Source organism: Cimex lectularius, unplaced genomic scaffold (assembly GCF_000648675.2).
Source record: "Cimex lectularius strain Harlan isolate CLEC.00 unplaced genomic scaffold, Clec_2.1 scaffold70, whole genome shotgun sequence".
NCBI lineage: Eukaryota > Metazoa > Arthropoda > Insecta > Hemiptera > Cimicidae > Cimex > Cimex lectularius.
In genome coordinates this window covers 1,298,611-1,412,036 of record NW_019392651.1, presented here as the reverse complement: position 1 = coordinate 1,412,036, position 113,426 = coordinate 1,298,611, and the positions used below count along the sequence as shown (strand labels likewise).

General features: G+C 34.6%; 4 protein-coding genes across 4 annotated transcripts; 2 read left to right on the top strand and 2 right to left on the bottom strand.

Annotated features, from left to right (window-relative positions):
- Positions 1-1,059: 1,059 nt before the first annotated feature.
- Positions 1,060-2,289, bottom strand: LOC106667741 (cytochrome c oxidase protein 20 homolog). Its single transcript, XM_014395876.2, has 3 exons — positions 2,125-2,289; positions 1,880-2,055; positions 1,060-1,823 (listed from the first exon to the last, which is right to left on the bottom strand). Exons 1-3 carry the CDS (start codon positions 2,149-2,151, stop codon positions 1,700-1,702), a joined length of 327 nt encoding a protein of 108 aa, XP_014251362.1. The 5' UTR covers positions 2,152-2,289; the 3' UTR covers positions 1,060-1,699.
- A 5,880-nt stretch (positions 2,290-8,169) lies between these two features.
- On the top strand, positions 8,170-32,553 carry LOC106667714 (xanthine dehydrogenase-like). Its single transcript, XM_014395831.2, has 28 exons — positions 8,170-8,288; positions 19,015-19,072; positions 19,183-19,279; positions 19,383-19,624; positions 19,702-19,973; positions 20,029-20,170; positions 20,227-20,394; positions 20,487-20,563; positions 20,631-20,724; positions 22,936-23,048; positions 23,111-23,292; positions 23,725-23,838; positions 23,911-24,049; positions 24,803-24,878; positions 24,939-25,159; positions 25,218-25,340; positions 25,457-25,681; positions 25,750-25,883; positions 25,936-26,110; positions 26,177-26,368; positions 28,013-28,158; positions 29,106-29,283; positions 29,338-29,466; positions 29,534-29,661; positions 31,357-31,471; positions 31,530-31,784; positions 31,855-32,022; positions 32,104-32,553. The coding sequence occupies exons 1-28, from the start codon at positions 8,232-8,234 to the stop codon at positions 32,152-32,154; spliced, it is 4,071 nt and encodes a 1,356-aa protein (XP_014251317.1). The 5' UTR covers positions 8,170-8,231; the 3' UTR covers positions 32,155-32,553.
- A 1,662-nt stretch (positions 32,554-34,215) lies between these two features.
- Positions 34,216-47,299, top strand: LOC106667742 (xanthine dehydrogenase). The gene is made up of 27 exons (XM_014395877.2): positions 34,216-34,413; positions 41,023-41,080; positions 41,182-41,278; positions 41,364-41,602; positions 41,664-41,920; positions 41,977-42,118; positions 42,179-42,358; positions 42,426-42,502; positions 42,561-42,654; positions 42,778-42,887; positions 42,954-43,132; positions 43,193-43,306; positions 43,360-43,498; positions 43,557-43,632; positions 43,686-43,906; positions 43,967-44,089; positions 44,289-44,513; positions 44,580-44,713; positions 44,771-44,945; positions 45,004-45,195; positions 45,257-45,402; positions 45,463-45,769; positions 45,829-45,956; positions 46,140-46,254; positions 46,311-46,565; positions 46,637-46,804; positions 46,864-47,299. Exons 1-27 carry the CDS (start codon positions 34,363-34,365, stop codon positions 46,915-46,917), a joined length of 4,056 nt encoding a protein of 1,351 aa, XP_014251363.1. The 5' UTR covers positions 34,216-34,362; the 3' UTR covers positions 46,918-47,299.
- Positions 47,300-86,966: 39,667 nt separating this feature from the next.
- Positions 86,967-88,483, bottom strand: LOC106667757. The gene is made up of 2 exons (XM_014395902.1): positions 88,386-88,483; positions 86,967-87,326 (listed from the first exon to the last, which is right to left on the bottom strand). Exons 1-2 carry the CDS (start codon positions 88,392-88,394, stop codon positions 87,006-87,008), a joined length of 330 nt encoding a protein of 109 aa, XP_014251388.1. The 5' UTR covers positions 88,395-88,483; the 3' UTR covers positions 86,967-87,005.
- Between the last annotated feature and the right edge of the window lie 24,943 nt (positions 88,484-113,426).

The following is a 113,426-nucleotide window of genomic DNA, read 5'->3' as shown; positions in this document are numbered from 1 at the left end:
CTCAATCTGTGGAAACAACTCTGCATTTTATGGCCGAATGTACAATATTGGGCGAGATAAGGTTGTTGCACTTGGGATTTTTTACCCTCTTAAGGAGCACTCTGTTAAATCTGTTGGATGGCCCAGATCCACGGGCGCTCATGCAGTATGTCCGCCACGCCTGGAAATATAGATTAGACCTAATTATGGAATTCAATTTCTGACCCCTCTAATTCATTCACTCAATTTCCTTTATATAATATGTCTTTATTATATCCGATTTTTTGTCCCTTTACCATTAAGACTTTTCCCTTGGTTTGTTTTCTATTAGAAGTAGTTTTACTATTATGTTTAATCTTGTTTGATGGTGTACTAGCACGTAGCAAATAATGTTATAACCTCGCTTTAATTCTTTTTTTTTTTTTTGTTTATTCTTTTTCTCTTAACAACGACCTCCGGCAGATGGATTGTGATCCATGCCTGTATTATGCTTTGCTAATAATCATTGTTATATTCGTAGAAATAACAAGCATATAAAAAAAAATTCAAGAGGGAGAATTTAGCAAGACAAAGAAAAGGTCATGGAAGTATTTCTTCCCTAGATAATGATCTGCGAGTTTTGGTCGAAGAAAATCCCAGAAAACTGAGAGCTTGCAGAGAATCTTTCAGTTAGAAAATCTACTGTCCCTGGCTACCTTATGGCAATTGGAAAGGTGAAAAAGCTCAAAAGTTCCTCATGCATTAAACGACCACCAAAACTATCACCGGTAAGAAGTTTATGCAATGCTTCTTTGCCGAAACAGAAACAAACCTTTTCCAGATATTGTTAGTTGCGATGAAAAGTGGATTCTCTACAATAACAGCAGACGCTCTGGAACTGTTGGATATGGTTATGAGGTTCTGCCTCTCCCTCCCTATTCTCCAGACCTCTCGCCTTCTAACTACCATATTATCAGGATTTATAAGATAGAAAATTCGTTTACAAACTCAAGTTCTATTCACAGGATTTAGAGAAGTTGCCATCATATCGGGAGAAGTGTAATTGAGAGTTATAGATGGTGTTTTAATTTATAAAACAAATATTCAAAATCATTTATTTAATCATATTTTATAACCATAAACCTGCATTATTTTCCAGACAACGCAATAATTATGGGTCATTTTGTGCTTCCTGTTGAGGATTACAATTTTTCTGGCAAAATTTGACAAGACATTTATATTATATTTCCAGTTAGAATCCAGTGCTCTGAAAATGCCATCGTTAGTATTTCATCGAATTGTCTTGTTAATTCCCATGCAATTTGGATCCCAGTAAAGAAGTGTTTATAGTTTGTTGATTTCTTTTCTATTCTATTTTCTAACTGGAAATTCAAAATCATCTTTTTTATGTCACAATCACAAGTTTTTATAAACATGTTAATAAAAAAATCTATATTTGGTTGGCATTAAGGATGCACTCATCTAAATAGGTAGACTTAGTTAAGAAATATAATTTTATCACAAATACATGTATGTATAATGTATAGATACTTAACTATGGATTAAAAACTTCTTGAGTACATAAATAAGTTCAAACTGTTAACAAAAAAGCACGCAAACATAGAACTTTGTATATTTTGATTTACAATGTACATTTCAATAAAAAAATATTTATTTGGATACTATTTATAGTTTACTATCAAGCAATACAAAATCAACCAGTAGGCAAACAATCCCAGGATCAGACGACAGACTCTTTGTCTTCATTTTGCTCTGTTCCTTCCCTAATTATATACTGCCTTAAGTACTCGGTCATCATCTCTGCTTTTTTACGATCCTCCTCCCACTTATATCTACAATACGTCCTAAAATGAAACGATATTACAGAAATCATATTAGTTATTCAGGAAAAAGCTATTACCAATAGGAGAGGGTAACAACAGTATGCGTAGCTATGCTGGCATGACATGCATGTTTCACCTTGCTCGTAAACAAGAAGTAAATGAGCCCACCTCCTATTCCTGACGAAATTCCATACAGCAAACTGTTCTTGTAGCATGGTATATCCGCAAAGCTTCTCCTGATACGTTTATCCCCCTGGAGCAATCAAACGAGAAATGCAATACATATGTATTTTTTACAATATAAATTATTCGACAGACTTACAGAACTTTCCCTCACTGAATCTGTCATCGTGACACGATACTTCAGTAAAGATTAAGTTTAAAGTATAAAAATTCAATCAAATCAGTACTACATGACAAAAGTTTTTATTATTGACAAGAAAAGAAACTTGTATCTGAGTGATGTTACGTTGTGGTTATACAGTACAGATGTCTACGGGCGGAATCGCGATAAACTACAAAATTAGGTATGATCACATCGTGAATGAACAATCAATCAATAAATGTTAATTATTTAATATTCAATTACATTTGCCAGACGATATAAAGTCGACCGATATTTTACCTTGAATAGATGTCAGTAAAACATTGAATGCATTGGGATTTTTCACATTAGGCGGTAAACGCATTTTTATCGTTCGGTCGACTTGAGACTGGCTCAATCACTGATTATCAGACGATATCATTCCGGTCCTCCATACAGTAGAGCTGTAGAACACTGCCGTTAATAGGTTTTATGCTACATACTATATACAGTTTCATACTACATACAACGAGGGTACTTGATGCGACATAGAGACTAGGCTATTCTCACGATGTCTCCTGATGACTATTCGTTACATTAATGAATGTACAGACCGTTTGGATGAAGTATCAAGGAAGCCGTTAAATGACGGTTCGTAGTGCGGTGGGAGCAATGAAACGATCGTTACGTCTGTAAAGTGTACTCTGTCTCTAGCTGTCGTATGTCGCGTCGACAAGTACCTACTCTTCGACCGAGACCTCCAATGGCTCTAAACTGCTGTGGCCATTCACGATCGTTCCAAGCAGTCCAAACGGAGCGACGCCGTTCCAAAAACCACGTCAATGGCAAAACTGAACTGTCGTGCCCGGCTGTGCCGGCTATTCGACCTGTCCAAACTCCATCGCGCCACTCCAAATATCTACGGCGCGTTCGTGAATGGGAAAATCTGGCGGGAACGGTGGAATATTGGAGCGCTGGCTTGGTCTTGAATGGGAAAACCCGCGTTTTTTTAGGGACTAAACTAGGGATCTAAACGGGAGATGCAGTATTGATAAGCGCTGAGCAGAAATCGTAGTTCTAAGTGAACTTAGAGAACGTAATGTGGCTGCCAACCTTTCATGTAGAGTGATTATTTCTCTCATGACTGTCTTTTGTTTTCCTATCAAGGGGGTAACAAGCTGGAGTAAATATAAATAACACATTAATCTTTTTTTTTGTAAGGTTTTGGTTGAAATGAAAAAATAGTGTCACGAGCGGGATTCGAATCCACGACATTCGGCTAAATACCCGCTGCTCTACTACTTGCGTATTTATCCGAAGGTTATGGATTCAAATCCCGTGGCACTACCTTTTCATTTCAACAAAAAACAAAAAAAGATTAATTGAAAGAAGTAATTTGGTCAATAGAACACTAAATATAATGAATAAATAAGACGTTTCATCCATCCTTAAATAGTTCCTCCAATCAGCGAGTTCAAGGGAAAGATATTTCATCAAATTGATGTGTGTATTAGGGCTTCTGTTCAGGAGCCACTTCTAACACCATTTCCTCTTCGGTTTTTTACTTTTAATATATAAACAAACAGTAGCGTAGCACAAGAGATCGTCATCCATTTTGAGAAGGTAATTCACTGGTTGACGTTCGGAGCGACTGGCTGTGGAGCGGTCGTGAATGCCCCCTCAAATTTCAGGCACTCCAAATGGAGCTGTACGGCTTGGCACGGTTCCATTTGAAGTGATCGTGAATGGCCACCTAACTTCTGTGGCCATTCACGATCGCTCCTAGCAGTCCAAACGGAGCGACGCCGGTCCAAACTCCATCACGCCACTCCAAATATCTATGGCGCGTTCGTGAATGGGAAAACCTGGCGGGAACGGTGGAATATTGGAGAGCTGGCTTGGTCTTGAATGGGAAACCCGCGTTTTTTTGGCGCAGTCTCCCTCTTTCTGTCACTGAGCAAACATCTCCGTCCTACATTCTCAAAAAGTGAAAAACGTTTCTTTCTTATTGGCAAAGGCTGCAATAGAGATTTTATTGTTGAGGTGATTGAATTGTATGAAAATTTACTATGTTTATGGAAAGTGGTGGACAATGATTACCACGATAGAAATAAAAGAAATTCGGTCCTCAACCAGTTGGTCGACCTTTTTAAAAAAAAGGATACAAATGCATCGAGAGATGCGATATTGTTAACCCCTAACCTAAGCGCTGAGCTGAAACGTAGTAGAGAACTTAAAGCTTTTCGTAGTTCATCCCTGTAGCGAGAAATCGTAATGTGGCTGCCAACCTTTCATGTAGAGTTGTACAGTGATGATTTTTCTCATGACTGTCTTTTGTTTTCTAATCAAGGGGGTAACAAGCTGCAGTATATATAAATAAGACGTTTTTTTGTCAGTCACGATAGCTCAAGTGGTAGAGCAGCGGCGTATTTAGCCGAAGGTCATGGATTCAAATCCCGCTCGTGGCACTAGCTTTTTCATTTCAACCAAAACCTTACAAAAAAGATTAATTAATTGAAAGAAGTAATTTGGTCAATAGAACACTAAATATAATGAATAAATAAGACGTTTCATCCATCCTTAAATAGTTCCTCCAATCAGCGGGTTCAAAGGAAAGATCTTTCATCAGGTCGGCGCGGTTCCATTTGGAACGATCGTGAATGGCCACCAAATCGTGGAGGTAGAACTTGGCACACCATGTACTTTTTTAAGAGGGTATATCAACTACGAGGTTATTTAACTCTTGTGTTTTTGAAAAAAGCCCATTTTTAATTTTCTAAGCAGGGCTGATGGATTCGAACCCGGGACCTTTACCTTGACTGTTGCAGCAACCGACGTCTCTCATACACAGTTTTAGTCCAATTGTTAAGAGGATCCATTTTATCGTACCAGTTATCATAGAAATGGTACCGGTATTTATTAGGCGGTAGCCGAGTGGTTAGCGGTCATGGGTTCGATTCCCATCGTCGCCCCTGGCCCTTTATTTCACGATACCCTTCCCCCATTAATTAATTCATCGTTAAATACACACGTCTTCCTTGGCTAATATGCTTTGTCTTTCTAGCTTTGTATAAGGAAAAAGAAATCTGCAAAATTTAGGGTCATAAAGGATAGAAAAGAATCACAGATATGCTTTATTTTCAGCAATCATATATTTTTTTTATTGTACCAGTCAAAAACCCATTTCTTAAAAAAAAAAAAATAAATAAATAAATATATACAAAAGTAAGGAGAAAAATATATTTAATACAATGCTTATAAATAACTCAACATTAATAAAGGAATGTTGAAAAAAATAATTGGAAAGATTATTGAATGTTTTGTAAATAAATGCAATCTAAGGCAGAATAAATTTTTGTATATATTTTGTCAATATCATTAATGAAGAGGAAAAAGAGAAAAGGACCAAGATGGGGGCCTTGTGGCACCCCAGATAAAACAAAAAAAGGGAAGTTGAAAAACTAAAAGATTTGACTTTAACTATTTGGGTGCATTCAAGTAAATAACTGTGTGGCCAAAGCTGTAGATTTCCAGATATTCTATTGCTTCTAGCTTTTTAATAAGTATGTTAAGATCAATTTTGTCAAAGGCCTTGGAAAAATCTACCTATTCATCAACCATTGGCTATAGCATCCAAAATTTCATTTTGATATATTAGCAAATTACTTACTGTTGATCTGCCAGTAGAAGCCATGTTGTTGGGGATAATGACCTTTTTGAGCATTTTTTAACTTTTTGCAAACCAAAGATTCAAATATTTTTGAAAAAAACGGATTCGATGGGAATGAGTCTATAATTACATACATTTATTGCCAGATTTGAAAAGCAGAATTACAAAGGACAATTTTCAGAACTCAGGAAAAATAGCCTTGTTGAGAGGGTTATTGAAAAGTAGTACAATGAAGAAATGAGGTAAAATACACAATTAGGGATAAGAATATGAGGAATAATGTCTGTCGGGACCTGCTGATTTCGTAGTATCTAAAGTTCAAATCATTTCTTCTATTTCCTCCATGGATATGGCACATTTATGCAAAAAGAAGGTGGAATTGCTGGGGGAAACAAAAATTAGAATCAAGAGTTGTAGAGAACAGAATTATTGCTTTCATCAAGTTTTGAAAAGTGCTGGGCAAAGTAATTGGCAATAATGGATCCATAATAAGAAGAATTAACACCATACTTCATATGGGAGGGCATAGCAGAAGACTGTTTCATGGAATTTATATGACACCAAAAGTTTTTAATATTTGGTTGAATTGAGTTTCAATATCAGGTAAATAATAATTAACAAAGATTTGATAAAGATTTACATTTAGCTCTAAGACTAGAAAATTTTTGGTAATAATCGCTATTACAATTTAACACAATGTAATCAAAAACAAAAATAATATTGCATATGTAAATATCTAATATGATGACAAAATACAATCATTGATATCAAACATACAATTGTGTTCCTTTAATTTACATGAGTGCTCCTAACTAGCAATAGCAATATGTATACTCAAATAATGTATTAAATAACACTTTTTATTATGTCCATGAGCAACTCCGCATTATAATGCTAGTTAGTTTATATTTTTCTACTCTCTGCAAAGGGGCCAAGCCTATTGTGAAAATGTTTTTGATCACTATACTTCTAATTCTATTTCTTTCCACGATTCCTTGTCTTCAGATGTCGATGAAAATTCATATACTTTCAATTCACTATTCCAATTTCAGTAGTTTAGCCAGGCTAATTAACTGTTTATATAGCCAGTTCCGACATGAAGGGATGAGGATCTTTAACGTCCGTACCTAGCTTATTCGGTCTTATCGGACGTTTTGATTCTCAAGATGAGAGCTGATGCACCTCCGCATACGACAGAAGAGTGTTACTGCCGCAGCATTGGTGTAGAGGCAGCTCAGCCCCGATGGGCCAAGACAACCTCACTCTCCGCTTGCCCATTCTGAATGGTCGGGTTCGCATTAAGCATCAAACCATATGCCATGTGCAAAGGGCTACGTAAGCCGAAATACATCAGCCTGGTCTCCCACTCACTTCCTAGACGAGAAGGCCACTCTACCTTCCAGAGTAGTAGGGCTTCCCTGGCGAAGAAACTACCGGATCTGCTCCAGCAGCAATTTTGTTTAAAGTGGAATTGCTAACCACTCCCTAGAGGATACAGCCTACGGTAAAAGCCTCCAATCGAGCTCAGCCTACACATACGTGTAAAGCATACTCGAGTAGGAGCAACCGATTCACTACCTGTTCCCATCCGCCACTACTCGCGCATTCAAGGGACTTTTCATCATAATCATAGCATCCTCAACACTTATATGCTGCCATCTGATCCGCCGGGTGTATAACGATGGTCATGCGCAAGTTTTGTGCGAAGGTCACAGATAGAAGACAGCCTCTTTTCTAAGTTCCCGCCAGGGGTCTCACCACGGCCAACTATGAGTCCATTCCCATTGTAACAGAGGCTGAACCTTGGGACATTTCTGTTACCCCATAGTACAGATGGTTATGCACCCTCCCCCGTCTATGCAGGATCTGGTGCCCTAACCCTTGTGTGCCTCTGGTAAGGCACCCGCTACCCCATAACTAACCATCCCTAACCAGCTGGTACAGTTAATTAACTTAAGATTTTATAGTAATGATTCTCATTTGAAGTTACAATACAATTTTAACAAAAACTACTCCCAATGAATGCAAGGCCAGGTTATGGTTTTAAATCTAAATACAAATACATAATTAAGTCTTATGGAAGGAAGATAAGGCAGACAATATGTACAAGGAAGAACACTTCTTGGCAATCAAATTTATTTTAATGTTATGCCAGGGCAGTTTGGTCATTAAAATCGTTTTTGACTGCTTCAGGAGAAGAAGAAGCTTTACAGCAAAATCTTGTTTTATTATTTAAATCCCGGTTCGTTATCTCCGGTCTTGGAAATCACAGAAGATTAAACGAGATACAAAATATCAATTGATTACATAAGTATCAATGAAAAATGTGCCCCCACTTTACCAGATTAAAAGGCCTTAAAGAGGGGGGATCTTGTTCCTTTAGCTAGTAGCTAAATGTCTCTATGCCAGTCAAACCCATAATCCCACCCTATTCGTCTGTACCACTGGCTTGAGAATGGATACCTTGCCCACAAAAGTTTCCACGCTCGTATTTTACGTGAATGGCAAAAAGGTAATCAACGTTTAAAGAGATACTTTTCCAAGACTCTCTCTCTCTCTCTTCTTTCTCTCTCACACTCTCTCTCTTTCTCTCGCCATTTGCTTCTGTGCGACGGGCAAACTGTAATGCAATTCTAAGAGGATGGAAAATTGCTAACTAAACTGCATATTATTAACAATACAAGAGTAACTAGACCGATAAACAGGTTCCCAGAGTCCTTGAAGTCTAATTGCACAAACGAGACGAAACGTCAGCCCAGAAATATAACTAAAAATCAATTATTTGAACATATAATTTAAAACAGAGATCATAAAACAGCATCTTTCGTATCAAAAAATTAATACCGGTTCATTAGACATACATCAGACTGTTTATAGATGTTTAAAACAATAGATTAGACTGTTAGATGACAGTCACACACATTAAAACACTAGATTAAAAATAGACTGTTAAACATGTTTACATACAGAAACAACTTCTGCGACGCGATATCTAGAAAGTAAAATCATTTATGAAAAACCAAAAATAAATATTATTTATTTACTTTATCCTGAAAAGTAGTGTTCCTTCCATTTTATTTATATAAAAACGAAATAATAATACTTCATTGAGAAAATAATAGTAATAACAGTACATATTTAAAAGCGCAAAAGTATTTTACAGCAATGCCATTTTATCCGTCTGCTTTGTAAATAAAATGTATTTTATTTAATAAATCAACATGTTTTTGTTTTAGGTGATAAACCTCTATTATAAATTCATTTATTGTTCGTTAAAAAATATTAAAATATAAAATAGGAAAAATATGTTTATCATGTTTAAACACGTTTCTTTACGTAATTGCGCATGGGGTCACGACCACAGATAATGCAAGATAGAAAAACTGCAAAAAAATAAACGTACATTGTGAAACTGGATTTTGCCAAATAGATAACAAGATTTTAATTAATTTACCAAAGATTAGATGTATTGACCGCAATATATTTTTAAATATTGAAATATTTACTATGTAGTTAACACCGCTTTAAGCTTTGCGTTATTATTTACGTCGACTTTAATTAAACTGATATACAATGCTGATTTTGTTTGCTTTTGACCGGTAGATAAGCTTCGTTGTTTAAACACAATGAAATCATTCTTTAAAAGTTGTCGATATAAATGTTTTTTGAACCGAAATTTCTACTGAACAAGCCCTTTTACAAATTATTGCAGTTTAGAGTTTAATTATTTGCAATAAATTTAATTTTCAATAATTTAATTTTTTTAGTACACGATTTATTATACTTAAAAAAGTAATGAGCATTTACCAACAATTATTTTTCTATATAAAAAAGTTGTGCAATTGATCTGATTTGACTTACAAGGGGATGGTGTGGTACTGATTTGGACCAAACATTTTTTGGTGAGTCTACACTCCAAAATATCGGACACGTATCCGCTAAATTTTGTGAATAGGCTCTGGTTTCTTCAAAAAATATTCCTGGTGCAAGCTCTAACATAATTTTTTTCAAAAGCTAGTTGACCGATTTTCATGGTTGATAATTCGCTTTAAATAAATTGTCAAGTGCGTTTTATAAAAGTGTCAAAAATTAAAATCAGACTATTATTTCCATAAAAAACGAGGCTAATTTCTGTCAAATAATTTTAATATTTTGTGTATTTTCTTATAGAAATAGTGGATATATTTTAATGATACACGTCGTTAAACAGCTACGTTCCTCTTCTTTCAAATGGTCTGCTTAGCGTTAAAATCTATTTAGCCGTTTCTGAATTATAGCCGTTTCAATCAGATATTCCGATAACGACTTCTCAAACATGGGAAACATTTTAGAAAAATAAAATATTAATTTTTTTTAGGAAACATTTAACACATAGAAATTCAAACAAACATTTATATTTTGGGGTCTTTTGAATACTAAAACAAGATTTCGTATTACTATCACAAAAAAATTATGTCTAGTTTACTTGAAAAATATTTGGTTTTTAGAAACTTTTTGGTTATTGATAAACTTAGATAGCTTTTACTATATTTTTATTTCAATCTATATAAAAATACTATAAAATGATATATCCTCATGGTTGATTTGAGCAAGTAGTACGGCGAAATAAAAATATTAAAAAATGAAAAATTTCAACTCGCAAAAAAATTGTTTGGCGAAACCAGGGTCTATTCACGAGAATAGGCGGATACGTGTCCGATATTTTGGAGTGTAAAATCACTAAAAAATGTTTAATCCAAATCTGTGACCAGCCTGGTCGACCTCTTGGCACTTCTATATTATTTTTTAAAATTATTTTTATTATTATTTTTTAAGCGGCCAGTTTCGACTCTCATTGACGTGAACCATGAACCAAACACATTTTTAAACATTATAAGTTCACAATCTGGCACTATTAGCTTTACACTTATAAATTTTTAATATATTAAAAACTAAAAATCACTACAAATGCATTCCTTATTAAATTTTATCATTTGCCTTATCATTTTTTTAACGAATTTCGTGAAACACTATATTAAAAAATGGAAAACCAGAACCTTTCAACCTGTCATTGTTTGCATCTGTCAGTCTAGGTGTTGTCTCATACTTTCCAGGTGTGTCATTTAGAAATCAATCGCAGGTACTGTTGATGAGCCCCTGCACAGCGGTGCATTTGTCCTTCAGGGCCGTCTTGCACTTTCGTGCATCGTAGAACTCCCATCATGTATAGTTTTTCGGCGAAATGATGTTCATTTTCAATTAGGTTGTCCTTAAGAATTGACGCAAGTGTTCGTGCGGTTTTTTAAAAATTCATTTATTTTTAGTTTTTTAGGCAAGACCGCTAAGGTCTTGGTGGCCCTGAGACAATATTAAAAGCCCAAACCTTTGCAAGCTGGGAGGACAGGCATACGGGACGTTAGATTTGAGTCCAAATTAGTTTATAGAGTTGTCCTCTTTTGCTTCATTCGGCTATTCATTGTACGAGCTCCTCCGAAGCAATTGTAGGGTCGAGATCAGAGGAAAGTATGGTTGTAGTATGGAGCAGTAGTACTAGAATGTAACATTATCTCTGAAATGTGTAATGATTAGTGACCGTTAGTGCGATGGAGGATTCTATATTTGTTTTTGTTATCCAAAGTATAGGTTCGGGGCCTATGTATGGTCTTGCAGATCCTTCTCTGGCCAGACTGTCTGCTTTGTCGTTACCCAAAATTCCCCTGTGCCCTGGCACCCAAGATATCATCAGGTTGTAGAAATTATGAATGATGGAGTGGGTGTGGAGTTCAATCCTTTTTAAAAAGATGGTTCCTACTCTCAGTAAGTTGTTTCGCAACAATCATCAGGTTGAAGGGTTTCTAGCCTTTCAACCTGATGATGATCTAAAGAGCTCGAAATCCGGATTGTTGCGAAACAACTTACTGTGAGTAGGAACCATCTTTTTAAAAAGGGTTTTCAGGTTGTTGTGTATCCCCAGGTTTTGGAGATTTTGGGTGCATTCACTGAGTAATTTTGATGTGACTCTTTTACATGCTAATGCTTTAATGGCTGCTTGGCTATGAGGTCTTATTTTTTGCCAGTGTAACCTCTTTTGAGATTTTCCAGGGCACAAGCATTGATGGCATATATTTCTGCTTGAAAGACAGAAGTGTACTTCCCTAATGAGTTTGATTGCTCATGTTTTGGGCTTGTACAGAAAACGCATGATCCGTTCCCTTCGTTTGTTTTGGAGCCATCTGTGTACCATATCATTGTATCTGATGCTCTCCTGTGTTCTTCCTCTCCTTTATAGTCCATTGAGACTTTATAGAAAGTTGTGAAGAATGTTTCCGGGATCGTATAATCAATTCCCATTTCTAATAACGGTTGTCTGATTTTGTTGATTATGGTTGTATGCTCGCATTGTTTAGTTCCTTTCCAAGGTTGAGTCTTAGGCCAAAAACCTTAAAAAATATGGCAACTAACTGAGGTCATTCAGCACTATCAAAACAGCATGGAAAGATTTTCGTATGCATTTGTAGACCCGACTGTTTTCGACATCAATCTTATCTTTCGCATTACCGTAGATCTTTCAAAGAGTACTTTGGTTTCTGTACGCTGTTGTTGTCTTCTGTTTAAAGGATGGGAATTATTTTGTTGTTTTAGTCCTTATTTAAATGTGTTTATAAGATGAGTACATATGAAATTAGTATGTTAAAAACAAGACATACACTTGGTTACCCAGGAGCTTTAGCGTGGAGTCAACCGTTAAAGAGAGACATGGGGTATACTGTAGGTACGGTGTAAATGATACTCAAAAGGAAGCCAAGATCTCTAGCACAATTTTTATTAATTGCATTAACTCCTTGACCAACACAAACGAAAACACAATGGCTCGGATGCTTACGATGCCCGCCTCCCCTGACTAGAGTCCCCTTCTCTGCACCACACTCACGAGTCGGGATACATTACAGCTCGGCCATCCTGAAGAGTAGGCGCGACCGGTTCTTGCATCTTGTAATGTAACACTTTTTGTAGCATAGGGAAATGAATGGATCAGGGCACATTGTGAGACGCACAGCACAGCTGACAGACGCGTGACCCTGGGGCAGTGGCACAGATTTCGCCCCGCGTTGTACCTTGCACCATGGGATATCATTCTTTTCCCAAGATGGAATTTTATTTTAGAATTCGGCTCTAGGATTTGAGATTTTCAAAATTTTAAATATTTAAAATCTTTTATATTCACCGAGGGAAGTTGGAATAGTAAAAAGGAACATTAATATGAACGTTCACTATTGAATGTAGCATGGAATGGAGGAGAGAAGAAATCAGTGATGAAAGGATTAAACTGTCGGAATCAGATACCGAAGTTAAAAGTTTTATTACAGAATTATTAATAATTATTCGGAGATCGTGAGATGCGGTCTGGTGTGACTTAGGTTTTAGAAAAACATTTTCTTTATCGTGCCAACGTTTCGATCTTAATTGAGATCATCTTCAGGGCTCAAAGTGTTTGTTTTCCGTGTCCGTGTCATTCTTGTCTGTCGTGTTGAGATTCTCCAGCTTTATTTTTTTCAATCCCTATCACATGGGTTGCATTCATTTTTCGAATGTCACTAATAGTCCCTACTGAGCATCCGTATTTGTTACTAAAAGGACGGTGGAACGCTCCGAAAAAGGAACATCTATTTCGTCAATCAGCAGCAATTCTGGATGAGTGACTCTCATCCAGAATTGCTTTCCTAATATTTTCCGTTACCGGCTTCTCTGTAAAATCATTACAATACAAATACAGCATTATTCAATTTCAAATACGTTCAAATTTCAAAATTGTCAAAAAAATTAAAATTACTTCTTACTTACTTACTTAGATACTGCAGGAATTTTTAATTGTTGCCAATGTTGAATTGATTTTAATTGTTAATTGTTAACTGTTGGATTGAAACTCACAAAATCGATCATGTGGTTTTATGAGACTTATAAAAAGGACTGAATGTATTATGTTTACAATGCAGGTAGGAAAGAGTTTGAGGATTACTATAAAAGAGTTTTCTGACAAGTAATAAATACGTATTGACAAACAACATATCGGATTAGAATGAATTTTTCATAGTACTGCAAAGTTACTCACTTACTGTGAGTAGGAACCATCTTTTTAAAAAGGACTGAACACCGCACTCTCTCCATCGTTCATCATTTCTAGTACTGCAAACATTTCATCAATTTCGTGAGTCACACATGGGAGTGAAATTAATCCGCTATTTAACTCCTTTTAACTCTTACATTTCTTTGCTAACTGTAAACATTGACTACATCTAAACAACAACCGTTAAATCACAAACGTTCAGAACAAAGAAAAGACCGCGCACGCCACGCGTTTAGCACCCACAAGTGTCTCTCGACCCTCTCTTTCGCATCAATCTGACGTTGCCATTTTCTTCAATATCACTATAGAGACTAATATAGGGATAGCAGAGCATTCCAACTTCCATCAGAATTCGCTTAGTTGGAGCACCAATTATTATAATGGGATTTTTGACACCGTATCAAATGCAGTCAACAGCCTGTTTCCCGTATATTTTGCATTTGTCAAGTAAATTTATTTTGGCGCGGTATCAATGCTCCAAAGGTCGCCCTCTTCTCGCTAGCATTTCTGTCAATAATTTAACCTAGTTTATTGCACCCATGAAATGTCTCCATAAATTACCGGCCAAATGCAAAGCAAAGAAGTCAAGCCTTGGTACTACGACTCTTGGCGACTGCGTTTAATTTTGATAAGGCATAGTGTATCGTTTCGCGCGCATCCCACGAATAAATTTCGGCGTATTCCTTTTCTTTTGTTAGCCAGCTCAATTGATTATATGCCCTCTCGACATCAGATCAAATTCAGAAATCACGTTTACGAGGCATTTTACTCAATCTATGATATAGAGAAACATGGGGATGGTTAGGGTTAGAGAAACTTATTTTATGCGTATCAGAATTATTGCGATTTTCCGATCGTCATTTCTCTCCTCCAAGTCTACATTTTGATTATTTGATATGTCTGGATTCGTGTTTCGGCATTCCCTTTCTTCGTCGTCTTCTATCCGGCTTGTCATCTCTACTATCTGGATTATGTGTGGTGATTAGTTACCGTTAGTCGATGATTATTGAGAAATCGTTAGATGCGGTCTGTTGTGATGTAGTTTCAGAAAAAATATTTGCTTTATCGTGCCAACGTTCGGTCTTTATTGAGATCATCTTCAGGGCTCAAAGTGTTTGTGTTCTGTGTAATTGTGTCATTCTTGCGCGTCATGTTGAGAGTGCCCACTCTTGTAGTGTAGTGCGGGCACTCTCAACATGACGCGCAAGAATGACACAATTACACAGAACACAAACACTTTGAGCCCTGAAGATGATCTCAATAAAGACCGAAACGTTGGCTCGATAAAGAAAATGTTTCCTGAAACCTACATCACACCAGACCGCATCTCACGATTTCTGAATAATTATCTGGATTATCCCAATCAATTATCATTATACTTGTTATAATGTACATATTGAAAAATTCATTCCATGGCAATATTATTTGAGTAATCTTCAGATTTCATCTTCCATAGGCATGGTGGATTTCTATATTTTTAAATGATCTTTAATAAAACTTCGGTACTGAATAACAATTTGTCCACTACCATTTCTTTTGTAAACTGGTACAAACTGAGTAAATAAACAAAATAAACTACCTCTCTACCCTCTGTTACCTGACGCCGGGCGTCTCTACGTTTCTCACCTAGACCTGTCCTCTTGGCGCCGGGGAATTCCACCCTGACCAGTACTCCAAATGCCGGATGTCTGGCACCTAGCGTCTCACCCCAACATCCCATTCACGAAGGCTTTTCTTTCACGCCAGATGCCTAGGATGCCAAAAGTCCAGCATATAAACCGGGAGTGCTCATGAGTGGGCCCCTTTACAGCTGATCTACATTGCTTCCCAATACCTTTACTTTCACATTTAGCTATACACACATCTCAACTATCTGCATTTTCCCAATCAATTATTACTTGTCATAACGTACCTATTGAAAAAATAATTAATTCCATAGCGGTATACATTTTTTTATGCTAATAATTTTTTAAATTTATTTTTATTTTATTATTTTTTTTTTAACGGGAAACTTCACCTCAAAACAATAAAACAAACATGCATGTCATCTCTAAATATAAGTTGTCATCGCTCGAAGAAGACTTTTTAAAAAATAAGAAACTTTATTGTCAAAGCTGTACAATGTTAAATATAATTTCTTTATCTATCCTAGTCAGTAATTCTTTCTGTCTGAATTTAGTCCGTCTAGCTTTAGTCGAATATAAAATAAGTTTCGTAATTCTTGAATTCTGTTAACAAATTCTATGGGGGATTCTTTAGGGTTGAGTCTAGTTTGCATTATTTCTTCTTTAAGAATTTCATATGACCTTGAATCAGCGAAATTTTGTATCAAATGTTTAATTAAAGTTAGTAAATGACCAATTAAGGGTTTTAGTTGAGATAAAAAGTCAATGGCATGAGCGGGATTCGAACCCACGATGTTTGGCTAGATACGCCGCTGCTCTACCACTTGAGCTATCGTGACCTCGATCAACTCGGACACCAACTTACCATCTCAACCCCCAAAAAAGGAGGGAAAACTCAAAAGGTGGGGTTGAGATGGGAAGTGGCTCAAGTGGTAGAGCAGCGGCGTATCTAGCCGAAGATCATGGGTTCGAATCCCGCTCGTGCCATTGACTTTTTTATCTCAACTAAAAACCTTAATTAGTCATTTATTTACTTTAATTAAACATTTGATACAAAATTTCGCTGATTCAAGGTCATATGAAATTCTAATTGACGCTTAATTTTAAACCGACAGAGTGATGGGCAGAAGGCTATCGTAAGAGTAAGGCATATTTGGGGATTAGGGCTTTTATACTATTTTAAAGAAATGCTGATTAAGATGGGTGTTGATGTGTTGGTCAGAGGAGCATTTGGTTGATCCATAACTTCTATATCGTTTACTGTGTTCCACAAATTTGGAAGTCGATAGAAAAAGCTTGCACAAGTTTTACAAAACACTAATCCGGTCAAAAATCAAATAAGGTATTGCCAGTGAAAAGACCTTAGAAATAATAAACACTGTTCAAAACACTGCACTGATAGTGGCAATAGGTGCCTTCTGTCATAAACAGCATACATGTTGATGCAGGTGAACTGAAATTTTGGCGTCGCATGAAAGATCTTTCGTTTTATGGCATGCAATCCCCCATCCTCTTCATTCTTTTTTTCCTAATAACCCCCATCCCAATTATCCATCCAACATTAAAATACTCTATATTCAAAAACAAGTATCACCTATCCTGCCTTGGACTCTTCTCTCTCCTATACTCATCCTGCAGCTCTCCGCTTTTACCAAAAGTAATCCCCCCCCCCCAATTAAGGTAATGAAGTCTGCCATCATCTGTGGAACCCGTTCGTACAGTTTTTCACTTCCTCAAAAATGCTCTAACTTCTTCGCTTGTGGCCATCCTTAAAGCTATCACTATAATATCTGTTTCGCATAAGACTCTTATACTCTGTTCTGACAGCCTCTCAACTTTAATTTGAATCAACAATATTTTTTCGTACAACCCTTGCATCCAAGATATTCCTTACAAACTAAATGCTAAAGATATTTTCATGAGGATCCCGAGTCACAGTGTGGCATGGAACGAAAAAGCCGATTAGTTATCTAAAGAATCAATTTTGTGCGGGATTCCCTACAAGGAATTGTATACATACAAGGTTCCGTACAAGGATCTCTGCACCTATAAAAACAATCATTTGGAAATAATGGTAATATGAGTGGAATAGACAAAACATTGCAAATGAATTCTTTCAAATAAAAAAAGAAGTTCAACTATGGCAATCCTCAATTTGACCCACTAGGAAACAACAAATAATCCTAACTAGACTAGGATTGGACACTCCCGCCTTACCCACGACTACCTACTTGACTGTTGTCAAATGCTGGTCACATATCCAGACTGTCTACATTACTCCCTTCTACATACATCACACATTTCTCACACATTTACGACGCCGTCTTCAGTTTCCTGTCGAAAACAAGCTTAATTCATGAAATTTAATTTAGTCTTCTCTTCGTCATTGTAACCTCACGCAAGAATCCAAGATTTCCAAGAAACTTTTATCCTTTTGAGAGAATAAAATGACAACAATAAACACTACAATCACATGGAGAGAAAAATATGAAACTTATTAAAAAATTGATATTTTTATTATAAAAATGTGCATTTTCTGACCGATCAAAATTTTTTTTTTAACTTAAAATTAACTTTTTTGCTTTATGCTCTCCGTATTAGCCAATTTAATTAGTTCAGCATGAAGTAAAATTAACTTTCATAACTTTTTCCTTTTAATGAAAATACTGCAATAGAATATTCTTTTGGTAACATTTCAATGTTGATGACATTAGCATTGATTAGTGTTATGAAAATTTAGTTTGTTTTGCTTGCACATATTACAATATGAATGGAATTGATATTTCTTTATCTCTAGTAAATACCGAGTTACAAACAATAAGTGATGGTTAGGATAGTAAATAGGAAACAGGACAGAAATACATTAAAATATATGACTCATGATAAAATAAACTAATAAATGATAAATATAAACTATATAGCTAAACAAAACATAAATTATATAATACAAAACCTTACACATTTACATTAAACAAACTGTGTAATATCATGTGACTGCTAAATTATAAAACAATATTAAAAAGTCGCTAATTAATTAAATGACTGTTTTATCTCTTATATTCATTAGAAATAATCATTATTGGAGAACTAACGTATACTATCTGAAGAAATTGTAATTTACGACTAATATTCAATAATCTTTAATGAGTTTGTCATGCAGGCAATGTTTAATTATTGTATATTGTTTTTCACAAGGAAACAAGATTCTTAAAAAAATGTACAAAGTACATAAAAAAACAACTTTTAGAATAAAAAATATCTAGTAATACTTTAACATAACTTATAAAGTGGTTTTGATTGTATAGTTGTATTTACAAAATTTAACTTCAAGATTTTCACTAGAAATCTGAAATACATATTATATTTACAAATAAAGACCAACATGGAATCTAAAACATCCAAAATTTCAGTTTGATTGGTTTGTTTGTGGTTTTATAATCTTAATCATCTTTTTTATTTTATTTTACTTTTTTAAACATAAAATTAATACATTGTATTGTCTATTCTAGATTGAAGACCCTGAAGTTGATCCAGAATGGACACTTTTATACTATCTTAGATCTAAATGTATCCTTAAAATTTTTTATTTTTCAATTAACTTTGTTTGTTATATACTTTTTTTTATAAGTTGTTTAAACAACCATTTATTTTCCTCAATTTAACAAAAACCATAACAGTAAGACTTTGTGGAACCAAACTGGGTTGCGCTGAAGGAGGATGTGGGGCTTGCACTGTTACGCTCTCAAGATATGACCGTAAAAAAGATAAAATGATGTATCCTTCAAAAATAGAGTTGATGTTCATTATAAATCTTGCAGTTTATGACTAAATTTAAGTCTAATTTTGTATAATTAATTTTTTCTTAATCTTTAATCAGCCATTTAGCAGTTAATGCTTGTCTTGCTCCTGTCGCTTCCATGCATGGTTGTGCAGTTACGACAATTGAAGGGATTGGAAGTGTGGATACTAAGCTTCATCCCGTGCAGGAACGCCTCGCAAAGGCACATGGTTCGCAGTGCGGTTTTTGTACTCCTGGGATTATAATGTCAATGTATGCCTTGCTCAGAAGTCGCCTGCCTGGAAAGCCAACAATGAAAGACATGGAAATTGCTTTTCAAGGTATACATCTTAATGTTGTTTTTTTCTACTATTTCTACTGGAATATGTTAATTCTTCTGATGCATTTTTCTCTTTAGGAAATTTATGCAGGTGTACTGGATACAGGCCAATTATCGAAGGCTACAAAACTTTTACTGAGGAATGGGAAGAGCAACAACGAATGAATGGAGACTGTAATGGCGTAGAGGATGGGGCTTGTGCAATGGGTGCTGATTGTTGCAGGTTGAGAAATGAAAATGGACTGAATGGATTATCAAATGGTGAAGATGAAAATGATAAGCTGTATGATGTTAATCAATTTACGCCTTATGATCCGACCCAAGAGTTAATCTTTCCTCCTGAACTGATGGTTTGACATTTACTATAATTTGATTTATAAACAATGTATACAAATATATTTCTAGGTTTGTAGTGATTATGATACTGAATTTATTCTATTTAAAAACAAAAGAACATCCTGGTACAGACCACAGACATTAAGCGAGCTGCTTACATTAAAAAAGAAATTTCCAAATGCTAAGATTGTCAATGGAAACACAGAAATAGGTAAGTTTACATTGAATCCATTGCAAGGAGCTTTTTCATTGATCTGTATTATCTAGGTGTCGAAGTAAAGTTTAAAAATTTTCATTATCCTGTGTTTGTATTTCCAAATCAAATAAGTGACATCACAAATTTAGAACTAGAAGAAAATTGCGTAAAAGTTGGTGCTGCTGTGACACTCAATGAACTACAGAGTTATCTAATTGTACAAATATCAGAGCTCCCAGGTGAAATAAAAATCTCTCTTATATAAATAAAAATAATTTACATATTTTTGAAAGTTATTATCTATAAATTATACGTTTAAAAACTTTTTCAGAGCACAAAACTAAAATTTTCAAAGCAATTGTAGACATACTCCATTGGTTTGCTGGTAAACAAATCAGGAATGTTGGTGTAAGTTCATATAGTTTTAATTTTTTTTTTTAATATACTGCCAATTAAAATATTAGTAACATTTCAGACAATTGGGGGTAACATTATGACAGGAAGTCCTATATCTGACATGAATCCCATTCTGATGGCTGGTCAAACTATGCTCGAAGTTCAGAGTTATGGTAAGCTGTTTCTTTTAATTCAAACATTGATTAGTGTTGTGTTTTAACTTAAGCTCTACTTTACCCCTAAATATCATTCCCAATCTCTAATTTGGATTATGAGGTTATCTTTGAGCATGCTTTTGACATAATTGCCATCTCCATCATTCTTAAATAATACTGCCTGAGTATTTCCTTGACATATCCAAAGCCTTTGATGGGCATGCACGTTTTATTAGCTCTGGGGTAGCCTTCCTTTTACATACTATCCTACCTCACAAACCAATACGTCTAACTCATCCAAGGCTGAATTCAAATTGGGTACTACTTATTCTGTTTATTCTATTTTAGCTGGCTTCCTCCAGGAGTGCATGCTTGCTCCATTACTTTTTCCTTCTTTAAGGTCCCCCATTCTCCAGGATTCCCGCCATATGAGATACCAGACTTTTGGTCTCACATGCAGGGAGTCCATTTCCCTTCATCCATTCATGATGATGCCACATTTCACTTTGGCCCTTCATTTTACACCAGGCTGTCATGCAGCTTGGTTCAACTCAGTCGGATTATGAATCTCTCATGAATAAAATCATGCAACCCTTGATTGATTTTTTCCGAAAATTAAACTAATTCTCCCCTTGCCTTTTGCCTTAATATATTATTTGAGTAACCTTCGGATTTCACCTTCCATAGGCATAGTAGGTTTCTATATTTTTCAATGATCTTTAATAAGAATATGGGAAAGACAAACAGTTTTTCCACTACCATTTTATTTGAAAACTAATGCAAAGAGGCTATGCGAAGTGAAAAACTAAACAAAATAAATTACCTCTCTACCCTCTGTCACCTGACATCGGGCATCTCTACGCTCTCACCTAGACTTCACCTTCTCTTGATGCCGGGAATTCTTCCCCCTGACCGGTACTCCAGATGCCGGATGGCCATGGAATATATTAAGGCATCTCACCCCAACATCCCATTCACAAAGGCTTTTCTTTTCTGCCAGGTGCCTGGGACGCCAAAAGTCCATCATTACACCGGGAGTTCTCATGAGTGGGCCCCTTTACAGCTGATCTCCATTGCATCCCAATACTTATTTTCACGTATGCCACTGATATTCTTCGCCAAAATCGGACCCTCTTGGTAATGGTATGATATGGTACAAAAGGATACTAGGAAGCGGGGTTTGCGCTCCCCAGGCACTGCAGCCTTCTGGCTTATTGTACCTTCCTAGTTCCTTAGTTCAGTGCAATAGACTCAATCCTTCTCCTTAGAAGTATCAGGTCATTGACTGTCGCTGCTGCAATTTGATTCCCTAAGTTTTTTCCGTACATTAGGTTAAATCTCCATTGAGCTGTTGCTTCACATTCGAAGATGATATGAGTGGCTGTTTCTTCCTCCTCATTACATAATCTGCAAATGGGCAATGGAATCATTGTTGTATATACCATGTTGGGTAGATGTTTTCTCAGATGCCAGTGACCGGTAAGTAGTCCTACCACTCCTCTGAGTTCGGCCCTCTCCAATTGCAGCAATGCTTTTGCCAGTCTTGGTGAGGGTTGTTTCATCATAAATATACTATGTCTAGCACTGTTAGAGTTTATCCACTTCTCCTTTTGTTTTGTTTGGCTCCATTCTGCGATGAAGGATTCTATATTTGTTTTTGTTATCCCAAGTATAGGTTCAGGGCCTATGTACGGTCTTGCAGATCCTCCTCTGGCCAGACTGTCTGCTTTGTCATTACCCAAAATTCCCCTGTGCTCTGGCACCCAAGATATAATCAGGTTGTTGTGTTTCCCCAGGTTTTGGAGATTTTGGATACATTCACTGAGTAATTTTGATGTGATTATTTTACATGCTAATGCTTTAACCCTCTTACCTATACCTGCAACTTTCAATACAATCTTTATTTCCTAGAACCCTGACTTGGGCAATGAAAAATTAATGTAAACCATAAAAACACAATTTTCACATTTAATCGAAAAACTCTTTCCATGGCACCCCAATTCCCTCAATTTGTACCTGTAGACTTGAACAGAACAAGTGTTCCATCCTCAACAAAATCCTAAGCAAATCATACCATCAATCATGCCATTGCAAAACTGGCCCAGTCTTGTTACAATAAATTTCACACATACATTTTTTCATAATTTTTTTGCTAGAGTATGATTTTGTCTTTATTATGACTGTTGGTTTAAAATTTAAGTGTATGTTTAAGTTTAAGCCTATTTGCAGATAGGGGGAAAAAGACAATCCCAATGGATCATACATTCTGGACTGGATATCGTAGGAATGTAGTACAACCCGATGAAGTTTTAACTGCTGTATTCATACCTTACACAAAAGAAGTAATTCAGTTTACATTTATTTGTAAAAAATAAAATGATAAAATCTTTTTTTTCTTTGTAAGGGACAACATTTTAATGCTTACAAGCAAGCAAGACGGAGGGATGATGATATTGCAATTGTCACTGGCGCTCTCAACGTTTCTTTAGATAGTGCCAATGTGATCAAAAATATTCAAATTGCATATGGTGGTATGGCTCCAACAACATTACTATTGAAAACATCAGTCAAAAAATTAATTGGAATGTAAGTTTATTGACTTTATCTAATTAGGTAAAAAGGGGAAGGGAGGGTTAATAGAAACAAGGGTTTATTTTATTATAATTAATATTATTCAGTTTTTATTTTATTTTATTTTTAAATGAGAGTTTGCATATGACAGCAGAAGTCGTATCAACCCTTAGGGTGTTGGTGTTGAAAAAAATTGTAAGTATGTCAGGTTAAAATAAAGGGCCGCTGGATTGAAAACCCAGCATCTTTACCTTAGAGTGTTGAGTGCTCTGTCAACGCTTGAACCGTTGTGACCATTGTCGACCCTTAAGGGATTTAATTACCAAACTTCTTGGTGTTATAATTACAATGATTATATTTCTTTATTTCCCTGTCTACTTTTTAATATGAAGTCAGTTAGAGATTATAAACAAAACAATTAAATTTTATCCGATGGATATTTCACAGGAAATGGGATAAAGAAATGCTCAATGAAGCCTATAATTTTATACGTGATGAAGTCCCGCTTGACCCAGGAGCTCCTGGGGGGATGATAAGATACAGAAGGTCTCTTACACTCAGGTATAGTTTGGGATTGTACACTATATAAATGAATTATACACTTTTTTTTTTTTTTAATTTCATTTGTTTTAGTTTTTTCTTCAAATTTTTTATGTATGTATGTTATGAGCTGGAAAAGGAGGGCTGGAAATTTGATCTGCCAAATAAGTTCAGAAGTGGTCCAAAACAATTTCATGCTTTAGAGCCCAAAACAGCTCAATATTACACTAAGGTGACTAATAAGTGTGGTTTAAATTAATAAATTTATTATTATTACTTAATTAGTTATCTGTTTATTATTTTTGCATAAAAATTTATTGTTACTCAAGATTGGATTATATGACAATTAATTAAGGCTTTTAGTTGAGATGAAAAAAGTTAATGATCTTCGGCTAGATACGCTGCTGCTGTACCACTTGAGCTATCGTGACCTCGATCCACTCGGACATCAACTTCCCATCTCAACCCCACCTTATGAGTTTTCCCACCTTTTGCCATTTTTCAACCCGCTCATGCCATTAACTTTTTTTCATCTCAACTAAAAGCCTTAATTAATTGTCATGTATTAATTGGTCAAGCGGACCACAAAAGTAGTGAATTAATGAATTGGATTATATATTAGCTTATTTTACTCATTTTTAAAATAATGTCAATTTACAATATTTAAATTTTGTATGAAATGTGTGTGGTGTAGCTTTATTAACTTTGATCATCCTGGTCTGGATTTATGGCTGCTTTTGCCTGTTAAACTTGTTTCAGCATTTCACCATGCTTAGTAACATGTTTTTATGTTCATCCTAATTATTGAAGAATTGAATTGAAGAAAATAGCAAAATGCAATAAAAACTAGCCATAACTGGTAGATTAGGATGATCAGATATAAGCAAATCATAATACAGATACATTTACAAAGAAAATAAATCAATATTGCATAAATTATCTTCCTTTGATAAGGTTTTGTCTAATAATTATAAATGTTTAATAGGTGCAAAGTACTCAAGATGAATCAGATTTTCTTCGTCGCAGCATTGTTCATCGCTCAGCTTTTAAGCAGGCAACAGGTATTTATACCCACATAGCGGTCAAATGATAAATATTTATCAATTAAATGATTTATCAAGGTGAAGCGATTTACTGTGATGACATACCAAAGTTTGAAAATGAGTTATTTCTTAGTCTTGTCGTGAGCACAAAGGCTCATGCTAAAATTGTTAACATCGATCCCTCCGCTGCACTTGCAATGGAAGGTGTAGTTGCATTTTTCAGTGCCAAAGATGTACCAAAAGAACTGAACCATACCGGTCCTGTTATACAAGATGAGGAAGTTTTTGCTTCGGAGAAAGTAATAAATACTGTTGTCAAGTTATTTTATGTATTTTTTTAAATCATAATTATTACAGGTAACCTCTCAAGGGCAGGTCATTGGAGCTATTGTAGCAGTAGATCAGGTCACAGCAAGAAGAGCCAATGCACAAGTAAAAATAACATATGAAGAGTTATCACCAATTATAGTGTCCATTGAGGTAAAAATAAATAAACAATAAATAAATAAATAAATAAATAAATAAATAAATAAATATATATATATATATATATATATATATATNATATTATATCAATGTATATATACATATTTTAGGAAGCAATAAAGCACAATTCCTTTTTTCAAAAAAAGGCAAAAGTTATTTCAAAAGGTGACATAGAACAGGGTTTTGCCACTGCTGATGTAGTTTTTGAAGGAACTGTTAGAATGGGTGGACAGGAACATTTTTACCTTGAAACCCATGCTTCTATTGTTGTACCTAAAAAAGAAGATGATGAAATGGACATCCACATTTCAACTCAACATCCATCAGAAATTCAAGTTTGTAAAATCATAAGGATTTTAATTTCATATGAAGAATTTGAGTATGATAATAATAATAATTTTAGCATCTTATATCACATTTTCTTAATATACCTAGTAACCGGCTTACTATCCGAGTTAAGAGAATGGGTGGTGGATTTGGTGGTAAAGAGTCCCGAGGTGCTCTGCTCGCCTTACCAATTGCATTTGCAGCAAAGAAGTAAGTGAAATTTGTAAAACATCGAATATTCATTCAAAAACATTTTTTCTAGGCTAAAACGTCCTGTACGAGGAATGCTTGATAGAGATGAAGACATGATGATAACAGGGCAAAGACATCCATTCTTTGCCAAATACAAGGTCGGAGCCATGGCATCAGGAAAGATAACAACCCTTGAAGTGGATATTTACAATAATGGTGGATATTCACTTGATCTTTCTGAATCTGTGAGAGCCTAATAGTGTAGTTATAAAAATAAATGAATGATTTGAAAAAAAAATGAATGATTTTAGGTGCTGGAAAGAGCTATGTTTCACGTTACTAATGCGTTCTATATTCCTAATCTTGTTGTGAGGGGGTTGACATGTAAGACCAACATGCCCTCAAATACAGCATTCAGAGGTTTCGGTGGCCCCCAAGGAATGTTTGTCGGAGAAAATATTGTTGAGAGAGTAGCTGAAGTTTTAAATTTGGATGTGGTTAAGGTGTGTGAAATAAGTCAGTAAATTTGATTTTGAATGTAATATAATGTAATTAAATTGGGAAAAATATAAAAAGTAGAGCAAACTATTTTGAACAAGTATCAATTGTTGCTTAAAACATAAGCTTAAATGCATTAAAATATCAGTTAGTGCCAAATTTTTAATTAAATAAATGTAAAAAAACCATCAAAGAAAGAATTCAAACGAACAAAACTGGAATACTTTGAATTCAAAGAGGAGACACCTCTCCCCTGCTATACTTCTAAAAATATTGATTAAATATCTGGTAGGACTTTTTTCCCACTGCAAAAAAAGACAAGTATTTAGTAAAATAAAATATGAATATTTTTCTGGCAAAGGAAAAAATAATAATTAAATGTACGAATAGTTTAATCATGTTTACAATTGATAAAAAATAAATTTATGGATTATTAATATCTTACACTCTAATGATAGACTGAAATTTAGAAATAGCCATATCAGTGCTTAGTATTAAATAAAATAAAATATGGACTGAAATTTTTTGAGAGATACGTTTAAGGCCTGTAAGGTGGTGAACCTGCAGCGCAATTGACCATGGTCATGGCCTACTTATTTTCACTTAAATGCAAGATATTTCAACATTTCACTAAATTCAGTGGTTGTTGTTCTCAAAGAAGACAATGGAAAAACCACACCACATATCAATTCCTCAAATTTACTAGCTCGTTAGAATAGGACTGGCATGCAAAATATCAAGCATGACCCCATCTTTTGATAAACAGTGTTATTAAAATAACTTTCCAACTACTGAATGTAGTGAAATGTGGGTTGATTAAAGATGATCAAACTGCAATAAATTTTTGCTGTTTAATATAATATTATATACTAAATTCACTAATTTCGTGGTCCGCTTGACCAATTACTTGAGCTATCGTGATCTCGATCCACTCGGACATCAACTTCCTATCTCGACCCCCTTTTTTTCCATCTCAACTAAAAACCTTATTAATTGTAATGTATTAATTGGTCAAGCGGACCACGAAATTAGTGAATTTAATGATTAAAATGAAGTACACTTCACTAAAGCTCTACAAGGCCATTTCATTTGTTGTCGACAATCCAATCCGATTACACGACAATTGAAAAATGGCAAAAAGGAGGGAAAACTCATAAGGTGGGGTTGAGGTAGGAAGTTGATGTCGGAGTGGATCGAGGTCACGATAGCTCAAGTGGTAGAGCAGCAGCGTACCTAGCCGAAGATCGTGGGTTCGAATCCCACTCGTGCCATTAACTTTTTTTCAAATAAAAACCTTATTAATTGTATTATATACTAAATTTTATCAGTTTCCATCAAATATATAAACACTCAATTAATTATACACAATTTTGTTTTCGAACCTATGACTTTCAGCTAAATACGCCACTGCTCTACCACTTGAGCTACCGTGACTTCGATCGCCCATGCCACAAACTTCTCATTTAGACTACCCGATTTTATTCTAATTGTAAGCAAATCGCGGCTTCATATAGAAACACTTTTTATTAACGATTGTACTAGATAAGCAGGACTGTGTACGATTCACAGGTGTCAAAAAAAAAAAAAAGTGTACAATTAATTGAGTGTTTATAATATTATATGTTTAATACTATTTGTGTTGTATAAAGGTGAGAGAAATTAATCTTTATAATGAAGGTGATGAAACGCACTACAACCAAAAATTAGACAATTGTATGGTGAGAAAATGTTGGGCTGAATGTCTCAGGATGGCAAATTATGAAGAAAGAAAGAAACAAGTAGAACTTTTCAATAGGTATATCAGGATTATGTTATTTACAATGTTATATTAGAAATCAGGGATAAAGCCCATCCAAAAGAAAATACTCAGTTTTTCATCGAGATTTCAAGGAATACATACATAACTACCTCATTCATCAGAGCATCGAAACTATTTAGTATTGTAAATAGATGTTCATATTTGTTAAACTTTCAAATAATACGTAATAAACTGCTCAAAATTAATAGGGATAGGCAGGTAGTTTATTCTGAAAATCGATTGTTCCCTAATCTTTCTATATCATTTCCTCTTTTCGTTCATTTCAATCAATCAAAATGCTATGACATCAATCCTCATATTCTCCTCTCCCACAAGTATAAGTTAATTTGCAATGGGTTGAAATAATGCATTTGCCTATTTTGAAGTATTTACTTTCCCTAGCATTTTCATTTTATTTTTCTTAAAATTATAAATGGCATTAAAATTTATTATAAATTATGTATTAGGCAAGTTAATAAGGCTGTCAATCTCACAATACTATTACAAACTTCTGGTTCAAGACAATGTCTTTCCATGGTACAACTGTATTAAAATGTAGAAAAGATGAGAAAAGGTGTTTGTTTACAAAATGAGTTATCTTCATGTTTACCATTAGCATCTTAAGTAAATCAGTTATTAAAAATAAAGGTTAACATTTGTTTGTTTTTGGCTTGTATTTTCTATTTTGTTTTATTTAACTAACAAGAATATATCGGTTATTTTCATTAAAATTAATAGAATAAGAATAAATTACAAATATCCCTATTCATTTTTGAGGAGTTTAGTTCAATGTTTTAATGAAGCTTCTTCTTGAAAGCTTGGCAAAGGAATTTTCTTTCAAATAAGCCTTATCCCTAATTTTTAATAGAAAATTTAAGTTTGATGTTAATTATTTATATCAGAGGTTATTTATAAAATATCTGAAATGTAAAATTAAATTTTAGCCAAAATCGTTGGAAAAAGAGAGGCATTTCAGTTATTCCGACCATGTTTGGAATTGCATTTACTGCATTGTTCCTCAACCAGGCCGGTGCTCTGGTCCTAGTTTACAGTGACGGTTCTGTCCTTTTATCTCATGGAGGCACTGAAATGGGTCAAGGATTACACACAAAAATGATTCAGGTTTGTTCAAATGAATCTAAACATATTGATCAATTTAAATTGACTATTTTTCAGGTTGCAAGCAGGACTTTGGGAATTTCTGGTGATTTGATCCATATCTCAGAAACTGCGACTGACAGGGTTCCGAATACTTCAGCAACTGCAGCCAGTGCTGGCTCTGACTTAAACGGCATGGCAGTATTGGTACAAAATAATTTTATTTGTACGTCTCGGTACATTCATTACATTTATTGCTTTTTATTCCTCATAGAATGCTTGTAATATGATTAATGAACGATTACAACCGATTAAAGATGCAAATCCTAAAGGTGAATGGAAAGATTGGGTCAGGACAGCATATTTTAGCAGAGTATCATTAGCTGCTAGTGGATTTTATCGGTAATGCATTTAATCAATTTCACAGTTATACAGGTTCATATGACAAATATTATCACTTGCACTGATACGATTATTTTTCATAATAACTAGGTACAACACAACATTAATAACTTGTTTATCTTTATAGTGTTCTAATACTTTTACATGTTTCTCTTTATACTAAAAATAAAGAAAATCAATTTCATCCTTTCCACCGTCAACTTTGATTGAAGCAATCTTTGAAACAATAAATTTAAATAATTTTTTTTTCTTTTCTTAAAAGCATGGTTTTAAATTGAAAAGATCGTGCTAGGGAGATGCTTTGGCAAACGATAGATCTGTTACATAGCCCAAGTCCGGGTGGGCAGTGCTCTACCATCCACTATCATCTGCAGCAGTTTAGGACTACTGAAAGTCTCCATTGAAGAGAAGGTATTGGTGAACCCATTAGAGACCACCAACCAAGTTAGAGATGATCACTGTATTGCTCTTACCCCCCTTTGGACCTGTTATTTAATGGCTTCTTTGTTTGGTAGTCAACTCCAAACGGTAATGTGAGGGTGAGCTCTAAAACAGTCACAGATGTTCTGTTTGGATTGAGTCTTTTCAAAGACTGTTAGTTATGGTGCAGATGGAATCAACATCCATGCCCGCACTGAACTGATTATCATATAGTGTAGAAAGGATCGTTGACTGTTTATTCTTCTGGAAGCAGAGGTCTCATTTGATCCATTTATTGGGAACAACTTCGTGCTAATGCATGATAATTAGCATGTAGCTTAATTTGTCACCCGTTACTTGGGGGTTGTAGGAATTACTTCAAAAAATTGGCTAGCATGTTCTCCTGACAAGAATCCCTCAGAACACCTATGGGACATGATAAAAAGACAGGTTAGACATCGTTTGCCACCTCCAATAAGCATTGATCAGCTTCAAACTACTCTTGTTAAAGAATCAGATTGAGTTTCACAAGACAAAATCTGATCGCTTATATAATCGACGCCTAGAAGGTAATATGCATTGTTAAGAGTAAAACTAAGTAATAAATTGTTAGTTAAATTTTAAAATATCACTAAATGATTTTCTGGTGTTTTAGTGAATTTTCTTTCAAACCATCATAATTAAATAATTTTTATTTAAACTCATGAATTTCTAATTTAATTTAATTTGGTTTAAATGAAAATAAGTATATTGTAATTAATTACAATTAATTAAAGTTTTTGAGTTGAGATAAAAAAGCCAATGGCACGAGCGGGATTCGAACCCACGATCTTCGGCTTGATACACCCGCTGTTCTACCACTTGAGCTATCGTGACCTTGATCCACTCGGACACCGACTTCCCATCTCAACCACACCTTTTGAATTTTCCCTCCTTTTTGCCATTTTTCAAATGTCGTGTAATATAAAGTTGGTGTCCGAGTGGATCGAGGTCACGATAGCTCAAGTGGTAGAGCAGCGGCGTATCAAGCCGAAGATTGTGGGTTCGAATCCCGCTCGTGCCATTGACTTTTTTATCTCAAATAAAAACCTTAATTAACTGTAATATATTAATTGGTCAAGCGGACCACAAAATTAGTGAATTTAATGAATTGTAATTAATGTAATGTAAATTATACAAATAGTTTGAATTAAACAACAAACTACGAGTATCTGTTTTTTGTTTTTGAGTGTATATGTAAATAAATGTCTATAAATTATATTATCTATACTACAGAACACCAGACATTGGTTATAACATGGAAACCAACACAGGGATGGCCTTTAACTATTACACATTTGGTGCAGCATGTTCAGAAGTTGAAATTGACTGTTTAACTGGTGATTACCAGGTAATTTTTTATGTGTATTAAGTTCATAAAACAAAACCATGAAATTGCTGTTTATCAGGTATTAAGAACAGACATAGTTATGGATCTTGGTGAGAGCCTTAATCCAGCAATTGACATTGGACAAGTAGAAGGTGGATTTATTCAAGGCCTTGGCCTTTTTACTCTTGAAGAGCTAGTGTTTTCTTCGAACGGAATGCTTTTCTCCAGAGGGCCAGGAACTTACAAAATACCAGGTTTTGCTGACATTCCGGCTGAATTTAATGTCTCTTTGTTGAAGGGAGCTTCCAACCCAAGAGCAGTGTACTCATCGAAGGTATGAGTGTAATAACAATGACATTATATTTAAAAGATGTTTTAATAATATGTTTTATTTATGTACTAAGGCTGTAGGTGAACCACCTCTGTTCTTAGCATCATCCATATTTTTTGCTATTAGAGAAGCTGTGAAGGCTGCTAGGAAGGATTCAGGAAAAAGTGGTGATTTTCAATTTTATTCGCCAGCGACATCAGCAAGAATAAGAATGTCATGTGAAGATGAAATAACTGATCAGGTTAAATTGGCAATAGTGTTAAATATAGTGCTATAAAAGTAATATTAATAATTAATAATAATGTTACAAATTTTGTTCTAGTTTCCTGAACCACCTGTTGGCAGTTTCACCCCTTGGAATAAAGTACCATAAAGCAATTTTAACTTGCTCATGTCTGGTGCATTGTGTCAAATTAAATGATAAAATACAGCTTATATTATGCTAGGATAATAAGTAATTTAACAATATAATAAAAGTGTTTGTTAATCCATTATTGCTTTTTGGTAGAAAAGGAATGCATAATACTTGCATGTAAGAAAATTGTTGGATGTGATTTATAAAATATTTGTATTTGTAATGTTTGTACTTCCTTTTTCAAAACAAGTGTTGTAAGATACAAAAGAAAATTAATATTTTCTTGAAGAGTAGAATGTAGGAATGTAGGAACGTATTATTTACAAATACAGTAAACTGTTATAAGATTTGATCTTATTGTAAAAAAATAAAAAAATAAAATAAAATAAATAAATAAAAATTTTAGTTTGAAAAATATTAACTTTCAATAATTACAGCTTGATTGCTTTATTATTATTATTTTTTATAAAAGCATAATTATAAGGGGTTAAAATATGTCTCACATCTTCACTGAAAATGGGGTCTGTGGAACATAATTTTAAGCCTTATGTGTGTGCACATCTTCTTCTTCTTAATTTCCCGCAAGAGCAGAGGCCATGTCAACCCTCAGGGTGCTGGTGTTTTTTGAAAAAAATTAAAACAAAAATACAACAAACATTTGCAAATATGTTGGGTTCGAATTGCAACCCGGGACCTTTACCTTGCAGCAGTGTTAGTAGTAGTGTAAGTAATAAGTACTGAGCACAGTGTTAACGCCTAATCCATTGCTGCCACCGACGAACCCCATTTTGCCTAATTGTTTAATAGGTACTTTAATTTCTTTTATTTTTGTGAGTGTTTATCTTGCCATTTTTCTTTTATTTCACTTATGAGAACAAAATTGTAAGGTACCTCATGTATTTACCCTCTCTGTGGGCACTTTTCACTGCTTATAAAAGAACCCTCCAACATTCCTTACAGGGGATAAAAAGGAATTCAGAAAAAGGGCGGGCCTAGAAATTTCTGTGCAGGAGGCAACTACATTTTTCTACATTTTTAATATTTCGTTATGACTTAATATTTATATGAATATTATTTGTATATTTTTTCAATAGAGAAGTTACCGGTTTCACAGAAAGGTTTGTCACCAAGGGAAAGTATGACTAACATATTCCACTATAAACAATTTTTTTTATTACGTTTGTTTGATATTTACAACTATACATATTGTATTATGTAAATATGTTCATATATGTTGAATTTGTCGTTTGAGATTCTTGTAGAAGTTGCCCACTGGCAACACTACTTATTGACAATTTAAAAAAGCAAAATTACTAGAAATTGGAACGGCGAATCATCATTGAAAAACGAACGTAGACTGAACGAATTAAAAATGGACTCGCTGAAACAAAAATCGAAATTCTAGGGATCTTCAAAGACGGGCGGTAGAAAAAATACAACTCAAATCGGAAAACATATTCGCATATTCTGGGAAAACATTTGGGCAAAGAGGCGTTGGATTTTTGATAAAACCAAAAATTAAGAAAAAAATTGAATTCGAAGGTTTTTCAGATAAATTGGAAATTCCACGCTCCTGTAGTGGAATCTGATGATATCGAAATTGAAAATTTCTATAGCGACTTGAAAAAAAATCTACAAAATTTAGAGCAATCCTATAGAAATAGAATTATTATTATGGGAGAGTTCAATAGTCAGGTTGGAAAAAGAATAATACCCGAGGAAAATGTGGTTGGCCTCTACGTTGTTTAAAACTTTAAAATTGACCTGCAACTCATGCAAGGGATCAATCTGATATGTGCAGATGGAATTTTGGATGGATGGGTTTGTGGAATATATTGTTTAATGGAATTTTATTAAATTAATCATTTGCACGGCACAATCGGTTGTCACATTTTTTCTTACTGTAGTACATACATATAAAAGGATTACCGCAGTTAATAAAAAACGCAGTTTCGTAATATTTAACAACGGTGTTTATTTTTTACGACAGTCACTCCGAGTTCAAGTTGCTGCCGTTGTAAACAAGCCATAAACGATCGTAAAAATAAAATTAGTACTGCTGGAAAACAAGATGTATTGCTGAAAGAAAGGAGGGGTAGAACACGATACGAAGCTCCCAATGTACTACAGTCCGTCTACTGGTAGTCCACGAACGCACCCAAGTCATAGATAATCTTGTCTTGAGCCGTGGGAAAAAGTCCGTGTCCTATCTGTAAAAAATTCTAAATGGAAGTGAAAGAAACGTCCGTTTTGGTATTCTTCGTCAACGGGAGAAAGGTATTTTCTGGAAATAATCTAACTACTTTTTAATTTAATTTTAATTGGTATTTCTGTACGTATTTATTCTATAAACTTGGAATTATGAATTGACTACAATACTACAAGATTTCGAAGCTTCAGTAATATAATTAACATTACATTTACGGCAACCTTCACTCTGAATTTCAATAATTCTAGAATTATTATTTATAGTTATTCAGATATCGTGAGATGCGGTCTGGTGTGATGTAGGTTTCAGACCGCATCTCACGATATCTGAATAACTATCGATTAACGGTCACTAATCTCTACATATTATTATTTATATTTTTATGCTACTTCAGTGATTTTAAAATAAACATGATCTTTCAGTTTAAGTTATTGTACTTCTTCGTATTAATTTCTATTAAGAAATGAACCTACCAGTAAAATACTGAAATTTGGCATAAGTTTTTAAAACGTGTACATATACTCAAAGATAAAAAAACCGGACACTCCTATTTTGTTGTTTAATTATGATTTGAAAGAAAATTCGCCAAAACACCAGAAAATCCTTTGGCGATAGATTGAAATTTAACAATTTATTCTAACACTAGATGATGTTCCGGTGTTTCAAACCATCATAATTAAATAATTTTGATTACAAATGAATTTTTGATTGTTTGGTCTTCCTGTTTAATTTGGTTTACATTAAAATACGTATGTTGTAATCAATATAACTATAAAAACATATAGTTTGAAATAACCAACAAAATAAATAAAATACGAGCGTCCGGTTTTTTTGTCTTTGAGTATATATTATTTTGTTTGCTAATAATAAATTAGGTTAATAACAAATAAGTTTATTTTTAATTTTACAATTATTATTGAATTCCTCCGTGAACTTTACAACCCCCAGCAGAAAGATTGTTGTAATGATCATCTTTAACACAGTTGTTATTAATGTTGAAGTAACAAATCCATTATATTATTTTCAATCCTTAATTAATAATAACTGATCAAATTATTTTGGGCGCAATTTGAAGATTTGCCGGTTAAACTTTATTTTTCGATTAATTAATGAAAGTTAACTATTACGTAAGCGTTATGTAAGATCTTTAAAGCCCTCCGATGTTGCTAGGGCTGACTGAGACAGGGATATAAGAAGCGACCTGAAGGTCTTTTGCACCTCTACCTGAGTAGATTTTTTTGTGGTAATAGTTCCTTGTGAAAAAGTTAGTAATCAACTACAGGCAGTCCATCATAAGAGAAACCACCTGAGGAAGAAAGAAGTTACTAAATATATTCAGCACGTGTTGCGGTTCATTGGTTGAATGATAATTCAAGGGATGGGAATAGGGATAAAAGAGATGGCCACAAGGCCTTCTGCACTCCAACTGAGTAGATCTATCCACCATTTTTACTCATTAGCACTTGTTAATCAACTTCCGTAGCCTTGCCATCAGCACTTAATGTAGGATCTTGCTTACCGCTTTTCCTCTACTAGTTGCAACAATCTGCACGTACATAAACCATCACCAAAACATAAAACGTGTTCAATCTTTTTAAAAAGATAGTTTCTACTCACTGTTGGCTATTTTCAATGATTCGGATTTCAAACTTATAGCTTATCACGTTGAAGGAGTTCTACAACCCCACGTCTCTCGACATGAATTGAAAGACTGATCCAATGAAAAGCTGGTTTTTAAGCTACTCAATTATCAACGTGCGAAAAGCGGGAATTATAACATAATTAAATATTTTATTAATAAATATTGTAAGAAATTAGTTATAAATTGGTGATTAATTTTTTCCTTTTATATATATTAATATAATATATAATAATATATAATTTATATATGGCCCTTCTATGATTCTTCTTCGCGTGATTAAGTCCTTGAGCCTGGGGTATTGTTCCACTAGGCTTTGGACTCATTGAGGATCCATTTTTGGGTTGTGTCCTTTTTTGTGGCTCGATGCAAGGGCAACAGCAAGGTTAATACTGGCTCATTTTTTGGCCTCTATGTCCCGATTGCCAGAGTCAGGTCTTTGGTGTCAGTGACTTCTGCCAGGGCTTCCATACAATTCCACCTTTTGCCTTCATCTCGCGTGAGGCTAAGGCTTTAAGTGCAGCCTGACTGTCAGAGAAAATGGTTATCTTCCAGGAATGTGCTCCTAGCTTTTTATTTCTCTGGCGCAGTGTCCAATTACTATAATATTAGATTGAAAAAATGTAGCGTATTTACGTTATTTAAGTTTAAGTCAGTTCGGTCTTCGGATTCTTCCAGAAGAATCCAACTCCCGTGCTTTTATCAGTTTTTGAGCCAACGTTATAACAGTGGGAGTTGGCCTTCAGAGGTGTTGCTTTGGCCCACAGTTCCCTTCCAAGTACATTGTACTTGATGGTGAAGTTATATTTTGGAGTAGTGTCATCGAATGATACGTCTAATATGGCATCTACCCATATCTCCTCCGTCAGTTTCCATTGTTCGTTGATATGTCCTGTCCTTGCAGATGGCTGTCCATTACTGAGCGACTGCTCAGGCTTCACCTTTGATTAAAAATTAGAGTGTTGGAAGTGTTGTTACCTCCAAGGCCGCAATTGGAGTTTGTACTATGGCTCACTGAGGCAAGCTTTTCCTTGAGTGCCACTTAGTACCCTGATCGCCTTGACCAGCAGAGTTTTGGTCCACCACATCACCGACCGATAAGTCAACATTAGACTTCTGCAACTCCCCCAGGCAATTTCGGCTCTCTGAGTAGTAGATGTGGATTCCTTGTGAATCGCTGATCTAGTGCGACGCCTAGATATACGGCTTCTTTGTAGAAGTTATAGTGTTCCGTTATGGTTTCCCCCCTAATGATGACCTTAAAACAGATCGAAAGATTGGCAGTGGGAATTGAATTTGTTTTCTCATCAAGACCATTTCGTGATTCAGATTAAATATGGTTGAGAAGAAAAGTGGTCGGTACAACTAAAATTTAAAACAGAATGTTACCTCTCCTCAACATTTTAACCTTTGTTGCCAACAGAGTTGGGCAATATCTAACTAATTCAATCATGATTAAGAATTTTGATTGAAGTTTAATCATGATTGAATTAGTCATGAGTAAATTAATCATTATGTGATTTAATCATAATTAATTCAATCATTAGGTATGACTAAATCATATAATGATTAATTTACTCATGACTAATACAATTATGATTAAACTTCAATCAAAATTCTTAATCATGATTGAATTAGTTTGATTTTGCCCAACTCTGGCTACAATGACCAACTTACTAAAATCCAACCGACTCCGGATAAAAATTTTGATATGAGAGTCGTGCTCAAGGCCAACCTTCAAAAATTGTTATCATAAACGAAAACTAAAGTTACATAATTATTCTACATGTCTATTTTATTACAATCAAGACCCCTAGATGGTGTATTTTCCAAATAATGTAGAAATCTCTCCTTTTAAGTGGAATAAATTTTAATTCAAAGAAATATTTTTTACATTGATCGGTTATGTAAACATATTTACTTTTCAAAGCGTAGCTTGTTATAGGATTTTTTTTATTTTATTTGATTATTATTGATTTTCGTTATGATGAAATAAATTTCTGTTAGAAATTTTTTTTAAAGTGATGAAGTGTATTTTTCATTTTTTGAGCACTCATTTGAACATGATTTATCGAAATTTAGTCATGACTAACTATATTGTGACTAAATTAGTCATGCCTCGTATTTAATTACTAGTCATGACTAATTTAGTCATCAATCACATATGGCGACTAATGACTAACAGTCTGAGTGATCAATCATTAATCATTAGACATGATTAATTTTTGCCCAACACTGGTTGCCAATCATGTGTTGGCAATCTTAAATCGTAGACCGTTTTGTGCGACTATTTCCGATTACAAGGATAACTATTTTTCTTAGACCGGAGCACTTTCTTATAGGACACGTTTACTAGCTCAGCTGGAATATGATTTTAACATCCTCCTCCACTCGCTGGATAGAAACGTTTGAGACACTGCATCAGATATTCTGGAGATGGTCGTCAAAATATCTAAATACGCTGATGCAGCGGAAAAAATGGCAGATTTATCAGTTTATTACAACATGGGAGGTGGTCCACCTAAGACTACGTGCACCTCTCCAATTGCATGGCCAATAGGCGGGGTACGGTAGATATTTCCCGGTCTCGACTCTTGAACTAGGTTCGTCAAGGTGCGTACTAAAGCCGGCACCTTTCTACCTTCTGTCCACAATTTACTAAGGCTTAATTTACACGTTGCCAGTAAGCCTTGGCAGTTGATCTTGCTATTCACACTACTCCTGCCAGTGTAACAGAAATATTGGGTTTACTCCCCCAACACTTTTTTTGAACTAGCACCTCGCTGCTTGCACGCGCAACAGGTCAATCTTGTTTAAGTTGCTTTTTTTCAGATTGCTTCATTGAAAAACATCGACTGTTTTTTGTTTTTATGTCTTTTTATTATGCAACCAACCCTGTACCTAAGTCCTTTACCCCTTTTCTTAGATTTGCATAACACTTGTCTATGTGCACACAATATTTTTGTGATAAAAGACAAATTGTCACAAGAGGTCAGCTGTTTTGACCACTACTTGCACAATGTAAACAAATAGTTAATTGCCAGTAGCTGGCACTAGTGAAAAGTGTACCTCAAGTTGCCTGCCAGTTACTTGCACCGCGTAATCAGCTTTGTCCATGACTGTGCCAATGCGGCCTCATGCCCAGTAGCTGTCAACGTGTAAATCAGACCCCCCCCCCCTTAGACTAAGGACTACTTCCGTTTTCTCTTTCTACATAGTTTCGTTCCCCGGATTACATTTTTCGTTTCATCCAGTTTTCTTTCGTTTCATTTAAATTTCTAGAAGTATAAAATTTTATTCGAAATTGGAGGACAGAATATTTAGCCCAGTAGTTTTGTAAACAATCATACCATTAAACATTATTAAAAAACAACTTTCAGAAATAATGGATAAACAACATTAATAAAACTAGTGACAGTGAAAATTTCAAACAAATACCACCCGGACGCACGCTCGCACACACATATATCTGTACGAAATAATATTTTTTTAAAATAAAAACTGTATTATCTTATCATGATAATATTGTTGTTGTTATTCTGTTCTATAGGTTATTAAGAACATTTATTTTGTATCTTGATCCACTCTACTCCACAAATGGGGACAAGATAAAACATAAAAATGTTAATGAGCCAGTTAGATATTGTACTAGAAAATAAAAATAAAATGTAATTCCAAAATGCAGAACAAAAAAAAATACAAAAACTCTTTTCTATAAAATCTTATGAAACATTTAATAAATTACCAAAAGAAATTAAACAACTGTAAACGGGGCGTCGGTGGCCGCAACGGTAGGCGTGGACATGGCGCCCATGACTATAAGGTAAAGGTCCCGGGTTCGAACGAACCCTCGTTACAAAAAAAAAAAAAAGGAACATAACTTACAATTAGACTTGTTCATCACTTTTTTTTAGACCATCCTCTTCCTTTAATTTTAACTGCAATTTTTTTTCTCAATATTTTTTCATATTGTGGTTTTTTAATATGTTTTTATTATCTTTTAGTACACACTTTGATGATAAATAATAATGTTATTTTTACAGTGTAATTTACCTTGCATAGGTAAACGAATAATTTTTATTGTTCTATAAAGCAGATTATTTAATGTATTTTATATTATCACGTTTACATGTAAATTATATTCCATGAAGAAGTAAAAGAGGTTCAAGAGACCTAAATCTATGTGGCTATATAAAACGTTCTTTCTCCCTCCATAATACATAAGAATAATAATTTTATTTATGACAATTATGATTATTGATATTTATATTTAAAAATTTACTTGAAATAATATACATATATATTTGCTTAGTGTTTATTGTCAAACTGTTTTTTCCATTTGCATTTTAAACTTTTAATCAATAAAAACAGGGATACAAAAAAAGAAAAGAAATTTGTATAGTTCACTGGTTATGTAACAAAGAAGAAAATGGTTGGACGGATGGAAGTTATTAAATTACAAATGGGAAAAACGATATAATACTGAGATACATTTTTATCATGTAATATGATCATGATGGAACCAACCGTTAGGTCTCAGGTTTTTCTCTCCTTAACAATAGTTCATAGTTGTTTTCTTGTATTTGCTTGTTCAATCCTCCTAGCCTGTGAAACCATTCACTAAAGGCAGTGAAATGCTGAAATTCATCGGGCAAGGACATACAGGCTAAGGATAATAGATCATTCCCAAGTTCATCCGTTACAGACCTCAACAAAATTAATAAATAATCCATTAATATTTAGCAGTCATAATTGACTGTATTCAATTAATTATATGTTTTATCTAAGGTCTTGGTTGAGATAAAAAAATTAGTATCACAATAGCTCAAGAAGTTAGAACAGAGGCGTACTGAGCTGAAAGTTGTGGGCTCGTATCCTGCTCATGACACTAACTTTTTCATCTCAGTCAAGACTTTAGATAAAAAGTATAACTAATTGAAAAAATTGTTTTTCATATTTCAATTGGAAATTTATTTAAATAACATTGTGCTATGAATTTAATATTTTTTTAAATGATCAATATTATAATTTTTAACAGGTAGTTGACCATAGTGCAGATCCAGAATGGACTCTTATACATTATTTAAGAAAAAAGTGTATCCTTTTGCAAATAACTTCAACAAATAATTCTAGATTTAAAAAAATGCTAATAAAAAATTGTTTAAAATTTTTTCTTAATAAATATACTATTTACTAGTGAGATTATGTGGGACAAAACTAGGCTGTTCAGAAGGAGGATGTGGAGCCTGTACAGTGATGGTTTCAAAATATGACAGAAAGAAAAATCACCCCATGTATCCTTATATTGCATTCATTATTGCATAGTCGTAATATTTTCATTAAATATTTTAAAATTTTTCTGAACGTCAACAAATTAAGACATTTTACGGTAAATGCGTGTCTTACTCCTGTTTGTGCAATGCATGGACTTGCAGTCACAACTGTAGAAGGTATTGGGAGTGTGAAGACAAAATTACACCCTGTACAAGAGAGGATTGCTAAGTCACACGGATCGCAGTGTGGGTTTTGTACTCCAGGAATTGTTATGTCGATGTATACATTGCTCAGAAATCACAAGAATGTCCCAACTCTGACAGATATGGAGACAGCTTTTCAAGGTATAAACTTTAAAGTTCAACCTCTTAATCAATCATTGTGTTTCTTTTCTTTTTTTTTAAGGAAATTTATGTAGATGCACTGGGTATCGTCCAATTTTGCAGGGATATATGGCATTTCTTGAGGAATACGAAAGAAGCTGGATGGTGAATGGTTCAGAAGAGAGTATTATTAATGGAGACTGCACCATGGGAAAACTGTGCTGCAAGAACAATGGGATTGAACAAAATGGTTGCAATAACTCAATTGAAAGTGAACATGAATTTTCAACAAAGCCATATGATCCAACTCAGGAACCGATATTTCCTCCAGAATTAGCAGTAAGGAAATTAATATAACACAAATGAAAATGTTTTTCATATTGTGCTGTTTTCAGATCTCTGATAAATACGATAAAGAATATTTGATCTTCCAAGGTCCGAGGGTGTCTTGGTATCGTCCAATTACACTCAAAGAGCTGATCTTTCTAAAGAGTAAACATCGTGATGCTAAAATTGTCAATGGAAACACTGAGATTGGTATGCTGTTCTAAAACATTGATTGTTTATTTAATTAATGTGTAACCTTGTTTATTGCAGGAGTAGAAGTAAAATTTAAAAACTGCCTATATCCAACTCTTATATCGCCGAATGTAGTCAATGAACTTTTAAGCATAAGTATTGATATGTATGAAGATAAAAAGTATGTAAAAGTTGGCTCTGCGGTAACATTAAGCCAATTGGAAGATTATTTGATTCAATTGATAAATGATGAACCAGGTATTCAAACAATCAAATATCAGTGTGAAAGTTCATTTATTTTGTAAAATGTTTAATGAATATTTAGAATGGAAGACCAGGATTTTTCAAGAGATTTACAGCATGCTTCAACTATTTGCTGGGAAACAAATAAGAAACACTGCGGTGAATATATATTTATATTATCAATACTATTTGAAAAGAAGAGCAATTTTTTTTTTAGACTGTTGCTGGAAATATAATGACAGGCAGCCCAATTTCTGATTTAAACCCTACATTTATGTCTGTGGGGTGCAAAATGTTGTTCCTTTCTAAAAGTAGGTTAATTAATATAGTTTCAAGTTTGGTAATTTGATTTAAAGTTTGTCTCATTATATCATCCATCATCTAAAATGTAAAGAATAACTTTTCTACAATAAGCATGATTCATATGATTACAGGCGGTTCAAGAGTTGTGGAAATGGATTCAAATTTTTGGACTGGGTATAGAACAAATATTGTTAAACCAGAAGAAGTGCTATGCAACATTTTTATCCCTTTTACATCAAAAGTGTGTATTTTATACTGTAGTTAATTATACAACATTTATGATATTTAACAATAATTGGGTTATTAGCAACAATATTTCAAAGCTTACAAACAATCTAAAAGAAGGGATGATGATATTGCAATTGTAAATGGTGCATTTTTCTTAGAAATTGAAAGATGTGTCATTAAAAAAATCCGAATAGCATATGGAGGCATGGCTCCAACTACCATCATGGCACTGAAAACATGCTCAGCATTGAGGGGGCAGTAAGTATTTTCTTTTAATTTTGATAAATTGTTTTCATTTACTTACAAGTATTTTTTAAGAGAATGGAATGAAAAGTTATTTTCAAAATCAGCTTCCGGTTTAATAGAGGAACTGACACTATCTGATGATGCTCCAGGTGGAATGGTGCAATATAGAAGAACTTTAATGATAAGGTTATAAATAAATTACACATAATGCCTGATAATACTAATTATATATTTTTTAGCTTGTTCTTCAAGTTTTTTTTAGCTATTTCTGATATACTTAATAAAGTTGGGTTTGATGTTGCTTTACCAAAGTCATATTTGAGTGGACAGTATCAATTTAAAAATCTTACACCAAGTGGATCTCAATATTTCTCCAAGGTTTGTTTGCACAATGAAATTTTGGTTTTAAATATTTTTAATTATTGACCAATTGCAGGTGCCATCCAGTCAAGAAAAATACGATACTGTTGGTCGCCCAATTGTTCATTTGTCTGCATACAAACAAGCATCAGGTAAGTGTTACAGTTACTTGTATTTTCTCTTAAACTATAGTTTGAAATTTAAGGGGAAGCAATTTATTGCGATGACATGCCATCATTTGAAAATGAGGTTCATCTCAGTCTTGTAACAAGTACTAAAGCACATGCAAGGATCTTATCAATTGATCCAGCTGAGGCACTTTCTATCCCTGGTGTTGTTGATTTCATCTCAGCAAAAGATATTGAGAAGGGGCGAAACTGTGTAGGGCCGATTGTTCATGATGAAGAAGTGTTTGCATCAGAAATTGTATTGCTTTATTGTAATAAAGATACAGGGCTATTGATTAATATTGGAATTTATTAATAGGTCAATTGTCATGGCCAGTTGATTGGAGCTGTTGCTGCGATTGATCATCTAACAGCAAGTAGAGCAGCTAAGCTAGTGAAGGTCACTTATGAGGATCTAAAACCGGTCATCATAACAATGGAGGTAAAAATAAATAATGTAATTGAATTTAATAGTCATTTAATAAATTTTTTTTAAACAATTGAAACAAAAAGTGAACTGTTCAATTCAGCATAATACCTGCTACTCCATTTGGATGGATGATAGCACATTAAATGAGAAATGTTTTAGCAATAACAGGTTTATTTTAGTAACAAACGCTAGTTGATCTCTGTTTTTCTAGGAAGCGATTGCCTATAATTCTTATTATCCCGGATCACCCGCTATAGTTAAGCAAGGAGATGTGGAAAAAGAATTTGAAAGAGCAGAATTCATGATAGAAGGTGAATTGAGGATTGGAGGCCAGGAACATTTTTACTTGGAGACACAAGCCACAATAGTTAATCCAAAAATAGAAGATGATGAGCTTGAAATATTTTGTTCTACACAGCATCCACATGACTTACAAGTATTAACATATTTGTTATTTATATGAAGGACAATAAAATTGAAATATTTATTATTGCACTTTTAGCTTTTAGCTGCACATGTTCTTGGGATTCCATCAAACCGGATTGTATGTAGGGTCAAAAGAATAGGCGGAGGCTTTGGGGGCAAGGAAAGTAGATCTTGCTTTCTAGGATTGCCTGTAGCTGTAGCAGCACACAAGTATTCTTTATTGCTTAATAATAAGTTTAAATAAAAAAACAATTTGTGAATTTTCAGACTTCAGAGGCCCGTAAGGTTTTCATTAGATAGAGATGAGGACATGGTAATCACTGGTCATAGACACCCATTTCTTGCAAGGTACCAAGTTTCATTTACATCACAGGGCAAGATCACTGGTTGCGTCATGAAATTATACTGCAATGCAGGCTCTTCCTTAGATTTATCAGATGATGTAAGTATATTTTGTTAAAAAGGGTTACAAATAATTATAATGATTTATCGAATTGTAGGTCATGGCACGAGCTATGCTCCACTGCATGAATGCTGCAAATATTCCAAACATTACCTGTTATGGCTATGTGTGCAAAACGAACTTACCTTCAAATACTGCTTTTAGAGGATTTGGTGCTCCACAAGCGATGCTAGTAGGGGAAATCATTATAGCACAGATAGCAGAAAAATTAGAAATGGATGTCAACAAAGTATTATTCCTTTCCTGATTAACACAATAAATTAAATGTTCATCAGTTTGATTTTTGACAGGTGCATGAAGTTAATCTATTTAAGGAAGGAGATTACACATTCTTTGGTGAAAAGTTAACAAATTGCAATATTGGAAAATGTTGGGATGATTGTTTAACAACTTCTGATTATAAAAATAGGAAAAAATTGATTGATAGATTTAACAGGTATGTTGATTAATTTCAGAACTTGTCATAAGATTTGTTTAAAAATTAATGATTTTGCAGTGAACATAAGTACAGAAAACGTGGTGTGGCAGTAATCCCAACTTTTTATGGTGTCGGCTTCTCGACATCTTTTCTTGAACAAGCTGGAGCATTAGTTTTAGTTTATGTGGATGGTGCTGTTCTTATCTCTCACGGAGGAACAGAAATGGGCCAAGGTCTGCACACTAAAATGATTCAGGTAGCGAGCCGTGCACTTGGGGTGTCTGTTGAATACATTCACATATCTGAGACAGCAACAGACAAAGTGCCAAATGCTTCCCCAACTGCAGCCAGTTTTTCATCAGATCTCAATGGAATGGCTATTTTGGTTCGTATTTTCCCCTTCTCAAAGATAAAACAAATCATCCATTTTTTGCTGAATTTTAGAGAGCTTGTGAAACTATTAAAAAAAGATTGGAACCCATAATAGCAAAAGACCCAAAAGGAAGCTGGAAGGAATGGGTGAAAGCAGCGTATCTTCAAAGAATTTCATTATCTGCCTGTGGATTTTATCAGTAAGCTTTTTTACTTTTTCTAATAATTGGCAAATATTTTTGGTTTTATATTTATTAATAATTTAAAATATTTTCTTAGTGATCAGCAATAATACATTGAGAATAATGTATAATTTTTTAAAATCACAGATTACATTCTTAAAAACATACAAATATAACCTACAAAAAAATGTTCATTTGCAGCTCTCCTAATGAACCTATTGACCCAAGAAAAACAAAAGGTCAAGTATTCAATTACTTTACTTATGGAACAGCATGCTCAGAAGTAGAGATCGACTGCCTCACTGGTGACCACCAGGTAGACATACATTTCCTTATTTTGATAACCATAATATATTTATTATTTATTTGTAGGTAATTAGAACTGATATAGTAATGGATGTAGGAGAGAGTTTGAACCCAGCGATTGATGTTGGCCAAATCGAAGGTGCTTTCATGCAGGGATATGGTTTATTCACAATGGAAGAACTTGTAACATCACCTACTGGTGTGTTGTATTCCAGAGGGCCTGGAACCTACAAAATACCATCATTCGCTGACATCCCTTCTCAATTCAATGTTACACTGTTGAAGGGAAGTTCCAATCCAAGAGCAGTCTATTCATCCAAAGTAAAATTCTGTTTTTAACATATTTTTAACATATCGCATAATTTATTAAACGGAATTTGTTTTTATTGTAGGCTGTAGGAGAACCACCTTTGTTTCTTTCGGCTTCAGTATTTTTTGCAATCAGAGATGCCATAAAAGTTTATAGAAAGGATAATGGTTTTTATGACCCGTTCGAGTTCAATTCACCTGCAACCTGTGCAAGGATCAGAATGGCTTGTGCAGATAACATAATAAAAATGGTATGGCTTTTGTAAATTAATGGCCTTATTAAAGAAATTAAGCTTATTTTACTTTACAGCTCCCAGAATCACCTAAAACAGGAAATTTTGTGCCATGGAATGTTGAACCTTAGCTTTAAGGCTTAAATACATATTGCATTTTTTATATAGATAGTTAATAGTATTTTAGTTACAGTATTTTTCATAAAGACTAAATGAAAGTTAAATTTAGAATTCAAAATTATGTATGATATATACCACATAATTTATTTTTCATTTCACATACCAGGGTGTATTTGACAGTATTTTGTAATGTAACTAACATTCCTATGTGCCATTAGTAAATGTGTTACTTGTTAAGCCTACTTCTTCTTCCTCTTACTGGTTTAGCCTAACCATTTGTGTTAAATCATCCAATGTTCAAATTAGTAACACACAAACTCAATACATGCTTCTTATATAGAGCAGTGTTGCATGGCAGCCATTTTGACTCAATAAAATCTAATTACTTTCTTTTGAAGTTTCTTTATTTTGTTCCTTTGTTATTTTTGTCCATCCCCCCCAAAAAAAGTCTGTAAAAATCAGGTTAGTTGGTTCTGTTTTGCCAAAAGTTGGTATTATATTGGTAGTTTCATATAACCTCATAGTTAAAATATCCTCATTAAAAAATTTAATGATTACAAAATTTCATAATTTGTAATCTTTAAATATTTTTTTAATGAGGGTATTTCAACTAAGAGGTTATATAAACCTCAGGGTGAAAGAAAACAAATTTAAAATTTAATTTACATGTGTTAGATGTTTATGTCTTTCTGCCATAAGAAAATATTAATGTGCATTTCCAACCAAACTGTGTGAAGTATTTTACATAGAGCAAACATAATTACTTACATATATAACATTTTAAATTAATATACATACATATTATACATATATTATAATATGTGTATTGTTATGTATTGGATTGGTGCGAAATTAATGCAGGTGTTGAAAATTTGTTTTATTTTCGCAGATGCTTGTCATATAAACAAAGCTAAATCTTCAAATCTAATTTAGGTTTATAATAAAAATTTTTACCTGTTATTTTTTATACAAAATATTTAAGTTTATATTGAATTTTATAAGAATGAGGACCTGAGAAATCAAATATGTCCAAACTAGATTTTCGCCAAATTTTTTTGTACGGATTTAAACTTGGGCGAAGTTCGGCCCAAACCGAGCATAACATCAATACAGTTGGGGGGTAGGGAAGCATTAGCGAATGCACGGTCCAGCGATGGTTCCAGAGATTTCGTCTCGGAGATTTCGGTACTAAGTCAAGGAAGGTCGTGTTATAGTCGGGTTTGTGCAAAAATAATGGAATAAATAAACTTTGCCTTCCGTTGTGGATGACGACCAACTGAAAACGTTGATTGAAGAAAATTCCCGTAAGACAACACGGGAAATTGCGGAAGAGCTTAAGGATGACCGCTCAACCGTTGTTCGCAATCTGGAACTAATTGGTAAAGTAAAGAAGCTTGACAAGTGGGTGCCGCACGAACTACCGAAGCCCAAAGAAATCGAACCTTTGAAATTTGCAAGTCTCTTCTGTTGCAACATCAACATGATCCATTTCTCGATCGAATCATCATGCGATGAAAAATGTATTCCGTACGATAACAGGAGGCGTACAGGTCAGTGGTTGGACAAGGACGAAACGCCAAACTTCCCGAAATCAAATGTGCACCCAAAAAAGTTATGGCGACTATTTGGCAGTGCACTTGTGGGGTTGTTTACTACAGTTTCCTGAATTATGGTGCAACTATCACAGCAGAGAAATATTATCAAGAAATTGACAAAATGCACGGACGTCTTTGTCCTGCATTGGTGAACAGTAAGGGGCAATGCCAACTCTGAGGAAACTTAAGGACTTAGGATATGAAACCTTACCGCACCCTATGCGGAATAAAAGCGCTTACACGTTGGCAAAGATGTACAGATTGTGATGGAAAATATTTCGAATACATTTTCTTTATTTTATAAAAATTAAAAATTGTTTTTTCTGCCTTTTAAAAACCTCTATTATTTTTGTATCAGCCCAATATTATACCATAATATATTTCTTTTTTTAAATAAATTTTTGAGTTAAGTTTCATGAATGGTATTTGAAGGGCCGGTGTGGGGAGGAGCTGCTGGAGTCAGTTGAGTACAGTTGTGAGCCGGATGGGTTGTAGCTAAAGCCAGTAATGAGTGAAGAGCCTTATGCAGCTGTTGAGAGTTAGATGAGTGTAGAGGATGAGTTCTATTAAAGTACACTGGCTGGTTGTAGCTAGTGCTTATGGCTTGCTCCACTGGTGGCATCTCTTGATTGGCTTGAGCCCCCGCTTATATACCGGCGTGCTACATGCTCAAAACTTTAGTTAACCATAGGCAGCCACTACACAAGAAATAAAAATCGGTCACGTATAAACGTTATTTTATGAGGAAAGAAAATTAGACGTTTTGTATTGTGTGAGGTGTGGAGGGACCGACCGAGAGGTTAGAACTTCCGATTCCTGTTAGCCATGCTTGCATTATTGGGTTCCAATCCTAGTAATGCTCTTGGAATTTTAAAAGAAAATTAGTTGAAAAGTACTGTATTGACCCGTTATTATTGACTTAGTGACTAGAAAGTTAAAAAAATAAATAAATACAAATGTAGGATAACTCAGGATTGGTCTTATAGGAAACCGCGATGGAGTGGTTTTGACGGGCGTTCACCGAGAACGAACTGCAGATTACAAAGCGAGAGTAAATCTAGTGTGGAGATGGAAAGCATTATGTTTTACATCTTTCTGGTTTTGGCCGGTGAGTCCCAATCATCTAATGATTTCCTTGGCGGCTGTATTAATTACATTAACCGCAAAGCCGAATTACATTTAGTGACATGTAATGATGTCATTAATATGTGTATAATTGTATAAATATATAATCCTTATATGTATTTAGTAGGCATAATGGAATGTATTAAGTATTTAAATTCATTATACTTTTTATCTAAGGTTTTGGTTGAGATGAAAAAGCTAGTGGCACGAGCGGGATTCGAACCCACGGACCTTCAGCTGAATATGCCGCTGCTCTAACCACTTGAGCTATCGTAACTTAGATCCTCTCGAATACCAATTCCACATCTTCGTAAGTCTGCTTGTATAGACGTAGGTTTGTAATGTATCAAAATTATGTTTGCACATTAAAAAAGGAAAGAGAAATAACTTAATAAATATAGTCAAAGCAAGAAAATGGAAACGAAGTAGGAATTAGTTTAATGCGAAGAACAAAAAAAAAGGGGACTCATTAATGATCCTTTTTTTGTGGCAAGATGCTGGCCTACAGTCGGTTCGGGGCTTGTTGCTCTATTACTCAATAAATAAAATACAATTAGCCGAAATACAAATAAATAAATACAATACACGTATATCTACAAATAAAAAACAAATAAAAACAATAAATGAAAACAAACATATATCTTAGATCGTTTAACGTCATTTTATTCTCTTTAATACAATTATTAATAAACAGTAATAATACAATAATTTAATATATACATAAATACAATAAAATTACATAAACCTAATAAAAGAACGAAATTACGAAGATTAAATGTTCAACAAACAATTAAATAACTATGCCTTTAGCAGAGCTATAGTAAGCGGCACCTGCCTGGCTGAGGTGGTATTATTGAACCGATTTATATATACACATGTACTGTGAGGAAAGAGAGAAAAAGAAACACAAAAGAAAATAGAAATAATTGAAGTGTATAATTTCACCAATCTACTAAAAAAATTGTTGAAATATCAAGTTAATCTATATAAGTAATTAATTAATATTTATGAAAGGTATTGGTCGAGATAAAAAAGTCAGTGTCACGAGCGGCATTCGAACCCACAATCTTCGGCTAAATACGCCGCTGCTCTACCACTTGAGCTCGTGACACTGACTTTTTTATATCGACCAATACCTTTCATAAATATTAATTAATTGAAAAATGTTAATTGGTCAATCGGACCACGAACTGTAATGGATTTAATAATTAAACAAGTATATCTTCACGAAAACTCTCTGTGGCCATTTCATTTGTCGCCGAGAATCAGCGGCGTATTTAACCGAAGATCGTGGGTTCGAATCCCGCTCGTGACACCTACTTTTTTATCTCAAACAATACCTTTCATAAATATTAATTAATTGAAAAATCAATCGGAGTTAATTGGACCACGAACTGGTATAAAAGTAATGTAAACAGGACTTTTTAAGAAATTATGTAAAATTGATTAATTAATACTATTTTCATTAAAAGACCTAGAAACTATAGGTTTCAAAGTTGTGAATAGAGGTTCATAATTTTTAAATTTTAAATTACTAATTAAAGTTTTAAAGTCTAATGAACTGGACAAGTTCGACATATTCCTAAAAAGCTCAATGAGCAACTGAGTGTTTTCTTTAGAATTGGTTTTAAATCCGATCATTTTTTAATATAAAATTATCCTGCTTAAGAGTTGTTTAATGAAAATAGTTGGGTTTTGCAATAAAACGTTCTAATTCCAAGAGCAGTGAAGCAGGCTATGAAGTTTATATACAACATTTATTAACAATTCAGTTTTATTAGTGTCAAGTATGCAGAACTTATTAATTAATTATACACAATTTTAAAATATAACAGTGCTGTCAAAAATTGATGAATATCCAATTTGTCCCGGGGGGGGGGAGGGCTTCCAAATGATGACATTGGCTAATGCGGGCTTTATGTACAGGGCGGGTAATGATTGACCGGTTGTGTACGGGTTTCAACCTATTTCGGTAACTGTTATGTACATTGGTGTTTGTACTTATAACGTCAATTACGATTGGACGTTGACGAAACTATAAAAACAAAGAATAAATGGGATTATCAACTGGATAAAAATTTATAATGCTTATACTTTGTTCTTAAGTATAATTCAGATTAGGAAAAAAAGCAAAAAACTCGAGATCCGATAGCGTAAGATTATTACGGTCAAAGGATACGCCCATTCTCATATTTTTTCTTACAAGAACAACATAAAAGGATGTAATGAATTCAACCTTCGGGAAAACAGATTTTCACTGACAAGCGGCTTCAAAGCTCCACGATGAATGTTTCCCAAAATACTCCACGAATTCTCTATTATCTAGGGTCAAATCGAAAAAAAAGATTTAATGGAGAATTATTTTTGTCAAAAGGAATCAATGTTTCATTTGAAGCTCATTTTTTGACGTACCTTTCCTCGTATTTTTAATCTTTGAGTAAGACTAATTATTGAATACATGGGTGAGATGGCAATTTTTTTTTTCAATTATAAGCAACAAACAATACCTTGAATTATGCCTTCAAATCTAAATATTATTTCAATATCTCATCAACCCATCTGCCATTATTCAATATCTTTTCTCTAGCTCGATGATCTTCAGAGGCAAGAATTCAACATGAGGTGCTTTTGCTACGAAAGAATGAGGAATCGAACCTGACACACCTATGAGAGAGCCTCTGGCCTGACTCATTGCTTGATGTACATAATGAATTTTGAAAATATAAATCATTAGAAAAATAAAAAGAATAGCAATAATCAATGTAACTGTACTCTCGATTTAGTAGAGTACAACAAGCTGAATGATCATTGTTCTTCAAACTCTAGGCTATCTCCTGTTAGGAGTTTTAACTATTTTATTAGCGTATGGAGAACAAAAAAGAAAGTAGGAGCTAATTAAAGAACTTCCAACCCGACAAGAATTTCAATACATAAGCCGAGCAAACTCTCATTACCTTTAGATTTGTGCCCCGAAGACGAACAAGACCGTCGAGGGAGGGTTTGCTCAAATATTCATGAGGCTACAATTTAAATGGCCATCGACGTTGCCCTAATCCCCGGCTGTAACGCAGTCGGATCCCCGATCTACAAATCCCCACGAGCAATAGTATAGCTCTCGACCAATTGCTTCTCTGTAAATCCCCACACAATTAAATAATAATTAGGCTAGATATGCTCACAGTTCTCGTCCTATTCTCTCAGCTGAGGGTGCTTTAACCAAGGAGAGAAAGATCTTCAAAACGTATTTTTGTTTATGCCAGTGTTACAATTGGTTGGATGCTTTTAGAAGTTACCCTTGAAATTTAAAGAAACATTTCCGTAAGATTTCACATTTGTGTTTTTCAGTATTTACAATAAGCTATTCTTGAATGGTAGATGTGCATTTCTTTTTTTGCACAAACGTATATACTAGCACGATGAACTTCAGAACAGATATCACCATACCACAATGTACCACACATTTAACCAAATTACATTTCCCCTCCTTCAATAACACAAGGGTAAAACAAAAACAACCACAGGATAAAACCCTGGATATATTTTATGACATGATGTTCACATGTAAAGATACGTTTATTTAATACAGTTTATTAATTATGTTGGGTATAATTACAAATTTTATTCAGAAATATTCTATTGAACTCGAAAACGTTTGCCAATAATCTTTCTGTCGATCCTCTGCTACCTTGGATAGTGCCCTTAATTTCTGTCCCCAAAATACTAGAACCCAGTTTGGTTTTATACCTTTCCATTCTGGCACAACAATTCCATCATACCATTGACAAAATTCTCGTAGCAATAAAAAGTTTCACTTCTATTGCTTCTAAACGATGGCTTTAAGAAATTTAATTACAAGTAAATAAAGCCACTGATGCTTGATAGTATATACAAGTTGTTCAATCGTTGAAATTCTTAAAAAAAAAAAAAAAAAAAAAAAAAAAAAAAAAAAAAAAAAAAAAAAAAAAAAAAAAAAACTTTTTTCTAAAGTTCACTAGTTTCGTGGTCCGCTTGACCAATTGAAAAATGGCAAAAAGGAGGGAAATTCAAAAGTTGTGGTTGAAATGGGAAGTTAGTGTCCGAGTGGATCGAAGGCACGATAGCTCAGGTGGTAGAGTAGCGGCGTATCTAGCCGAAGGTCGTGGGTTCGAATCCCGCTCGTGACACTGACTATTTTATCTCAACTAAAAACCTTAATTAATTTTCTTCAAAGTTACGTATTTCTGATTTGACACAATCTCTTCTTCCATCTCTTAATGTCCAATGTTAGGTAAACAGTAATACATATTATAGAAAACAAAATGATACAAAATATGATGATAAAGTCTACAAAGTAATAATTAGTCCTCAATGTTGTAATTTTGTGGTGTTGTTCACGGGAATTTCTCTGAGTTTGAATTGTTTCATTTGAATTTCTATGTCGGGATCGCTCCGCGTTTGTAGCTTTAGTTTCGGCAGAATACAGGTTAGGCCTTTACGCCGGGAACACACTCGATGCGACCCGAAGCCTTGCCACGTTTTGGTAGGGTGTGCACATCTATGTACGTCATGTACAGTCAGACAGCGTGTATCACAATACTCACATCACAATCGCAACGCCTCTTTTGTTCTTAATGCACTATTTTGAGCAAAACCTTGTAATAAATTGTTAGTTAAATTTTCTGAGCACAACCATCTAATAAATTGTTTTAAATAAAGTTATTCCTAACCATCATAATTAACTAATGTTTATAAAAACTCATGAATTTTTGATCTCGTTTAATCTGGCTTACATTAAAATAAGAATGTAATCAATATAATGACAAAATTACATATACATAGTTTGAAATAAACTACAAAATATATGAGTGTCTTGTTGTGACGCTACTCGACAAAAATGGCGTAATTGTATGAGCAAAACCATGAAATAAATTGTTAGTGAAATTTTATGAGCAAAACCGTGTAATAAATTGTTAGTTAAATTTTATGAACAAGACAATGTAATAAAAAATTGTAGTTAAATTTTATGAGCAAAACCGTGTAATAAATTGTTAGTTAAATTCGTTATATCAAAAAATGGTATTCCGGAGTTTTGATCAATTTTCTACCAAACCATTAAAATTAATTTTTTTCAATAAAAACATCAATTTTTGATCTCAATTAATTTGGTTTATATTAAAATAATCATGTTGTAATTAATATAACGGCAGTAATACATGCTTGAATAAAAATATGAATGTCTGGTTGTTTTGCCTTCGACTGTATTCGATGTGACTCGACGAAAATCAGGACATTGGGAATCGCAGAGCGTAGAGCAGGTTAGCGTGGCATCGGGCTGCTGTTAGATGTGCACGGGGTATTGCTACCTTATGGAAAATCGGAGTTTGGATTTGCGTCGGGTAGCATCGGGTAGATGTGCACGGGGGTAATGCAACCTTATGGAAAATCGGAGTTTGGATTTGCGTCGGGTAGCATCGGGTAGCGTCGCATGGCGTAGCATCGGGTAAGTGTGTTCCCGGCTTTACTGTCGGATTGGTGCAAGAGGCGATTCCTTTTATGGAATATTTTGAGTTTTCTGCGATGATGAGGAATATCCCTTGAAGATCTTTAGTTTCAGAATCCTAATAATTATGACCTTTTCAGGTCGAACGGAAATAATTAAATATTGGTTTGTTTCTTAAATAAACTCGATGTGTTTACCTTTAATGTGCACATCGAGGAATGTTCATGTTGATTCCGTTTCTTTTAGCATTAATTCTCTTTCGCAGATTTGTTATCTCTCTTTAACATTTAGAACATTGTATGTTTTTCTCAGGGTTTAATTTCATTACAACGTACTGATTTTAAAATTTTCTGGAATGATTGTAACATAACTTGATGACATCAACTATGTGTGATGGGATAGAATAAAGTTTAAATAAATATTTCATGTTTAAATTGATCATCGATTGGTAAGGATAAGCCATAAATAATTTCATTACAATGGATTTTACAACTGTCTCTTATTACATAATCGTACTTTAAAATATTTTCTAATTTTACTTCTAAAGGCGGTGTGCATAATGCGGAGATATCTTTAAGAGAACTTCATAGAGTGGGGTGTAGTTATAATACTTTGGCGAACGTTCCTTGTTTGCAAAATGTTTTTTCACTATCTTGAAATGTATTCATTACCAGATTAAATAATATTTGGAAATGATTAATTGTTTCTTTTACAATGTTAAATCGGTTATATGTCGAACCTTCCTATTTAATTGTAGTATTTCGATAATTTTGATAATTCAAGATCAAACATTTATTTAGAGAGCAACTGATCGAAAGAATCTCAGGGATTTTGTGGATTCTTCATTTTGGACAGCAAAAATATTTAGGGATTCAGGGAAAAACACTTGGTGGAAATAATCAAACATAAAATCATCCCAGATTTTGGGCTCTCATCCGCGGTTGAAATTTACAAGATATGTACACTGAAATTAGGCTACTCGGCTTTGCTATATTGATAAAACTGTAAATAATAACGGGAAAGATTTAAAAGCCAAGAAAACTTCATAAAAATAAAGACAATTTTTCTTCGACGTCAGATTCGGATATTTCAACTTTGCCAGAATGAGTAAAGAAAGGGCCAGCTGCTAGATGATAATAAAGAAATTAATAGCATTATTGGGCATAATCATAAACACTTAAAATTTATTTAAAACAAAAAGATAAGAACCAACCCGAAAATATTTACGGTTCTCAGCAGTGATGATTACCGAAATATAAATAAACTAAGCTGGAAGATAGGAATCACCAACAATCTGTTTATTAACGTGATACCCTACTGCGCAATAATTTTCCTGCTCATAATTATTTATCGTCGTACCCTAAATTTTACCTTCCGATATTTTCATTATTGCATCCCCAAACTTCGTTTCTCATTACTTTACACAATCAAAGAAATTAAAACTGTCAATTTGCCAGAGCATGTCAATACCTATATAACAATAACGAGTGGAACAATTGTTTTAATTACATAAAATGCAGTGCCTTTCAAAGAGAAATAGGAGAAACGATTATTTAGAGATCGTAAGATGCGGTCTGGTGTGATGTAGGTTTAAACGTTTTCTTTAACGTGCCAACGTTTCGATCTTTATTGAGATCATCTTCAGAGCCTGGGATTGAACGTTGTTTAAAGTAAACCAATACATATAAGATATGAATATAAATTTATACAATGATGACAATACTATAGAAATTTTAGGTTTTATCAAAGTATTTGTACTCACTCAAAGTGTGTTTTCTAGGTGTGTCGTGCTAGTGAGATATTTTTATTTATATATGATTGATTTTGATGGAGTGTGGAAGAAAGGAGGGATAGAAACTCATTTTTCTATGACGAGTAGGCTTCTTTGAGGTAGGAGAAATTATGAATATCCAAAAAAACAAAAACAAATTCTGCACAGACCCTCACCTCACCCGAAGTGGCTAATATACTGCACAAAATGCTCCATTTTATTTTCCAGTGGTTGGTTTAGATATTTTAAAAGTAAACACCCAAATGTACTGACCACGCGCATTGGCCGAACGTGCCAATGTGATGATGGTGAAACTGAACATAAAAGTCGATAAAATCATTAGAGCTCAGAACAATCTGCCATATCTAATCCAACAACAATCCAATAATGAAAAAATGAGAATTACCTTAAATACCTAAAAAAAGAACTTTTGGATAATGGAATAATGAAACAGCGACTGACTTTCTGTTTGCTTCTCCTGCAATTTTGAAAAAGAAAATGCCAGGTGCATGTAAATATCGGTTATTCGTTCATTATAAAGAAAGTAATAAAATTATTGGGCATTTTCATTGGCCATTACCTTCTAAAAAAGACTTAGTAAATCATTAAGTTTTGGACAAATTGCAATTCAAGTTATTCTTTGATTTTGAGATAGATGTCCGATTGGAAAATTGTAACTAAAAATATTAATTCCCTTCAAGACCACCTCAGGAAAGATTTTGAGAGAGAGAGAGAGGAGAGATTTTATTTGTAGCAACCATGAATTAGGTATTACAATTGTCGAAAAATACATATTATGCATATCATATTACAACGGTTTTAAAATTATATACAGTGGTAAATAAAAAAATGTTTTACAATAAATCAATGTAGGATAAAGTAATTAGTAATTAATTAATTAGTAGAAACCTTAGAAGTGAGTATTATAACAAATAAAATGCCTCAGGCACTGTACCAACTAAAGCTATATAAGAGTATGTTACCACCCGAATGGTAGCATATTCGTGGTGATTAGGGTTTATCCAAGCCATCTAGCTAGGGGATATATATAAGTTAGTATCCCCTTAATATTTATTTTATCAATTTATGAGTAGAGATCAGCTTCATTCGAGATCAACCCAGGATCAGTAAAACAATGGATGCTTTCTGTAGGTGCATATATGTAGTGCGAGAGTACGTGTGTGTTAAGAGATACATAGATAGATAGATTGATAGATAGATAGAGAGAGAGAGATAGAAAGATAGAGAGATAGATAGCTAGATAGATAGATAGATAGATAAATAGATAGAGAGAAAGATAGAGAGAGATAGGGATAGATAGAGATAGATAGAGATATATAGAGATAGATAGATAAATAGATAGATAGATAGATAGATAGATAGATAGAGAGAGAGAGAGTGAGAGGGAGAGAGAGAGAGAGAGATTTTATTTGTAGCAACATGAATTAGGTATTACAATTCTCGAAAAATTTTATTATGCATATCAAATTACAACGGTTATAAAATTATATACAGTGGTAAATAAATAAATGTTTTACAATAAATCAATGTAGGATAAAGTAATTTATTTAAAACTTTCTAAAAATTCATCTGCACTGTAGAAGGCATGTGTGATTAGATGTTGATAAATTACTTTTCTTAGCTTATTTTTATCTAAGTGTTTTAATTTGTCAGGGACCGCATTATACAATAATATTTCACCATCTAATATTTTGTGCGACTTTCAGTCTGTTACAGGTGGTGACAAGTTTTTTACGAGATCTAGTTTCATGGTTATGTAAAGTAGTTACACATCTAAATTTATAAAGGTTATTTATAACATATGTGATACACTTTAGAATATAGATACGGGGAGAGTCAAAATTTTTAAATCAATCAAAGCTTGCCTACAGTCTTCTCTATATTTTAGGGGTTTGGCAAAAGCCCTGATTGCTAGTCTAAAAAAAAAACAATTTTTGCTGTTGGAGCATATCCCACACCAATATGGAGTAAGAGATATGGGAATGAAAGCAATCATAATATGCTTTTATTTGTGTTTCACTTGATATTTGTGTAGCTAGGCCTCTCAATAGAAATATATTTAAATTTAATGTTTTTATTAGATCTGTACAGTGGGCAGTCCAGTTTAGTTTGGGGTCTATTTTAATAGTCTAACCAATTCAGGATTTGTTTGGAGTTTTGATAGGTCTCTTTGGCTTAGTGTAAGGATTTTACTTTTATTTTTATTGAGGCATAATCCATTTTTCTCAATCCATTTTTTGAGTCCATTTAAAGTATGCTTATTTACTATATGTGCCTTCTTTTTTCTTTTCTTTTCTGGTTTATCAGATGATGAAGTGGTGTTGTCATCTGCAAAGCCAGTGAAGTGTATACTTGGAAAATTTAAGTAGAGATCATTTGTGCAAATTAAGTAGACTAGAATTTTATACATTTTAGGGGGGGAAACCGGAAGATAAGAAGGGGGACAAAAAGTCTCTTCCAGCGCATATTTTCGCCTAAACTTACCAAGTCAGTTTTCCCAAACTTGTTGAAATATAGTTTCGCATTATGTTAAAGAAAAGTAGGCGAATTACACGGGCGTGCTGATTCCGACCGGACCTATTTGGTCAGTTGCCAGAGGAAACATATTCATTACAACCTCTGTAAACTGTGCTTACACTATTGTCGTCGGCGGTGTACAACGTGGAGCTGCGCTCGTGCCAACTCTACCAAAACATTCCCTCACACATTCGTAAACCAGCCCCTACAGTGGGGAAATGTTGGAACCTATTAATTGACTAAGAGCCAGCTTCTGCGGCCTTGTATATATGTTGTAAATGTTTACACCCGTGCGAACCTCCAAGTACGCTTATTTTTACATCTATCATAGATGCAATGAGATTTTTATTCTAAATTAAAGATGATAACTGTACTTTTTAGACTTTTATTACTTAAAATTAATTTGAACTTGTTGGGTGCACAGAAATTTAAATTTCTATTTTTTGGCATAGCGATATGTTTGAAATGTAATGAACAAGTTATCCCAACGTTAATTAATGCTGATAATCCCTCGCGCGGTGATGTGTTACGGCTGTCAGGTTTGGGGGTATCAGAGGTTTGAGGCAATAGAAAAAGTGCAACGTTACTTCATACGTAAATTATTCACGTTGCCCTTGGGTACCCCAAACTATCTTCTGTATTTGGAAACTGCAACTGACTTGGTGTTTGTTTATACACTTAAGCTTCATTTCTCTTTCATAACAAAGTGATGCTTTCCTCGGACACAAGGTTTTCAAAAATCACAGCACTGGAAATAGTCTAATTCCCATTGGTTTGCTCATTGGAAATTTTTATTTAATAAATATAATCTAGTCTTCTCATTGACTCTTGAAAACATCTGTAGTTGGCAGGTTCATTTTTCGACTCTCCTCTCCAACATTGCCTCTCACCATAGGGAAGATTGCTTATTACGGGTTCAAACATCTACACACCTGTCTCTCTACAAGGAATTAAAAGTTTCACCCATGTTTGATTTCCAGAGGCCTAATTTTGACGATCTTTCCTTGCGTGTACTAAGATGGGCATTTAAGCTGAAATGTGAGGTTGTACATGTGAATTCAGCTGTGTGGAGTAGGGGTAACTTGGGTATATGCTCCCTATGCAATTCTCGTTCCGTCGAGACTGTGTTTCACCTTTTGGGCGGAGTGCTCGATTTTGAGTGAGATTCGGTTCTTACACCTTGTTTTGCTCTCCCAAGAAGTGAGCTATTGCGGTTCTTGAGTGGATCAAATTTTCGGTGCTTGATTCGGTATGCTAAACATGCTTGGAGATACAGATACGAATTGATTCAAGAATTTAATTTTTAAATTTTATTCTTTCATTAAGCCATCAAAATTTTGGATATAGACTTCATTTTTAATACTAGTTTGCTTGTTTATTTATTTATTTTGCATTTTTTTAGGTATACTTCGTAATTTGGTATTTTATTTTATTTTTATTGTATAATTTTTCTTTTCTCTCTTTTTTTCGATTCTTCTCTCTTTCTTCTCTAAACTGCATATATATTTGTAAACCAATGACCTCTGGCAGACGGATCGGACGATCCATGTCCATAATGCTTTTGTTCTTTAATATATCGAAAAGTTTTAATTTTGTTTTAATATATTATTATTATTCCAACCTTAAATTATGATAATTAAAATTTAAATGCCTATGATTTACGCCATCATCATAATTAATAAATTTCGATGATTCTTGATTATATCTAAGTTATTTAATCGCTCGAAGAAGACTTTAAAAAAAAGAAGAACTTTATTGTCAAAACTGTACAATGTTTAATTTTAAACCGACAGAGTAGGGCAAGGATATGTGGGGATTAGAGTGTTTGTACTAGTTTAAAGAAATGCTGATTAAGATGAAGGGGGACCGTCTGGACCCGCCAGAATTTGCTGACGTGTTCGTCTGAGGGGCGTTTGGTTACTCCATAACTTCTATCTCTTTAATTTTAGATTATTTTCTAAATTAACAATACTGCTCCATGACACTGAATAGTATTTAATTTAATTTACTGTAATTTAATTTTAGAACAAACATGTACACACCTTGGCCTTTTTTGTTTCAACGTGCCTCTTCCTCTTGCCTTTCTTTTGCAACATTACCGTCTTGAGGCATACCCGAGAAGCACGTCCCCACGTGGCATGCTCCAGTGTGTCCATATTACTTCATCAATCGATATCATGATGGATGTTTCCGATTCTATAGGCTTTGCAGGAGCTTTAAGTATTTTGTCAAAATCACGAACAAAATCGCGGAGGAAACTAGACAATAAAAGACTATTTAAAAAATCGAAATGTGCAAATTCTCGAATAATTCTCGAAAATAATTCAATGACGATGCACTTTTCAAGAACTTTACTAGAATGTCCAAAACAAATTTTCAGATTCTTCTAAAATATGGATTAATTAATTTGTAAAAATCTGATGGAGAACATTTTGCTTTTCGAACGGTGTTCAGTTTAGTCTATCTGTATATGCTCTCTCCTCTACAAAACGAGAGTGAATTAATGAAGAAAGTAACATTTCATATGTACTACGTTGACTTTCGAGTCTGCTGATCCTCGCCATTCATTAATGCTTGGACATACCGTGGTTTGTATATTTTCGTTTATTAGTTTGTAATATTTTATTAGTTTTTAACAGGTAAATGAAAATATAAATCTAAAAATATTGGGCAATGTAAATGCTAATAAATTGAAAAAAATTAATAATTATGCATTTCAATGGTTACGGTCTTAACTGTATTAACCGCGGTAGCCGAGTGGTTAGCATGAGAGACCCTCACGCCGCGGTCGTGGGTTCGATTCCCACCGTCGCCTCTGGCCCTTTTTTCCCGATAACCCCCAATTTGAACAACATATATAAGAATTCGTCATGGCTAATATGCAAAGATCATAAGGAAAAAAAAACTGTACTATATTTTAGACAATGTTACTGGTTAAAGATTTTAAAGGTTGAAATTAGGTTGAAAAATGGCATTAGTTAACAAGTTTTGTTATGTAATATTTTAACGCTTTAACCGTAAAAATATTAATAAATTATATATTAGATTAGATAAAATGGAAATTATGTGCAAAAACAAAAATTAAACATAGCTGATTTTAGCATCAAGTACTTTCTTTTCTAGTTCATTAAACAGGAATCCTGAAAAAACGTTAATCTAAACATCTACTTTACCATTGCATATAGCAAAGTTGACTAGTTTCGGCAGCACCTTCGCATTGCCGGGCGTTGTAATAATTGATAGGCATTCGTGACTGTAAACGTAAGTATTAGTGCGACCCCGAGGAAAAGAAATCACAAGGGCCCGAATCAACTACAATTCGTCGTGACTAAAATTCATGGGGTTATTTTCCGAAGCAAATTTATTTATCATCACCACATCTGCCACTTGTAAAAGGAAATAAACGTAACGTAAACCAGACATTTGCAAAATTATGAGTCGTTCCAAAATTTTGCTGACAATAAAGAAAATAGTTCGCGAGTAAACCTGTTCAACACAACAAAAACATCTTTCTAAACTTGCATAATTTTTATCTTTATATGACAGCAATTCTTGAAACAGCCAGGTATTTAAAACCATTATTAAGCTGATAAGACAGAATGCATGTTGAACCAGCGGCAAAATATTTATCCCAATCACTCAAAATTATCAAGTGAAAAATGAACCTATTCAGCAATTTAGAAACATTAACTATGCCATCTACTGCACAGACTTATAGAACGACAGTCTAAACTATCGACAAAAAACAAACTTACAATTTACAAAACACTACTACAACCGATTTGGACATACGGAATAGAACTGTGGGGAACCGCTAAACCCAATATCCAACGTCTCCAATTCTTTCAATCTAAAGTTCTCAGATCCATTGTAAATGCTCCTTATTATGTATCAAATGCTACACTCCACAACGACCTTCAAATTCCTTATATCCAAAAATTTATTCCCCAAATATTTACCAAGTTCCACAAAAAGCTCTCCCACCATTCAAATAGTCTTCCCCAAGCCCTGTCCAATAGAACCCTTCCCTACAACCCCATAAGGCGTTTCAAGAGGAAATGTCCACGCGACCTCGTTTCTGAGTAAACTGTAAAACAATGTTATTATTTATGTTTATTTAGTTTTGATAAAAAAACAACTTTGTGGCAAAAACGTTTTTCAAACAGTGGTCTATATATTATCAACAGTCAAAAAATAAATATCATTTTCAATATAGTACCGCATGTATCTTTAACATATATTGACATGTCACTCCCTGTTTTACAACTAAAATAAATTACACAAAAATCTATAAAGATTATCTCAGGTGCATACCTCATAATTTATGTAGAACCACATCAAATCCTGATGATGTGCTTTTTGAAGAGCATTTTACTTTCGCTCATTATGGCTAGGATATGCTGTGTTGCTCTGTTTCTAACAGAACGTCCCCACAGAAACTTAGAAACTAAAAATGACTTTTAACTCGTGTAGTGAATTAAGCATTTTTTAACGAGGGTTGGCAACAGCGGGGGTCATATTAACCCTCAAGGTGCGGGTGTGTTTTTTTTTTTTTAAAGCCCATGTGTAAGCATGTCTGGATCGAATGCAGGGCCGCTGGATTCGAACCCGAGACCTTTATCTTACAGTGATGAGCGCCGTGTCAACGCCTAAGAATCTCTCTCTCGCCTAGGAATTTACATAGTAATGGTTAAGGCGATCATTGAAAACCCAACTTTCGATGAAAGGGGAAACGCGATATAACACCTGAAACAAAATGTAAAATAAATTTGACGGAAGTTATATTAGAAGACTAAGAAGGACATGTATGAGAAAACTATTCTTTTGTATAGCAAATTAGTTGTATAACTAATTAATTAATTGTACAAACATTTTTTTAACGAGGGTTCGCAACGGCAGAAGTCATATCAACCATCGGGGTGTCAGTGTTTTTGAAAAAAAGCCCATTTGTAAGCATGTCGGGTTCGAATGCAGGGCCGCTGGATTCGAACCCGGGACCTTTACCTTACAGTGATGACCGCCGTGTCAACGCCTAAACCGTTGCGGCCACCGACGCCCCCCAATCAAGCTTGGGGTTTTGAGTAATGGAATATTTTAATAAAGCAGATACTATTATTGTAAATAACACTTGCTTTTCCAAAGGTCGGCTCCCTCTTCTAAAAAACGTTCTGAAACACAAGCGGCTGTGGACTAAGGAGTTCGAGCACCTAGGTGAGGTGTAGGTCCAGCCCTAAGGAAAAAATAATACCCAGGAAGAAAGTGAAAACTTATTCAACATAAATATGTCAAGAACTAAATAATTGCCAGAACGTTACAGTTTAAAAATTGTAACATCAGAACACGTCTTCCCACCATATAATAAGGGGTGGGCTCTGGCAGAAAAACAATACATCTGGGTCATTAATTGGTCAAGCGGACCACGAAAACTAGTGAAGGTAAGAATAAAGACGGCTGAGTAATTGAAAGACTTAATTAACAGCCATTGCCTATGGTGTATATTTCAAATGCATATGTCAATTCTAAACATAATGAAATGAATTTTTAGTATATAAAAAATACTAGAAAAGTCTGCGCGATTAATTTGTAACTGTTGTAATGTTACAATATTACATGACTTCAAAAGATTGTAAATAGGTGTGTTTGTTAAATGGAACAACTGATAACAATCTTTTTCACAATGGTAAAATTGGACAATAGTATTTTTTCTGATAACAAGTTTTCCTCTTTTAACAAGACATTTTTATTGGCTATTTGCCTGTTTAATGCCAAAACTAATTGTTAACAATAAGTAATATATTTCTCGGAATCTTGGTGGAGGGAAAAAATAAAAAACCAAAAAAAAAAAACCATCGGCTCCTGTTATAATGACACGGGATTCTCAGTTTTCACGTGTACCGGCGATTTGACGCCACCTGCCCAGCTCGCCTACATCGAATAATTAATACGGAGCCGTATGCGAACTGCTCACATTTCAGGGGAATTTGTGAATTAATCATCGGAACGAGTTTGGAATTGTCGGACCTCGGTGGACGCATGCGTCAATAGCTCATTTATCAAAACGGTCTACTTGCCTACGTATTACACATAACGCTTTTGAGAGGAGAAACAATAGTTTAGAGGTAATAATAATAACGTTCTGGAACGTCTGGGATGGCTTGTGATTGTCTAACAGACCTCATGGATCAAACTTTAATTAATTCATGAATATAGGGGCACATTTCTGTAACACGAAATTGTTTCATTTCCAATGTATAAGTGAATTCTAGAAAAGGTATCAGATTTGGATACACATTCATGAATCCAAACAATAATTAAGTATTGTTTAATATAGAATGCCTAATGAAATTAAGAAGAGAAGTAAACAGTAAAAACAGGTCGGACGTCATATAGTGTAGTAGTTAAAAATACGTATATAGGGTGTCTTTTTTAACACGCGCCACCAGGTTTTCCCTATTTTTTGCACAGAAACAAAAAAGTGACCGATGGCAAACCTTATATTTTTGCGCAGATTCCAAAACCGTGATCAATCTTTTGACGTCAAATATCACCGACGTCACTTTTTAATTTTAAATGGGGACCCTATTTTTTTTCTGAAAAGAATGTGACCAGATCTTTGGAACACCTCCAAAATTGACGGCTCTAGGATTTTTCGAAAATATTACACAAATTAAGGAAATTTCGTAAATAATATTTATTAAAAGCGAAGTTTCCATTTCCTTTTTCCCCCATGAAGTCGGTCTGTAAAAAACTTTAAACACAACCATTTCTCATAATAAAAATTAGTGAAATTGCTTACTTGATTGTAAGTATATTTTCGGCTGCAGGGTTTTGAAATTATCATGTTTTAATGTTAATCAAATTATTTAAACAATCGTTAACTACTTTTTTGTTCTCAGGTAATTACTTACATTTAAGTAAACAATTTCACTCATTTTTATTATGTATATGGTTGTGTTTACAGTTAAAACTAATAAATAACAAATATTAGTTTACTCGTTTCCGTGCCGATAAATGAGTAAACTGATTACCGAGTGCTGAATTGTATACGCTCAGCTCGCACTCGCGTGCACATTCATACACACGTATGCATCCTACATATGTATGATTCAACGGCAGATCATGAGAACACAACCGTCGGGCTTTGGCAATCCGGTGTGAACAGACTCACCTCCGAAGTTGGGTTCTGGCTGTTACCAACGGATCGAACTCACGATAGCTCCAGTGGTAGAGCAGCGGCTTATTTAGCCGAAGATCGTGGGTTCGAATCCCGCTCGTGACACTCACTTTTTTATCTCGACCAATACCTTTCATAAATATTAATTAATTGAAAAATGTAAATTGGTCAATCGGATCACGAACTGTAATGAATTTAATAATTAAACTGAAGTATATCTTCACGAAAGCTCTCCGTGGCCATTTCATTTGTCGCCGAGAATCATATAGATTACACGGCATTTGTAAAATGGCATACCTTTCATAAATATTAATTAATTGGAATTTAATTAATATTATTTAATTTTTGCTATATCTTTTGCTTCTTAACTATTATGGTTTTAAGTTGTTTTTATTTAACCCATATTAGAAAGTATAACTTTTCCACGTCGTTTCAGTCACGTAAGATTGATTTCTAAGAAAAATTGTTTTGCAATGCATGATTACCAGAACGTCGCAAAAAAAAATTAAAAATGTACATCTAGTAATGTGACTTAAATGAAAAGCCAATCTAAACTATAATTTAATTATTAATATTAATTTATACATCACGATGTTATTCGCCTTTTATCAAAGTCATCAAAAGCAATTAAAGCACTTAAGAATATTAATTGGTTTTTGATGACTGATGATTAGTTTTTGAAATACCTAATTCGTTTACAATTTCTTCGTTGGTTTGGATGGAAAAGAATTGATTTTAATCGGAAAGATATTTCGAGACTTGTTGATATGCATGGGGATCGAATCAAATCTACATCTCTTTACGTTGACGTCTCAATTAATTCGGGATTTATTCAGAGCTTTGACACATGTAGCCCATGCCCCCCACAAAGCAGCTTATGAAAATTACATTTAGGCCTAAACTAAACGATCTCGCCTAGGAATTTACATGGTAATGGTTAACGCGATCACTGAAAACCCAACTTTGGATGAAAGGGGAAAACGCGATATAACACCTGCAACAAAATGAAAAATAAATTTGACGGAAATTATATTAGAAGACTAAGAAGAACATGTATGAGAAATCTATTCTTTTGTATAGCTAATTAGTTGTATAACTAATTAATAATTAATTGTATAAACATTTTTTTTAAACGAGGGTTCGCAAGATCAGAGATCAACACTCGGGGTGCCAGTGTTTTTGAAAAAAAAGCCCATTTGTATGTCGGGTTCGAATGCAGGGCCGCTGGATTCGAACCCGGGACCTTTACCTTACAGTGATGAGCGCCGTGTCAACGCCTAAACCGTTGCGGCCACCGACGCCCCTATTTAAACATTATTGAATATAAATAAACAGTATTGAACAATTGGAATGTGGATATGTAAAAGTCGAAGACATAGATTTCATATCATCTTTGGACGTTCGAAAATCCCCTCTAAAAAAGTTCGAGAAATGCAAAATGGAGAAGGCAGATGGCAGGCAGCTTCCACGGGGAAAAATCCCCACGCTCTATGGGAATTGATTGAAAAATCATTTATGAAAAAAAGAGAACATATACGAACTGAATGGTACACCAAGTATGGTTAATGTCATCTGCCAATAAGAAAGAAAGAAATATTCACTAAGAACAAATATTAATAATAAGTATGCATAATATTAAGCAATTATCAAATTAAAGAAACAAAACAAAAAATAATTGAACAATAATAAAATTTATACAGTAACAAAATGTGTACAACAATATACTAGTTAAAAAGTAATGCAAATAACAATAAGAGAAATTGTATTTATTTAATTATTCTAATGTAACTTTATTTTATTTTATTATTTTGTATTTCCTTTTAAATTTTATTTTATTTATAATTTTTTTGGTCTAATTCACCTTTAGAACTTGGCCCAAAGAACACCTGAAATCATCATTCTTCTCCATTAATACTACATTTAACAATAAACGTTCAGAGAAATGATAGATTGTGGAGTGAGTATGTAGTTCAATCTTTTAAAAAAGATAGTTCCTACACACAGTTAGTTATTTTCAATGATCCGGATTTCAAGCTTATACAGCTCATCATCAGATTGAAGGAGTTTCTCTCGACATGAATTATTAAGCTCCCATACATCTTCGATCAAATTGTGCCTACGTACGTTGTACAACAGGCTGTTGTGCAAACAAGGTCCTCCGTACACTATACGCATTTTTTGCAAACTCCAGTTGCTTTTGTCTTGTTTTAATGGTAACGTGGCGTCTCGCATCGCAGCCTCTTTAGCTATAATTTTTATTGCGTCGGATGTTCGTGTTAAAAAAAGAAAAAGGAAGCAAAGAGTCTGGATGAAAGAGTGATTAAAGAAAAGATCTGTTTTTAGCCACGCACATGCTCAAAAAACAACTTTTGGCATTAATTTTTTTCACATTATCTCTCTATCGGCATTAGGTTCGAACTCCTTTAATTTCTCAATTAGTTTTTATATGCCAAATTCTTCAAATTTTTGTTCTTGTATGCATCACTTTTTCACCTTCCACACTTACTGCAATTTACGGTATAAATCAATAAACCCACTCAAAAATTCTCTGTTATTTATAAAATTGGTTTTTTTAAAAACACTACCACCTTGTTATCACGCTTCAAAACTACTGAAGTAATTGTACAATGTGTCGCTAGAGCCCATACACGATGCCACAGTTGCGCAATTGTGCAATTAATTTCAAACAGTTTTGAATTTCTGCAACTAGTTGCACAGCACCTCATACAACACCATACACTATACAATTGTTTGTACAACAACTTCAGTTGTGCAATTTGTTCGTGTATATGGGGGGGGGGGTTAAGACTGAACCCCCCATCACCCGGCCAACGCGACGTTCCAATGAGAAGCTGGTTTTTAATACCACTCAATTATTAACAATTAAATATTATATTAATAAATACTGTAAGAAAATAATTATAAATTATGTTATTATGTTATTTTATTTATTAATTAATAAAAATTAATATAAAACTAAAAATAATACATTAATAATAGATTAGTAAATTAATGATACAATTAAATAATAATAATTCAATTAATTAATTTGTTCGTCTAATATTATTTATTCACATATTTAAAATAGGAGATAAATCGGAATCTATTATATTATTAATTTTTATTCCGAAAATTTTTTCTATTTAAGCAAGTATTCTTTAATTCTCGTTTTAATTTCCCTACAGCTTTCTCCTACATATTTAATTAATGCCGCAATCATACAATTATGGTGGTAAACCCCGCTTTTTGCCAAGTAGTCTACCTTATCTTTTGGTTTTGAGAGGTTTCTAAGTGAAAACTACTCTCAAACCTTCTTCTTTAGGAATTTTACTTACTTTTTGTGATAGTACACCAATCTCAACGAAAATCTAATGGTTAATTTTTGGTGGGGTGGCTGACTCCAATTGCTGCTTCTTTTAAAGTAAATTTTTTTAATTCTTTTAACTAGCAACCTATCAATAAATATTTCTTGATATCCATTGTTTTTAGCATGGAATTACGCGTGCGAAGCGACTCACAGAAACATTTTTTTTTGAGACTGGTAGAACACAATAATTCTTCTTACCGGGAAATATTATATACATTTTTTGTGGAGAACACATAAAGAATAAAACATGTAATTGTATAATTTAACTTACTTAAATCACTTTGTTAAAAATATTTTATTATTTTTAATCGTTTTGTGTTATTGTGTTAATTATTTCTTGTACTAATTAGGCCGTATTTGTAGTAATCAGATAATGTTACAAAGCACCTAGTGACCTGATAATTTAAGTACTTTTTATGCCATTTGCCTGTGACATTTTAACTCTAATTTTTTTCCAATTATTGTAAATATTTAGCTTAATTATAACTACGTACTTATTATGCTTTGATGTTTTAAAAAGCTACATATAGATATGGGATGTAAAAGGGTGCCTCCGCTTCCCATGTGTAAGATATATTGTATTGTACAAATTTTGTATAGAATGAACAAACCAATCAATCAATACCTTCGATACCACATTTTCCACTGTTCTTCGATGAATGGATATTACGAAAATGTACTCAACGTAATGATGAAGCCAAAACAAACTGAAAATAAAGCGTGAATTTTTCATATAGCACGTTTCAAAAATCAGGAATTTTCATCGGAATGTATTACTTTTATGTCAGAAATATTTTATACAAAAAATATCGCCCCCGACGTGCTGATTTGATTATTCTCTCTCCTGTTCGGCGATTATCGAGATTTAAAAAAGGGGATGGGGCATCTATATTGAAACGGTGTGTGATGAAACATAAAAGCATGATATATGAAAGATCAATCATAACGGCTTCTAAAGATAAATGTAACCCCTTCCGCAATAAATCACATTATCTAAGGGCTTAATATCAGTTCAGATTAATTATACTGGGTTCAGCACACGTCGAATCCTTAAAACACCACTTCTCTTTTTGCACGCAATTACCCAAAATCATTTGAATTATTAATTTGTCTATGATTTTAAAGAATTAGAATTTTGTTTTCTTATGCTAACTGGAACTTTTAGAAAATGGGCGCGTAAAGGAAAATTAAAAGGATGCTTGATATTTCTAGTAATCTTGGCTAGTAATGACTGCAAGAAATTATCGTAATCTCATCAATTATAATCCAATCGGCTTATTATTTTTCACGGCCAATTCTTGAATATGTGTGAGATCGATTTACAGCATATAAAAAGCTTGAGAATTGGTTCTTTATCAGCTTTAACTTAGAAAAACATCAAGAATAACTTAACAAACAAAGACAAGACAAGGCAAATCCTTTTTGGCCACCTAGAGAAAAATAACGCAATTGAGAAACCTGCACTTATATATTTACAAACAAACATATACGCATAATCACGAACATGTACATACATAGATACATATACATATAAATACATGCATTTGGTACTTCCTTTTTTAAATTTATTTACTTAGTTATTGATTCGTCCCGTTTTGGAAAACGGGTAGGCTCATTTCGCTATTTTGTATTATACTCTTTAATAGTGTGGACAAAAAAATATCCTCTTTTTAAGAGTCTTTAATTAAGTTAATTACCCGTAAGACAGATTCACAAATGAGAGCAAAGTTTGAACTTCTCTCATCATCATTCTCTTTTGGAAGATATGGGTTATGGGAATTAGTCCTCCTGGGATATCTTTTGGTGTTGGAGTTAGAGTGCTGGTACTGCCTCTTTTGTATCTGAGCCATGTTTCTCCAGAAGGGGAGGTTATTCTTCCCTTACGAGAAGAGAATTTTCAATTTTATAGGCGGACAGCGATGTGGTGGTTAGTTCCGGGAAGACGGAGTTATCTTTAAGGGATGGGACTGCGGTAACTTTCGCATAGGATTTTTTTCCTACCAACTGAATGGCGTCCTTATAGTAAACATTTTCAACTGCCATCACCGTTTCTGTCTTTTTTTGCTTATCGTATTCGAGGCATTCTTTGTGTGAAAACACAGAATGAGGGCCCTTGCAATACAGACATTTGACAGCGATTTTAACTTGAGTACAATCTATTTTCTCATGACTGCCTGAACAGTGAGCACAACGCAGCATCCCTTTGCAGTGCTCTTTTACGTGTCCGTACGTAAGCATTTAAAATATAAGACCACATTTTTAATAAACGGTTCAACCTTGCAATTTACATAGTGTATAGTAACGGATTCGGGCAGAGTTTGACCCCTGAACGATACTAAAACCGTACCCGTGTTTACTAAATTGCCAGCTTCCGTAGCGGGTTTTTGTCTGTCTAATTTACGTTTAAATCTTTTAACTCGTAAAATTTTGCATTTTGATTATCTGTTTTTATTGTTTGCAAAAGTTCCGCCTTGCTGAAATCAGTATCTACTCTTATTATACCTTCTCTAACGGTCAGAAATGAGGGAATATACACCCTAAAATGATTTTTTTTTAAATATTCAGACTTAACTAGAAGGTTTGCGGCTTGGTATGTCTTTAGAATGACTCTGATTCTGTTCGGACCCGTTTTATCTATGGCGATCACATCCTGTCGAATTTTTGGGTGGTTCTCGTAGATTAATTTTCCGAGTGTCATAACATGCAATCCTGATAGACCGACGTTAATTTGTTTTGCCTCAAAAATCGAAAAAAGATTTTCCTGTTTGTCAGAATTTTCAATATTCAAACTTAGTGCATTCTTATCGGGGCCCGATTCGGAAAAATCTGACCTGAGGGTGGGACTAATATAGTCTTCCATTCTGGGCTATAGAATCCCAGCCCCAAAGGGACTGGAATCTTGCCCCCGCTCGAGGCGGACGGACATTCCCTCTGGTCGACCAGCTGTCGACCGGGATTGCCTTTAACACTTATTAACAAAATTAATAATATTAATATTTAACAAATCCGAAATCCACAAAAAACATTACAAAAAGAAACTAAAAGGAATGGCACTGCCCAAGAAATAATAAAAAGAACAATAATAAATGAAGGTAAAGTAAATTGATTTACGAATCTGTAGAAAAACAACAAGTAGCTGCGGCTTTCTTCAAAATACGATGAGTTTCGCTCAAAGGTCGTGGCCGTACTTCTAGGATAGGTTGGATAGGGGATAATGAAGTTTGGTGGAATATTTGGAAGTAGCAATCGTTAAGGTAGGATCTTTGGATACGTTAATAGAATGCTGGTTGGTTGTTCTTAAGCTACCACAATAGTCCAGATTGTGATCCACCCAGTCAAAGGCTTGGTGTATATCCAGAACTCTCCAGGGCAATTTTGTTTTAATTCAAGCGTGGAAATAACGCCCACTATGCGATGTACTAGTTGGAAAGTCGAGTGGCAACTCCGAAAGTCGAATTGGTGATGGGGAATTGTTTTCGATGTTAGAAGTATCGACCACTTTTTCACTCACGAACACTCGGGTATGGTTTTGAAGACAAAAGCAAATTCAGTGGTCACTCCCAAACTTTCGACCTATTTTAAGGTCATCATCAAAGCAAAACAATCTTAAATATGCCTAAAAATTGACATATTTCAGTTTTTTACAGGCGATCTCAAATTTTCTTGAAGACCCAGGCAGTCCTAACTATGTCAAGGACTGTAACAGTATTGAGTACAATACTTGTCGTGCCACTAATTTTTTCATTTCAACCAATACCTTACATAAAAAGATTAATTAATTGAAAGAAATTATTTGGTCAATCGGAACACGAAATATAATTGATTTAATTGAGTACAATGCTCAATCAATATGAGAAATTGTTCCTTATTCTATCAGTACAGGTAACCTTTCCAGTTAATCTTTATAGTAAATCCAGATTTTATTTTTTCTCTGACTTAGTAATGGTGAGGTTAGTCATGTTACTTCTCTAAATATCGATCCGAGTTGTTAATATACCTAAAAGCCATAATTTCGGACCATTTTGTAAAATTTGTTTATTTCTTTTTCTCCGAAGGCTTTTTTAAAATGTTTATTACCTTTATTTGATATTTCAAACTCTGATCATATATGCTGAATTTGACATTTGAGTATCTTGTAACAGAAGCTGCCTAATGGCAAACTTCTTCACACTCAATCTCCAAAAGCAAATATTGTTTTACATGATTTCAGTTGTTCTTTACTTCTTCCTTTTCAATAGCTTAACCAACGAATAATTGGTCTAATTATTATTAAATATATTAAATCTGTACCTCTGTAGTTTTATTAAAAGCTAATTACAAGAATTTTAAATACACTACTTACACATATATGTACGTTATTAATTTATTATTGTAGATACTTTGAGAAAGATATTGCATTTTTTGATTTGCAAATTTCAATCCTTTAATTTGAAATTGGCACTATGTTTAATTGTTACCACGAATTGGCACTTCATGTCTAGTAATCAAGACCGAAGAAGTCAATGAATTGTGATGTTGATTGAAGTTTCACTAAATACGAGCTAAGGGCCAACAATTAGACTTAGCTTCGCTTTGACTCATTGAGATAATAACACTTTGGTAGTTGGAAGTAGGTGATCGGGCCCTTATCAGTACTTTAGTAAGTGCCCAATTAGCCGTACTTTGGCTCAAAAGGCTTAGCCGCCATGTTATGAAAATTTGTTGAAATCCGGCCCTGAGTTGATGTCGAGTGGTGTCGAGCTCCTTTGGCATAATGCTGCCTTATGTCCGCTCGATTGTTTCGAGGGTTTCTCCCACCCTTGAAACACAAGTTCGAACAATCAGATCATCAATTTAAAGGAAAGAGTTGACGTTTTGTCATTTATCAAAAAAGGCAGTGCCCAGTGATGTGTTAGAATTTGGATTTAGAATGAACGTTGTTGGTTGCAAAAATGGAGGCGTGTGGGCTTAGGTAGATAGATAATACACAAGAATCGATACTCGGAACTAGTACGTCTCAGAACCTTTGAGCCCTGTTAAATGAGCAAAAATAAATTTTTTAATTGAATTCTCAACCATGTCGATGGTGGGCAGGAAACAACACTGCCAAAAACTCCACTCTCCAGGTCTAGCAGTAAAACATAGCTTTTCTTGCAACCGGCTGGGATCAACGGAACACCGAAAATCAGGACATATCAACGACTCCTGGACAACAGAGGGAGTTCTATTCGGAGGGCTACACCTGCGGTCAAAAGAACACCTCGTTCCTCATGCAGGCAAAAAAAAAAAAAAAAAAAAAAAGAGTGCGGCGAAGCTCAAGGTTCAGCATTTCGAAAATTATTTATTGAAGTCATAAGGAGCGGTAAGGAACGAAGATTTTTAGAAAAACACTTTTTTCATTTTTTCGTCCTTTATTCGGGCCATCTTCAGAACCTGGGTGAATTACAGTTTTGATCCAAGCATTTCATATTCACATGAAGTGCGTATTTCACACTTTAGACTTCAACAAATTATTGAACAACCGGCCACTAAAAATCACACACTTAAAAAATTGTTAGTTTGTATGTAGCTCTCCCCGAAGGAGAACTACAAAATAATGGTAGCAATTCCATTTTTATTTCGACCATGGTTCTGAACGCTCTAATTTCTATCTTGAAAGCAAACATTTTGGGAAATTTTTTCCAATTTAATTAATTTACGTGGTTCCGGGTTCTTTACACAACTGAAAGTCTGGTGCAAATATTGTTAATTGTTGAAGTTAATAGTTAAAATGTGTAGTATTAATGGTTAAAGTTAAAATTCTGACACAAGTAATTTCCAACGTCTCATCGTGATCGGTGAAGAAATTATTTCGCCAGTTCTTTCTATGATAATTCCTGGATCTGAATGTATTCTTTAAAAAGGAAATACCAATTTAAATCGCTTTACTCTGTCTCGATGAATGAAAATATGATTAACTGACGCTTATATTTAGGAAAATAGTTAACTTAGGTATACATTAATTATTTTACACATAAAAAAATTAAAAAGGCGACTTCGGTGCATGAATTTACGTTTACGTTGGCCGATATGAGTAAAATTTAAAATGCAACCAATCTGGCTTTAAGATATCCCTAGTTAAATTAGCAGGAATCGTAATTGATCTCGAACAAAGGCGTTTAGCACAGACAGATTACTATTTAAATTGGAATTGCAAACGTGTTTTGAATATATTAAATAATCATTGAAGTCAAGCAGCGCTATTATGTAAGTAGCCTGAAAGACCTTTTTATGCTCCTCTTTGCATTTATTTTTTATGTATAAAAATTTGTAATTAATAACTATTTCAACGGCACCAGTTATAAGCTGATCTATTCAAGATACGAAACATAAAAAAATAAGCTTGCTGAAAAAAAGGGCAGTAGCCAAGGCATGTACTCCGTCATACCTTTACCGAGCTAAGGTCTTTGTTTACCCGGGCACATAGGTCTGCAGGACAACCAAATTGCTGACGAGACGTCCCAACCTCCAAACCTATCCACCGCGACCAGGCCCTCGGACCCTAAAACTTTAATAAAAACTTTATGAAAAAAGAGAGGCATTGTCTGTCGGCAGAGAGGTCTCAGGTTTTGGCTAGGTGGCCCTAGGAGGACCTAACTCGTAGAAGAAGGGATCGGATTAAGGATAAGCCGTGTGAGGCGCGTCTACTAACTTTTGGGCCGTAGCTCGCGTATGTGCCCGGCATGTAGAGAAAGCAAGTCTCGATTGTCCGTCCTAATTGTAGGGTGCAAGTCCTTAGTTCCATACAGAGAGCGCGTAGAAATGCCACCGATTTGGGAATTGTGTGCCCCATGTTCCTATTCTTGGAGGACACTGGGTTGTTTTATTATATATAGTTTTGTGTCCCCCTAGTGAGTGTTGAATAATGCATTTATTAGCGTGACGTGTAGTGTGAGAGGGCGGATTACAGCGTACCCCATCGACCCTCATTTAGTTAAATAATAGGTATCGTTTTATTGTATATATTGCTGGTAGGTTTGTTTCCTTGCATGTGCTGAGAGTGAATGTATTTTTTGACGTGAGTGTGTAGTGTGAGAGGGTGAATGGCGGATGTCGACTACCTTATCGACCTTCAATTAGGTTAGTTATACATAATATGTCTATCGAGAACTCCACCACCAATTGAGTGAACGGGATGTAAGTAGGAGAGAATCTATTTAAGAATGAGTGTGAGAGTGAACGAGTTTAGAACTGCGTTGGGTTAATTCATCTAGCAGTTGACAGTAACCCGGTGGCAGGACGGATACGATCGAGGTCTGACCATATATATATATGTAATTAGCATACTTAGTAATTGTTTTCAATTTATTTTTGTTTAATTTTGCTTTTGGTTTTCACTAACTCTTAAGATATCACTTACCAGTAGTTTATTATAATTGATCATTGTTACTTAGCAGGTTTTTACCACAAATTGCCGCTTTTCATTAGAATTGTAGACAAGATGAATGTAAGCTCCGTTTACCTTCCTGTTCTATTGAAGCAGGCCGACAGCGAGAGTGAAAAGTAGTGTGTTTCCAGGACAAAACAAACTCTAATTAATTCATTGAAGGTCTTGAAAGTGTTTCGGGGATGGGGAAGTGAATTATTTACGAGGTCCTCACGCCCTTTCATCTCCTCATCGGGAATAAATTAAACAACCAAATCACACTCTCATCTCCATTAATCTTTTATGTAGAGCTTAAAAAAGACACCCACCCGGCCGTGCAGTGCACCTTCTAGGCCCCTGTTCCAGCCGTTCGGCGTCTATCTACAATTTTAATTTGATTACACGTCAAAAGGAATTATTCAAATAACCTCGGAAGTCTCGGGAGAATCAGATGTTTCAATTACACTCGTGAACGCTTCGATAAAAACATTAATGAAAAATCTGGACGTCTACCCTTCTTTTAATATTAAGCCCGTTAAATCTTTTCTTATTCCCGCTGTTTAATACGCGCTGGATAATCTTTCTCTCCAATATAAACCGGGTGGAGGACAGGACTTTAGAGAATTTTTCAACAAATGGGGCGTTTGCAGCAAGTCAGAATAGTAAGATGATTTATGTATATATGTCAACTGCTACGTTTTATGATTAATATAATGTCCTTCTGTAAAGAAGAAAATAAGTTTATTTTAATAAATAACCTAACTCGCTAGCCCAAACTCTTCGCCCCCTTATAATCGCCCACGCCGTTTAAACGATGTCCTCGTGACCCTTCCAATTAAAACAAGAGAATTCCAGCACTGGTAGGTTTCTCTCCCCACTGCCTCACAGATCTGTTAGATTTGTATATATAACTAATTGTTCAATTCTCCTTAAAGAATAACGGCCAGTTAAAATCAAGATTCTAATTATAACAGTTATTATTCACCGCTGATTCCGAAGCCGCTTTGTGCAAGCCTCTAACTTTTGGGGAAAGTTTCATTTGAGATTACTAAAGTTTTTTTCCAGGCACGTACTTGCAGTAAATATGGTATAAAATTTGTCATTTATAGACAGAAATATCTGATCGTTCCAACTTTGTTTTGCTGTCTCTATAATCTGGAGGACCTTTTGCACGTTTTATTTAATTGTCGTATTTATGAGCTAGTTCGAATCTTAAATAATAATACTCATGTGGGTCAATCCATTTCACTTAGAAAAATTCTAGTGGAGGTATTGAATGTACCAAGGGTTAAAAATATGCATAAGATTTTATTTTTTATTAGGTTTCGTGGTCCGCTTGTCCAAGCATTTCTTTTCAGTTAATTAAGGTTTTGTTGAGATAAAAAGTCAGCGTCACAAGCGGGGTTCGAACCCACGACCTTCGCTGCTCTACTACTTGAGCTATCGTGACTTCGATCCACTCGGACACCAACTTCCCATCTCAACCCCATCTTTTGAATTTTCCCTCCTTTTTGCCATTTTTCAAATGTCGTGTAATCTATTTGATTCTCGGCGACAAATGAAATGGAGAGCTTTGGTGAAGTATACTTCATTTTTCTTATTACATTTTATTAGGTTTCGTGGTCCACTTGACCAAATAAATTCTTTTCAGTTAATTAAGGTCGTGGGTTCGAATCCCGCTTGTGACGCTGACTTTTTTATCTCTACCAAAACCTTAATTAACTGAATGGAAATATGTATAAGGTTGAAAACTACATTTCTCAGGCTTTGCAAGTCGTCTTTTACGATGAACGAGCGAGCGAGATACGTAATGAACTACATTGTAATTTACTACTGAAAATAATTGTAATTATATTGCTAAAATGAATAACAAATCACTTAATCTGGTTTTGCTGTGCTGGGTGCTGGTTTGATACAGGTAACTCCTCTCTGCTTAGAAAGATTGCTTCTAAATGAAGTTCACAAGTGCCACATGGGTTTGGTAATCATAGAGAACGATACATATGTAATATAAATAATAAAGTAGGGGTGAATATTTCGATTCATTTTTTGTATATAATGTTTCTACTCACAGATTTTAAATCTATAAATAGAACCATCATTGAGAAAAAGGAATCTAAGTCCATCATAAACATAATTGATCAATGTACATATACATTGCATATAACTATGTACATTGTCTTATAAACTTATCTTATTATCTTACAAACTTCATACAACAATTTTCAATTTGTTACAAAAAAAATAAATAAACATGTAAATATTATTTAAACTATTTACTTTTCTTTCTCTTTGTTTATATTTTTAGTTTAATTTAACTTTTATTGATTAATGTATTAACTGTCAATAAAAGTATTCTAACTACAATTCTAATTAAAATAATTTTTTAGTTTTATGATTTTTTTCCTCCTGGGTAATCTGCGTCCATGTACCCTACCCGAATCAGGTGGCCATTCTTAACTCTCCGTTCCCTTACTATCTTCATAACCTCATCTTTTAAATTTAATTTTCCCTTTTCCCTCTCCCCGGACGAACCGTCTGCGCCAAAAAGGTCTTGACTGTGGAGGTGGCCGTTCAAACAGAACCATCTCTTCCAATTTACACTTTCCAGGGATTCATTGGCCCCTCCTCCTTGTACGAAGGGGGAAAAACCAGTGAAAGGTGGTACTTAAAGTTATCTGAAATCCGAATTCAATTTTGAGGTCCTTTTTTAAAATTTATTTATTTCTATGGCCGGCAAACTTCATTGGTCATCCCTCTCCTTCTTAGCTTGCATTTCTTTTCTTATCTTCATCGTGCTGGAAATCTACAAATTTCTTTCATTGCTTCTCCAGCCAAGTCGGTTAATTTTTTTCAACTTTGCTGAAATAATGTTTAATTAATACTTTTAATTTTTAATAATTATTATTTTGCTTACAGTTTAAATTTATCATTAAACAGAATCCAGACTGATACAAATGCTCCCATTCACAGCAACTGGATGGGCACCGGTTTCCGACTAAATAGATAATTACATAATCTCCGATTGCTCCCTTGTGCATGTATGATCATCGTGGTAATTAATAGTTAATGATAACACCAAAGGTGACTGATCAATTCCAATCAGCACAATTCAGTCTCGCATCATTACCTACTAGCACAGACTTGTTAGGAAACATAAAGTTGTATATGTACTTGAAACTCAATGATAAAATAGAGAAATTTGTTTAGATGTTTAACTCTTAAAGCGATTCAAAATTTATATACTGTAAATAGTTTCTTGCGGTGGTTTCAAGTAATAATAACTGGTTTTTCCAAATCATTATCTGGCTTGTTAAATTCAACATTATCTTACACAACTTTTGAATCATTAAAATAAGTAAAAACTTCGTGGTAAAAAAATTGTATATTTATTGAAGGCATATGGAAGTGATTGATAAACTATAACGGATTGACCATGCTGTAACAATAATGGTTTATAATAATTAGTTGAAACCAAAAACATTGTAAATCACTTTCTATTAATAAATAAATTGTCATCTATTATTAAATTTTTGAATATACATTCCTTCGTATATTTATATTATGAACCAAATAACAAGTAGATATCCAAGTATTTCCTTATGCGAGCTAACGAAATCCTTATTATGAAGGATAACGGAATGCCAAGGATATCAGATTAACCTTGTCAAGGTCGATGTACGCTTGGTGGGTCGGTGACGTTTATTTCTAATAAACCATAAAATATGGTAATAGTTCGTTTAACTTTTTATAAAAGAGAAGCAAATTTTTTTTGAATTAATTAATAATACTTAGGAGTACTACCAGTACTTTCTCCACTCTTGTTTATTTTTTTACTTATTCATACACTGTTACTAGGATACCAAAATGTATGTAGTTGTAATGTACAATAAAAAAGTAATAATACAGTCAAAGAAAATTTGTAATAAAAGAAAATAGTAACTTTTATATGATAAATGTTTTAAACCACTTGTGTCAACGATTTTTTTATGGTTTAACTTTAAAACTACCAGGTTTATCAATTTTGACAAGTGCAACATGAATTTGAGATAAATCACTTGTATTTTCTCTAGAACGAATACTATTTTGACAAATTGAAACTATTGTATATTCACTAATTTCGTGGTCCGCTTGACCAATTAATATATTACAATTAATTAATGTTTTTAGTTGAAATAAAAAAGTCAATGGCACGAGCGGGATTCGAACCCACGATCTTCAGCTTGATACGCCGCTGCTCTACCACTTGAGCTATCGTGACCTCGATCCACTCGGACATCAACTTCCTATCTCAACCGCACCTTTTGAATTTTCCCTCCTTTTTGCCTATTGTATATTGTTAATTCTTTTCTTATATTCTTTATTTGGTGGTAATTTTCAGTGTAGGTTGTCGATTTTCTATACCAAATTTTAAATGATGTGAATTCTATAGGCAATGCTTTTCGGCCCACGTCTCTGGTCCCTCTTCAGAGCGGTTATTTGAGCTTAATATAATTCCAAGTGTTTAAGAAAAACAAAAACTCAGACTATAATATAGAGTAGCTTTATAATTTTTCAATTAATTAAGGTTTTTAGTTGAGATAAAAAAGTTATTGTCACAAGCGGGATTCGAACCCACGACCTTCGGCTAGATACGCGGCTACTCTACTACTTGAGCTATCGTGACTTCGATCTACTCAGACACTAACTTCCCATATCAACCTCACCTTTTGAAGTTTCCCTCCTTTTTGCCATTTTTCAAATTCTCGGCGACAAATGAAATGGCCACGGAGAGCTTTTAGTGAAGATATACTTCATTTTAACATTAAATTCACTAGTTTTCGTGGTCCGATTGACCAATTGATACCTTTCAATAATTTAAGGTTTTTAGTTGAGAATCCCGCTCGTTTCACTGACTTTTTTATCTCAACTAAAAACCTTAATTAATTGAAAGGTATTAATTGGTCAAGCAGACCACGAAAACTAGTAGATTTATAATTTTTCTTCCATTATTTTTTATTCTTCCATTGGCAGTTAAACAAAGATGTATCAATGAATCAGAATATCAATAGGGACCTCGGTGGCCGACTCGTTCGAGCGTCTGATTGTCCTGTTATTGGACTCCAACAGGAAAGAAACATTTTTATTTAAAAGAAATTTAAACAACGAACTGTTAATTCTGAAGTTGAGATTGAGATTTAATGTTATTGTAGGCATATTAAAATTCGCCGAAGTTTTAATTTTTTAAAAGTTTATTTCTACTTCGGAGCAATATTATTAAGCGTTTTCCTAACTTTTTTGACGAATAGGATGAAATTAAGAGAATGTGAGGTTGAACGATATCATGGGGAGTTTAAAATTTTTTTTGTAATCCGCTAATGGCATGACGTTGGGGCGGGCGTTTGGCAAAGATGCAACTCAAACTCTTCCTTTGCGCCTTTTTGGAGCCGTTTTCTCATAAATCGCCCCGACTAGTCCTCATAATCTCATTTCTCGGATCGGAGGGGCGGAATGTGCCGGCCGAGGGCTTCGCAGGCGATTTAACTCCTTCCCATTAATTATCATTTCCGCTAATGATTGTTCCTTAGCCCTCGCTCTATGATCATTAAAGAGGTCCGCGTCATTAGCCAAGTGTGTTACCGGCTTTGAACCAGTTGCAATCGATGAACGGAACAACAGGAATTTCCTTTCGTACGTATTGAGCAACGCGACCGTAGGGCTATATTAATTGAATCGCAACTAAGTTTGCCTGAATAATGTTGACAGCTAACTTCGATTCCATTGTTAGTTCTCGATTAATCTGTTTTCGTACCATAATAAATTTATAACCTCACTTAATTACGAATTTATAAGTAGTTCTCGCCGGTCTAATATTCAAATCGAGGGATTACTGAGCTTGGAAACGTATTCATAGCAAGCGACTAATGCTTTAAATTAAAGTGGTACAAGTTTTTTTCAACATGATACCTATGTTGCAATACGTTATAAAAACACAAAAGTTTTTTCAATATAAAAAATAAAATTCCTAAAATGTGTAGTGAAATTTTTGTATGACAATTTTTGGAGCTTCCGATGATTGAACATTCAGAGCCACGTTATACGGATTCCTTAGAAGCTAGTGTATGCTAAGTTCTGTTCTTACGGTTCTTTAGCATGCCTGGATGTATTTATCGTTGAATTTGATTTCTTGACCCTGTTGCATTAGATTCCTTCCACGATTCTTTAAGTGCTTTTTTTTCGTGCAGAGTTAATTGTATGTCTCTCAGAATTTACACACAACGATCTTTATCAGATGCCCAACTAGTCTTGATGCTCTGCTACGGATCTGATACAAGTTCCTGCTTCTGATGCGTTATTGTAATTTCTTCCAAGCAAGTTTTGCAAAAGATTTTTGAAATACTTGTATCCACTGAGAGTTTCTCATTCATTTTATATTTTATTTCTGATGGTGGTGATGTTTCTAATAGTCTTAACTACACTGAAGAGTTTAAATACTGTCTGCTTTTATATTGCAAGGACATTAAAGTCATCATTCTTTGAATGTTCTGATACCTATTAAACGTGACTATGTTTTTAATACCTAACTATTAATTCGTCCAAACCAAGACTGGTTTCATCTGATGATGTTCAAGATGTTTATGCTAATGATAACGTTCTTTATTGCGGTGTTCACTCTTTAAATTGATTTGAGAACATTTTTCAGTTGCATGGCCTTCGGGTTGATTAGTTATTATAGCTATAAAATATTATTATGTATAAACTCGGAGTACTTGATTTGCCTTCTTGAGACCCACCCAGGGAGTTGTGGCGACAAAGGGTGGTATAGTGTGGTTGAGGCTCGAGACCCCGAAACGGTCCACCTCGAGCCTCATCCACGTCCTTTTCTCAATCCAGGTTCTTTCATTCTATCCTGTGACCCCCTCCCAACCATTGGTTATAAGGGGGGTGTCCGGGCGCAAAATGACGGTGATGCCCAGAGAGCGTGGTAACCTCTCAAAAGCACACGCTGTACTCGTGTCGGCTTTGGGTCGGCATGGGCGGCGGGTGCCTCATTAGAGGCACACAAGGGTTAGGGTACCAGATCCTGTCTGCACAGACGGGGTAGAGTGCATAACCATTGAATTACGGGGTAACAGAAATGTTCCAAATTCAGCCTCTGTTACAATGGGAATGGATTCATTGTTGGCCCGTGGCGGGAACTTAGAGAAAAGGCTGTCTTCTACCTGTGACCCTCGCACGAAACTTGAGTATGACCACCGTTATACAGCCGGCCTCATGGGATATGGCGGATCGGACGGCAGCACGTAGGCGTTGAGGACGCGATGATTGTGCTGGAAAGTCCCTCGAATGCGTGAGTAGGGGCGGATGGGAACGGGTAGTGAATCGGTTGCTCTTACTCGAGTATGCTTTGCACGTAGATGTAGGCTGAGCTCGATAGGAGTCTTTACCGTAGGCGGTGGTTTCTAGGGGGTGGTTAGAAATTCCACTTTAAACGAAACCGCGGCCGGAGTGAATCCGGTAGTTTCTACGCTATGGGAGCCCCAATACTCTGGGAGATAGAGTGGCCTTCTCTATCTAGGGAGTGCGCGGGAGACCGAGTTGATGTATTTCGGCTTAGGTAGTCATTTGCGCGCGGCATACGGTTTGATGCTCAATGCAGGCCCGGCCACTTGGAATGGACAAGCGGGGAGCGAGTTTGTCTTGGCCCTTCGGGGCTGAGCTGCCCCTACACCAATGCTGCGGCAGTAACATGTTCCTGTCGTATGCGGAGGTGCGTCCGCTCTCATCTTGAGAATCAAAACGTCCGATCAGGCCGAATAGGCAAGGTGCGGACGTTAAAGATCCCCAGAGTCTTTTTTAGGATGACCGAGTATGCGGGAACCTCATGTACCTTCTTGAGCCCTTGATCGAATAAGAACAGATTGTTCCTTGCTTGACCTGTGTAGGGAAATTTTCCCCCAAGCACGAGGGTTTTGGTGATGGTCTTATTTTTATTTTATCGAATTAGCTTGGAAGTAAATAGTATTGATGAAGTCTAGATACTTTTACTTACATTGGCGTTTATCCAATTAATGTCGTGATGGAAGTTATAAGTTTCATAAAAATTTTTGCAACATACTAGACAGGCAAATTAAGATTCGCCAGGTTAATAACTATTTCTAATGACTGTTATCTTGTGTAATTTTATTATGCTCCTATTATTATAATATCAAGCAACTATCGACAACAACCAAGCTTGTTTAAAACCAATTTTTTTAAATCATAAAAGTCAAAAACAATTTAACCGGCCATAGAAGAACACCTATCAGTTAACCGTTTTGCCGAAATTACTGTACAATATGACAAAGATGTTTACTTAATACAGGACTATAAATAATATAATTAATTACCAGCAGGAATAACGGTACGGCAGTTTCTAAAGTTCAAACATTTGATATCATAAACTCTCCAGTGGGCTCCATTAAATTGCTGGTCAAAATATCAATTATATTAGTATTTGGCGTACTTTGCGCTTGTTTTGATATTCAAAAGTCCAATGAATTAACGGGTGTCCAGTTAACAACAATTGCCTAAAACACAGTTTAGTTCTACATCGTATCTTGCGTGAGTTCAAGGTACATAGTACGTTTTACTATTATTAAACAGTTTCTATTTTGAAAAACATCACAGGTAAACATTTCTGGCCGGAAATTGTAACTGTTTGTATTGTTGATTGGTCTCCAAAACTTCTTATTGCGTACAATTTCCGAAATCGATTCATAGAAATTTCGGAAAAAGGAAAGCAAGTAAAACAATTTCCCCGATTTACTCATAAATCAAAAATTAATTACCATTAATTCAACGTTAACCGTCCAACGTAGGTTGGCAGGGTGAAGAGAATGAAAAGCGTTATGCGTCGAGATATTTTTAGAAAAGGAAAGTTCAATACAACCCTTTGTTATATGCTTTTAGAGGCAATAAACTGTCGGAAAATACAAAAATATCAATTATATTAACATTTAGTTCATTTTCAACTAAATTTCAAATTAATGACAAGTCATAGAATGGTTCTTCAGATATATACAATGATAATTGTCACATTAACACAAAATTGGTATTTAACATCGTTGTTTTTGTTATTTAATAATTTATCTTTATGATAGAAATTATAAAAATATCGTTATTTATCTTTCGATTTCGGTTTAGGTATAAAAAAATGATGTTGACCAAATCAGTTGGATATTACACAAAATTATTTCAATATTTTTTGATATGTTTGATTAGAGACTAATTTATTTTATTTAATACAAATTACTTTTTTTTCTGGCAGACGACTAGATCATGCCATTACAAGTATTATTTTGTAAAAAAAATGTAATATTTTGTTTTCTTTTCTAAATATACTTTTATAAAAAAAAAATATACTGTTTTTTTTTAACGAGGGTTCGCAACAGCGGAGGTCATATAAACCCTCAGGGTGCCGGTGTTTTTGAAAAAGCCCATTTGTCACCAATGTCGGGTTTGAATGCAGGGCCGCTGGATTCGAACCCACGACCTTACAGTAATGAGTGCTTCCGACGCCCCTCAGTAATATATTATACATAATAATTGTATTACTTTCGTAAAGAGAGGCGTAGAACATAAAGTGAAGTGTGAAATAAAACGGTGTTTGTGTTTTTAATTTATTTTATTGCAAAGTCTTAATATTTAGAGGAGGTAGCTGGGGTGGTGGACGGTAGTCGAGTGAACAGCTACAGGGGCGACGGCGGGAACGGCGACCCTGGCGACAGCAGGAACAGCAACGGGGTGGGCGTTGTAAGATACGGCAACGGGAGTCTGCACGTGCTGAACAACAGGGTTGACGACGGCGTAGGCGTGACCTTCGACGGCGCTGTAGGCGAAGTTGCCTCCGAGCCTATCAGATTTGACAACAGCACTGTCGAGGCTTGGGACGCGTACGACGGCTCCTCCGAGGGGAAGAACTACAGCAGAAACGGTGGCCAGGACGGCACAAGCGAGGACGATAGCCTGAAAATGATTATTTAATTTTATGTACAAATTAAAGAGAATATTCGGTATATTCTGTTGTTAAAAATTGTTTAATAAGGACCGTGTAAAGATTTCACGTATTTCCTACTTCAGTTGCTTACATTTTGAGATATTGTCCAAATTTTATTGTAAATCATATTCAAGCCTAAATGCAAATTCCAACACCTCAATTATGTACAAAAAGACCACACCACGGCCATAATGGGGGGGGGAACCAAATACTAAAAATCTATCTAGATATTCCACATCAAGAGTCACAAAATTATTGGAATTCTTTACAAATTGGAAACCAAAACTGCCAACAGTGATGTATCTATTACAAATTTGAACCGCCATTTATAAAATGTTCTACCTACATCTTCATGTTGGCAGAAACTCCACCGTGCCCACTGGATAGACAATCAAAGTGGAATACTATCATTGACTACTTTTTGTAACAAAATCGGTAACCAAAAATAAATAAAGAAAAAATTAAGCTGACGAAAAAGTTGTTTTAAATGTTTTATTTATGCGGCCATAATACATTTTAAAATAAATCATGTGCACAACTTACTCATTAAATAACAACGTTAATCAAAGAAAAAATAAATTCGAATAAAACTTTTGTGATAACATTTAGTAATACAAAAAATGCTTTGTTTTACAGGAGCGAGAAATAAATAGGGAACGGAGGTGGAAGGACCGAATCCAATATCCAAGGCTGTGCGGAAAAAACGACTTTGGTCGGTTGTTAACTTGTTTTTTACTAGGCCAAATAAAAGAAATTGATGGCGACCGCATCTCATATAAGACTCTAATTCGATTTGGCTTTGTACAGGGTGCTTACAGATTTAATAAAGGAACGAGGTGAAAACTTTTGAATGGAGCTTTTTACGATGGGATCGATAGATACATATAGAATATAGATAAAATGTAATTGAAACAACTAATTGGTAGTAAGTAAATAAGCTTTTTAAGCATAAGAAATTTATAATATCATGTTGAACGTAAATGTGAAAACTTTTGTTGTCATGTTTGCGGCTAAACCCATCCACTCACCTTGAACATAGTTGGTTTTGGTTGTAAATTGTCTTCCAACTTGGGAACTACAATGATTAAAACGGGTACCACTCCTGGCTTATATACAGGGTCCAGCACCACGCCCTTCACGTCACGCGGCCTTGGTTCTTTTCTTCCTGAAATGCTGTCTTTGTCTCAGGAGCACGTGACCAAAACCGGAATCAAGGGCCAAAATCGGAGCAGAATGGAGAAAATTTGAGTGGGTCCAGACAAGATTACCGACTAGACGGAAAAAAATGAAATGAAACCCATATTAGTGCTTTCTTCATTGGAGAATAGGTTCCTCCAGCCATGTGATCTTGGTTGAACCCATTTCTTAGATAATTCACTGAATGATTGTATGTTCCATTTTTGATTCAATATAGAAAATATTAATATAATTATAATAATATATATAATTATAATAATTATTAAATATTTTTTAAAATTAAATTATTAATAACATTAAATATTAATAAAATATTGCAACATTTTTATTTTTTATTAAATAATTATAAAAATTAATGTATATTAATAAAATTTTACAGTTTCCATTTTATGTTTTATTTTTTCATGGATGTTGTCGACATTTTTACATGTTTGATGTGATTGTCATTATTTATTGTTATTTTTATCTATTTTGCCTGCAGGGTTTATTATTATTAACTTAAATGTGGTTAAACTTAATTTTTTATTTATTACTGTTTGTTAATGATTAATTTGTAACTGTAATCTTACTTTTGTTAATTTTTGAATTCTTTCTTAAATAATCGATATCCTTTTACATGCTCTTCTATTAACTCTTTTCCTTCCTATTCAGTGTAAGTCTAACTGAAAACATGTATTTTTATGCCAAAGCCATTTTCTTTTAAACTTAAAATTTTCTTTTAAATTTAAAAAGGAGGGAAAATTCAAAAGGTGGGTTTGAGATGGGAAGTTGGTGTCCGAGTGGATCGAAATCACGATAGCTCAAGTGGTAGAGTAGCGGCGTATCTAGCCGAAGGTCGTGGGTTCAAATCCCTCTCGTGACATTGACTTTTTTATCTCAACTAAAAACCTTAATTAATTTAAAGATAGTAATTGGTTAAGCGGACCACGAAAACTGGTGAAGTAAATAAATAAGGTGATGAAATTGGACAACATGTTGTGTTAAATTAAAAATATATTAATCGTATTAAAGAGAAATACATGACTTTCATTTACAAATTATAAACGTACCATAAAATAACAAAAGACTTTACATAGCCTGCAAGATGTAAATAAAATATTCTCAATCCCGAAAGTGGAGCTATTAGTTACATGAAGCCTAACGACGACTAGTATCCTTACTGTCAAATACTAATATCAATATTATTGTTTAATAAAAACTATATTACCTTAACTTGGTAATTCGATAGGTTGTTCAATTAAATTTATATTTAATATTAAATTATTATTCAAATTTTTATCCCGATCTGAATGTCACTTCACAATCAGATTGTTTGACTTCCCCCTTCTTATCATCTCCTAAATTAAATTAAGAATGCTATGGCAACCTTCATCCACACTCAGACCCTATCCTAGGAATAGAAGCCATTCAAAAACCACAAATCTCATCACTGGTGCAAATTCTTGTCAGTTTTTATTTCAATTTGTTTATGGTACCTAGTATGAGCCCAATTTTTTAAAAAATGATATCGCCAAGTTACAGGTTATGCAGAACAAGTGGCGGTAATAGGCTCGCCTCGATATACATGCATATCGGAATTGGACGATTGTTAAACGACCTCCAAAAAAATCATCGTTATGAAGTTTGCGCAACACTTCTTTGCCTAAACAGAAAGGAACCTTTTTTGAATAGAATTGTTACTTGTGATTAAAACTGGATTCTCTACGATAACAGCAGACAGTTCTGGACAATAGTTCGCCAAAGGTGAAACATTTTCCAAAGCCTCAATCTCATCAAAGGTGATGGTGACTCTTTGGAGGGCTTCGTTTGGGCGGCTTCTTGAATCCTGGCGAAACAATCGATGCCGTATGTAAACAATGTATTCTCTCAACTTGAAACAATGCACCAGAAATTGGCATTATTGAAGCCATCTTAACTCAATCTGTAATGGCCGATTTTGTTACACGACAACGCTCGGCCCCATGTCTCCCATGTGACAACACGAAACTGTTGGAGTTGTTTATGAGATTCTGATTGTCCCTCCTTATTCTCCAGACCTCTCGCCAATCTTCTACCATTTTTTCAGACACCTGGACAACGTTGTACAACATAAAAAAATTATTGATCAAAAGTCGTTAGAAAATGTGTATACAGAATTAGTTAATAATAAAGATTTTAAATTCTATTCAAAGGCTAATTAAGATTTTTAGTTGAGATAAAAAAGTTAGTGTCACGAGCGGTATTCGAACCCACGATCTACGGCTAGATATTCAGCTGCTCTACCGCTTGAGCTGTCGAGACCTCGATCCACTCGGACACTAACTTCCCATCTCAACCCCACCTTTTGAATTTTCCCTCCGTTTTGCCACTTTTCATTCATATTTAGCAGAAGGTCATGGGTTCGAATCCCGCTTGTGACACTGACTTTTTTATCTCAACTAAAAACCTTAATTAATTGAAAGAAATCAATCAAGCGGACCACGTAAACTAGTGAATCTATTCAGAGGGTTTACAGAAGTTGTCATCACGTTGGGAGAAGTGTATTGAGAGTGATGTAGGGTACTGTAATTTAAAAAAAATGTTTACACTCATTAATTGAATTATTTTTATTTTATAACCATAACACTTCATTATTTTTCGGACAACCCAATATAATGTTTTTGTGACATTGATTAACGGCTATTAGATAAATGAAATTATCAATGTGCTGCATATGTGGTGATTAGTGACCGTTAATCGATAATTATTTAGAAATCGTGAGATGCGGTCTGGTGTGATGTAGGTTTCAGAAAAATATTTTCTTTATCGTGCCAACGTTTCGATCTTAATAAAGATTCTAAATAATTAAATGTGCTGAATAATGAACTGAAATATAACGAAAAATAATAAAATAGGCTAAATAATAAAGTCAAAACAATAAAGAGCTCATGCATTCGCTTATTCCATCATAGAGATCCGGCTTCAAATAAAACTGAAGCAGGAGGCAAATTAAACTTAAATTGGTTAAACTTTAACAATGTACTATGATAGTTACTTGTTCCGTTTGCAATCAGTACTTTTTTTGAAATACATGAAATCATTTATAAAAGAAAAAAGGCCTGCTTTTTGTAAATGAAAATTTTCTATAAGCCAAATGGCTAAATTGTAAAACATATTTTTATAAATAAACCAATTTTAATGAGTGCAAAAATCTGAGAAATTCACAACAAAAAGATATTATTGTTATTTAAAAGGTATATTAAAACGGGCATAGGGCTACTAGAAGTGTAATAGACAAGTGCAATACCAATTTCAAGGCACTTCCACGTAGCCTCGCCTAGCTTTGATGGACGAAACAACGCTGGTAAATTAGAAACGCTTAAGCTTTAACTTTAGTGTAATGAGAGAACATTGTCCGTAGGCGATCCTCTCTGTGATAAAGCACAAATGCACTTTCAAAGGAATCGGGTTCAGCAAGCGGAGGGATCGCTGACGGCATTTTCGCCTGATTGAATTCAATTTGGCCGCATAAGCCTCGGCCTCCCACCCTCTCTCTCTCTTCTTCGACATATGTACATATCGCAGTTCCGGACCTTTGCCGATTTCATCTGTACCTTTCCAAAGATTGTCAAGGCTATAGGGAAAATTAAATTTCGCCTAGTCTTTTTCCCCCTTAGAACTGTACAGTTTTAACGGGCTGAGCACTGACAGCCTGCTTGAACTGTGAAAATCATCAAAATATAAAACCATTTGATGGAAGTTAAACGTATCAATCATATTTTCCAGTCACTATTAATAAAATTAACCAGAACGTAATTGTTTAACTACGATTTTTTACCAATCCGTGCACAATGACAAAATAAAAATAAAGGCAACTTTTCCTGATGCCAGAGTGAAACGTGCCGACCTTGATTGGACCAAAAAATTTTAATTGTGTTTTTTATTCAATAGGTTTGTAAGATGGCCGAAAATCATAAATGTTAGATGACTACACCATCACACAATTACTATTGGTCCAAAATTGATTGATGTCGCTTTAACGTCAATGTTGCAATCAACGGAAATGGTTCTTTAATATGTTAATGACCTATAATGTAGGCATTACTGTGAAATCAGTTGTTTGTTTCCATTAGTCGATACCAATTTTAATTCTGGCTGAAAAAAGTTTGAAAGCCATGTAGGAGTAGTGTACTAAGTAACCTTAATGCCAACATAATTTGCACTTAAATCCATTATAGTTTGTGGTCCGATTGACAAATTTTTCAATTAATTAATATTTCTGAAAGGTATTGGTTGAGATAAAAAAGTCAGTGTCACGAGCGGGATTCGAACCACGACCTTCGGCTAAATACGCCGCTACTCTACTACTTGAGCTATCGTGACTTCGATCCACTCGGTCACTAACTTCCCACCTCAACCTCATCTCTCGAATTTTGCCTCCTTTTTGCAATTTTTCAAACGTCCTGTTATCTATTCGATTCTCGGCGACAAATGAAATGGCCACCTGGAGCTTTCATAAATATTAATTAATCGAAAAATAATTTGCAGTACTTTATTTTGGTGTATAAAACTTCCTTAAAAAGCCTTTATAAATTACTATCAACGGAATTTTTTTAGTTCAAATAGAACGAACATGTAGTATGAAACACTTCTATTATGACACATCAATCGACCATATATCAAGGAGAATGTTATGACCACTTTTACAAATATCCGAGCTAATAAATCAAAATTGGATAACTGATCGTACATGTATCAAAAATTGGAAAGATAATTCAATTTTTAATCATATGAGAAATTCACGAATGACTTACAAATCATGTTAATTCATTTCCAACGTTATATGGTAAACTCGATGGTATAATACAGCGCCTGGGATAATTAGATAGAGGATCGATGGGTATTTATCGGACTGAATTTGAGTTTAATTCGACAAAGCGGTTACGTCCCAATTCCCCTTATTGCTTTAATCCAAATTGAACGTTCTTGAAATTAAAACCAACCTTAATTTTGACATTTCCCTCCAAGCACGCAATTTGTTACCATCGATTAGTCGGCTCTTGTTCGAACGTTTCGAATATAGAAGTTTTAATTTTATATAGTTTTACTTGAAAATTTATTTTTAAGAAAATATATTGATTCTCCTTAACGTCGTGTGTTTTGTAAAGGGTTTCATAATTTTGAAAAAAATGGAAGAAATAAAAAAATAATTTAATTTGCTTTTCCTCGGAATCAGAATAGGACTATAGCTTTTTGCTTGTATAAGGAAAAACTTTACCAAAAGATGAATATTTTTAAGAAGTTTACAAGTTATTCCTTCTCTCACAAAGTTGGATTATACCGCCCACAGTTTCTATTTGCTCTCTTCCCTCCTCCTGAAGATTAATATTTATTTTGGTAATTTTTTTAATATTAAAAAAAAATTGTTAATGACGGTGAACCCCAACGATAATTTCCATTACGAAAGAAATATACACCTTATCACTCGCAAAGGAAATTTTAGCTAACAATGATAACTTTCCTGACGTTTATGACCCAGAGCTAAACAACTGTGCCATCTCAATTACGATATTGACATGGTTGTTGACGAGAAGCTTGTATTATAAAAGAAATATGAGGAGAGATCAAAACAACTAGTGAATCATAATTATTTTTATTGTTTTTATGTGATTTAAAGTATTACATTTAGTTTTTCTATAAATGATTCATATTTCCGGGTATTGAAAAATAAAATTTACTAATTAATCCCTATAGTCTTTTTTTCCCTAAACGAGGGTTTGCAACAGCATAGGTCATGCCAACCCTAGGGGTGCCTGTGTTTTTGGAAAAAAAGCCTATTTTAAAGTATGTCAAGTTTGAAGGAGCGCAGCTGGATTCAAACCGGGACCATTACCTTACAGTGACCTTTGAGGCCACCGACGCCATAGCAGTCATAATTGACTTATTAATTATTTTAATTAATTATACTTTTTATTTAAGGTCTTGGTTCAGATGAAAAGTCACGAGCGTGATCGAACCCAAGACCTTCAGCACATACCCCGCTGCTCTAATCATTCAAGCGTGTATAACTTAACGACTTACACAAGTTTGAGTGAAATTTACAGTTTTAGATTTATTTGCTTTTTTCCTATGTGCATGCGCCCGTAGGCCCGACCCAATTTGTTCACCTAAAGGCGGCTCCAGACATGCGGGTATTCGCCGAAAGCCGATTACCGACGAATATTCCGGAAATGCGCCCAATTCCCGAGATGCTCGTCTTTGCATCGCCAAATAGCGTGCCTACGTATACACACATGCGGGTTTCGTATAACCTCCTAGTTTGCGGAAACAGGGAATACGTATTTTCCAAATGCCGTGGGAGTCCTCAACTTACTACAAATCGTGATGGACAACAGTGAAACTGTCATTCCTGCCGCTGCGGATACTATTTTGTGCAGTGGCTACAAACTAATTTAAAAACTATTTTTAATTATTGCCTTATTTATAAAACAATTTATTATTTGTAAGAGAAGCTTTTCAAATGATTGGTTCTGTTTCGTAAACATCAAAGAACTCCAAAATTGTTACATTGGGTCAATCCATTTCTAACAAGAAAAACAATTGTTACTGTGTAAATGAAAACATCTATACTAGTTAGCAATCGCTTATTAATATTATTTCTTTTAATAAATAGTATTAAATAGAAATTACGCTTTCTGTCGATTTTGATAACAGTTGACAGTAGGCTAAAGGTAAGTACATTTATAGTTCATTCCCGTATGTGTGGATGGTTTGAGTGCGGTTACTTCACGAATATTCGTGCTCTTTGAAGCGGACAAGAAAATCGACAAAAAGCCGAGAACGTCGAACACCGGATGTTGTTATTCGGCGAATAGCCGAGCGTCCATCCACACTAGTCGGGATTCGGCGAATACCGCATGTCAGGAGCCGCCTTAACGTACAACGAAATTATTTACTGTATTATAGCGTTTTATTTAACTTTAGCCTGTAAAGTGCCTAAAATAGACACTTTGACACTCCGCCTTATCACCCGGAGAGAGGAGATAAAAAATAAATCTCATAAAATGTCAACGGGATAATGTGTTCCTTGATTTCAACTAATACCTAAATCCCCAAGCTGTCTAAATTTGGTCAGCGTTTATTTGAATCTTCACACTAAGTCATATGTTGGTTACACGACACAGTTGAAGACAAAACAAGGTCTGAGGGGGAAACATTATAGAAGAATGGTAATGTGAGTGAGAGCATTGTTCATAGATATTTTAAAAATTTCGAAACATGGACCTTAAGAGGCGTGAAGTCAAAGAAGGTTGTGGAAGGATGTAGAGCTGGAGACGAATAACGTCCAAATTAAAATTTCCAATATAAATAACTGTTATCATTTTAGCAATTTTATTAACGCAATTTTGTCCATTTAATTGCACCACACCGAGAGCTTTTTTTCACTGCCCTCAAAAATTAAGATGTAAACGGTTGATTCACATTATTGTGACACATTACTGTCAGATTAAAATTAGTATTAGGTATGGGAAAATGCAAGCATGTACAGTATTTCTGTGTCAATTAACTTGTGGGTGCCACATTGCAGGACAACCTTTGTGATATATAGAAAAGCAGACTATGTTGTAGACTATCAGGAATTAAATACCGATAATATAAGTACGTCGCAAAAATTCTCGTCGTTATGTTATCGTTTCGGCAAGAAATATTTCTTACCTTTGTCGTCTAATACCCTAAAACAGGGTAGGTTGGTAGAGAGAGCAAAATAATCGGAATCAATAAAACTTTCTTTTTTTACTGTCGTTTACAGTTCGAATATACTTTAGAACGTGTTGAAAACTTGTTTAACCCTGATGTTAAATTTGAACTGAATTTCTGATAATTAAAAAAAGTTAAAATTCTGCGAAGTTTTATTTGAGATGATTTAATTATAACTTCGAAAACAAACCAGTTGGGACGGTATCAAAACGCACAATCAAATAATTGGATGAACGGCCGGATAAAGTAGCATTTGATTTTAATTCAACAAAGCTGGCAACAACATAGCCATTTCCCGCTATCGTTTTAATCTAAATTAAATTTTCTCAGAATTAAACAGGACGAGGATTTGACGATTAACCGACGATACGATTTGTAATAACTAGCCAGCGATGGGCCAGATCTTCCCGCCCTCCAGAAACGGGAAGAGACAAAAGCTATTGGGTTGTCCGGAAAATAATGCAGGTTTTCGTGTTTTCTTTCAATTATCCCTCTATATAATAAACTGTTTACGTTACATTATTATTTTGTACGAATGTTAACATGTTGTAATCCTCTATCACTTCATTACTTGGGAATAATTCAGTCTTTACTAAGATGTCAACGCGTGATTTTCACAACTTCGTATTATGAGGCACGGAACGGTGCCCAAATAGCCAGAAACATTATAGAAGAATGGTAATGTGAGTGAGAGCATTGTTCATAGATATTTTAAAAATTTCGAAACATGGATCTTAAGAGTCGTTAAGTCAAAGAAGGTTGTAGAAGGATTTCTTACCTAGATGATGTTCTGAGAGCTTTGGCTGAAGAAAATCTTAGAACAACTACAATCAACAAATACAACTCAACACTAACACCATCCACTATTACTAATAATACTACATTAAGTCTATCGAATACAAACAAACCAGCATACATTTCCATGCCATTTATCCAAGGCCTATCACATAAATTAAACACATTTCTCTCGTCCGATAACTTTAAAATAGCTTTCAAAAATTATAAAACAATTCAAACACTTTTTTCCAAAATTAAAGATCCCACACCAATAACAAATAAATCTGACGTAATCTACAAGATCAACTGTTTAAACTGTCCGGCAACTTACATCGGTCTTACATCCCAATATCTGGACAAGAGAGTAAAGCAACATATCTATGATTGCAAAAAACCTAAGCAAAATCCTACAGCACTCGCTACCCACCATTTTGAACACCAACACAATTTCGACTTCAAAAATCCAAAAATATTACACACAGAACAAAACAAACATAAACGTAATTTCTTAGAAATGGTTTATATCAACAGAGATAAACACAGCATCAATTACAGAACAGATACATGTAAACTCAGTCGCAGCTACGCCAATATCATTAATCAAATTCAATACAGATAACATACCTATATCATCACATTACATTCCACACATCAAATATTTTTCACATAGTCTAATTTTCCAACAATTTAGCTTTCCTTTTCCTATTTATCCCTTTCTATATAATCCTGAAAGGATAATCTGGCCGAACCATTACCAACACATTTTTTCCCTTCGTCGGCTCTTTTCACCTCAAAGAAGCCGACGCCTTATACAAAAATGTCTTTTCTATACCGACTTCCTTCCCCACCCCTTCAAAATCCAACGTATATAAACATAAAACAGCAAAATCTCACTGGCACTCTCAACACGACACGCAAGAATGGCACAATTACACAGAAGACAAACACTTTGAGTGAGTAGAAATACTTTGATTGAATATAAAAAATATATTTTGCATTGTATAAATTCACTTTTCCACATCCTAAATGTATTTGTTAAATGTAAACAATGTTTGTAAATCCCAGGCCCTGAAGATGATCTCAATAAAGATCGAAACGTTGGCACGATAAAGAAAATGTTTTTCTGAAACCTACATCACACCAGACCGCATCTCACGATTTCTAAATAAATATCGATTAACGGGCACTAATCACCACACATTTCTACTTAGAAGAACTGTTCGAGTTATTTAAAAAAAGGTGATGGCAACTCTTTGGTGGGCTTCCTTTGGACTGATTTACTACAGCTTCGTGAATCCTGTTGAAACAAATGCCGAAATGTATTGAAGCAATGCACAATAAATTATCATTATTAAAGTTACCATTGCAATCAATCGGATCAACGCCGATTTTGTACATTACATTTGTACATACATTACAACACTCGTCCACGCGTCTCTCATGTGAAAACAAGAAAACTGTTGGATATTGGTTATGAGATTCCGCTTCTCCCTCCCTATTCTCCAGACCTCTCGCCTAACGACTACCATTTTTTCAGACACCTGGACAACGTTGTTCAGAATACAAAATTTATTGATCAAAAGTCGTTAGAAAATGCGTTTATCAAATTGGTTAATAATAAAGACTCAAAATTCTTTTCAGAGGGTATAGAGAAGTTGCCATCACGTTTGGAGAAGAATATGAAGAGTGATGGAGGGTATTGCAATTAATGAAAAAGGTTTAAAATAATTTAATTTTTTATTTTTATTTTATTTTTATACCTGCATTATTTTCCGGACAACCCAATGAATTTATACGGATCCAATCATTTGGCTTCTTAACATCGAGATTCAGAAGCTAAGCCTTAATTTTTTATAACTAGGATTGTCGTTAAACTAAAATTAAATCATTTTAATTAAACAGTACAGTATAACGAGTTGTTATAATTATTCATGCTGACGGTTTTATTCTAAACACGATAATAATTACGCACATATACGCGAAATTGAGCTTATACACTGAAAGACAAAAACCGGATATACGTATTTTTTGTTTATTTCAAACTATATGTATTTTTATGGTTATATTTAATTACAACATATTATTGTTATATCCATTATATTTCGTGGCCCGATTGGCCGAATAACTTCTTTCAATTAATTAATCTTTATATGTAAGGTATTGGTTGAAATGAAAAAGCTATAGTCACGAGCGGGATTTGAAGTCACGATTGCTCAAGTGATTAGAGCTGCGGCGTATTGACCCGAATGTCGTGGGTTCGATTCCCCCTCGTGACACTAGCTTTTTCATTTCAACCAATACCTTACATATAAAGAATAATTAATTGAAAGAGATTATTGTTATATGTTACAACAATTTAACAGAAACCAAATCAAACGAGATAAGAAATTCATGAATTTTTTAATAAAAATGTTTTAGTTATGATTCTTTGAAAGAAAATTCACCAAAATACCGGAAAATCATTTGATGATAAACTACATTGTTAGTTTTGTTTTAATTTTAAATTCATAAAAATACATACATATAGAATGAATAAACAGTGACAAAGTAGTGTCCTGTTTTTGTCTTTGAGTGTACAATTTTAATAATTAAACATTAAAAAACCAGAGTTATTTACTATTTTAGAAAAATTTTAATAATTAAAAAGTTCAAATATTGATATAATGTTTATGAATTCACTTTCCGAAAAATAAAATGGAGGACACTTAAGTAACAATGATTTAAATTGCACAAATAGAAAAAAAAAATACAAAATAAGCTTATCGGCTTAATATATTAAATATTTAAAAAAATCATGAGAATAACCGACAGCTTCTGTCGATTTACTCCAGAACTAATGAAATATGTATATTGAAAATATCGAATATCGTTCATAGTCATTATACTCCGCCTACAATGGTATGGTTGAATCAAACTTATTACGAAACCAATGTTTGTGTTCCCAACGGCTGAATTTTGCGATTTAACAGATTTTCATATAATAAATTCATATAATTGATTGGAAAGGGCTGGGCAGGCTAAACGGCTGGACCTAACCGTCCTAGATGCACAAAGTGCAATTTAGTGCCAAATTGCTAACGCGAGATTTGGAGGTTAGGAGTGACGTCATACAATCACAGCCTATAGCAGTTAATTATCTAATTAACGATAACTTCGAATGTTGATTGCTCGAAGCCAGCCAGATCAATAGGCAGCGCTGTTCCACTACAAAAGCACTTGTTAACTTACCGATCCCGTGACAATGTGACATTTATTCTCATGCTGAATCAAAGTGCAACGATAAATACAACAATCACTGCCTTTTTCATTATAGTATAGAGAAATAGTGGTTGGTTATTTAGGTTAAACCCACAGTTCACACATTCGCCCAGAAATAGCTGTAAGTGCTTAAAAATGTTTTATCCTTAAACATTTTATTTTTAAGTAAAGGACAGTTCATTATGGAAAAAGAAACTGTTCGGCAGAAATGTGTTACGATAAAACAGCATTTATGATATAGTAGAAAATAAAGCAGGAGGGAATGCAAAATTTTCCGTTTTATGCACAGAAGGCTATGAATGCGGTGACTACTAGATATTTATTTATCTGACCATAAATAAAATATATACTACTTGTAGTATTATCCAAATATGAACTTTTTTATTTGTTCAAAGTTTTTGATTTAACCATTTACGTTAGTTGTTATTAATATAAATACATATGAACAGTTAGAAAGTTATTAGTTATAAAGAAAGAAATCCGCAAGGTGTGGGCGAGGATGCTCTCTACCTTGAACAGAAAGAATTTTTTTATTCGTCATTACAGTGAAGGTAGGAGATAGCATTTTATTGTTTTGTAACAAGGAAAAACGTAAATAGCTTCGTAAATTTAAAGTTTTTGAATCCGTTCAGAAAATTGAACATATTTCTTTATCTGTTTTAATTCCGGAAGTTCAAAAACAGAGGTGTAAATATCTCTTTTAACATATTTTATTAGGTTTCGTGGTCCGCTTGAGCAAATAAATTCTTTTCAATTGATTAAGGTTTTGGTTGAGATAAAAAAGTCAGTGTCACTAGCGGGATTCGAAGCCACGACCTTCGGCTAAATACGCCGCTGCTCTACCACTTGAGGTATGGTGACTTCGATCCACTCGGACACCAACTTCCCATCTCAACCCCACCTTTGAACAGAGTACTAGACAAAAGTGCGCTTTTTGTTTTTGTCTAAATATTTGCTAATGAGTTAAAAACTATTTCTGTCGATGGTCCTTGAATTTCGGAGATATGCTTGCTATTAAATATTCATTTTGAAATTATCTAGGGTTTGCCGTTATATAATTTAACAACATGATAATAAATGCCGACGAACTCGCTAATAGTTCGAGCTCGCCCTGAAAAGTGGGTATTATATTAAGTATTCACTCATTTTAATTTCATTACAAATATCGAAAGTAGAGTTTTTAACGTGTTTATTTCTTTGTTAAATATAATTTTTTATCCCCGTTCGCTGCCACAGAAAGAGCGTGGCGTTCTTCACTGGTCCCTGAGGGATCCCTGAATAGAACGGAACTCAGCCTGCCTCGGAATCTTCGGTTTTCCAGAAACCCACGGATAAACCGTGGCATTTTGCCATTGAGGCCAATGTTACGACATTTCTACAATATCTCCAGGTGGTGTCATACGCATTCTCGATGTCAAAGAACATTGCCAGAGCGTGTTTTCTATCAGAGGAAGTGTCCTGTCATTAGTTGTTGTAGATTCAGCATATGGTAACGTATTTAAATGTGTAGTCAAGGTAAATTAAATTTCATAACAGTTTTTAAGATTTGAGCTAATTAAAAATTATAATTTTCAATTAAAACGATTTTAATATAAGTACGGATTTATCATATTCTTACTTTTATGAAATTTATTGTAATTGTTAAAATGCTATAGTCCAAGATAGCTCGTGTAATTTATCACTCCAAACATTTAAAGATCTCGAGGCATAGTTGCTAGTTTGTTCGAGATCGGTAACGTTGCTTGTTTAAGAAGGTTGTTGCGGCCAGGAAAATGTTTATGTTGTGATAGAGGTGGGGTATCAAGTCCTGTCGTAACGGGATACGGCTAAGGCAAGGCTGTAAATGGGGGTCTAAACACAACACCCCAACGATGAGAAATAAAACAACATTTTACGGTCGAGGGGACGTAAATGAAAAAGAGGAGTCGAAAAGGGCACAGGGTCTAATCTAGCCAGGAGGGCGACTTGCATCAGTTAGCCACGGATTTTATTGTCTCACGTGAAACAAATTAGGAGATAACGGCCCCACGGATATTACCATATTTTCACTTCGACCCAGATCGGCATAAAAACAGGAGTAAACTTCGTTGACTACGTAATAAGGCACAAATTGAAACTGTTTCTCTTTATGGCAATAATTCCTTTCGCTCCGTTCCTTCCTTCGGCATACGATGTACCTTGTTTTGAATACCTTTGAGGCTTATAAAACCACTTTTTATCGTGAAATGATGTTAAAGTCTTGCTATTATAATTACTTTCGAAATATTCAAATTCTACAATGGACCACGAGCAATATAAACAGGGGGAAAATTACTGCTCACCGGTACATTCACTTAAATAAACGTAAACACTTTGTAGGTCAATTTGATTCATAAGTGGTAGAAATTATAAATGATGATATGCAATTGGGTTGTCTTCCAAAAATATCCTTGTATTATACACGCTTTTTATGATATGGACATAAAATAAGTTTAATTCTGGGTAGAATTGGATAGGTCGGCAGTGGACAGTAACTTGTTAAAATTACCCGGGACGCCAGAGTTAATCACAAAAGTCTTGCTCCTTGTCAATTATTGTTTATATACAATTAATTGAGGTTTTTAGTTGAGATGAAAAAAAGTTAATGGCACGAGATGGATTCGAACCCACGACCTTCGGCTAGATACGCCGCTGCTCTACCACCTGAGCTATCGTGACCTCGATCCACTCGTCCAGGTCGTGGGTTCGAATCCCTCTCGTGCCATTAACTTTTTTCATCTCAACTAAAAACCTTAATTAATTGTAATGCATTAATTGGTCAAGGGGACCACGAAATTAGTGAATTTAATTGTTTATATGCTGTACTGGAAGCAGCATATATATATATANACGTATGTGTATATATATATTTATAAATGATTTTACTTGTCTCGATGATATTTTCTTTCCAACACAACGAAGTTCGTTGACTGCGGAAACATATGCTCTCTGTATATACGTATGTGTATATATATATTTATAAATGATTTTACTTGTCTCGATGATATTTTCTTTCCAACACAACGAAGTTCGTTGACTGCGGAAACATATGCTCTCTTTAAAAAAAATCAGTTCAAAATTTAACTGTCCTTTCCAACTGCGCCAGTTATAATTCAACTCAATGATACTTTATTAAAATGTTTTATTTTTTTTACAATGATAGAAAATATTATGATTTGACTCGTGTTTGAGAAGAATGCGAAGTGCGGAGCCCCGCGTGCCGGATAGAGGGTCTTTTATAGCTTATCCTCGATTGTCCTGTCTGGGTGAATAAAATTATGACGTCGACATCCTGTTGTGCATGTAAATTTTATGTATTATTTATTTTTAAAATATTATCAAGATTTGATGGGCGGAAAAAACAGATGAATATATCGGAGAATCGATCATACGTTACGGCTGGTTTTTCTTCCGGATCCGTCATTGGGCGATAAAAAAGATTTTCAGGTCTTCACATTTCAAAACAACGTTTATAACTGGTTAAAATTCACATTAGAGGTATCTAAACCGAAGCCAGACAATCCTTTTTCAAAGATCACTCAATTCATAGAAATCTAACAAAGCCCACACGTCTCCATTTTTGCATGTGCACAGACCAGTGACTAACCTTTACAGCAACGACCTTTTGCAAACCTCCCCAGAGGGTTCTACATGGGGCTTTATTCCCCGTGGAAGCTAACACCCACTGGCTTACTATTTTGCATTTCTCGAGCTTTCCTTTGGAGGGGATTATGGAGAGTCGATAGAAGTCACCAAATTTGTTGCTTCGACTTTTACATATCCTCATTCTAATTGTTCAATACAGTTAATACAATAATCTTTACACAAATAGTTATTAATCAGCCAGAGCACGTGTATCGAGGCAATTATTGCTAAAAATATTTTTTAGTTTTTCTTGTGTTTTTAAGTTAAAAGCTCTGTTCTACTTTCTTAAAAGTGTATTGAACTTTTACTAAGTGCTAGAACTAATAATTGAGCGGATATAAAGCTTCCAGAATTTACGGGTTTTGTGCTAATGAAGGTTACCTCTCTAAAAACGAACGGAGTTAAATCGACGTGTTTGCCGTGCCGATCATGTTTTGTTAAGTACAGAGGTATCATCAAATTCCTTGAAGAGTAGTCTTGCAGTATGCTGATTACTACACCTTCCAACTGCAAGACGACAAGCGGTAAAAAATAATCATTCCCGATTGACGTCAGAGTGTGTTAGTCAGTCAAAGCTGCTCAAAGTTACCTAAGTTAAGCTAACTGAAATGAGTCGCTCTGTACGAAACGAACTGCCAGTGAACCACATGATAACAAAGCGGCTTTGCTCCTCTTCTTCCCGGATATCTAATCGAAATCTATAAAAAAAAAAACAGTTTTGACATTGAGACCCTCTGTTACTCTAGGGTTAAAATCGAAGAGCCACACAAACAGCGTCTGATGGTCAAAAAGAGTCAATAGTACAGCAAAACAAGAGGTTATTGCCAGCACAAACCTAAGTGGTTAAAATTTGCTGGTTATCATTTCACCCAAGAATGCAGAAAACAATCAATTCGCCAGCCATATGCGGTCTCGATGGTAGCCACGTGATCTCTTCCCTGTTCATGAACTAACGGGTTCCATCACTGGATGGTTGCTGTTCATGCCTTACACATCCTTTTGGGTCCGTGCGTGCATGCCTTGTGTGCACGTTCACACAACATTCTCATTGTTTCCATATTTTTGATTGTCGCATATTTAAAATGCAGTTGTAAATAAATAAATGAATTAAAAGATCATTAATTAGTTACAATTACTTATTATTAGTTACAATTAATTAATTTAAAAAAAAATTTTCACGACGGTTTTAATGAACTAAACATTATTGAAACCCTAAGGAGATTTACCAAAAGTTTAAATATAAAAAAATTACGAGTAAAATCAAAAGCAATGAAATCTCATTTTTCGGATTTAAAAAATCTTTTAAAACAAGTTGTTCTACTTGAAAACTGTTTCTTCTTAAAAATAAACTTCTTTCTCTTTCACTCTCTCTATGTCTGTGTGTGTTGTGTTGCGGTTTGACATAATTTCGAAGAGACTTATATATATATTAAATCCACCAAACACCAAAAAGAACTATGAATCAATCCTACCTCCCATACAAAAACCAATCATAAAAAAAAAGAAGTCTTTTCGAAATTTTGTCAAACCGCAACACAACACATACAGAGATATATTGACGACGTACGCGGTATAGTAGACAAAAATCACCTGTCACCACACCTGGGCTCACTACGTTTACTGCAAAATTAAGGAAAAACACTAAATGTAAGAAGTACTTTTTGTTTAAAAATTGAATTTCCCATCCCCAAAATTGATTTTGTTCTATTTTCCAAATGAAATTGGTGTATTTGCATGTAGCCCTAACTCGAGGGAGGTATTCCGCAAACTTGTCCTATTCATTCAGCTGGCCAGGAAGAACAATAGCTGCCAAATTCACGTTTCCATAATGTAGAAGAGATAAATGTTAGGAAGAGGTAACGACAGGATAAATGGTGGGAGGGCTAAGACAATCCCCGGGCGGAAGGACAAAGGGGACAAATGCAATTTGTGTCTCCCTCGAGGAAAGGACGCTCTTCGGCCGCCTTATTGATAAGGTCGGGAAATTCAGGGCCGATATTACGGAGCATATTGTGCCTCCTCCTGGCCCCTGAGCTTCACTTATTTTGCCACACTTCAAAGGGATGCCTATCCTATGACATCGTTTAACTCGGGAGAGACTTCGCTCCGACCGGTAAATTACACCGATGTGAACAAAATGAAATAAAAGAACTTTATTAAACGAGGGATGGAATTGCAAAATGCCTCTTCACTTACAGATGGAAATTATCCCAGTATCATATTAAATGTTCAAATTAAATTTTAAAGAAGGGATCTAATACTTTTTTTCATCGTATACAGAATTAATATTTATTTTATTTTTAGCTTGTAGAAAAAAAAATGATTTCATAGTAATAAAGATCGGAAAAGGTTTAAGGCAACGGCTTTGACCAAGTACTGTCTATTGATGACGTACTCTAAATACCATTACCAAATAAAAAACCACACAACACCAACGCCAAAATCACTCATTTCTATTCTTAATTGTTAAATGTTGTGTTAAATTGTTTAAGTTAACAGAGGGAATATATTAATATGGAATATATTATTTTAGTAGTGGTGAGGTCTGCAAAATCTGATAGCATGATAACATCAAATTAAAAGTATGCCTTTCTTCAATGGTAGCGCTCTGCGTTTATTATTTAAGTGTCTTTTCAGTTATAATAATCAATGTATTCATAAATGTGACAGTAAGGAAACTGCATTTTTAATGATATGTTATGTATGACCGTCTCCTAGTTTTATTATCCCGAGTTCGAGAACCAATGTGCCAAGGAATGGATCATGGCAACGGTACCTAACATCAACCCGTAGGAAGGGGCAACCTAACCTCAGGATAGGCCTCTATAGAGAAATCTTGGGTGCCCGATCAGGATCCGGATACTACCATTTTCGGGCTGATGAAATCCCAAAACCCAGGTATTAATACCGGGCAATGGAGAGGAACTGAAAAAACCTGCAGATGAATAGAATCAATGCTTAAAAGCAAAAATGTGTTCTCCATGTCCACGAAAAAGTCGAAGCAGTGGTGGGGAGAGAATGTCCGCAAGGAGGAATACTCTCGCCTCTACTGTGGAATGTGGTAGTGGATGGACCTTATATGCAAACTGAATCTATTCTCTCTAAATAAAGCGGAATCTGTTCTCAAGTCTGTGCAGATGATGTTATCATGTTAGTAAGGGGAAAATTTAGGGACTTGACATCACAAGTGCTCACCCAAAGAGCACTAAACGGGGTGGAACAATGGTGTGAACTTAAACCAAACTCTTCAAAAACCTACCCTAGTTGCTTTCACCAAGAACATAAAAATTCAAGTCCTATGCTTCTAAAATGAAATGCTGCAGTTTAAAAATGAGGTTAAATACCTAGGAATATCCTTCGATAAAAAGTTCACCTGGAACCCTCACCTGCATCTTACATTAACACAATGTAAAATATCGCTAATGACACAAGAAGAACCCTAGGCAAATCTTGGGATTAAAACCGAAAATGACATGTACGTACATACACTTGTGTACATAATCGAACTTATGACTTCCTGCGGCCAGCCGTGAGAACCACCTGTTTAGGTGTTTCGCAGTCCGGGGTCTAGCCTTAGTCTTCCTTTTCCAACACGCCGCATCGCCGAACTTAGGCTTCAGGTCATATCGACAACAAGACCCCCAACGAATGCAGTTTTGAAATCTAGACTACTCTTTACACATTATAACGACTCGAATTGTGGGTCGATGGGTGCAAAAATTTCTATCATCGCCTCTCTCACACTACAAATTTGCACTAATAAATACTTTCAATTTCAATAAACACAAAACGAGATATCTATCAAGTACTTAGTATATATCATACGAAGAAGGGAGAAGAAGTAAGCAAAATATGACATGGTCCGTAGAGGCTAGGAGATAGTGTGGATGTTGTGGTGGCCCGCTCACTTTTGTGCTTTGTTCGGAGCTGGAGCGGACAAATAGGAAGGGAAAGCAACAACGGCATGACGAGCACGATTGGAGTAGTGATCATCCTAAGCGCTAAACCTCGAGATTTGAGGCGTCGGTGGTCGCAACGGTTTAGGCGTTGACACGGCGATCATCACTGTAAGGTAAAGGTCCAGGTTCGAATCCAGCGGCCCTGCATTCGACCCCGACATACTTACAAATGGGCTTTTTTCAAAAACACCCGCACCCCTAGGGTTGATATAACGTCTCCTGTTGAGAACCCTCGTAAAAAAAACCCTCGAGATTTTCTTTATCGAACCACAGACGCTCCTGCATCTCATTTGTGCTATGTATGAAAAAAAGGTTCTATGAGTACTCACTTAATTTAGATATAAAGAGGCAGAATCTTTACCATTCATTTATGTGACCGTGTCACATTTGGTCGAGGAGACTAGGCCTTGGCTCGTATAGGGAGCGAGTAAGTATGGAACCTGATATAAAGAAAGTCCTTAGGCATGAAAGTAGTTTGTTGGTTCCCCTGTTCCGATTTTTAGGAGAAACAGGGGTATTTTTTCATATAAAATCAGTAAATATGGTATATATGAATTATTTATTGTATGTTTGTATGTATATAGAGAACCACATCGGTTTCACAGTGTATTGGACAAGGTTTGTTTATTGTATTTAATACTGGTTTATATAATACATTTTTGTTTACCTAGCGTGTGTTGGGAGTGAATGTACTTATTCACGACACTGATGATCAAAGTACTGTCTTGAAGAAAAAAGCAAATTCAGTTGTTAGTGCGACGCTTTCTACCTATTTTAAGGTCAACATCAGGGCAAAATAACCTTAAATGTGCTTACAGTATGACATATTAATGTTTTTAAATGCGATCTCAAATTTCCTTGAAGTCCAACTCAGTCTTAACAAACACTACTCCAATCTAGCAATAGCCAGATAAATAGAATATATCTTTTAGTTTACTGGCGACACCTTAGTTAAAAATCAACGGCGAAAGCTCGTAAATACCGTCTTGGCTGATATACGGTCAGTGGAAATTACAACGGGCCTGGGCTCGTGGTGCACATTCAATGCGATCACATCTGCCTTGATGGGTCCTTTTATACAGTCTTTTCGATGAAATCTCGTTTTCACCAGGGGGAAAGAGTTCTCTCAATCGCAATACATGGCGAATATTCAATTTCTGAGCTGATTCCCGTGAAGTGAAACATTTCCGTTCATACGATTGCTAGCGATAATTTCGTTTTCAAAGATTTAAATATGATAATGGGAATATAAAAGGGGAGAAAATAATAGAAACCTCTACCTTAACAAAGGCTGATGTTGCAATAATTAAATAAAACAAAATTCTTTTACCAACTTCACAATTATATTTTCCACAGGGTATTTTGTCAAACAGTCTTAATACTATCATAAAAAGGCAAAACCACACATTTTCCAAGAAAACAAAAATTTATATTACGTTTTTTAAGATCTACGATAAAAATCAACGAACCATTAAAGTGCAAAATTATCTTGCTTAATTTTGATATCGAAAGTATGATAAAATATATTCTAAATATAAATAAAGTTTGTATCGAGTGTTGCGCTTGTGTGAATTCATTGGATGAATGTAATTTATTAGCGTGAAAGGAAGTGGTTGTTTAACCCAGCGTCGAGGAATATTGAATACTCTGTGGTGAGGGTAAAAGAAAATGATTAGTGAGAATGAACTGGGTTGAACCCCGCCCGAGGGATTTCAAGTATTCTGGGAGAGTGAAAGTGACCAGATTGGTTATGTTTGTATCGGGTGTTGATCTATATATATGTATTGTATGTTTCATGCATATTCTGAAGTTGACCACCTGTGGTACAAACGAGAGGCGAGCATTTTAGGATATTGACGTAGAATATAATAAAATAGAGAGTCTGTAAAAAGATCGAAATGCCTAACTGGCTGCAGTTTAAAACAAAATACTACTGAAACACCAGAAAAATAAGGAAAACAGCCAGAGGGCCAGCGAAGGTCTAGCTCAGGGGTGCTCAAACGGTCGATCGCGATCGACCAGTCGATCGCGAGTGCTTTTTGAGTAGATCTCGAGAAGAAAAAAATTTTTAATAAGTAGGTAGGTAACTAAACTACAAAAATGTATTACGTAATAAAATAACACTGCTTGCGGCAAAAGGTGGCTTTATCAAAGGAACGCGCGGCACTTGTCAAAGAAAAGCCGCGTTGTTTCTAGACTAGTAGACAGTACAGTCTAGTCTAGAAACAACGAGAGACAGTACAGTCTAGTTTCGGGCGGCGCGTTTGACGGGAACATTCGAGACTTTCGTTCACGCCGATATAAATGTTGTGCCTGCAGGAATTGGAGTCATTCTGAATTGTAACTTGATGGCGATACTACGTCGATACAAAGTTTATTATTAAATAGTGGAAAATGAGTGCAGTGAAATCTAAAACGTATCATTTTAATAAGGATTGGGAGGAAGAATTTTTCTTTTGTATGGTGAAGGATAAGTGCATTTGTGTTATTTGTCGTGCGTCAGTTGCAATACCTAAGCGTGGTAACTTAGAGAGGCATCATAAATCGGTTCATAAAAACTATGAAAAGGATTTTTCGCCACAGAGTGAATTAAGAAAACGAAAAGTAAGTGATTTGATATCTTGTTTGAAAAAAGAACAATCCATGTTCACAAGACCAGCCAAACAATCAAAAGCTGCTACGATCGCGTCAAAATATCGCAATCGACTAACTGACGATCATATGTCATCATGCTTGCGATTAGCACTCAGTGGTTACGTACCATCTTATGAAAAGTATGCTGAGGACATGCAGTGCCACGCTTCAACATCCAAAGCCACTCCTTAGTTAAGTTTAACACCATATGTAACTCTTTTGTTTTGTAACAACCAATAAACTCGCAATTTTGAATAACTATGAGTTTTTTCATTGATATTGTAGAGAAGAACCTAACTAAACCTAACCCAAACCTTGACTAAAATAATGTATCTATATTGTGCAGAAAGCTAATATCTATATATGCTACGGTACACCCTACCTAGGTAGGTAGGGTGTATCGTGTATGTACGACAACCCTGCATCACACACACTTGCAGCCTCTCAGAGTCGATCGTAAGTAGTCTAAAAATATTGAGGTAGATCGCCAGCAGTTCAAGTTTGAGCACCCCTGGTCTAGCTGTTTGTTGGCCCATAAACCTAATAGCAAAACCATAGATATATTACGTATAAAGTCATTACATATTTTATATTATATATAAATTCATTTCACATCATAAATAAATTATATTTAAAAACATTCATTAAAAAGAAATGATAAAACATTTAAAATTCTAATTCAGCTTATTGGCTAAACTCCAGTATAAATATATGCAAATTAAAAAAAAAAAGAAAATTTGACATTTTATAAATCTTTTTGGACAACAAAAGTTCCAATTAATATATTTTCATAATAAATCAATTATTATAATTAGTATATATTTTACTTTATATTCTTAAACATAAGATATTTCTCTAGTCATAAAAAAGGATAACATTTTATACATGTGTGAGATTTTATTCTTTCATCCGCCTTTCTTTATAATTAGGCTGCTAAACTTTTAAAATGAATCTGCAAGAGTAAAAAAATCTTGTTTAAAATAAATAAACGATTGTAAAATTATACCATTTTGTTTTTTCTGACGGGAAAAAAATTACCAACTGATCGAGATTTAAAAATTTGAAGTATAAAAATTTGAAAACTTAAAATCGTTCTATTAAATTTAAGATTAATGATTAAAAAAAAGGTGAATTTACAAGGCGAACTACAACTTGTTGAGAATATCCGTGCAGCTTGATCGTCTATAATTATTTGTTCACTTTTTTTATGAAGTAAAGTTTATTTTTTGAAATAAACATGTTTTCTAAACCATAGCTTACAAATTTTATATGTATTGGGTTGTCCGGAAAATAATGCAGGATTTTAAGTTTTCATTAAAAAAAATCTATATAAAATATTCTGTTTACGTTTACAGGATTACTCATTTGTATGAATGTCAACACTTATTAATCCTCTTCCAAATGATATTGTTTGTTTACCTCTGTAGCATTCCGCTACTTGGAAATAATTCAGTCATCCTTATAATGTCAAAGCGAGAATTTCGTACGATTTTCTTTTACGAGTTTAAACTCGGCCGAAGCGGAGCCCAAACGGCTAGAAACATTAACCAAGTCTGGGGCGAGGGTTGTGTTAATGAGTGCACTGTGCAAAGGTGGTTTAAAAAATTTCGGGAGGGAGATTTCAGCCTTGAAGATGAAGAAGGTCGTGGAAGGCCTTCCTCTCTTAATGATGATGTTCTGCGATCAGTGGTGGAAGAAAACCCCAAAACAACTGTTCGAGAACTTGCAGAGCAACTCAAAGTCAGTAAAACGACCGTCGCTGACCACCTCAAGGCGATTGGAAAAGTGAAAAAACTCGAAAATTGGGTTCCACACTCATTAAACGATCGCCAAAAAAATCAGCGCTTTGATGTTTGTGCATCACTTCTTTGTCGAAACAAAAATGACCCATTTCTGGCCAGAATTGTTACATGTGACGAAAAGTGGATTCTCTACGATAACACTAGACGTTCTGGACAGTGGCTCGACAAAGGAGAAGCTCCAATACATTTTCCAAAGCCCCCAACTCATCAAAAAAAGGTAATGGTTACGGTATGGTGGGCTTCATTTGGTTTAATACACTACAGCTTCTTAAATCCTGGCGAAACCATCAATGCTGAATCATACTGTAACCAAATTAATACCATGCATCAGAAATTGGCAGTAATGAAGCCCTCTTTGGTCAATCGGAAAGGGCCCATTTTGTTGCATGACAACGCTCGACCACATGTGTCACGTGTAACGTCACAAAAATTATTGGAGCTTGGCTATGAAACTTTGCCTCACCCACCCTACTCTCCGGACCTCTCGCCTACTGACTACCATTTTTTTAGACACCTGGACCACTACTTACAACACATAATATTCAAAAATCAAACGGAACTGGAAAATGCATTTATTGACTTTATCAATTCTAAAAATTCTGAATTCTACTCAGACGGAATTAATAAGTTACCAACACGTTGGGAGAAATGTATTGAGAGTATGGGAAATTATTTTGATTAAAGAACATTGCTTTAAAGTAACTAGTTTCTTTTTTTTTGTTTAATACCAAAATCCTGCATTATTTTCCGGACAACCCAATAATTTGTTGTAAAATTGGGTTACATGGTCTGGGTGTTCTTGATCAGCTGTAAGTGGATGTATTTTCGATGTATACATTATGGCCACAAAATAATTGTCACGAAATATATAGGTATATACTAAGGACTAGGATACTAATTTTGATTTCTAGGATTTAACTAATTTTGCTGTTAAAGAAACAGACTAGAAAGTAAAAATGGGGACTTTGGTGGACGACGCTTATCACCTGAGATCGTGCGCTTTTCTCAAGTGGGAGAGATAAAGGGCAGTTTTGCGTTAGCCACAAAAGAGCATACAACTTAT

What these genes read in the sequence shown, in the direction of transcription:
- LOC106667741 (XM_014395876.2), bottom strand. Translation starts at nt 2,151, where the DNA reads ATGACAGATTCAGTGAGGGAAAGTTCT. An exon ending in ATTCAGTGAGGGAAAGTTCT is followed by an intron (nt 2,056 to 2,124) that starts GTAAGTCTGTCG and finishes TGATTGCTCCAG; the next exon opens with GGGGATAAACGTATCAGGAG. An exon ending in GTTGTTACCCTCTCCTATTG is followed by an intron (nt 1,824 to 1,879) that starts GTAATAGCTTTT and finishes GTTTCATTTTAG; the next exon opens with GACGTATTGTAGATATAAGT.
- LOC106667742 (XM_014395877.2), top strand. Translation starts at nt 34,363, where the DNA reads ATGGAAGTGAAAGAAACGTCCGTTTTGGTATTCTTCGTCAACGGGAGA. An exon ending in CCTTAGATTTATCAGATGAT is followed by an intron (nt 44,946 to 45,003) that starts GTAAGTATATTT and finishes ATCGAATTGTAG; the next exon opens with GTCATGGCACGAGCTATGCT. An exon ending in TTGATTGATAGATTTAACAG is followed by an intron (nt 45,403 to 45,462) that starts GTATGTTGATTA and finishes ATGATTTTGCAG; the next exon opens with TGAACATAAGTACAGAAAAC.
- LOC106667714 (XM_014395831.2), top strand. Translation starts at nt 8,232, where the DNA reads ATGGATACCTTGCCCACAAAAGTTTCCACGCTCGTATTTTACGTGAAT. An exon ending in CGTAAAAAAGATAAAATGAT is followed by an intron (nt 19,280 to 19,382) that starts GTATCCTTCAAA and finishes ATCTTTAATCAG; the next exon opens with CCATTTAGCAGTTAATGCTT. An exon ending in CACTTGATCTTTCTGAATCT is followed by an intron (nt 26,111 to 26,176) that starts GTGAGAGCCTAA and finishes GAATGATTTTAG; the next exon opens with GTGCTGGAAAGAGCTATGTT.